General features: G+C 37.7%; 1 protein-coding gene across 3 annotated transcripts; it reads left to right on the top strand.

Annotated features, from left to right (window-relative positions):
* Nucleotides 1–41,843: 41,843 nt before the first annotated feature.
* On the top strand, nucleotides 41,844–139,968 carry AHI1 (Abelson helper integration site 1). 3 transcript variants are annotated; one of them, XM_075087697.1, is made up of 25 exons: nucleotides 41,844–41,950; nucleotides 46,680–46,751; nucleotides 47,582–47,703; nucleotides 54,369–54,979; nucleotides 55,526–55,689; nucleotides 56,759–56,969; nucleotides 57,678–57,870; nucleotides 59,424–59,516; nucleotides 61,009–61,194; nucleotides 63,263–63,415; nucleotides 65,620–65,752; nucleotides 66,682–66,805; nucleotides 69,114–69,343; nucleotides 70,772–70,875; nucleotides 71,488–71,606; nucleotides 74,455–74,585; nucleotides 75,872–76,012; nucleotides 78,026–78,228; nucleotides 94,245–94,362; nucleotides 114,581–114,639; nucleotides 119,189–119,254; nucleotides 121,582–121,744; nucleotides 123,183–123,280; nucleotides 134,699–134,778; nucleotides 138,776–139,968. In XM_075087697.1, the coding sequence occupies exons 2-25, from the start codon at nucleotides 46,742–46,744 to the stop codon at nucleotides 139,002–139,004; spliced, it is 3,741 nt and encodes a 1,246-aa protein (XP_074943798.1). In that variant the 5' UTR covers nucleotides 41,844–41,950; nucleotides 46,680–46,741; the 3' UTR covers nucleotides 139,005–139,968. The 3 variants fall into 3 exon arrangements, with proteins under 3 accessions (XP_074943798.1, XP_074943797.1, XP_074943799.1); XM_075087696.1 differs by having other exon boundaries at nucleotides 123,180–123,280; XM_075087698.1 differs by having other exon boundaries at nucleotides 41,859–41,950; nucleotides 47,568–47,703; nucleotides 123,180–123,280.
* The last annotated feature ends 4,211 nt before the right edge of the window (nucleotides 139,969–144,179 follow it).

The following is a 144,179-nucleotide window of genomic DNA, read 5'->3' as shown; positions in this document are numbered from 1 at the left end:
GCACAGATCTCAGGATTTTCCTAAGTCCTTGCAGTATTCCATCCTAAATGGAAAGAACAGAGGTGGAACAGAAAGACTGAAGAAAAAAAGCAAAGCAGCAAGTCAAAAAGGCTTTGTGGGCCAGATGCAACAGAAAACTTATGTCCCTAGCGTGTACCTAAGATTTAGAAGGTGATTATGTATTTAAATCTGATTCTCAAACCCAGACACACTCTACTCTTCATGCTTTCCATTAGTCTTCTCTGTTCTTCTGAGGATGATGAGAGTTTTCCAAATCTCAATGAAGTGGACAACTCAATGCCTGGATTGATTCCAGGATCCAGAAAACATATATTTCTGCTAAAATATGTGAGGTGACCAGTCTGATAGGTATTCCCAAACCATTCATAAAACACACCTGGAACACTGGAGTCCCTACAAATGTGGTAGCAAAGCTGCTTTCTATTCAAACAGGGGACCTGGAGAACATGATTTCTGTATTATACTGTATAAGCTAGAACACTCATCATATTGCCTTCTCTCCAGGACCACCCCAACTACCACCTGAGACCACTTTAGTATTTTACTATATAATTCTTCCCTGTGAAACGTAAGAGTGATGCTTAGAACAGGCATTAGAGACCATGAGGTTTTGCTCCTAGAGAAATGCATTACATAGTAAATTACAAAACATTCCGGATTCCTCATAGATTTTCTTTCTGACTCAGTGATTTTTTAATTTTTCTGTCAATAAATGCCATGAAAAATTTTCTCCTTTACTATTCTTTAGTCTCTGATTAAGATTTTATTACAGGTGGTGAAAGCTGTCAGTATAAAAGCCTTTATGCAGAGAAAACCACCGACCAAAACTTTGTACTTCCTGTATAAGTGCTTGAAGAAGTAACCTATACTGCAAAAGATGGGCACCACCAGCTGTGCCTCTGGCCATGTCTTACAAGAATGAGCCCTGCCCAGGTGTTTTTTAAAGTAAGAACTTAGAGCTGTGCTCCAAGTTTTGCATCTGTGCAGAACAAAGAGATCCTTTTTAAAGCCCAGAGCAGATCATCTGTGGGCTCCAGAAAGGGGAAACATTCAAGATGTGTATTTACCCTCCACAGTTCCTTTTCCGGCATTCCCACCACTTTGTTAGTCTTAGGCAGCTGCCTGTTGATTTTAGGCAGTTGCATTCTCAAAGTACTGCAAGTTTTGAATCTCATTTCATTGCACTCCATTCCCAGAAACACTGCAGAAAGAACCATGATGCTAATTCAGTGTTCTGAGGAATGGACAGAAAAAAAGATCAGGTAACAGACAGGTCTAACCTGGGCCAGTGCAGATTCTATATTCAAGAGTGGGACCACCTCCAGATAGTGAAGGACCTTCAACTTCTCACTAGTCATTTCCTGTAAACTTACTTACTGCATTGAATTAGCTTCTTCAAGCCAAAGAAGTTTTACCATTGAGGCAAGCAAGAGTAGCTTTGCTCGGTTTGTCAAACTTTTGCTATCTGATGACTGAACTGTGATTAGGAAGTGTCTGCTTCACCCAAATTTGAAAAGGTTCCAAGTACCAACTGTAAGTAGAAAAAAAATCTTCCAATCTTGTAAAACTAGTAAAAAAACCTAGAAATTTGAGGACATGTATGTATCACTTACGTTTTCTTTAGGAATACATTTCGAGGGGAGTTTCCAAAATTTCTCAAATTATTGGCAGTGGTAAGAGTTTGCTTCTGTTACTGATTTATTCACAGGAAATAGCTTTAAAATATAGCAGCACGCCACAGATAGGATAATTAGGTACTGTGTTTTGGGGACGCACAGTAGGCTTTCCTCTAATACATCAAAAGAGGAATACTTTAAACAAAACATTTCAGAAGCCTTCTATATCTCTTAACATCCGGAATAATAAACTGTCTTTCTACCTTTGCATAACCTGCACTCCCCAGTATCTGCAGGAAATCCACAAGAGAAACCTCACTTACGCACATATTCACCACAGCAAAATCATGTGGTCAGCAAGGTGAAAATAACAGCTGAAGCCTGATGCAGCTGGGATATATCTGAAATATAAAAAGACAAAGCCACCTACTCCTCGGCATTATTTTTTACATATATAGTTATATTTTATTGTATTATATTATAAATATGAATAAAACCTACACACAAAACCATACAATTGAAATATACAAATATTTAAAAATACAAAAAATTTACAAATATTTTAATGTGAATTTTTAGAATTGTTAAAATATAAAAATGTGTATGGATATGTACTGGAAGGACACAAATGCACACTTAAGTCATTCTATGTTATTATAATCCTCTATGTCAATAGAAATCTTCTGTGTTGGTTCTAACTTGTTCAACTTGGAACCACCAAGTTGATGTTTGACTTTTGGGGTTTAAAATCTACATATATATCAATTTATATCCACAACTGCACATTTTAGAAAAGGACTCACTAAACAGCTTTCAGGAAAATAAACGAGATCATATTTTAGTTTAATGCATATCTCATTAAAAGATATTTTAGACAAATAGTTTTAGTCTTACAAAGAAGTGCTAATTACGGTTAATTTGTTGAGTGCCACTGCACAATACCTATGTCTTTACATTGCAAAATACTTATGTCAGAGCTTTATAGCAGAGAGCTTTACAAAAAGCATGTAGTTAACTTCAAAAAATGGCACATTAGTCATTAATTCTGAACAAAAATATATGACAAGACGAGGGAGGAGTGAACTGCTGCTGTCCAAACACAAGCCAAATATGAACACCTTCTGGGGTTTGAAAAGGTTACACTAAATTTGCTTGTTTGTTTTGTTTCAGTTTTATGCACTGTGGCACTTCCTAGGTTCAGGCAGAAGCACAAATATCATACAGTGCTAAGAGAAAAGCTCTTCCTCTGCTACTGTATTTCTGGTCTGATGAGAAACAGGAAATACCAGCAGTCTCATGAGAGTGCCTGCTCTCTGAAGATCTCCAGCTCAGATGGGGATCATTACACAAACCATTCTGAGCCTGAAAACCTTTTGAAATCAGCCTATTTCTAAGAGGGACACAAAAAATCCTAGCAGAATTCAGTAGCTTCATCACTTGAAGACACACATAAATATGAAGTGAAACAATGCTGTTTATCTGAAATGGCTACACCAAGAATTAGCTATGGATAAACATTAAATGGAAGCCTTTCCAACTCTATATACATGTAGGGAGTATACAACTCCCTACACATAAAACATGCTTTAACAAACACATAAACATTTTCAAACAGGGGCTCATGCCCACTTTGCGATAGCTTAAAGGGACTGGACTTTTACAGGCTGCATCACCTTTTCTGATAAGCATAATCCTTCAAGTTTTATCATTAAGTGTACAAAACCTCAGCCACTCTGAACTGTAGTTTTAAAATCTTTGATTAAAAGTTTTAAAACTCAAAAACTCAAAAGGTATTAAATTTTGATTAACAACAAAAGAACACATAAGCAGAGTGGCTATGCAGGTGCCAAAAGTAATGCTGACAACAGCCAACAGCAGATGCTTAGCGAAAGCGTGTAAGACAGACAAACAGAGTCATCCTTTCTCTAGGAGGGATTTTGGCAATCTGGTGAGGGACCTTCTGAGACAGAAGGCATAATTGGGCCATTATGTTTACTGGTAATATGAATCCATCCTATGTATATTTTTAAACTTCATTTTGAAAACAATCATATTTTTGGCTTCAAGATCTTGGGGCGATGAATCCAACAACTTAACTACACATCGTGTGAAAAAGTGCTTCCTTTGGTTTGCTTTTAGAGTTCCTGTATTACAAAGTGCATCTATTAATCTATTAACTATTAATCTATTAATCTATTAACTCCCTTTGTTCCATACTCGTGACCAGTATTTTTGTACATCACATCCTAATATATACTTTCTCAAATGAGGTAAGCAAAACTGCACTTAATGTTCAAGACATGAGCATATCCTGGACTGACTTAGTTTGTTTATTTTGCTCTCTGTTCCTTTCCTCATTCTTTTCATGTTTTTGGCTGGTAATATGTGAGCTGACGTTTAGAGAGGCCTGCCCAAGGAGTCCAAGATGTCTTTCCTTAAAAGTAACAGCTCATTTGAAGTCCATTGCTTTGCAGACCCTGTACATTATCGATACTAAAACTAAAACTAAAGCATCACCTTTTTACCCACTTACTAAGGATTACAAAGTCCTTTGGCAACTAGCCCTAGTTTTGGCCATCCTGAACGATTTTTGATTATTGGAAAATGTCTTTACATCCTTGTTCCATCAGTTCTTTTCAGTCTCTTTATGAATAGCTGAACAACACATTTCTCAGCACATACCCTCATGAGACTCCAATGGAAACCTCCCACCACCATGAAAATTTGGTCATCTTTTAACTCATATTTTATCCTTGAAATGATATTTTTATTTTTCTCCTGAAGAAGTTTGGCCTCTTCACAAAATATTGTAAAGGACTTCATGAAAAGTTTTTGGAAATCCAAGTAAGCTTGACTCACTAGACCACCCTCATCCACATGCTATTTACTCTTTCTAAGAACTGCAATATACCAGTGAGCGTGGCTTCCCTCTACAAAAGCCATGTTAACTTTTCATCTATGTATTTGGCTATTAGTTTGATTAATTATTATAATTTATAAAGATTTGGCTGGTAATCGAGTCAGACTTATCGTCTGTAGGTTGCCAGAACACCTATGGACTTCTAAAGTTTGATTTCACATTTACCTCCTTCACCTCCCCAGATACAGTGACTGCTACAAAAGGCCTGTTACACACATTTCTTAGTTCAGTATTTTCATAGCTAAGCTCTTTTAAAACTTCAGGGCGGCTCTGGTAATCTGATTATTCTTATTTGTCATTCTACAAAACATTTTAATTTCTTTTAAAATACAGTGATGCATTGGCCTAAAATAATGAAGGCATATATCCTGCAGGTTTCCTATGTTATCCTACAGATACCTGTACTATTCTACAGAACTGCATCTTCCCGTGGCTTCTTGACAGCATCCATGCTAGGGACTGGATTTAGTATGGGTAGCTTAGTAAAACTGTCTTCTAAGACTGTAAAATGTGAACATGAAATCTCTCAGAAAAGCAGCTAGGCCAGGTCTTAAGAGAACTATGTATCTTTAAGAAAAACACTAAGCTGAGCTTGAATCACTGACTCAAGAAGCTAGCACAGGCTATGGAGAACGGCAGTGAAGTGGCAAGTAGCTTCTAAAGGCAAAAGTTTCTATCCTGCCCAGATCCCACTGAAAGTGAAAGAACCACTAAGGATAGACAGCACCACCAGATTAATACAGTTTTAAAGGCAGCTCCTTAAAATTCTTAAAAGCTTTGCCATTGTGGCTAATGTTCAAACAATTTGATACAATATTTTTCAGTCATAAGGAGGTTTTGGAGGAGGAACATAGAACATAGGAACAGAGCAGAGAAGGTGGTCAGACAAGGAGCTTTGATTACTATCCTATTTGCACTAGTGCTCAGTACATCTGCTACAGATTCAGAGTTAAAGATTATAGCAAAGTGCAAAAGTTATATCTCTTCTTAATTTTCTAAATCTCATCTAGTTTGTTTTTTTTTATAGTCTCATTTTATACTGTCTTGAATCCTTATTATTTCTGGACCCTTCTGCTTTGTGGGAATCCATTCCACATATTAAATTTCAATTCTGTGATTATTTTTAATCTATTTTAAATGTACTTCTTTAAAATGCCATTAGCAGATCCTGGGGTATGTATCATAAGAGAAGATATACAAATGTATACCTATCTTACTTACCACTTCTACCTAAAATGTCTTAAATCTAATGAGTTTGCGTGCTAAATTTCAATCAATCATATATTTCATGCCACTTTAATTCCACTCCACTCATATTTTTTTAGCTCTGGTCAGAACCAGATGTCAATACAGCAGAAATGTTGTTCTACAGCAACTTGTATTCCCCAGAAATACTAATGAGTATAGATAGTATAGATTACAACAAAGCCTCTAAACAGTTCTACCTCAAGGTTTTAGGGTCCACAGTTTCAGATATTTTAGACCAGATTTAGAAAAGTGTGGGATCTGGATGATGATTTTCAAATTAGATTTCTGAAACATTATCCTGTTTCCATGTAGCACCTTTCCCTTCACTCTACTCTCCCACCTGTCCATTTCCTTCAACTCTCTTGTTGCCCTGGTTTCAGCTGGGGTAGAGTTAATTTTCTTCATAGTAGCTAGTATGGGACTATATTTTGCATTTGTGCCAAAAACAGTGTTGATAATGTGGAGATGTTTTAGTTGTTGCAAAGCAGTGCTTACACTAGTCAAGGACTTTTTCAGTTCCCCATGCTCTGCCAGGTGCACAAGAAGCTGGGAGGGGGCACAGCCGGGACAGCTGACCCCAGCTGACCAAAGGGATATCCCACACCATACAACATCATGCTCAGCATATAAAGCTGGGGGAAGAAGAAGGAATGGGGTGATGTTTGGAGTGATTGTGTTTGTCTTCCCAAGTAACCATTACACATGACGGAGCCCTGCTTTCCTGGAGATGGCTGAACACCTGCCTGCCCATGGGAAGCAGTGAATGAATTCCTTGTTTTGCTTTGCTTGCAAGCACAGCTTTTGCTTTACCTATTAAACTGTCTCTATCTCAACCAACAAGTTTTCTTACTTTTGCTTTTCTGATTCTCTCCCCCAACCCAGCGGGGTGGAGTGAGCGAGCGGCTGCGTGGTGCTTAGTTGCTGACTGGGGCCAAACCACGACACTTGTCCATGTTCACATTTGACATAGTTTTCACTCTACAATTGTGTATTCAGATTTTTATAATATATTTTTCTTCTGTCGCTTTATAAATGTCCTAGACAAAAATACAGCTGTAAAGACCTTTTTCTAACACTGTTACAGACTGCCATTTTAACAGCATCATCTGTCTCCTTAATAATGTCCCTGGTGCAAGACCGCAGCAGAGCACATCGCAGCCTGTAACAAATCCTGTCAGGCAGTCCTGATAAGGTCTTTTCAGCTAGAGCCTATTCAGACTGTATTTAGACACAGTCACACTAGGCCTGCATATTGTCAATCTTCCCCTGGCCCCTGTAGACTGTGGACCTGCAGGCAGGCTTCCCCTGCCTGCTCTAGAATATTTCCTGTCTGTAATTATTCTGTATCTCCCCCAGGCCAGTTTTCCTAGGCCTTCCAGATAAGGGCTGACTGACTGTATACCCATCCTCCCTTCACCCTCTGAGGACTCTGGTGCTACCATTCATCCTTAAAGAACTTGTGAGATTAAGGCATTATCTGCATGCATCTCCTTGTTGTAGATGACTTTTAAATAAATTCTGGGCATTCTTTCAGGTGAGGTCATAGGACTCTCAGGAGACAAAAAACCCAGTTGAAACCCATCCCGAATTCTGCCAAGGGCTTCTCCTCGAAGTCATGGGATCTGCACGCTTTCCTCTTTTTTGTCTGGCTCTACAATGAGTCCCTATCATAATAAAAATAATATATCTGTTTTTCTAGCTCTCCTAAGCTTCCTGTCCAAGAGCTTCACTGGATAAGTCAATACAAGGTGTGACAGGCTTCTGCAAGTATTGCCTTAAGCATGACATGCCTTGCAGCCCGCCCTCCTTCTATTTACACCACTGCTTGCAGATGGTCTATTGGTTGTGACAGTAATACAGAGAGGTATCTAACAGCCTATTGTACCTCCACTGAATTTAGAATTCCATTTGAAGGTCTGCTGTCCTTAATGACCAAACATACTCTCTTGAGGGCAACTGTTGGAAGACAGTGTAGGTAGAACCTTTTAGCCTCCCCTCTAACCATCTGCTGGAGCTTGCCAGCAGTGCAGTTTTTAAGACTCAGCATTAGACTGTCATTTCTTTGTCTTCCTTTCTTGGGGATTTCCACATTCAAACCACCATCCCCAGCAGAGCTGTTGGAGAAAACTGACTTCATGAAGGATGTGGCTATCCCGTTGTAAGTCAGGACAACTCAAGGTTTTTCATCACTGTAGGCAAAATTGAACATATAGAAGGCAGAGCAACTGGTGGCTCCAGACCCCACCCCATCACCACTCTGTTAGTCCACTACCAACACAAGGAGTGGAGATAGGGACCATGCAGAATGGGGCTGAGCATGCACACTGCAGGGCTACCAGCACCCATTAATGTGGATTTTGCTTGAGCTGGTCAGTGAGAATCTTGCCTATGTGAACTGCTCTGCTGCTGTCATTACCAGATAAAAATAACACAGTTTCAGAGTTGAACAGCAACCAGAGCCCAAGAAGATGAGAATTCCTCTCGGTCTTTTATTGAAGGACATGATTTAGCCACTCCTCTTGTTTTATCTCTGCAGACAGCAACTTTAGTTTGACCATGCTTACACTCAGCCAGAGTTTCAATGTCCCCCCACCTGCAGCTGAGGGATCAAAGCCCAACGATGCTGCACTGTCTACATCTGACACAGGAGATTGGCAGCATCTGGCAGACTCCACACACATGGAAATGTTCCCTTACACAGAGATTCATGAATGGTAGTTCCCCAAATTGCAACAGCATTTCTTACAACAGATAAAATGTAAAATCCAGAGCTAAAAGCAACAAGACAGAGAGGATAATGTTATTTATTATTGTATACAGTACATATATGGTAATATACTGTGTATTATTAATACTGCAATGCACTGAGCAGAAGGCAGAATATGTGCTTAGGCAGAAAAAAAGGTAGGTTTTGAAACTTAAATACATAATCTTTAAATCCAAATTTAAATACCAGAAACCTTTTCCTAAAACTGCAGCCCTAGAATTTAGGTTTTTGTGTTTAAGTTGATAACAAAACAATAAAAGTTGGATGGCAAACAAAAAATGTCAGTCTCACTCTACAGACCCTCAGCACTCTATGTTTGCCTCTAAAATACCTATTCATCATCTTCCATATTACATTGAAATCAAGGGATGATAATGACAGAAGACTAGAAAAATGCAGGCAATATTATCTTTAATTTATTTGGTGTATAAAATATTATCAGAAAAAAAGACATATGAACTGCAGTTTCCTTATCTTTCATATATCAACCCACTTTCTGTCAGAAGGTTAGATTTTGTGGAAAGTGCATTAAAAGCAATTTTGCAAAAGGTCATAACTGCAACAACAGCTAGCATTTCCTAACTAACCATGGTGACTCCAGTAAATTATAATATCCAGTAGATGACACCTCTCTATTAATAGCTACAAAAAATGTCCTCTCTTCATAACATGTGTATGCCACATATGGAAGTAATTTCCTGTTACTGTACTATCTGGACTATGAAAAAGAAGACATTCATTTTCAGGAGGCCTGACTGACAAGTTTTCTTGTATTTTCCAGCAGTCCTGGACACATGATATGAAAGCTCTGAGAAACAGAGCTTCTACATCCTATTTAATATCCCTTTAATAGGAACAGATTTGTAGCATGATGAGACATATTAGCATGGTCATATATGCATTTCCCTCTCAGGATACAAACATTATTTTCCACTGCAACTACATATGTAACAGCCAACATTTTTATTCTTCAAAAGAACTTTTAATGAATACTAGTCAGTTAATATATATACAGTTTTTAAGTTTTTTACATACAGTTATTCTAGTTTGCAAAAAAAGATTAACTCTGGGCCCACTGCTGAATGAGATGGTTGCCCTGGTGACACAGGATGCAAAGAAGGCAGAGTTATTGAATGCCTCCTTTGCTTCAGCTTTCACTGCTAAGGCTGGTCCTCAGGCATCCCAGCCCTCAGAGGTGAGAGAGAAAATCTGGAGAAAGGAGGACTTCCGCTTGGCTGAGGGGTTAGAAATCATTTAGGCAACGTGTATCTTCACAAATCTATGGACTCTGACGGGATGCACCCACAAGTGCTGAGGGAGCTGGCGGGTGCTCTCGCTAAGCCACTCACCACCATCTCTGAAAGGTGCCCGAGGACTGGACGAAAGCAAATGTCACTCCAGTCTTCAAAAAGGGCAACAAAGAGGACCTGGGCAACTATAGGCCAGTCATCCTCACCCCCATCCCTGGAAAGGTGATGGAACAGTTCATTCTGGAGGTCATCTCCAGGCACGTAGAGAAAAAGAAGGTTATCAGAAGTAGTCAACATGGATTCACCAAGGGAAGATCATGCTTGACCAACCTGATAGCCTTCAGTGATAGTGTGACTGGCTGGGTCAATGAACGGAGAGCAGTGAATGCTGTTTACCTTGAATTCAGCAAAGATTTTGACACTGTCTCCCATAACATCCTCACAGCTAAGCTTAGGAAGTGTGGGTTTAGATGAGCAGACAGTGAGGTGGATTGAGAACAGCAGAGCTCAGAGGGTCATGATCAATGGGGGAGAGTCTGGTTGGAGGCCTGTAACTAGCGGTGTTCCCCAGGGGTTTGTGCTGGGTCCAGTCCTGTTCAACATATTCATCAGTGACCTGGACAAAGGGACAGAGTGTACCCTCAGCAAGTTTGCTGGTGATGCAAAACTGGGAGGAGTGGCTGATACACCAGAAGGGTGTGCTGCCATTCAGCGAAACATGGACAGGCTGGAGAGCTGGGCTGAGGGGAACCTCATGAAATTCAACAAGAGCAAGGGTAAAGCCCTGCACCTGGGGAGGAAAAGCCTCATATACCAGTACAGGCTGAGGCTTGGCCTGCTGGAAAGCAGCTCTGCTGAGAAGGATCTGGGAGTGCCGGTGGACAGCAAGGTGACCATGAGCCAACACTGTGCCCTTGTGGCCAAGAAGGCCAACGGTATCCTGGGCTGCATTAAAAGGAGTGTGGCCGGCAGGTCGAGGGACGTTATCCTCCCCCTCTACTCTGCCCTAGTGAGGCCACACCTGGAGTACTGCATCCACTTCTGGGCTCCCCAGTTCAAGAAAGACAGGGAACTACTGCAGAGAGTCCAGCAGAGAGCTAGGAAGATGATCAGAGGACTGGAGCATCTCTCTCATGAGGAAAGGCTGAGAGACCTGGGTTTTGTTTAGCCTGGAGGAGCAAAGACTGAGGTAGGATCTTATCAATGCTTATAAATACCTAAATGGTGGGTGTCAAGAGGATGGGGCCAGGCTCTCTGCAGTGGTGCCCAACAGCAGTACAAGGGGCAATGGGCACAAGTTGGAACATAGAAAATTCCACCTGAATATGAGGAAAAACTTCTTTCCTGTGAGGGTGACAGAGCAGCGGCACAGGCTGCCCAGAGAGGTTCCATGGAGACACTCAAAACCCGCCTGGACGCAGTCCTGTGCCCCCTGCTCTAGGTGTGCCTGCTCAAGCAGGGGGGTTGTATGAGATGATCTCCAGAGGTCCCTTCAACCCCCACCATTCTGTGATTCTGTAATTCTGTCAATTAAACTGATGTCATTTAAAGCAGAGTGTCAGCCAGAAATAGACTGGGGAGTCTTGATATATCTTATGCTGCTGTAACTTTAAATACTGTCAGCCTTTAGGATCAGGTTGTGTCTGCTGTTTCGCTTGTGCCATACTCTTTAAAAGAAACCAAAGCCTGGAGATTAATAAAATAAAGTAAGTTCGGAGTTTTCTGCTTTCAGACATAAATAGGCAAAAGAAAAACCACAGGATGGAACTTAGTACAAGTCATAAGCTGGTTGGAAACAGTGTTATAATCACATTTAATAATGATTTATTTATACAGAATGAGGTACTTGAATGACTATAAAAACACACAGCAGAATAAACAGTAACTATTCTGAGAAAAGAGAGGAGGTGGATAGTTTTGACCAAGTCTCCACTGCACTCCTGTTGGCCTGGATGTATCTGTCAAGTGAGTGGTTTGCAATGCTACAGATGCACCAGGCAACAGTCTGACTACAGATGCAGTTACATGGAGAAACCTGGACCTGGGCTGGAAGATCTTACTTGCCTGGAAGGAGGAGGAAAGCAGGACAGGGCAACAGGTGGAACAAAGCAGTTATGCTACTCTAAGCTGCATTCACACTTGGTTCTGCTAACATAATATGTCGCTGCAGTAAATACACTAGCAAAGTATGCCCAGTATAAATCTGGATGAGATGATGCTTGTGCTTAGAAGGAGTGTGAACTAAATAATAACAATAAAGTACTACATATACCTATAAAAGAAGGATACAGTTTGGAAATAAGGAAACTGAGAAAGAGATTTCTAGCTGTAAAGAAAGTGATTATATGCATTTCATCACCTAAGAGTAAAGAGTTGAAGAAAAAATTACGGGACTTCAATACAACACTACGGTCTCTTCTGTGAATATTCTTATGGATTATTAAATGGCATATAAGTAGGAAAAGAGGTCATCAAGGTACTTTTAAAAATCAAGGAACACACTAAGTCTAGGACACAGTCTGTCTATGAAACTAATTACAAGCAGGCTGTATCACATCCTCTGTCATAAACTTGCACGTTACAGAGCTAAATTTAGGTTAAATGTGAAGTTGGAGGCAAATGCAAAAGCATTTCAGTTGCTGAGCAATGTTTCCCTTTATTAACAAAAAAAAAAAAAAAAAGAAAAAATAACAGAAAATAAGATAAAAGGAGGAGAGGAGAGGAGAAGAGAGGAGAGGAGAGAAGAATAAAAAAAGAAACATCTCTGGAGTTTCACTCCTAGCTTAGTTTCTGGTTTGTGTCAACTTGTTTATATCAGCTGCTGATTTGCGTCACTGGCTTGGCTTTGTGGTTGTATCTGGGGCCTGATGGACACCCTGGTGCATTAAGAAATTCACCACAACAGTACAGCATGTTAAGATCAGATAGCACAACCTAACGTTGTTTTCTTAAGCACGCACACCACACACAACCCTACTAAAAAATTACTGGAGGCAGCTAAGAGACACTGACTATCAGTTTGATGCAAACCAGGTTTAAATTCAGAAAATGAGGAAAATGTCCATGTAGCACCAAAAAACTGCATGCCAAGTATTTTTAAGGGTACCAAAAAGTTGTACATGTATTTTTAAAAGGGTTTGTATTTCTAGGAATCAAGATACCTTACATTTCTTCATTTCCTCTAAGGTTTTTTAGTACAAGCATCTTGAACCACTGCATATTCACTGTGTTATGCAGGGAAATTACCTTTTAAGCTTTGTACCTGTGATTAGACGACACATGTTCACACATACAGAACTGCCTAATGAAAATACCTATCCAACTGAGCACTTCAGAAATGAGTAAAAGGTAGTGCATGATGCCTTCTTGTTATACCAGATGTATTTAGCTGAAAATGCTGAGCAGGGACTACCGCAATTCTGAGGGCAGACTACAGTAAAGCTAATAACCTTTTAATTCAGCTGATGTTCTGCTTCACATTTTTTTGTCCAAGCTTCCACAACCAAGACTTAAAATTCTTCCTAGTTTCTTCCTAGTTTTTTGATAGTTCATAGAAGGTCTAATGAAAAAACAAAGAGAATACATGTCTATAATGTTAAAAGATATGTTCATAAGAGAAAATAAAATTATTTCAAAACCATGTTTGTTTTACACAAACTTCCTTTAAGAAACACTGAAAGTAGTTCCAAGAGCCTCAAAATACTCCATGAAGATATTCCTGAAATAAAACAAGGAACTTCTGTTTAAAACTTACAAATTCGATCAAATCTGTGTTAAGATATTAAAATGCCTTTCAAGATAAACATTACAGTTGAAATGTTTTTATCAATCTCTTTTACTTCTCCTTTTCTTTCTGAGAATTTCAAAATATTTGGCTGTTGCCCAATTTGAAACGAAGTCAGATTTTGAAATCTCAAATTCTTGAGTAAAGCAGACTGATTATCCCCTAGGTTGTTCTGCTAATATGCCATTTTTTAGGTGGAGGAGCTGAAGTTCTGCAGATTAAACAATGTGTCCAGGAAGGCCCACCAAAGCAAAAAACCTTACAAAGAACAATAATCCAATTTGTAAGCAGTGACTCCAGGAATATTCCAGGAAAAAGCACATCCCAGTCTGTATAGTCTACAACTAGTTTTTGGAAGTATATGGTTCATTCCAGCAGAACGTGGTAACAACTTAGCTGCATCTTTTTCTTGTCTTGGTCCTCACAAGGAGAAACAGAAATGGTGCTGTTGCTTGCACAGAAAATGGAAGGGATGGCCACGAGAGCTGCTATAGCAGCTTTATACTTACCAAAAGATTCTACAATGCAGCAGTAACTCTTTTAGCAGTGAGTACAATTTCATGGGTGTGTGAGGGGGGTGTGTGTGTGGGTGTGTGTGCAGTATTGCCACTGTGAAGTAAAGAAGCTGACCTCAGTATCTGCCAAACATGCAATGCTCATTCTCATCTTAAGGACCTTCCTTCTTTTCCCCCCTCTCCTATGTGCTATTATTAACACAAAGCATCATATAGCATCCCAATTGCGTGATTGGAAGGTATTAACCTACAGCCATCATACTTGATGGATACCAAGAGCTTCAAGAGGAGCTGGAACATGTGGTGTCAAAGAGAAACGTATCACTTGGCAGCCTGGTTTGCTGAGTTTGACCTGCATTTTGAAGTAAACAGCAGATTCTGTGCACTGTTGTTATGATTCACTTTTTCAGAAGTATAATAAAAAGCAAATATTAGACACAATTTTCATTGTGTTTCTTTTTAGGTTTGGGTTTGATTTTTTTTAAATTAGAAATTCCTGTTAAACCACAGTTGAGAGAAGCAAAGGAGTTTTGATTTAATTCACCACCTTTTGTAAACATTTCCACATCTCTGTCTATATCAGGACTCCTCAGCTGTGGAACTGGGAGCTTCTGAAAACATCGTGAAGTGTTAACACAGCCAGTGGAGTCTGCCACACCAGCTGGAAGAGGCACAGTGAGGATCTGGTGAGTATGAGTGAGCCAGAAAGCTGAGCTGGAGTAGCTTTGTGGTTTCAGGGCTGTGGCATAGACCTTGGGCTTTAAGGTATTCTGGCCCTGCTGGCTCCAGCATAGGATCGAAGGACGCAGCTACAAAGGATGAGGAGCAGTTTACCCATGGGGCGGAGCGTGAAGACTGTACTCCTTGTATGCCCAACTCCATCACGGAGAGGATGGGAAGAACATCACAGAAGGGATGAGCAGTGGTCTCTGGTGGTAATGTCACTGGATCTGTGCACCAGAGAGCACCATCACCTCGTCCACATGGGAGCTACTTCCTCTGGGAACTCTTCTGCTCTCCACCACCAAAATAAGTCAGGAGTTTCACCTTCCCCATATTCTCATGTCTCTTTTGCTCCTCATTCAGCCATCTCAGAGAGCTTCCCTGGCTCCCAAATTAGGTCCTTTCAGGCCTCCTTAAAAATAGCAGAAGGGCCCTGAAGCATGCCATTATGACAGTCAGAGAAACTTGGAAAGGAGAGTCTGCGAAAATATTTACTATGTCAACTCCCTTCTCCTGTCTTCATAGGAACTGAACTAAGTGACCAAGGGGGAAATTTGAAACCAAAGCTTCTAACTGAACCCACAATTAAATAGAAAATCAACATGCCCTGAAATGACAACTGAAAAGCACAAGTCTTCACTGTCTTTATAGCTTTACAACAATTTTTTCCAATTTGTTTAAGTATGTACTAATTGGATAAGAAGCACAGGAAGATGACTCTCTGGTGCTTTGCTGACAGCTTAAACTACTTCTATTTAGTTCAGAGGTTTGACTAACTGCTTATTGTCAATTCTGACTGTTAATCTCTTACTTTGATGTAACGAAGTTGGAAAATAAGAAGTTAAGTCAGTCCTTTAGACCAACAATCCTCTCTAGCTAAGATCATAAGAACATGCAATTTTAGCTGTAATGCCTACATTTTATTTCTTCAGTCATTTCAGTATTGGGAGATGATTATTTTATTGTAGAAGGAGGTGTATATGATCTTAAAAAATAAAATAGACAAGTAACCCCTTTTGAAATAAACAGCTGTGAACTGGAAAGTGTACATAATGTTGTCTGAGTCTTTTCACTTAGTTTTTCACACTCCTACCTAATTTTATGTAACTAACATGATAAGAATGATACCAGGGGTGAGGCAGAATTTGTACAGTTAGATAATGTGATAGACATGGTATCGCACTGCAACTATTCCTTTTAAAAATGCTGTGCTCAGTTACAGAATTATATACCAATAAATAGACACATTTGTTCCCAAGGTTTTTTTTTTTCCCCTCAATGCTATTCATAAGGTGTGCAGACAACCTGACCTTCCCAGCATGCTGCACCAGTTGGTCTGAAAGGAAGAGAGCCATCCCATGCCCGCTGTGCTTCTCAGCCACAGAACTAGAAATCTTCCAAATAATCCCAGGGAGAGGGGTAGAAGGCTGGTTATGAATGTACATAGAGACAAAGTATCTTAAAAAAAAACACCTGGAGATGGCTGTCTTCCTCTCATGAGTACTTGTTTGCAAGTATTTTCACATTGTGTGACTCTATGAAAGACACCTAAAAAAAATATCACTGAGCTCAAGAATGATCCCGGACTTGGAAGCTGATAGAATGTTTTCTGAAGACAAACCTCAGGGACAGAGATACTTTGCAGAGAGGTCAGTGATGGTCACTTCAAGTCTAACAGAAAAGGCCTTGATGGTTACAGGCATACTAAAATATAATTAACTTTTTAATGTTGATATACCTATTCCATCTATATGCCACTACTGTGAAGAGGGGAGGTACTTTTTAAACATCCTGGCCTGTCAACGTAAAAAGTTGAAAGTTTGCCTATCAACAAAGTTATAAAGGGAAAGCTTGGTCATTATAGGCTGTAGCTTAGAAAATAATTACATATTAATCTTCTGACTCAACTGAAATTGAAGATGACCTCAGGAAGAAACTCAGAATGGGTCTGAGCTGTGCCTTTGTCCTGAAAAATATATCAATAGAGATCTGCATGAAGGACAGCATTTCTTACTGAGGCCTTGGGAAGCTGTCTTCAGCAATAGATGAAAGAAGGATTAAGTAACTTCCCTTACAGCAAGGTCTCTCTCCTCATACTGAAGCTTCATGGTATCACATTAGGCCTGTCCAAAGGTTGAAGCCAAGAGACACTTCCAAACATCACTTCAAATAACAGGACATGTTCTGCAGTGTTCGATTAAGTTTGAAGCGCTGAGGAGGGCAGCCTTTGCCAACAGCAAAATAATGTCTTGGTGAAATTTGTGCAGCTGCATCCTGATAAACAGTGCCAGCTGATAAAGCGCTTTATGCCAGATATGGCAAAAAGAGCCAAGTCTTTCAATATGCGTAACTATACCAACACCAACAGGAAGAATCAAGAATATCAGACTGATGCCAACATGTGCATTGCTAATCCTGACTTCTTTGGTGATGTTTCTGTAACGTAAATCATGTTCACGCAAGAGTACTTCCGGTTCAGGAAGTATGGTCTCTGTGGAGCTTTGCTCTACCACAACAGAGATAGTTACAGCTATATATATAGGAGAAAGTCATTCTTGGCCCAAGAACTACTTGGCACCAGTGAAAGCTGCTCTGATGATACCTGAAAGCCCACTTCAGTGGTTGCAGGTACATGGATTGTCCATTAGAGGGAATATTAAGTATTGTTCAGAAGAGACTCCTGAGGCTAAATGTTAGGAGAATCAGATAACTTCAAAAGAAACTAACACAACTTCCACCCAAAACAATGAATGGTTCAGATTTAAATGATCAGATTAAAAAAGTTTAGAAGAGTAAAAAATATGAAGTATTTGCCCCTTCACTCTGAAGAGTGGAAAGTGGGGAAGAGCTTCATGGGCACACCTTATCAAACAAAAAGTTCTCCCATGGCAAGTTTGGCCATACGTACAGGGATAGCGTGAATGTAGATGAGAGAGGGAGAATATTAAGGGAAATACGGTTTTGCTAAACAGTCCGATAAAGACCTGGCTTTAAGCTGTTGCAAATCAGAGATAACACAGTTTTGTGAGAAATATGTAAACAGGTCAGTATGACACTCACTGTATGAATGGATAACTCATTTTAAGACAGAGTGAAAAGCTGTAATGTAGTTATTGCTCAACTTAGTTGTTTAACTGGTGCCAGTATCACAGAATGAAAACACAGTTTAATAAATTACAATATCCAACTGCTGGCTTGGAGACCACTTCAGGTCAAAGATTTGGTCTGCTTTCTCCCTACAGTTTAACAAAACACAGGTTTGAGGCGCAGAAGAGCAGAATTCTTTTCCTCAGTCTGCCAAGTGACCTTTAATAAATCAGTGTGTCACAATTTCCCAACAAATTAAATAAAGCACAATACTTGTGATTCTTAGCAAAATACTTTCAAAGCGACTGATCACAGTTCCAGAAACTGTTCAGGTGCCATTACTTGTATATGTTTATTTGAATGCACCACTTGGCATGTTAATATTATTAACCCCATTATTTCTGTGTAAACACATACACGCTTTTACCCAAATTCTTAATTTAATTTAAGTTACCACAGTTGTCCTTCTGGTAATGTTTTGAAACTCCTGCATGATGCAGAGTAGGGCTACTCTCCCCATCACTATATTTCAAGCAATCTATATTCCTCAATTTAATCTGCATTTAAAATAGTTTCCCTCACACAGAGAGAAGGGGTCCAAGACAGAAATACTGGCACATCTAGAACAGGCCATTTAAGATGCTATTCCTTCCACCCCTCCCTCTCACATCTCCACTGGAGGACTAGCAGACTTAGTAAATTGGAACAGGCATGCACTTTTCAACAACTGCTGTGCACAATCCATCCACTCAGAGCATATTCCCCCTCCCTGCTGTTAAAGCCAAGGCTCCAGACTGAAGCTGAATAGCTAATACCTTCATGTCTTGTTCTGTTAACTCTGCAAGAAGATGTTTGGGGAAAGCTAAGGCACAACATGTAAATACTCTGGTGTTCATCAGTGAATTGACTGGATCATTTTCTAAATTCATTGGATCATAGGATATTCATATTATGACAGGATAACTCAGGCTGGAATGGACCTCAGGAAATTTCTACTCCAATCTCCTGCTCAAAGCAGGATCAGCTGTGAAATCAGACAAGGTTTCTCAATATCTTTCCTAAAATGGAGGGGCTTGAAACTGGACACAGCCTTCTAGATGTCATCTCACAAGTAGGGATCTCATGAGGACTGAGCAAAGGAGGGTAGTTCCTTCTCTTGTTAGTATAGCTCAGGAAGCTGTTGGTTTTCTCTACTGCCAGGGCATGCTGCTGGCTCATGTTCAGCTTGCTGTCTGACAAGACTCCCATGCCATTTTTTGCAGAGCCCTTTCACCATCTCTGTCTAGCAGCTCCTACTGTTTAAAGAGGGTCTTATGCTCATCCAAGCCAAATTTCTGTCAACGACATCAGCTGTGCAACCAGACATTGACCTGCAGAATCTGTCTGCACCTCCCCAAGCCTTTCCTCTGCGCTGGCAGGAGTCAATACCACCTAGGCCTCCATCCCTTTGACCCTCATTCCCAAAGCCGTCCAGTGACTCCTGATATGCTCAGGGCTCCTGCCCCCAACATATTAAAGCTGCCAATGTAATTAAGCAGCAAGAGAAATAGTACAAGGGCCGGACAAGTCTTGGCAGTTTCTTTGCAACATGCTGGATCCAAGCCCCCAGCAAGCAACAGGCCTCCCTAGACAGCAAGTCAGATCATCAAATTTGGCCTTATGTACCCCCAGAGGTGAGTCCCCCACTACTATCACTCATGACTTCTTCTCGGTGCTAATGCATGGCTCATCAGGTAGCTCTGTTGCTTCCCCAGGGATGTCTTTCCCTCTCTTGCTTGCTACCAGCACACTGAAACAGTTCTGCAATTGCACATCCTCCTCTTGCCAGGAGTCACAAGCTTCCTGCTTTTCCCAGCCTGGGACTCTCCATTTGTCCCACAACTGACTATGGATGGTCTCTGGCTGCCCTCCTTCTGTGCAGTTACAGGTTCAGGCTTTTGCCTCTTGCAGGATCTCTATGAAGATGCTGCCAACATCTTTTTTGTGTTCCCTGATGCTGTGCAGTTTGTCCTCTTGCTCCCACAGCTCCTTGTATTGGCAAAATATCGCCTCATCTAGTGCACACCTTCTGCAGGCAAGGATGCTCTTTGCTCCTGCACCAGCCTCTGAGAGACCCACAGGGTACTCTGCAGCCTCAGATCTGGAGAGCTTATCTGTCACCAGATCTGTGACTTGAGTAGAGGCCTCTGCTGTGCCAGTGGTAGTTGCTCCATTTGGTGCTGGGAACTGTGCCCTGTGGTGCAACACTACTGTTGATTAGTCCCACATGGCTTTCAGCAGATTTCTGGCCCCCTTCCATGTGCCTTTCTGAGAAAACTGCTGCTTCTGAAAGCTGTGCCCTGGGACCTATGCTCTGGGACTGCTAACACTAGCTGAATGGGTACTTGACGCTCCCTATCAGGATCAGCCTTCCCCAGCAGTAGAAGCTGGATCTGAGAATGCCAGGAAAGAACCTCCCAGAAGATCTAGAACCACAGCCCAGAGCTGCTCAGCAAGAGGCAAGCACTGGCAGAGAACAGGAGCCTGAGAAACACCCCAGCTCCTTGGCACGTGCCCAGTCCCATGAATTGCCAGTCTGAGTGCCGAGTCCCTCTTCAAGCTCCTAGTCACTGCATTCCCTAAGGGACACTGCTGCTCCAGTATTAGGCTGGCTCCACTGCAGGGTTTCTTCTCATGAGCCTAGAAGCCCACCTGAACACCTCCCGACACCAATTCAGTGTGCTTGAGAACAAAATCCCACTGCCTGTGCTGCCCTCACAGCAGCTAGAAGCCCGGCACAGGCAACGGCTGCTGCAGGACAAGACTCTCCCCTCACCCCCACCGGTTGTGTCCCTTGCAAGACCACAAACCTGCCAGAGAGCACTGGTCACTCGTGGAGGCCATCACCGCTCACCCATGTCACCTCCACAGCAACTGGAAACCCACCACAGGCATCTTCTGCACCTCGCCAAGATCTCTCCCTGCAACAATCTCTTCTCATGAGACCATGAGGCTGCCCAAATGCCCGCCGAGCAGGGCTCACTTAGCTTATGACTGTGGCTGCCGCCGCTGCCTCCTGCCACCAGCATTGCCCACGTAACATCTGAAAGTCAATGGGACTCCTGGAGAAGCCATCACTTGATTTTTAAGACAGATTCACATTTTCTACTTTCTAACAGAAGTTGGTTTTAAAGACACTACATGGTTTTGTTAGCATCTCAGGCATTTCGTTCTTAAATTCCTCAGACCCCTTGGGTGGAGAGTATAAGGGACTAGATATTGCTTATATTTAATAATTATTTTATTCCAGTACTTAATTTTGCGTGCTTCATTCACTGAAAAAATGCTTTATCTTACTTAAAAGTGTACAGAAAGTCCCTTAATATGTCTTTTTTTTCCCTTCTCTGGACTTAAAAAAATCTGAGCCACCCACACAAGAAACTATGTTATAAAAGCAGATAAGTTACACGTATAAGGTCACGCCGTGTCCTTCAATATGCACATACTGCTCCCACTGAAATGAAAAGGTTGCGTACACACTGAAGGGTAGGCTTTAGGTTAAAAGACTGATATCCTGTTTAGACTAAGACAGATATCGTCAGAAGTGACAAGGTAAAAATGTGACCAAATATTTTTCTTGTATCTTTTTACAGTGTCCACGTAATTCTCTGGGCAGGAGGGTCAAAACAAAATAAAACTCAACATTTCAAAGCTCTACATAGGAAAAGAAAAGAAAAGAAAAGAAAAGAAAAGAAAAGAAAAGAAAAGAAAAGAAAAGAAAAGAAAAGAAAAGAAAAGAAAAGAAAAGAAAAGAAAAGAAAAGAAAAGAAAAGAAAAGAAAAGAAAAGAAAAGAAAAGAAAAGAAAAGCCAATGTTCGTAAGATGTAACAAACTGCTATGAGATGCAGAAAATACTGCTAAGAAAAATACTTCTAATCCAGAATGTCAAATAGACTCTCCCAGACGACAATGAGGAAAAAAGACTTTAAATACAAGAAGAATGTGCTTTAAAATAAAGTAGAATAATAAACTGAAACTTAATAATACAGCAAATAAACACTAAGATTAAAAAGACGGCCTGTGAAAGTTTATGAAAAGACTTTGAAGGAGGAACAGTATTTGACAGGGGCACGTGCTGTCCGCATTGCTATGGACAGAATTTGTACATATCTATCAGACACAATGTGGTTCATTGTATATAGCAGAATTCGTAAATAATGAGGAAAGCTCCACAAAAATGAAGAGCAGTGATTTACCATTGCTGTTCCTTCAGCCCTCTGACTTCACTGGTAGGCATTCCCTTATCCAGTTTACAGGGGACTGAAGATCTGTGTGAGGAGACTGAACTCATGTTCTTTGCATACCACCAGGAGGCAGGTCCCGAGTCATGAATTTCCCATGACAGGTAAAACTATTGCCAGCACGTCCTTTCAGGTTTCAGAATTAATGGAAAGATTTGAAATCCTTCAAGTAGTGTAAAAAGCAGTTTCATAAAACGGGGCGGGGGGTGTGTGTGTCTCCCAGACAATAGAAACCATGAGTATCTGCTACCTACTGCCTGCTACTAAAGGATTAAAAACTTGATTTCAAACATCCAACAGTTCTGAACACACCATTCTGACATACAGCGTCCAAAACAAAGTACGTGGGATTTTCCATGCGGTTTTAGTTCTTCACAAATGGATACATTCTTGACATTTTGTCCTGATGTGGGATGAAAAATATTTCCAAATCTTGAAAATTTTCACGGAACTGAAATTAGGTTTGCCAGCTTGCACTAGTTAGCACAATAGCCACTTCAAAGGAAAATGCAACTATTTGATGTAAGTATGGACGAGAACACATATTTTAGAACACAAAGGGCTAAAGTAAACTTAAGCTGTTGTTTTTAACAACAAACAAATATTTATGTAGTTGCAGGGAGTGAGTCCGAGAGGCCTGGACACTGTGTGCATGTACTGAGCTCAGAAGCACATTGGGATATGCAGTGCTTGGAACCGCTCCCGCTTGCAGGTTCATTGCACCGGGGAAAGAAGGAAGGAAGGAAGGAACGAGCACTGCGAAGGTCTCTAATGTCTTACATCTCCAAAGACACTATCATGCAAAGCTAAAACCTTTACCCCGCAGCTTACAAAAGGTTTCTGGAAACTGAGCAAGTGGGTTAAAAAAATGTTTTTCTCCGGAAGCTGAGCTACTTGTTGAGTTAGGGAGATTCTTGGGGCAATGCTGCACACAACTGCTGGAAATGTTTCTACTTAACAGTGTCAGCTCTTTTGGGCACTGTTACCCTGTCAGCACCACAGCAGTTATACACTTTGCCTTCTGCAGTGCACCTTGATCAAGCTAGCTCACATGCTAAGCCACAGCTTTGGCTCAGAAGAATGAGACAATGCCTTTGTCAGGACCCTGGGTGCCCTAACAGGACTTAGTGGCCTCAATCAGCCTCACCTGGGTACCCCGCCCTTACTCTCTGCCCATCAGCTCAGGAGCCCCATTTAAGCTCAGGCTGTGCCAGGTGATTTGGGCTGTCTCTGGCTAACTCCCTTCCTTCTTCCTTCCCTGAAGTTGTCTGAGAGTAAGTGGTTTTAACTGCACAGTCCTGCTATATTTTGTGTATTTGCTGTTGTGGTTGCTTATTAAGTCAACCTGCAAGAAGTCACTGTAAAACTAGAAAATGGCACTGTTGTAATGCATGACCCTTCATCAGCCTTTTAGGATGATTTTGTCAACACACAAGTTATGTGTGTAACAGTACATTTGTGCTGATAAAGGTCAGTAGATTAACAGGCATAAATTGAGTAATGGAGCACCATGAGATTTCAGTGCAATCCACCAAGTTTTCCTATTTTGTGATCTGTAAAGCTTCTTATTAAGTCAGCATATTAGCATTAGTATTGTAAGAGGTCATTTGATACTGCTACTATGTCTCATTATTAAAGACACATTACAAAATATTAATGACCAGATTTTTCATTCACTTGGTGAAACTGCTTCTGCATATAGCACTACTTAGGAGATGACAATAACTTATTAAAAACAAAACAAACAAAATAGTTGCTATTTTAGAAATTATTTGATCTACCTGGAATCCTGAGAATGTAGTAGAACAGCTTATCTGCAGGGGACAAAGTATGAGGCAAAATACTTTATGCTGTCCATTTCCCCCCCCCAAAATCATTGGAAATAAGGGGTACTATTACTTAAAAATCCTAATTCAAGTATCAGTGTACCTGTTTCAGCTCCTAAATTACAAGTGTATAATCATTATGGATAGGAAGTCATGACTAATCTCACGGTTCTGAAGGTCTACTCGCAAGTATCAGTCGGCACAAAAGATGACCTTCAATTTTTCTTCTGCCTCAGTTATTTTTGCCATTAGCAACTTAGAGTAAGTTGTATAACTTCAAGCTATAAAACCTAGTTCTGTGTGTACATAGCTAAAATTTAGCTTGTCAATATGAGAATGAAATTTTGCAGAAAAGCATCTTAATAACTTATGACAACAAAACGGGGTAAGTATCAACAGCATGCATCCTTTGCTGTGTCTCTTTACTTTAAATGGGCAGTACTACAGTTCAGTTAACAAAAACATACTCCAGGTAACCTATGGTGGCATGAAATAATTTTGCTTTATTGGCAGTATTTGAAATGAGAGTTCTACTGTATTTTGGAAATGCTAAGAGTTAGTCTAACTTTGCTCAACAAAATCAGTATACAGTTCCTTGAGAACAACAAATCCCAAACACTACATGAAATTTCCTCTAAAAGTCAGATTTAGGACATAGCTGAAGACATTCTTCCCAGTGAAGCTCAGGACTGAAAAGCTAGGCTTGCTGCTAGATCCTGGAAGGCTGGCCAGGAGGCTGGAGCTGGCAAGGAGGCTTTGGCTCACAATTCATCTGGCAAGGCATGTGTGTTGTTGGCCTGCAGTTAAGTCCAGGGTTCAGATCTGATTTTGTCAGGTTTTGAATTAAGGACAGTAGGGGTTGAAGACCTATGTCCATCCTGGAAATTACAAGGACTCTGCTGCTGACGCAAGCAGCAGCAAGGGAAGATTCACAGCAGATTATGGCAGTCACTGGGCTGTATTTAGCTAAAATGCGTGTTATGTTTAGGATTTAAGACAGCAGAGCTGTAAGAGCTCGCTCTGCTGCTGCTGCACTGTGTGAGGTTAAGAGAAGTAGTGTCAGAGCTAACAGTGGAAAGGGTGAGCGGGGCCAACTCAGCATTGCATCAGAGTCCCTTGGCAACGATTATAACTTGTTTCAATTAGGTTTAAGGTTATGGTTTGGTAGAGTACGGGCTGGAAGTTAGTTTTAATGATGGATCCTTTACAGTCTAGGCTAAGATCTGATGCTGGGAAAATTTTCTTTTTTTGCAAAACCTGAGAGTAGGTCTTTGTCTTTCAGTCAGTAGGGCTACCAAGTTGTCCAAATATGAAGACCATGGGAGTAAATTTATCACTAGTGCATCTTAGGAGGCAGAGAACCTGTTTATGAAGTTTTTGTAAAATCAAACAATAGATGAACTTGCACCTGCTTAATTTACTATTCAAGATGTATAGTGGAACTCAAAGATGTAAGCAGCTGAACAGTTTTATGATAGGCAATTACACAGCAATAATAATAGTATTGTCAACTAGTAAGTACTATGCCTACAAGTGTCTCAGGCAACGAAGTCTACTGAAATACTTAAAACCAGATGATTTCTTGATATTTAAAGAAGTACATACTTTCATTACATCAGCACGGTAATAAAGTCCTTTGCGTTTCAATTTGTTGCAAATTGGTAGCTCAGAAATTATTTCTACTATTAAAGAAAAAAAAAAGGAAATTTATGAAATTTTTTTTGCCATTTGAGTAACAAAGGCCTCAAAGGTGGAATACGATTTCCTCTTTAATGATCCACCACATATTTAATTTGAATATCCAGCTAAATGGCAAAAGTATTAATAGTGAATTTACTAAAGTGTACCAAAAGTCAGTGTGTTTCACAATGTAAAGTGAGAATTCCTGCATGGGATTAAAACTTTTTGAATAAAGCTATACAAAGTACCCCAGAGGGATTGCAAATTTAAAATATTATTTGTACTACAGTCAGTTAGTTTAGTGTGAAATAACTAAGTCTACAAAAAGTTAAAAAACATCAGCAGTTTCTCGTAAGTCATGACCTTGCATGTAACCTCTTAAAAAAAGTGCAAGGTGACAAAACTGATATGATAAATTTAATGATTAGCTGCAGCAGACAAGACAGGACTGGACTGATTCATCACTGCTCATTAGTCTTTAGTATCAGTTAAGACACAGTCCCACCTCATATTCAAAGTGTGCAGAAACAAACTCATTATGGTTATTTTTAAGCTAAAAATATTTGATCTGTGTGCTAAATATGCAACGCTTTCCCCAAGTTGCTAGGTCTCCTTGGCTTGCCCCAGAAAGAAAAAGAGGAAAAAACCAACCAACCAACCAAAAACCAGCCTCAAAACAACCAAAAAACCCCCAAACACAAACCCAACCCAAACCCCAGAAAAAATACACAGAACATCAGCCAGCTTTCATCACCTTGTAAAATCTCTGCTAGCTTCTCCCTACAGTATTTTCCATTTTCTCTTTTTCTGTACGGTATAGTGTAAAAGCCCATTATAAGACACTTTAAAAGTAAGAACAAATTTTCACTTTAACTTTTATTCATCTCTTCTATTTAATGCAGTTGGAAAGCAGTAAGTGGAATTTAATATAGTAAGCATGAGAAGACAGGAAACCATTTAACTCAGGAACTTACCTAACTGACCAACACACTTTTGTTCAGAAAATAATAATGTAGCACTCAGAAGAAGGGTTGCCATTAAAACAAAAGGTGGATGCATACGAAGAAATGTCTTAAATTTGTAAAAAAGGTGGTAAACCTTTTTGTTTGACTGCTACACACATGGAAGTTGGAAATTTTTTTTTTTAAACAAAAATCCATTGTATTTTTATTATTGATCATACAGACCTCTAGGTATACAAGAAAAGCAATGATGTTTTCTTAAGTTAGACTATTGCCTACTCCTTTTGAAAAGGAGCATTACTTTTAAGATTTTGAGCTTCCTTTCAGAGTATAACATTCAGATAGAATCTGTTTTCTTTAAAATAAAGAGTGGTGGGGTTTTTTTTGTCTGTTCCCCCGGCCTCCCCCCCCCCCCCCCCGATGCATCATGCATTTCAGTACTGGATAGATCTGTACAAAGTTGTCATAAAGTCAAAATAAATCTTTTGGCCTCATTCCCTTGGCAAAAGGAATGTGTAGAAGATCCAAAATGAGAACAAAGCTCTACAAACAGTAAATTTAAATTTAAGCATATCTTAATCAGTTTCTGTTCAAAACTGTAGCAGTTCTGAACAGAAACCACATAAGAAATAATTGGCTTTGCATCCTCCTCACCCAAGAGGAAACTTGGTATCTTTATGGTTTAATATTTTTGTGAACATGTAGCTTAGTTTACGTCCCTGTGGTTGTGTTACGCGTCAAATCTGAAAGGCAAGGCTTCTGCAAAACAACGGAAAGGGACCGAGTTAAAAGCCTCTGTGCGATCCTCATGTGTGGAGGGACAGTGAACTACCAGCAAAATGTTCTTTCTCTACTCTGAAGGATATCCTAAGGAGATGTTATAAGGGTTCAGGTGAAAACTTCCTTCACCTCCCCAGCACCAGGTGCATGCTGAAACTAGGACCAACTGAAAATTGTTCTTCCTCCTGTTAGGTTCATTCTTAGATTTCTCCATTCCTCAGCAAGGTCCTGAGGTTCTCATAAACCATTTTCACACAGCAACAGCACCCACTCAGCTCATTTCTAGACCTTTCCTAGCCTCAGAGGAATGAATGAATACCCTGACTTCTCCTTTCAGCAAGCAGCCACTCCTTCCCTGTTTGACAAAGAAAGTTTGTGTTCTCCAGTCCCTATAATGCCTTCCTTCCCAAGAAGTGAGCATATTCTTTCTATCAAATAAGCCATCTCAAGCTCTTTTGTACATGTTATCCAGATACATAAATGGTCCTTAACCTGATCAGTTCACCATAATCATTCTTTTCACTGAGAACATTTTTGAAAGCTTACAGACAGCAGAAGTGGTCTGATATTACAAGAGAAAAAAATCTTTTTTTTTTTTTTTTTTAATAAAGAACACTTATCGTGTTCTGATTTTTGGGATGTGTCTTTTGATTAGTTTTTTTCCCCTCAGTTCCCTTGTCCCTGAAGAATGTATGCCAGTAATAGTTCATTAACTTGCCAGCTTTGTGCAGAGTATGAACAGGACAGTCTAAGAGAATCCCTGAATATCAGATCCTCTCCCCCTAGGGATAGACTTTTACTCATACTCATTAAGAGGCTTCTTTCCCCAAATCTGGCACCCAAGCAGCCAGCCAGCGATCAAGCCATTTCAGTGCACTTGAGATGTTTCCACCCGATGCTTCAGGACTTCCCAACCTCGTTAACGGCACGACACTCCAAGAGGAGCCACGACATGCTAATGCTCCCACCCATGGGAGAATGGAACATCTACTATTTGCCACCATGAAATCAGGCTTAGGATCAGAAAAGATGTAGGAGAAAAGTAAAAACAGGTTTATTTCAATACCTTACAGAATACTTTATCAAGAATACACTAGTACATTTGGAGAAAAATACAAAGAGAAATTACAAGAATACAGAGTGTCCTTTGGATGCTCTGTTCGGACTGACTCTGCTCTGCCTAGATGGCAAAACTAAGACTTCGAACTAGCAGAAAATTGTTGCAGTGGTGAAAATTGCGACCCAGTTCTTGGAAGAGCTGCACCCCCAGGTACAGCCTTCCTGAGTAAGAACTACTGTTTGGAGTAGGAGTAAGGAAACCCCTGAATGTAAATATACTCTTGCATATTCTCTGTAACCTTTAATCATGGTAGTTATTTTAATAGAGATAACAAATTTCAACTTCTCAGCTACAAAAATGCAGTTTGCCTCAAAAGCAGCCTGTTGCTGGATAGCTCTAGAGAGATTTAATACTTCATTCATCAAGAAAGAAACACATTATTATACTGGCTTTTCTGTGTAAATTGAGTGTGACAGGTAATTTTTCAGGACTTGTGCACACAATCTCATTTCACTACACAATTTTTCTGTAATATATACATTTGAAGACTAGTTAGTATAATTAAGAATGTACTTTTCTATCAGCTCTTTGTAACAACTACACATGATCATGAATGAGAAAATGATAGAGGTAACGGTGTGCTTGTATTATGTGCATCTGAATCGCAGCTAGTCTTATTTCAAACATGACACTATAGCAAAGAAGAAAATTCCAGCTTCTGCTACAAGAGTTCACAGTTCCGTATAGGTCAAACCCCTGAGCCCCAAACCAAACTTGCCCCCAAGTTTGCTCTGCTCTTCTGTCTCACCTCTGCTTCCTTGAAACTATCAACTTAGAGCACTTCCAACTGCTACACCAAGGGGAAAAAGAAAGCTGGAAAAAATCATTCTACCAGGCACTTGTTAAGAAGAAAAGCAGAACTGCCTCAAGCAGCTGGCCTTTCTACTTCTCCCTTTCTGGCTTTAAGACCAGTCCAGACTCCAGGAGTGGTAAGGAGAAAGGATGGCCTGTCTCCCGAAGAAGCACTGCCTCCACAGAGCTAAGGATGCTCTTTCAAGCAGCTCAGGAAGACAGTGGAACAGGCACCACAGCTTTAGCTGAAACCCACCGATTCATGAAGACATTGCTACAGTTGGCAGTGCAGATAACAGCAGGTTAAGCTATCATCCCCTCTCTCCCCTTGGACCAGCGTGAGGTTTGTACAATGAGGCACAAAGCCTATGAAACACCTGACTAAATGTAAGAATATTACCAATAAAAGCAGTCTGACACAAGGGAACAACATATTAATGCCTCCGTCATCCAAGTTACCTTATATCACAGCTGAGTAAAATAGGGGGAAAAAAAGCATAAGAAAAACAGAAACTCTTTAAAGTCTTTTAGTTGAAGAGATTAATATGTAAAGATACAACCAAAGCAAAGTTTAAAATAACATGGTGTTTTTCAGTGAAGAAACCCCCCTTTATTTCTAATATATTTTTTTACATCTGTGTTGCTAAAAAAAAAAAGCAGTGCATTTATTAAAAAAGAAGTCCATTTTTTTAATCAGAGAGAGACTTAAGTCTGAAGCAAGCGAATGGTGCCAGTTCCAACTGCTTGAGAGATAAGTTCCACAGCACATGTGGATCACCAGAACAACGGTACACACTAGGGGACAATTTAGTCCTCCTCTATGTCTGAGAAACATGGTGATATTTTGAGTATGCACTGATCACTTTCATTAAACTGCGAAGGGGACTGTGAAATTGAAGTGTCTTACCTTTAGCCTTTTAGGGGTAACAGCTAATTCACTAAAGATACCAAACTCAACACATTTTTCTATTTTTACATAAGTGATCTGACAAATTTTCTTTTTCAGGATGCATCTAAAAGAAATGAGGCCAACTCTTACTCCACAAACAGGGCTTTGTGTAATCACAGTGCAGTTGTTACAAGACGGAGAAGTACGTCTTTGGAGTTCTTTTCCCAGCAATTCTTTTCAGACTGTCTATCAAATATTAACAATGAGAACAGTATTCAGCTACCTTGAAAATATTGCAGCATTCAGACTTTTTTTTTGTCTAAGAGGAATACATGTTTTCTGAGTTTAATATTACAATTAAATTAAGTCTACAACTGTGATTCAGCTATATGTAAAAACTGGTGCTTTTTAAGAAGTGAACATATAGAAGACAACTTTTATAAAACAAACAAGAAAGTCTCTCCATTGACTTGAACCAGCAGAAATTGATCTAAATTATTATTTGCCTCTAACAGGGATGTTGTGTTGAAGTGTATGAAAAGAATTTCCATATCAGCAACCTACAATTATAATTCACAGATATGTGGCTTCACATTAGAGGTTGTGGTGAAGTGTTTGTTTTTATTCTGTGAAATATGGACTTCTCCTACCAAACACAGTGTTGCACATTAATAAAAACTTGGAATAAAATAATCAAAAGGGTCATTCTTGTTGGTGCCAAAAAAATGAAATAAAACAGAAAAAATCTGAACAATTTTTCTTTGATAGACTACTCTTAAATTTCATATTTAAGAGCTGAAAGGACCATTAAATCATGTGATCATCCTATGGAGTTAAGAGGCCATTAGATTTTATCCAGGTATCTGTACATAAGTCTTAAAGACTTCGAGAATGGAAACGTTTTACTAGAAGATTAAGCTATATGTCCCAAGCAAAGACAAGTGTTTGGCTCTCCGCAGTGACAGATGCTGGCTAAGCCAAGATAAACGGTATCAGCAGGAAAACCATACCAGTAACTGCTGAAAGAAGCAAAAGTTTGCAGAAGTTATTGCCCACCCAAGACAGAGAAAAAACTCCTTCTCAGTTCCAAGGGTAAGGATTAGTATGAGCCTGGTAAATACCTCAGCCTTTTAAGTACATCAGCACAGGCACTTACATCACCTCAGCTTTCTTTCTAATAAATGGAATTAGCTCTACCTCGTAACTCTTCTATGGTTCTGTTCTAGTGATCCTTCTTTGGACAAACTCTAGAAACTTCCAAAGCTGGCCAAGAGTAAATACAAAAGAGTAGGGGAAGAATTAAAAGTATTAATTAAAAGAATTAAAAGTATTGGATGGAAACTACATAACAATCAGCTTAGCAGCAGTTCCTATTAAAAAAAAAATCATGGAATGAATAATCAAACCACTACAGGACTGAAGTAACATCATATTTGTGTTGAAAATAAATTGTGTCAGATCACAGAGTGTCTTTCTGTGAGAGGGTAGCAAGCTTTGTACATAAGGAAGAGACAACAGATGTCATACATCCACCTTTTATAAAGTTTCTGACAGTCTCGCATAACACTTGCATAAACAAGTTACAGCTACCTAGTCTAGAGGAAACAAGCACATAGATGGTGTAAACGGGTGGAAAACCTATTTAGAAGTAGCTATCATTAACTCACTATCATTACAGAAGGCTGTATCAACGTGACATCTGTAGGTGTCTGCCCTGGGTCTGATACTATTTGATGCATTAGTTATTGAACTGGGTGCTATGATAAAGAGGAAGCTTTTTAAACTGGCAGTTACACCAGTGTGTGAGGAACTGTATGTGTTTCGCACAAGAGGGCTATAATTCAACGTGATCTTGACAAACAGGAAAGAAATCTGAAAAAGACCACAATTCAGTAAAGACGTACACACAGCAGTAAGCATGCATACAGGCTGGGGAATGTTTAGCTGGCATCTCTGCTGAAAAGGACCTGAAACTACAGGGTTCACAACGTGTATGTGAGTCAACAGTATCAGTGGCCTTGGAAAAAGCATACATGACTATCATCCAAGAGATTGGTGAGGCAGTCATGTTACCTTTTTCAACACTGCTAAGCCCTTACCTGCAATACCGTGTTTGATTCAGGCACCTTTTAAAAGAGATTTGGACAAATTCCAGAATCTAACAAAGAGCAACAGGCATGGCTGAAGGTCTCTAAAACACCATCTATGAGGAAAGACTGAAGGCACTGAGATTGGTCAGGCTGGAGAGAAGACTGATGGGAAAAAATTGTTAACTCTTCAAATTCTGAAGAGCGTTTCCCTTGACTGATGCAAAGAGGAAGGCAATAATCTACCCCCTTGGCAGGAAACAGGAGTAACAGGCCTAAATGGCAGAATAAGGGGCATTATTAGTGATAGAGATGTGATTGTCCCGCTCTACTTGGTGCTTATCAGGCCACACCTGCAGTACTTACACAGTTCTGGTTGCCACAATTCAATGAAAGATGTGGACAGCCTGGAGAGGGTCCAAAGAAGGGCTACAAAGATGATCAAAGGGCAGGAGAACCTGCCCCATGAGGAAAGACTGAATGAGTTAGGTTTTTTTCTCCCTGGAGAAAAGAAGGTTCAGGGGGTCCTCATCTGGAAGATTTTTAAGAACAGTCTGCAATTATATGGGTATAGTTTACCTTGCCTTAAAAAGGACAAATGGACTGCAAGTCACTTCAGAGTCCTCTATTCTATGATTCTAAGGCAAGTATGTCAAATAGACTTTTCCTTCCACAGGTCACTGGATTAGTACCAGTTGCTGTAACTTCTAAAATTATTAAGCAGAATTAATTCAATGAGCTAGCCTGGGATAAGCAGGCTCTATCAGGTCATAGAAAAATTTAAGTTCAGGCAGTGCAAACAAAAGGTTAGAGGTATGAAACATCAAAATTACACAGTAATGCAAAGTACACTAAAAAGCATAGTGAGAAATGAAAGTAATTTAATATCCATTCACTAGTAACTGGACTTATATATGGTATACAGGAGTGAGGATTCAAGTGTTCTCCAGCTTTATGCAATAACACAGAGAAGAAGTGGGCTACATTGTGGAAATGGAAAAACAACCATTTAGACAAGAGAAGGTGATTCAATAAGAAGTATAAGAAAGCTTCAGAGAGTTGGAGTAATACAAAGTCTTTCATCCTGCAAGGATCTGCAGGCCTGAGTCAGAGAAATCATTACGAGACATGTAAAAGTAGAATAATTCAACCAAGAGGTATATTGCTGAAATGGAGAATGATGGACAATTACTGTATCTGACAGGTAGAACCTGAATACATATATGATCTTAGGAAAAGAATGCTAACAATATAATGACCATAGGCAAGAAACAGTTTGCAAAATCATAAAAACACCTAGCAAGAAATCTTGCCCATCAAAATACCAAAGAGATGAGAACAGTAAAAGTATCTAGCAAGCATTTCAGGAGTAAATGAATTAACACTGATATTGTTATTTTCCAATACACTGGTATTATGCAAAGTAGGTTTTCCATTTGACTGATTCACGTACACGTGTCTGATATCTTTGCCCCTGATGTGGTTAGGTTGCAATGTCCTTGTTTTACAAGGCTTTTTTTGCAGTGACAGGAAACCAGTGGCAAAGCACATGGGTATTAAGCTCTATGTCCTGAAGCAAAAGACTTAGCTCTATTCTCTTGCAGCAAGAAGAAAGAGTAACTGCCTTTAGAACTCCTAGCTTAACAGAAAGAGGATACAGAAAGACCATAAGAAGCAGCTGTATCAGGCAAGAAAATGGTACAAACACTGAAAAAGGAAACAATACCATGTTAAGTACAAATACTGACTGCGTTCCAAGAGTAGACAGAGAAAGCCTGAGAGAAAACCAGAGTGTAGAAGGAAAAGAGGGAGGATCAAGGACAATTCCTAGATTCTGGTCTCAGAAACAAAAGTTAAGAATGGATTTAATAATTGTATGCTGAAATCAGAAACTGGGAGAAGAAAAACTGTTTGCCAATAACTTCTTTCTAAGTAAAGTCATGCCTGTACTCAGGAGGTAACAGAATCAAGACAGGCATGTAAGTAGGTGCTAGAAAATGCAGAAATGATAAAACATACATAGAAACAATGGCTAAAATAGATACTCATTACGCACTGCAACAGGTAAAGATATATAAAAAAGAAATGGCAAGAGGTGATTCTTGAAGATCTCTAGAGATGAGGAGAGAAGGCTGTAGAGCTTAGCCAACATTGAACAGGTAGAAAAGTATCTTCAGTCAATTCCTGGTTTCTTGCTCAAGAGAAGAGGCAGAAATGGGAGAACAGAGACTTAGATCTTGTCTACTTTGAGCATCTGAATTGCAGGATTCTTTTTAAGCTACAAGCATCTTTACAAGTAATTTGTGTTCTTGCTTTGCACATTACTTAAGGAGGAGCGTTTTATGAAAAATGTGTTCTGTTCATTCTGCTCTAAATCATCAAACCATTTGCATGTTTAATCAGTAATTTTCTTCACTAAATTTCATTTTGAGTACATTTTACTCAGAAATGAATCTGAAATGTCAACTTACCCTGACTTCTAAAGCTTCTTTATAAACCTCCTGTGTAACTTTGACAGAATGGTGCATTTAAGTAAGACAAATTAAAGCTGAAGTTTTTATTTTTGCTGGACAGATACCAAATCTGACTATACTACAGTACCAGCATATCACCCTAACAAAGGCGGAATTACCCAGTAAGTCAGTGCCCATCACTGTAGAAGGAAACTGCACGTTACGTTGAATGCAGAACTTCAGTACAAAACGATGAGGCTTCTCCTATTATCTGGTCCCAGACTGCTTCACAACAAAGTGAAACCTAGTCAAAACTTACCCCCTCTTTCCTGGAGTTTGAATAAATTTTAAAAGTCACTGCAAGATATCTCACTTTTGAGTGCATTTTAGACACACTCAAGCTCAAGCTACTCTCTATAAAGAACAGCTCCTTCATATGCATTGGCCAATTGCAACAGTCAACTGGATCACCTAGAGTCCACCTGGAAAGGCAGATTCTTGTATTTCAGTGCAAGTCCAAAATTCCATTATCCCTTTGCTAACAACAAAAGTATGAAAAATGTTACTGGCTTTGATATAAAAATATAAAGTTCAGAAAACAGTGATGTTATTGATAAATATGGCTTGCAAAATTGCCACAAAGGCAAACAAATTCACGTTGTTTCCTTTACCTCTCAGATACCTACAGTGAAACCCTAGCAAGGCTCCACAACAGACTGATTAGAAACAAATAACAATGAGGTGCACAGCAGTGTATTTGCAATGGAACTGCTAAAGTATTTCCCAAGTTAAAAAAAGGCAATTCTTTTGCTGACAAGAAGAGTGATTCTCACTCAAGAAACGACTGGAAGCATGGAAAGGGATGAATCTTAATAAAATACCGAAGGAGAAAATATCCCAGTGAGATAAACAGTAATGATTAAAAAGGTAAGCTTGAAGGCTTTGAAATAGAGTTATGAGAACCTACCAAAGGAGTATGAACTAAAATCTCCAAACTGACCAGCTAAAAAAATAAAACCCTTTGGAAGAAAGGATATCAGATGAAACAAATCAACAATTACATTTTAAAGAATAAATTTATTTTCTTAAAAAAAAAAAAAAAGATTGTGGCAAGTAGTCCACAAATAAAAGACTATTAATCATAGGACACAATAAGGAAATTCAGGAGAGCCAAGCTCTCATCATTGTTCTTTGTTACAGCATACTGTATAGCTAATAAACAGCACAAAAGGAAAACAATGTAATTAAAATGTATGCGAAGATACACTAACCATACAAGGGGAACAATAGTATTTTGGAAAGTTAAAAAGCAACAACGCTACACTTAGTTTCAGGCAAATTCGAACTCCAATATCCAATGTTTCCAGAATGCTTCAGAAAAATCAGACTTAATGACATGTGCTGTAACACTGCCATCCTGTGGCAACGTACCTGCAGCATTCTGTGAACATCACAGTCTTGACGATAACCTGCTTTCAGAAAGACCAGAATGCATTCTTGCTCTGAAAACACGAAAACATCAGTAGGGATTTAGCTATACCTCAGGAGATGTTGCTGAAAAAACACTAACCCTACTGAAACCGTAATCAAAATTTTGCTTCAGAGGGTTCATGATCTCACTGTCTGGAAAGACAGTTTGAACATATTGCTTCTGAAACATAGTTTTCTGGCAGTTAAACAAAATTAGTTTATCTTCTCCTCACGTTATAAAAATATAAGACATTATTATAAATAAATAGTATGTTGAACATATTGATACATAATCTGAGATATGAGGGAGTGTTGATGTGAGCCTCCTATTAACATCAGCCCATGTAAAATGAAAAATAAAGATACTCATTAAAAATTTAGGAATCTTGTATTTCCTATTAATACTAGACCCTAGGTTTGTTCTACTTCATAGTTCTAGCCTTCCTCCAAGTCTCTGCATTAACATGACAACTAAGGCTTGAGTTTCTTAAAACATTTCAAAGTCTTACACAAGAAACACCTTCAAATAGAAAAAAGTAGATTCCTTTAGACGCTTTGCTGAATTTTAATATAAGAATTTTTTGCTCTTGGCCTACAAGTAAAAACTGTAGTAAACTGTGAAATAAGTCTTCTGCATTACGGAATTTTAGCTTTGGGAGAACTGTGACCCACAACAAGGCGATAAGCAGAAGAAAAAAATTCCACGGCAATAACTGTTTCTCTACTCAGAAAAACACTTCCATTTAAGACAGTAACTATGGCTCAACAAAGTCAATGAGGTTAAAGGACATTCTTAAACGCATGGAAAAGTTCTGTTCTGAGAAAGGACTGAGTACATTTCATGCTTATGTATCCCCCTGAACTAAAGGCGCTAACTTTAGGAATAGGGGGTGAGTCAAGGATTGAACTAACATTGAAATCTTTTAATCTCAAAGAGTTGAAGCTGTCTGAGAAAAGGCCACAGAGATGTTTGCCACCAAATAAGCATGTAGACATTTATACTGCCAGTATCTGCATACTTAGGGAACAACAGCTTTGCAAAAGAGTTAGACCTTATGACTTGCTTTCAAAGCACTATAAATTTGGCATGCAAGATACAATAATATCAGGATGCAGATCATCTTGCACAGTTGGTCTCTAAGTTTATTAAAGAAGTTGGTGACTGACTTTAAAGCCATTTTTGTGACATTTCTTTTTCTTATCAGTATCATTAAAATTCTTTTATGAGTTGCCCCACAAATTACTCAACCTTCAACTTAAGTCAAACAATCAGATCGTTTGCTCAGAATACCCAGTAACAGAAACTGAATTCTATATTTGACTATCAAGAGAAAATGACCCACTGATCCGTTAAACAATTAAGTTCTGCCAAAATATCACTGCATCTTTAGAGCCGAGTTGTCCAACCCCAAATGCTGCTTCTGTTTTGTACACTCAAGTGACACCTAGAGGTTGTCCCCTGCACGTGATAGATTTTACCCTTTTGGCTCTGACAAGAACCTTGATTCATTCTTCTTCATTCTGGAGTTCTTGCAAGCTTTTCAGAATGCATTGGATATCAGCAAACTTTCGACCTGTACACAACGACATGTCATCATTGTGCTTGTCCCTTTCTACTTCCCACACATCGCAAATGGAAGATAAGTAATGGGAAGCCTTCTGTATACAAGCCCCTGCAACTGAAAAATCAGGCGAACACAGTGAGCACAAGCTTTTCAATCCATTGAAAAACTCCACACATCCATATCACTGTTCTATCTTTTTCAAAAGCCTTGTCTTCCTCCTCCCAGCGGAACAGGAATTGCACACTTGTGTATGCTTTTTGGCAGGATGTGTTGTGTTTGGAATACACTTTCTTTTCTTTGGTCTGTTCCACGGGCCATCAAAGTACAGACAAAACTCATCCTATTACTTTTGGGGCTGTCAAAGTTCCCAGGATGCTGCTCCTGACTTCCATTCCCTTTGCAATAATGAGTGAAGTCTGAATCTTAAAAAAAAAATTTTACTGCCAGGAAATGGAACAAAGGATATTCATGACACTGATGTTGGAATAGATATTGCAACATTTTTAGCTGTAATGAAAATGTGATTGGTGACCTTAAAAACTGCATATCAGCAGATTGTGTTATGCACTATGCAAAGTTTGTGGAAAGAACTATAAGACATAGGACCTCATAAGAAGAAACATGGGGAAAAAAACTTCTTTAGATCAGCATGTCAAATTTTGGCTTACAATAGCTTTGTATCTGGACTATTCTTAACTTCAGAATAGTGATTTTTAACTATCCTGAGCTGAAGGTACCAAATTTAACACAGAATTCTAGTCTTGGTTTTATCACAGAATCTATTATTTATGGCTAAGAGCTGCAGTGTTTCCTTCTGCCTATTCCCCCAAAAAAGTCCAACTAAACAAGTCAGCTGAAGAGGTGATATGGAATTCTCCTCCGACATGGAAAATGGGCCTGACCAGCACTTGCTTATAGAACTCAGACTGCAAAAATACCATGGGTCTTTCATAGGTGTTAATGGCCACAGAACTCTTTAAGTCATCCTCATGAAACAAGTATTCCTGCAAATTTTACACAAGTTTGTACTAGGAATAGGAAAACTTGTGGATGACTATAGCCGGGTTTATTTAGAAGGCCTTGTAGCCCACTACTGCTGCTGACAGGTCAGATCTTAGACACTATCAAATCTGCTTTCTATGTCAATGATTCAAAATGACTGGTTTTGAATTAACCATAACTAAGCCTCCCTGCTGCCATATGCCACCCACTCCACCAGGCTCAGCCTTCATCCAAGCCCTGGGGGACTTGCATTATCTTACCTTTTAACAGATTTGAAGAGTAAGATCTTTGTTTAGCCTTGCTGTCAGAAAAGCTATCTGAGAATAGCCCCAATGCTTACCCTTCTAAGAATTACAACCCTACATACTCTGGGGTTTTACATGGTGGGCACCAAACCCCCCACCTTAGTCCCATGAGCCACAGAAGATTCTCATTTAACCCCAATCCTAATCCTCACAGGAAGCATAATTTCAAGACTGACAGCACACTTCAGAATCTACCATAGAAGATTAATCACTTTTCATTTCAACCTGCCTCACTTTCCACAAGCCTGCTTGATTGCCATATCCAGCAACATATTCTAAAGCTCCGGCTGTCCCAACTATTAGAATAATTTTAATCATAACCTAAAAGCTTCACTACAGTGAAGGGAACTCCATCTCCCATTTAATTAACTATGGGTTTGCCCCAGAAAGCCTTCTTCCTAAATTACTGGCATACAGGGTCCAGCAATACCATTAGATTTAGTCCCTTGCATCTCAACCATACACTAACTGCAACATCAATGAAAACAAGCAACTCACAGCTGCCAAAAATCCTGCCTCAAATTCCCCTTGATTCAGCTGTTATCTGCCCTAGTCTCTGAGGATACAGGACTACCTCTTCAGTCCTTACTCTTGAAGAGCCTAAGTCTAATTCTAGGCTCTTCCCTCATCTGTAAGCAAGTGATTCTATTGTATGGTAGATTTACTACCATATACCCTCAAACCCTGTCACTACAGCCCCCACCATGGGGTGGGGGGGGGGCAGTATAATAATTCTAATTTTTTTCTTCCTAATATGACAATGATTGTTAGAGGACTAAACATGCTGATCCACAAAAATGTCCCCTAGAGATGAACATATCAAAGAGCCAGGATGAAGACTCCACTGGTATCACACTGCAGCTTTTCTGCTGCACACTAAACAACTCACGGAGATAACATAAGGCTAGTCAAACAGAGATAACATATCACAATAACCATAAACCATTCTCTCAGGGAACTATTCTGTCATTTTCTCTACATTGAAAGTCAGGCCTAGAATTTGGATTAGAGTACAAAAAAGTCTATGGCATTTTTTTTTCCTGAATCCTGCTAGGCTACAGACATAGTGTGTGCTACAATCAGGAATGGTGTTCCTGTTAACAATTCAATCAAAATCCATTATAGTTGTCCCACCTATACTGAAAATCTGGATAAACCTTCAATCCTTTGCTGCAACTTGCAGGGACCAATGAATCCTGTTCAATGTTAAGGCCAACTTTGAAGTGAGATCAGGTCATCCGAGGTCATTATTTAATTCAGTTTTGGGTACTACTGAGGATGGAGATATGCAAGAATGGGGATATACTAAGGATAAAAAGCAGCAAAAGAAACGCTGAAGATCTGTCTTTATTCACTTAACTGTGTTATGCCAAGGCAATCCAGGACACCTGCCTTATAAAAAAACCAAATATCCCTACCTATCAGTTGAGTGAGCGTAAGCATTTTGGAAAGCAGAGGACAGGTAAGTACCAGAAAGAGATAATAACATCTGTTGCTAATAATACTTGAGAAACAAGGAAACTAGGTTTCAGCAAGTATATTTTTGTGGAAGCCAGTGTAACTCTTAACAGAATTTGAGGGACACTACACTTGGCAACTGTGAACGTCATCATGGTACCACAAGCATTAGCTCACCTCTAGGTTGCACAAATAGCATACGGTCAACTTAAGGCAAATTTTATCCACCTTCACTTCTGAAAAGATATGGCCACATTCATCCAAAGCCTGCATTAATTTCTTCAGCCTTCTAGTGTTTGAAGTAACTTTGACATCTACAATTTTTAATTTTTCACAGAGAAGCAATGAACAAATAGTTTTTCCATTACAGTAATCGTTATTATTGCTAGAGGAAAAACCACCACTGCTTAAATTAACTACTAAATCAGACAGGAAATAAAAGTTTCCAAGTATCTGCATAGCTTTAGGGCATCCATTTATGCTGTGATTTGCAAATAGCTCACGTCTATTCCAAACATTTGATAGGTGACCTGCTGACTCCGAGGCCATTACTTTGTTAAGACTTAACTATCCTTGCTATTGACAGCTATCCTGTGCTTTTGACAGCTTTCACAGAATCACAGAATGGTAGGGGTTGGAAGGCACCTCTGGAGATCATCTTGTCCAACCCCGCTACTTGGGCAGGCACACCTAGAGCAGGGGGCACAGGACTGCGTCCAGGCAGGTTTTGAATGCCTCCAGGGAAGGAGACTCCACAGCCTCTTTGGGCAGCCTGTGCCACTGCTCTGTCATCCTCTGTCAGCTTTTAAAACGGATGATAAACCATCCCTGAAAGGCTCTCCTATTTCTAAAGTTTTTCAGTTTCTCCTCTAACCGCCAAACCCAGCCCAACTCCCACCGCCTCAGGGAGCCCCAACGGAAAACAGCCGCCTGACGCCCTTCCGCGCACACACGCCCTGAGGGGAGCGCGAGCCGCGCATGCGCGCCAGCACGGCCCATACCCGCCGCTCCAGCCCGCCCGCCCGCTTGATCCCCGTCAGGCTGACCCCACTGCGCAGGCGCAGCGCGGCCGCTGAGACTTCCCGGCGGGAAATCACACGACGGTGCGCTGCCTAAAGCGTCCCGGCGTGACGCGCGAGCTCTGCGGCTTCTTCGTTCCCGCCCTGCTCTCCCGCGCGCATGCGCTAATGCCCGCTGTTTCCTTGGCAGCAGTGATTGTTTTCGGCAAAACCACCGGGGCGGCGCTGCGGAGGGGGAGCGTGGGCCGGGGCGGGGGGAGGGAGACTACCGCCACCGGCGGCCGCGGGGGGAGGCAGGGCGGCCGCTGCTACGGAAGCGGACGGGGCCGACGTGAGTGATGCCCTGGCGGTGCGGTGGGAAGCGGGGCGGCATCAGGCAGGGCCCGGGCGGCGGGTGGGGAGGCCCCGCGCGGCCGGGGTCTCGCCGGGCGCTGCCGCCGCTCGTCCCAGCGCGCGGCTCCAGAGGCGGGCAGGCTGCGCCCCGGCCCGCCTCCCCGCCGCTCTTCCCTCCCCCGGCTCCCCTTCCCGCCTGCCGGCACTCCCCTCTCCCGCCAGCGGCCCCTCCCTCTGCCCGGGGCTGGGGGCTCGGCCGGGGGCTCGGCAGCCGTTAGGGAGCGCGCCGCGGGGCGGCCGTTGGCGCGCGCGGCAGGGGCGACGGCGCGCGCGGGCGGTGTGAGGCGGCCGGGGACCGGCCTGTGGCGGGGCCGGGGGCGGCTGGCGGCCAGTCCTGCCTTCCTCCCTGCCCTGCCCTGCCCTGCCGTGCCCGGGCGGCGCGGGGAAGAGCGGGAGCTGGGCCCCGCAGCTAGCGCCGCCGCTGAGGCCCCGGGGAATCCCGGGGGCTGGCGGCAGGGCCAGGCTGCACGGGCGGCCTAGAGGGGCCGGCGTGCCTGTCGTCTTCTGGTGCCGGTGCAGCGTGGTGGAACGCAGCAAAGCTGCGCCAAGGCTTAAATCCTTGAGTATTTATTTTTTCCTCTCGCCTTACAAGCTCTGTAGTTTACTCAGGTGAGGTTGCATGGTCAGTTCATCCCCACGTGAAAATGCAGTACTGCTCCATACGTGACGTGTTAAGGTCTAAGACTGATGCACATCTTTCACATCAGGAATGTGGATCTAGACATTAAACGCCATTAATCCCATCGGTTAATTCAGTTATGGTGCATGCTAGGAACATTCCTTTTTACTGTTGTTGTTTGCCATTATTCCTCTGCACAAAGCAAAATGCCACTTCGGAAACTAAAATACTTAGGGTGATGAGAAGCCATTTTCAATAATTCCGATCTAAGGCAGAGACTTAAAATGTAGTAAATTATAAAAGTCAGCTCTATTATCTTACACAGAACTGAAGTCCATAGTTTTGCCACCAGGGCAGACAAAGACTGTTTTCAACCTCCTCCTGACCAACGGAAGGTGCCAAATCTTGTGGGGGAAAAAACAGCATTTACTCTGAAGCTAAAGCTTTCTGATATGTTATGATTAGAAAACTCAGATGGGTTGCACAAGTTTTTTAGACATCCTTTTAAATTAGTGTGAACACAAAATTTTTACAGGCACATCCAAACTGGTAGAAAGCTACTGCACTTCTAGTAGTGTTTCTTTGATATACAGGTGCGTAAGTATTTACGTGGTAGTAACAAAGCTGTCTGTCATTTTTCTGCACCTAAATACTGAATAAAACAAGATTGGTTTTTGATGTCACATTTATCATAAGATGAACAGATTCAACTCAGTGTTATTTTGCTGCATAATTCTGAGTTACAGCTTTTTCAGGTCTTGAAGTAGTGATACCTATAGATAGCTGAATTAGAAACCTCCTAGTTAGCCCCAAGATTTCCCACTATGATGACTGATCTCATCTAAAAGATGAGAAGTTAACAAGGGCTGGTGTTTTCCAGACTGGTTCCCAGCCAGACTTGTTTTCAGCCACTGAAGATCACATTCACTTTTTGCAATAAAAGAAAAATGAGGGGTTTAGTTCGTGAAAATCCTGAAGTGTGCAATTGTATTTTGTCAACTCAGTTTTCTAAATGGTCCTAATTAGGTAGGAAATTTGTCACTTCCCACTGTGTAGTACAGATTCTGTATGTTCCACTCTGTTATAGTGTAGGTTTGATTTTGGGGAGGGGGTGTGTGTGTGTGTTAAATAACTTTTTTTAGTGATAATAAAAGTGTAAATAGTGGGCTTTGTGGCATGTTTTGCATAGAGAATTCCTATATTATGGATGCAGAATACAGCAACTCAGTGGGTATTGTAAAATATTGTGAACAGAGCAACAATTTAATGTAGAATCACATCTATAAATACAGATGTAATGTTAGAGGAGAGCAAATGATATGTTCTTCAGGAAGTTTGGTAGTAATTCTTGGAAGCTTGGGCTTCGTGATTTTGTTTTCCTGGTTATTCCTGATGGCTGGAATATGCTGCTGTTCCAAGTATTTTTGTCATTCCTGGATTGCTTTATATTAACTAACATGGAAAAGATCAAATCTGATCAGGCAAAAATGCATCTTAAAGATGAATCTTAATAATAATTTAGTTTATTCATGTTGGGGCTCTGTGGTTGCTGAATTTTGATGCCAAATTAAATCTCTCCTATTTTAAGGTGAGATTATACTAAGTAAAGAGCCTTGTTCTTACCCTTGTTGATTAATGATCTATATTTATACAAATCTAGTAGTTGCTTTAATGCACCATGTCAAAGGTCATGTAACTCTAAATTGGAAATATGTATAAAATAATAGCACTAGCATTAGAGGACTTTATCTCTTAATTTTATTGCCACAAGAGGATAGTTTTTTACTGAATAGATAGAGGTAAGTAGAAAATTATGCCCTCACTGGTGAATTTGTTAAATCTATACATTATACAGAGAGTGCTGATAGACATGAGGTGAGTCTAGCCTTTGGAAAGGTGTTTATTCCATTATGAGAAAAAGTATCTGCAAAATTAATTTACCGATAGTCTTTCTGTGGTTTTATTTATTTAACCTTTGACCATAAAATTATTTCCATACTTGGAACAGGTGTGCACTTTGCTGTTGTGTTCTATATTGTCTTTCATATTTTTTTTGTTTTAAATTTAAGAGCCCTTCAGCATTTCATTTGTTGTTTGTAATGAGTTTTTCTGAGGAGTGGTTGAAATCACTGAACTAATCATAAGAGGGTTTTCCACTTTCCTGCAATCCCTGGTGAATGATTGCAGTGCTAGAATCCGCTGTATTTTATAGTTTTCCATTCTTTCAAATTATAAGTATTTTCTAGCCAACTGTGAATCGACTACTTGAAAAGCAGTACTTAATAACTGGAGTACTTATTTTAAAATGGCCTTCTGGTATAACTAAGTATAAATTGCAAAAGCAGATTTGTTTTTCAATAATATCTTGTGTTTTAATTTCTTGTAAGAAGTGTTATTTTTAACTCTTACTGTTTTATTTGTGACAGTAAAGTTTACTTTACAAGCTGAAACGTGTTTTAGTTAGTGAAAATATTGATACCTTGTCAGTGACATGATGAAGCATCTTACAGAACAAAACATTTTTTTCTTCCTATGAAGTCCCTTCTGGTCATCCTTGCTCATTTCAAACACCCTTAGATTATTGGATTCTTAGTATAAATGCTTTGCTTGATATATGAAACAAACTAATGACACCTGGCAACTGACCAAATAGTGCTTCTATAATCCCAAACCAACCCTAACACTTTGCCTTTTTTGTTTTGGTTTTTTTTGTGTTGTTTTTTTTGTTTTCTTACTTGAGTTTCATTTGGCTAGCCAGCAGACCAAACTACTGTAAGTAACAAATGTGAAATGACCTGAAAGTATGTAGCCTGTGGGGACAGGGAAGAAGCAAGTAACACTGTGAAAGATGAGAGGGATCTGAGGGTACGGTAGTGCAGGTGCCTGGGGATGTAAGCGTAGCCTCAGCTTTTTTCCTGTAGTGGTAAGGTATGTGTGCCCAGCAGTGATTTCTAGTGTTGAGGCCAAGTGGTATATTTGGCTCACCTCAATACTATTAAACTCAGCCCCAGATCAGAGTGGCCGCATGCAATCTGCCTATTAGTAATAATCCATTTTAACTCCTAAACTCTACCCAGGAATTGCTCGGGTGGGTGTTGGGTGGTTTGGACCAAAATGGAGCTGAGGGTAATGCAACAGTATAGTCTGGCACTATTTAATGCTACGTCTTAATTTATGTGGATAGATGTAGCGTGGGTGTTCAGTGAATGTGAGCGAGTGGTGTCTAACAGAAGGTGTTACCTAGTGAGAACTTGGAGCTGTTGCCCAGTGGGCTACCATGGAGATAGGTACGATACTTGCATGGAAGGCTAAAGGGAACATAACACATTAGTAGAAAGCTAGGTTTCATTAGTTCTACTGTTTACAAAACAGCTTTTTGTATTAAAGTTTTTTGTAAAACATTCTGAATTTTCTTGATGAAAAGATAAAGCCATGTAATATTTTTATTTGCCTTCAAGCTTTGTTTGGGTTGTTCGCTTTTCTCCACAACCAGGAAGGCCTAACATTTTTTCCTTTAGAGAAATGATTTCATGTAATTGCTTGTCTGCTTTATGTAAAATAAAAATGCTTTGTGTAAACATAAATATTTAGAGATTTGTAATTAAGTTAGATTTGCTGACAGATATTAATCTTTGCATTGAAAGCTATCAGCTGGCTACAGTGTGACTTCCTTGGTAAAGCTGTCAGGATAGGAACCTGATTAGAAAGGCTTCAGTATAAATGGCTTCATGAGTCATTATTATTTAAATAAACTACATTCTTTTAGAAGACTGGAGGACTACAGTACTGAAGTATTTGGCTATTGCCCAGAAATATATAGCTAATTAAACTGCAGTAGTGTTACTTGTTATTTGAGAGTAAATAAAAGCCATCAGATAGATGCTGAGATTTGGTGGCAGAGAACTTCTAATAATTTAGACAAATAGTCTAGAAATAAATATTTCCCTGAAAGACCTGTACTCATCCTTGAAATTAATTAGCATGCATTCAATTGTTAGCTTAAAGTCTATGGACCAGTTGTGTTAAAGTTGTTCATTACTTTAAATAGAATGGTGAATTCTAAGGAAGAAGCAGCTGGTGTGTTGAGCCTCTTCTGACTGAGGACTGAAAATGCCAGCAGGTAAGAATACTTTGTGTTTGATTTCTGATACTATTCTATAGTCAGAACTAGATGTGAATGGTTGAGTCCACGTGTGTAGCTGATTTCGAGAATGTTGTGTGGGTTTTTTTTTTTTCTTTTTTTAATTTGGGGCTATTGTAAAAATTGTAATTACAATGGTAAATATGCTGTAGCTGAGGATTCAGCCATCTTTTTCAGAGGTGAACCAGATTGCATTTTCAATTCTTTAGCCTCAAATTAAGTATCGCCTCAGGGGTGCTAGAACACCTACTGCTTCAAGAGTTGAAATGTTGCTGATAGCAGTATCATAATTGACAGAAAGGCAGGGACTCTCACCTCCAGCTGATGCTGGATCCATGCATGCTCCTGCCTCTTACAGATCTCTCTCAGGTGGTGCTCCTCTGGGTTCCAGACTCAGTAAGAACCTAGAGCTGCTGCTTCTCCTGGAGACACATATCACCTCTGTTATCAGTGTACTACTGTTCATGAACGGCAAGGGCAATAATCTGTCCTCTGCTTTGCTTTGGCTAGCCCAGGTTTTGTCCTGATCCTGATGTATGTGCTCTTCAAAATGTGCCCTTTTCAGGAAACAGACTTCAGCAACAAGTAATAGGCTGGTGTGTTTGTATGGTGTTGCTGAGTTATCCTTGTGTGGTTTATGTTGTCAGTAGAAATTCTTAACAGTAAGCAAATTTTTTTTGGCAAACTTTCCCTGCTAAAATAATTCTAATCCTTTGCAACTTTAAAGCATGATTATGTGCTTGCATGTGTATCATCAAGCAATAGCGATTACTGAACTAGAGAATCATGCTCTAGATTTCTTTTTGCAGTTGAAAGTGAGGCAAAGGCAAAAACCAAAGTCCGCTTTGAGGAAATCTTCAGACATCATGCTGGCCTAACGGACACGAAAAAATCAAAGAAAAATAAGTTTCATTCTGAAGAGAATATTGTGGTGAGTTTGAACACATGCAAGCTTTGTTTGGTTGCCTTCCTTAATGGAAAAAGATCAGGAAAATGTATTGTAGAAAGGGGATTGTAAGCATTTTGAAAAAAATCAAGTATAAATTATATTTCTGCATGTATCCTTTGGTCTTGATGTGTTTTTTTCACCACAAATCAAAATGTGTTTGTTGTTTGTGTACCAGCAATGCATCCTTGTAATTTGGAGGTATGCCAAAATTATATGGAATATAATAATGGTAAAAAGAAAGCGTTACGTGCAGGCATGCACACATTTAAAGTCTGCCAGTACTTTTTTCCATTCATGTTTTTCAGAAAAGTTTTAAGATTTTCAAATTCAGTATGGACTTTAGTGGGAGTTTGAGTGATGGGCTAGTGGAACTGTGCCTGTAAAAGTATTTAATTTTGAGGGTACTACATCTGTGTAATACAGGTACATCGGTGTAATACATCAGTGAATTGAGAACTGATGAGAATTTATAACAATATTAGGGATAATAATTAATTTTATTTCCTAAAAATTACTGGTACAAGAATAAGAATTTACAAACAATATTAAACAACATTTGAAACTTTTTTTTTTTCCAATTTGACCACAGTAATTAGTATATATCTGCATGTGCTGAGCTTTGTGTCTGAGTGGTCCCATGTTTACATGTCTATCTAGGCACTACACACGTATAAAGGTTTGTTTTAATGATTCTGGCCTTAGCTTGTCACTTGCATATTAGGAATGATTCCATCACCCTGACCTTACGGTTAGGTGATGTTTGTGGCGTATCTCTCAGAGCCTCAGAGATTCCTCTGAGTTAGGTTCATATTGTAGCTTTTTTCCTGAACAGAAGAATAAATGGTTAATATGTGTCCTATATATACTGATTATTGACTTACAATATGTGGAATTTCAAAAGTAAGCAATTTGCTTAAAAGACAAATGTTCTGGTTTGTTTGGGGTTTTTTGGGGGGTTGTTTTTATTTTCCTCCTGTTAGGTTTTATATTTTCAGTCTTTTTTATAGTTGCATCCATACCAGATGCTGGAAGGAAATGTTAATTCCTTAATACTCATTTAAGACAAAAGAGTGGTATTTTATATGATATCAGAATGTTACATTGTATTTATTACATCTATTTGGGATAGTTACATTAAACAGCGTTGTTATGCTGAAACATAGTTTTGTGTTTAGATAGACAATTTAAAGTTGATATTTGTGTAGGGTTTTTTTGCATTCCTTGAAGTTTATGTAATTAAGTCAATAGTCTATACAAAGAATCATCGTGGTGTCCAAAATACAGCACAGAAGAATTAGAGGGTGTTTTTTCCCCTTTTTTGCTGGCACATTTGTAAATACAAGACTAAATTCTTCCCTGGTTAAGTTTACTTTTTTTATGAAATGTGTCTCAGTCTCTGTATGTACTTTGTAAGTATGATAGAAGTATTTTTTAGCACATAATTGCATGTTCATGTGCAACTATATATTACTGAAAAATGCTTTGTTTGCTTTGGTTTTAAAATTGGTTTCCATTCCAGAGGTCTCTGATGTAAAACACTAGTGTTTTGGAGTTACCTAGAAACACTTCAAATGACGGTGAACTGAATCAAAAGTTAGTGGTGTATACATACAAATTAAGAAGCATTTTTAGGATCAGTGTGGAAGCCTAACTTCATGGTTTTGTCGAAGCCATAGATTTTTACCAATGAAAGCACTAAAACTAAGAACTTGAGGAGAATGAATATTGAAACCTAATACTGTCTATTTTGAATATTTCCTTAAAGTGTGGTGAATTTGCAAGAGCTCAGGTTGATACTTTCCTTGCTGGTTGCATGTGAGGAGAAATGTCTGTAAAAGCTGCAGTAAATAACCAAATTTTTTTTTTTTTAAGAAATAAATGTGTGTGGGAGGGGAAGAGGAGGTAGATGGAGGATGTTGTCTGGCTTTGTTCCAGTTTTCTTCACTTTATATAATGTAATTGTGAAAAGTTTCACATGTCTTGAAATAACATGAAATTTATCAGTGATGGTTGTGTGTCACGCGCTTGCCATAAATGGTCTCCCAGGTTTGATCAGAAACAGGTCATGGTTGAGATCATATTTCCACTGGAAATGTTGCAGTCTGCTTCTTTTTTGTCTTTACTGAATCTAGCCTTTCTTAGATTAGTAAAACCTTTTCCATCAGTCTACTGTTTCCTTGAAGCTTGAGTTTTGGTGCTGCAGGATGTTGCTGTGATTTTAAATGACAGAAGTGAGGGTAATGAGATTGCCTGCCCACTTGCCTGCTCCACTCTGAGTGCCCAGTGGTGCAGTGGGTATGAGGCTTGAAGGCATGGCTGGAAATCCAAGCAACTGGGACTTGGTCAGAAAGTGAATTTCCTAGTATCCCTTCCAGGGCTAATAGTCACCATTTTTTTTTTTTGTTTACTAATTGTGTCTCCTATTACAAGTTGTCGGAATAAGGCAAGCCTCAGACCAGGAATGCCCAGACTGTTTTCCCCAGATAGATTAATCTGTATAAAGTCAGCGTGAAAATGATTGAGTTTATTTGGTTCAATCTAAATTTCATGGTAGAAAAGAGGATGCTTAACTCTGAAAATGTCAGTGAAATTCCTACCAGGTGAAAAGCAAGGTCCCTTTATGGAGGCAAGAATTTCTTCCCTAGATGGTAGTCTGACCAGTTTACAATATTGGGGTGGGCATGCTTTGATAACTAAGGTTTTGTATTCAAGGCAGGACTGCAACAGATTTACCCATTTGAAGCTTTTTACTTCCTACCTCTCTGAGTCTGCTCCTTCCCTTTCTTCATAAGGCCCTGGATGATGGGTTGGAGTCTGGAGTTTCATGAGGGCACAGGTAATAGGAGTTTATCTCCAGGCTTGAAAATCCTTGTATTCTTTTGGGTAAGATGGATGTTGTACAGGTTTCTTCTGACTAAGTCAGTACTTTAGCCTTCTGTCTTAGATGTAAAAGACAATCTGCGGAGCTTTGAGGTTGTAGAATTTTCCCAGGGTCTGTTTCATAGCCCATTTTTTTCCGTAAGCTGACAGGCACTGAAAAATTGTTGAGATTTCTACTGGGTTCTAGCCCTTTGCTTCTTATATTTAAAATAGGAGAACTGCTAATAGTTGACTATATACTTGACCTACACATTTTCTCAATGTTTGCTATTAAAATTTGGTGAAACTTCTCCAGTCCCATCCTGTCTGTAAATTAAAGGTCTTCTAGCTTTAAGCATCAACATTTTGAAGTCTCACATGAGCAATGGCAGTAAAATTGGTTCCCCAGTGCATTAAAACATCCCAGCCAACTAAGCCAGCATCACAAGTACATTCATTACCAATTCACTTGTCAGCAACCAGTACATATCAGCCCCTCAGTGGGCTGGCTGATTTTTCATGGTCTGCCTGTATTACAGGAAGTTCGGATACCTCTGTAAATCTGGTTATCCGAGTTTCCAGATACCTTGACCAAAACCCACTTAATGTGTTTCCAGGTTCCATTCATGCATACTTGAAAAGCTGTTTTAAAAAGGAATAAGATTCTTAGGTGTTGTCCCTGCTGTCAGCTCTGGATCACAAGTGGCAAGTGGCGTTGGACCTGGGATTGGCTCATTGTGGTATGAGTCTTGTGTGCTAGCCCACCTGCGTGCATCTTGGCCCATCTCTCCTCCTATCAGGCCAGTAATGCAAGTAGGTCTGTTCTCAGGGAAGAGTGCTTCCTCTGCCCTGGTGTCGCAATGTGGCCATGGAGCTGTTTTGAAAAAAAACCAACTCATTTTATCACTGCTTTTAGCTGAGGAGGTCAGGTTCAGGTCAGTAACCCTCTGGAGTTAATCCAGAGACAGGCCGATCCTCTGAGCTGCTTTTCCAGCCTAACTGCTTTTTCTAACTCAGTTCGAGTGCGTTTATGTATATATGATTGCTCTTAGTTGATCTTTGTCCTCCTTTTCAGACAGAGAATCTATACCAGTATCCCTGCCTCTGCCTGAGACCTAACCTCATGGGTTTTATGAACCTCTTGGCTTTTACTTTATAATTTTGTGACTCCCTCCCATCTTTTGTCTGTTTAATTACATCATGTAATTACAACATATGAAAAAAAAAGTGGCCTGAATTAAGATCATACAGGCTATGTACCTGAGGAATTTGTGTTTGAACTGTTGAAGCAGCTTTGTGCTGCCTGCAGTGTCTGTTAATGTTCCTGGAATTTCCTGTAGTTTGAGGTTGTGGTTTATTTCGTTATGAGGATATTCTGTATTTTTTTTCCCTAGGAGTAAATTTGCTATAATTAAGTGACTGTGTGCTGCTACTATTCATGACACATGTTTTGTGGACGTATGTTTTTGTTTGTGAGCATAATAAGTAACAAGTTCTAGTAAATATTTCGAGCAAACTTTTGCAACAGCTAAGTTTCTTTGAGGAAAAGATTCTGGGATGTCAGAGTTATTTTAGAAACTCCTGGTCAGGTCAGAGATGAGGGCTTTTTGCTTAGTATTTCTCAGAGAATTCTACTTCTTGGGCTTAATGGATTAATGTTCTATCAAACGCAAAAATAAACATTACCTTAGCTGTTGGTCATGGTCCGGGTCTTAATTACCCATGTGTTTTAACCTTCATTCCTTATACTCTGGAGTTAAAGCTATTCATAGAAATGCAGATAAGGAAGCGGACAATCTAAGAGAAAGCCTTATTTTGGTTTTCTAGTTTAATCAAAGCTTGTCGCTTTAAGGTTGTTTTGTTTTCTGGTTTGGTGTTTTTTTTTTATTTCCCTTACTCTATTCTGTGTTTCAAGTTATTTATATGAAATCTTCCACATCCTCTTAAATGATTGACTTATGAATAAAGAGGATGTTACTGGTCTATCTAAGCAAGTAAAAGATGAAGATACAAAGACAGGTTTTTTCACAATTTGATACAGAGATAATTTAAACTATTTTTAGGCATGGGATGCTAAAAATAAAGATACCTTCTGCAAAGATATATGAATGGCTTTTGATTTTTCTGATGTATTAGATAAGTATACTTGCATGAAATTCTAGACACTTTTTTAACTCGTACTTTGTTAGGGCAGTGTTGTTTAATATGTAGCATTAGTAAGTCTAGTGCATTTGTTATTACGCATGTACTTCAAACTTTCCTTTTGCCTCCCTTCTTCTTCAATACTTATATACTTTCCTTGTTTTCCATGTTCTCTCTTGAAATGTCAGATATGAATAAAACAAGATAGTGATGAAGGTTTGCAGGCTTACATATTTGAGCATACAATATGGAGGGAGATGACTTGCACATTGAGTGTTGAATTCTTTGTAGTCGTGGAAGAGTATTCTCACAGGCGGGATTTTTAGGGTAGAGTCCATCCTCAAAAGCATAATTGCCATTGCAATTTCATTCTCTGTTTTTTCTTCTTAGAAGCTTGTACATTTTGGTGATCGCTTATTACACATATTGTCCCTTTTTAAAAATGTTTGAGACAAACATGGTTCTGTAACTGGGAGAAGTATCCTAGCTAGAAGGGGAAGATGTCTCTGTTTATTGAGGGAGGAAGATGGTCTTAGCAAAGACAAGATTATATACAGATACTTATATTTTCTCAAACTTTTTTTTTGTTTTAAAGTTTTAGAGTTTTTGTGTTTTAAAGTCCTTTGCAGTGTTTCATGTGGAGACTCCAACAGGTTTCATGTAAGACAACAGAGTAAATGAACCTCAGTGACTTTATAGAAGTTCCACCAAGGAACACAGATCTGTGTGACAAGCTCCTTGCAGAATTAGGCCTTAAGTTACTTGCTGTGTTGTTTGGAGCATAGAATCACAGAATAGTTTGGGTTGGAAGGGAACTTCAAAGGTCATCTAGTCCAACCTCCCTGCAGTGAGCAGGGACATCTTCAACTAGATCCAGGTTGCTTAGAGCCCCCTCCAGCCTGACCTTGAATGTTTCCAGGAATGGGGCATTATAGCTTTCACTAACGAGGAACAGAAACCTGAAGGAGGGAGGAAAGTTTACAATGTGTCTTCTAAATAAACACCAGGAATTTGCAGGAGTGCACAAACAAGTGCATTAGCTGAAATTTATCTTATCTGTTTTTACTAGACTGGTTTTTAGATCAACTCTTTGTCCTTCTACTAAGAATAATGTGGGATATTTTTTTTTCAACTTTATACCTTTTAAAAAAGTCTTAATGGAAATCTGTTTTTCAGTTTTTAGCACTTTTTAATATAATTTCATTGTCAAACTTTGGCAAGCAACTTTTGGTAAAAGAGACTACAAACAACTGAGCCTGAAGCCTGTCTCTGTCTTGCATTTTAAATGGATGAAAATACTTGATTTTGTGCTGCATGTAATCTTCAAGTCTTCTACAGTCTAAAGCATTGGCATCTGTTTATGGAGTAGACTAGTTGATTTCTTTTTTTACTGGGTATACAGAAAAGCAATTTAAAAACATAGTGAAACAAAATTGAGGATGAAGTGCCCAAACACAAAATGTTTTTTTTTTAGTGTGAAATTTCTGTTGCCTTTCAATCTGTCACTTGTTAAAAGATCTGGATATTTTGCTGTTTAAAATTATTTCATTTTACTTTGTGTAATGTTGCTAAAGAAATAACATGAAGTACTATGTTTATCCTTAGAATGTGATTTTTAGTATGTTTTATGTTCTTTTGATTTATAGCTTGACACCTTTAGAAGTAATATTGATCTAGCTAAGGAAAGTGTGAATGATGAAGCAATTATAAACAACACATATAACCCTGAAGAAGAGAGTCCCCGATTTACAAAAAATAAACTGAGAGAGAAAGCCTCAATTGCAGAGAAAATAAACAATGATATTGTTAGTGGAGAGGAGAACAAGCAACCAAAGTCTAACAAGAAGAAAAAGAAATCACTGTTACAAGAACAACTTAATGAGGAAGAAAATTTATGTGAAGGTAAATTGGAGAGTTTTGAGAAAAAGATTAATGATTTTCCAAAGAAGAAAACAAAAAGTAAATCACAAACAGATGTACCTCATCAAGAAGGTAGTAGAAAGATTAAAAATTCCTTGACTGAAGTGAGAAATGTAACTGAATTAGAAGAGGAAGAAGAGCTAATTCGAGCCTATCAGCTGCATGTGGCTGAGGATGAGGCAAATGCAATTAAAAAGAAAATAAGAATGAAACTTAAAGAACAGATGTCTGAATTTACCTCCAGCGTTCAAAGCCATGAAGTTGTATTGAACAATGAAGTGGGCAAAAAGAAGAAAAAGAAGAAAGAAATAGCAGTTTTAAGTGAAGCTGAAACAAGGTACCATGATAAGTTGTATACCGTGTGTCTGTGAATCTTAAGTGAAATGTTTCATTTTGTTTTAAGATAGACAGAAGCTTTCTGATAAACTCTATATGTTTTCTAAGTGATGAACTGGGTGAATCTGTTTTCGAAAAGTATTTGGTAATATTTTCATAATGCTGTCAAGATTAAACAGAATCTGTGACTTTTTAAAAAAATACCCTCTATTACTAATTGATGTTTATTTTCTGTGGAGCTCGGTCTTACCTAACTTAAGATAATTTTGTACATGATTTTTAGTGATGAGTGATGGCCCTGATCCAGCAGAAGAGTATTAACTTAGCTCTGTTCACATGAATGGTTCTGCAATTATCTGGAAATTAGGGGGAAATGAAAAAGGCAAGACACTAATGTTGGGGGTGTGCGTGTTGCATTTTAAAGATGCACCGATGATGAGTTGCAGAACTGAAGAGGAAATTTCAAGTGGATTAATAACGGTAATGAGCAATTGTATCCATATATGCGGTAGAATGCCGTTGCTGACAGTAATCCATTACATTGCAGTGCAATGTCCCTTTCTGAGCTACAGCATCATCCAGCAGAAGATGGCGATGGCAATGAAAATCAGTCATTGGAAAGACTATTTACATCAGAAGGACAGAAACTGGAGGAAAGCGTGGAAAAACAGAAACCTAAAGCAAAGAAGGTTAAAAAGAAAACCAGAAAAGGTCTGCCAACAAAATGTCAGAATGATGTGCTGCTTTGCTGCTTTATCCAAGTCGTCTTTTCTTTTTTTTTTTTTTGTGCTGCTACAGAAATATTTGTCCATGGTAGTAACACAGAAATGATTGAGCTGTTGAAGTTACTTAAGTTTGTTTAGTTACTTTATTGTATTTTTGTCCTTTCAGCTCTGAGACTATGTTAAGAACTTAATTTGATGTATCAGTCTCAAGTCCTGAGAATTCATTTACTGTAAATAGTTTTTAAATTGATAAATAGTTAAGAAGTGGGGGGTTTTCAAGCATAATATAATAATACATATATCACCTTTACAGTGTATTACTTAGGTGCATATTCTAATTGTCTTTTTATTATTTTATCATTTTTATTTACTTTAAGCCATAAATGATGTATTGCCACTGTTTTAACCTGATGCTCAATTCAAACATAAGAAATACTTTTTCACGCAACACACAGTCCAATTGGAGAATTCATTTCCTCAAACATTGTGGAGGCCAAAATAAGAAATAAGTTTAAAACTGGATATTACAGAAATTGATGAGGAGTCGGTCTTTTGATATTTATTAAATATGGTGGTCTCACTGTAACTTGTAAATGAGAAAGTTCTGAAACTAGTGTTTGGTAAATTCAGGGAAAACGCATGCGGATAAAGCATCAGTTTTTGCTTATCTTGTTTTTTGCATATTCCTTAAAAAAACCCAACAACAACAACAAACAAAAAAAAAATCCCCTACCATAGGCTGTAGTCCAGAGCAGGAAATAGAACTGTATGGATTTTAAGTCATTGTGGCGTAGAAGAATCTGTGTCAATCAAGAGGAAGACCTCTGACTTTATTTTAAAATGTTTGTTAATATGAATAGCTTATATAGTCATATGTATGTTCATACATGTTTAAAGTGCTGCAAATTTGATAATTTTGTTTTAACCTATTACATAAAGAAGATGTTAAATATTAATTTACGACTGATTGCTAAGACAATACAGAGAATTTTCACTCCTTTAAACAGTCATTAGTGGAACATAGTAACTTCTAATTTGCTTTGTTCCTTTGTTAGAAGGAAACACAGAAGTTGCTGCAGAAAATGATGAAGAAATGAATTCAGATACTTCAATGCAGTCTAAATTTGGTTTTGATGATGATCTTGTGTTGGGAGTTTATATCCATCGATCTGATCGACTTAAAACTGATCTCCTGGTTTCTCATCCCATGGTTAAAATCCATGTTGTTGATCAGAGGAGTGGCTTATATGTCAAGAAGGATCATAGGTAACTTTTATTAAACTGTTTCTATTATCAGTGATTATTAGAAATACATAGATTCTTCCCTAGAAAATTAAATATGAAAATAATGCTGAACTTTAAGCTTTGCAAGGTCATTCATTAGTTTCTATATCTATGATAATGCATATATATACCTACAGTAAATTAGAGTGGTATTTTTCTTTTCTTTTTGGCACTTTAAATGCTCTGCACTGCTGTATTGCTTTTGAGGTCCCCATATTTACAGCACAGTTCATTCTGTATTCTTTCCAGAGAGAATTAGATTAGATTAGATTAGAATAAGTAAGCAAAGCTATTGTAGCGTAAGTGCCTGCCTTTTCTTTTATAAAAAAAGAGCTTTTAAAATCCTGAAATGAAGTTTAGTTCTTCATATTTCTAGTAGCTGTCATGCATAATTTTCCTGAAAACCAAATTTTAACAGTGTTTAAGCAGTAGACTTTGCCATGATTATTATGTATAAATTTGGTAATAGTAACTTGATTGTTAGGATTTTGAACTTCAGCCTGAGGCAATTCTGTATACATTGCAAATTGTCCTAAGTTTTGGGTCGGTTTAGAATTTTTTTTTTCTAAAATCAAACAAATGGTATCTTGTATGTTTCTTTGCTTTCAGTAACTGAAAATATTGTTTTGTTTGAGTTGGGATTTTTTAAGGCACTATAACAATTGTAACTGTTTGGAAATTTTCAAACAGCAAGAGGAAAGTTTCTTCTTATTATGAACAAGAACAAATAGAGCATGTTCTTCCTATTATGACACAACCATATGACTTCAGACAGTCTAAATCAGCAATTCCAGAATGGGAAGAGCAAGTCATATTTAATGAGCGTTTTAGTTACTTTATTCAAAATACTGAAGAAAGCCCCCGGGTAATCCTGTTTTTTGAGGTAAGCTTAAATATTTTGTGTCAAATTTATGCACATTACAATTTTCTGTTTCTTTCTTCAGCAGTATATATTTGACTCTTTCAGTTGTTTTATTTCAGTTATATGGGGTGTTAAGGTACAAAATTAAGTGGAGATATCAAAAAGCGGTTTTGGTGATTGCTAATATTAATAAACATTTGTTAATAGCAAAACCCCCACTGTTTTGATAATAATAATGAGGACAAAGCTTTCTTATTAAATCAATTGTCAAACTTCTGGGAAAGGCTGGTAAGATTGCTGGTAAGATTGTTCCAGCTCAGGAGGGAAGGCACCACGTATAAAGAATATAACTTTTTCCTTTTTCACATTCTTAAAATCTGAAAAGAAGCTTAAGTACCAGAAACTCAAAGATGGGAGTTTGCTTGTAGCAACACCTCTTTTCCCTTGAACCGATGAGCAATCTATTGCATTGTTCACCAGTAATATTTTAGACGTCTACTACTTCCATTCTTCACAAAGCAATTATAAATTTGGGAGAAACTGTAAGGTATGTATTCAACATGATTTTGAGCTTAAGTATTTCAATATTTGTAAGGAGATATTCTGTAGCATTAACCTGAAAATGGGAACCTAATACAATCAGTATTTTTTCATTCCTTGTTTTTTATATTTCAAATCGATTGTATATACAATATCATCATATTCTTCTTTATGTTCTGTGATACTCATAAACAAACACATTTATAGAATTAAGAGTACTTAGTTGCTTAGTACAAAAGTAATTACAGTTGTACGTAAAGAGTCTTCATGGATACCATGTTAATGTTGGGACCAAAAGTATGACTACATTGACAACATGCTGTTTGTCTTCAGCATGGTTTATGAAATATCAGTTTGAAGAAAGCATGATTCGTAGTTTTTCTGAATACCAGAAAAACCTCCAGGAGTGGCTAGATATGAGAAGATTCTGGTTGCTGACCACAAAAATGAAGAATCTCATGAACATCATTGGAAATATTCAAAGTCAGGTTGGACAGGGCTTTGAGCAACCTGATCTAGTAAGAGATGTTCCTGCCCATGGCAGAGGTGTTAGACTAAAGGGTCTTTGAAAGTCCCTTCCTGATCATTCTGTGACTGATTCTATGACATAAGTGATAAAGCTAGGAAAGGAAAACTAACTTTTTGATTGCGGTTTTCCAGCTAGATTAACATACAGCTCATTTCGGCTGTCAGATCTGTGATCTGTTTGATTTGTGACCTATATAGGATTTAGGAAAATTATACATGAACATTTTTCTCTTTTTATTGAGAGAGAAGGGAAGCAAGAATAGTTTTTTAAGACCAGACATGTTCTTTTTTAAAGCAGTTCCTAAGTAGTCATCAGGTAAATGCATAAGAACCTGTTATTTCTAATTGCATACTTGTGTGGAAGAAGTACTGTTTTTGTAATTGCTTAAAATTGAAAGCTGCTTAATTTGGTGAATCGCATTTAGCATATTTTCAGCAGTATTTTTTAATTACCATGAAGTATATATTAATTAGAAATATGTTTATATTCCTATCAATACTTTCAGATCCTTGATTTTCTAAGTATGGGTGAAGTGAGAGCCAACTCTGTACAAACTCAGGAATGTGGTTTCCGAAAAATTTGTTGGGCATTTCTAAAGGTACTGTAAATATTTAAATGAAGAAACAACATTTATAAATCTTTTTATTCTGTTATCTAAAGCACAGTAATCATACTAAGTGTGAAAACGTTTTTTAATATTTCCAGGTAACAGAGATGGAAAAAACAAATCCTTGCTTGCTTGGCTGTTCTGTCCTTTCCCTCTACCTTTGCCCCATAAAATTCACAGTAACAAGCTTGTCAGTAAAGAATATGTATTTTTCAAGAAAGTATAGAATGTGTAAGAATTATTTTTGTTCATAAAGTACAGAAGGAGGTTTTCTTTGAGGGTTTTCTGTGTGTTCATGAGATTGTCTCTGCAAAGGAAATGACAAATCCACTAATTTCTGTACCTCAGCTGTTCTGTATTCTAGTGGCATTTTCAGTTGGCCAGTCTTTGAAAAGACTCCCTAGCCTAATTATAAAATGCCTGTAATTTTTAGTTGCAGAGTTTGAAATGATGCAGCAATGAGATACAGGTAGTTTAGCCCTCACATCATGTACCTTTCTACCCTGTTAGGAGAGACTTGAATGTGCCAGTTAGGCCTTTGAGAGCTGACAAGCTTTAATTTGCTTGAGGATTGTTCATTTACACCTACGCCTGTGGATGGTAGATCTGATCTTGACAGCCATTGAGCGGTCCACAACATGAGGAATACAGGAGAAGATAATGGACTGCAAGTTTAGGGAAAGGGAGAGAGACCTCCATATCATTCCACAGAGTCTCTTCTCACCACTGCCCAAGGTGAATCTACTGGAATCCAGAGGTCTTGTATCCCGTGCCTGGGTGTATAGCTGGTGGGGACTGTGTGTCCAAGCATCCAGTATAGCCTACTTCTGAACAAAGGGAAGGCCGAATTTCCAACTCACAAATACAAATAAAACTGTGGCCTGTTCTTCATTCCTGCTGCATCTCCCTGCATTATCCTTTCACCTGTATCAGTCTAAGTAGAAATGTTGTGATAAACAGTGGTCACTGTTAATGGCATTAGGTACACTTGTTCTTTAGTTCAGTAGAGAGAAACCTGTTTCCTCTGAAGTTGGAAAGGTTACTGCTTTGCTGTATCTTCTGCTCTGAGTCAAAGCCTTGTCAGTGCCCTTTGCTGCAGCATTCAAAGGGGGCAGGTTTGGAAGAGGCTCTTTGTAGATTGGCAGTCCTTTCAGATTTGGGTGATTCCAGCAAGTAGTAATTGGAAAAAAAGGAAAAAAAAGTGGTACTGCAGAGGTTTTCCCACATGCAGGATATCACTGTTGTGCATATGAAACATGATTCAAAACTAGGCTGCCATCTAAGCTTTAATCTTAGTAATTTGATCATGGGGGTGTTTAATATATGCTTACTTCATTACCACTTTTAGGGATAGTATATTTCCGCCGTGGGAAGTGGATTTTGGAGTTTTTCCTGTAGTTGTTTGAGATACTAGAAATAATCAATGACTCTTACTTTTATGTTAATGTAACACATTTTTCCCTCTTTTTAATCGCCCTTCCAGCTTGTAGGTGCAAATGGAGTTCGAAACATTGATGGAAAACTCCGCCTGCAATTATATTACCCACCTCCAAGGACCAAGTCACATTCGAATGTTGTTGAGATTTATGACTGGTGGGCAAAATGTCCTAGAAATCGTTACCCATCAACTTTATATGTAACCATAAGAGGCATAAAACTGCCAGATCATGTAAGTAAAATATTTAATTGGATGTAGAAATATACAGACTTTTCTGTATGAACTAGTAACTAGCTAGAGCACGTGTGGTGTTCGTATGCATGCATATAAAAGCTCTACGTACATACATTATATAAAACAGCTACTATATAAGTAACCATAACAAGAACTTCGCATCCTAAGATACATGTTCCAAACTCAGTCCTTCATAGCAGTCTTTGAAAAATAGGCATACCTTCCCATCTGCAACTTTGCATATTTTGCCATTGACAGAAAACTTTCAGAGTACTTTCTTGAAGATTGATGTTCCTTCTCATTAGGAGAAATGCAATTCTAAGTCACTGGACTCATGCAGGTGTGTAAATTCTGTAAGTGAGGGAAGATGTAAGTCACTTAACTCTGATTCCCTGCACCCTCAAGCTATAATGAGTAATTATTTTTTTTTCAAATGAAAATTCCTTTAAAGACAGTCTTACATTGGTATGTGCTGAGATGTGCGTTCAAGGGAAAGACAGCATTTGTTGTTCTACAATGCAAGTACAATGTTGTTCTATTACATAATTTTCCATATGTATTTACAGTTGTCATAAGTCTTTCTACTGCTCACTGTTCATACAATCAAGGGTGATCTGTAGAAGCCTGGTGAGATGCGGTCCAAAACCGAGCTAGTCTGTGGGATTAGTTCATATGTTGTTGGGACATTTTTCTAATCTGGAATGACATATACAGATCTCTTGCTCAGTCAGCTGCTGAGGCTGTTAGGAATTCTGTGTGCTTTGCTTGAGCAGCTGTGCTTCATCTTTCTGGAAATGTGCTGAGCCCATCTTGTCCATGGTCTGAATGTTCTCCTGGTATATTTAGGTGCTATCGCTGGTCTACAGCTGTCCCTACTTCACAGTCCTCTGTGAAGCTCAAGTGATGTAATGAATTTGCATGGACTTTCTGCACTGTGCTTGGCTTAGATTCCTTGGCTACTGGTACTATTTCATTCTTGTTCTGATAAATGCCAGATTTGCCAAGGCTGGGATTGAGCTCCAGATACGAGCTGTGGCTTGATACAGTTTTCTATGTGTAGATTTCTGCTTCCATTTAAGATCTGTTACAGATCCTGCCTAGTTTCCTTCTTCTCCAGAAGGGCCCAGATCTCCCATACTTCCTGCATGGGCTGGTAGATATGAAAATAGATATGTCAGATAAAACAGAGCATCTTGCATGGAAGTAGACATCTATGTGTGGACAACTGATTTAAGCTCCTGAATTAGTTTCTACTTTCATAGTTGGTGTCCAGCCTCCCTTTTTAGTCACAAGAACCTGAAGTGGATACCTAGCAAATGTCAGCCTGGAAGAAAACAGTAATTTTGCCTGGTATTCAGATGTGTTTCTGAAGAGACTTGTCTTAGTGAAACGGATCAGAACTGCAGCAGCTGCTGCTTAATGGCCTCTGTGCCCCTCAGTGATGGGGCTGTGATGCTGCTTAACAGCATGAAGGCTTCCTGTGTGTTCAAGCTTGGTGTAACTTGTAGGTAAGGTTTAGTAAGTGCACTTGTAGAAGTTTGGAAAGTATATGTGCTTTACCTACAACAAAAATCACAAATGTGATCAGTCCTCTTTTTTTCTTTGCAACACTTGAACATAGTTTGTTCAATACACGATGCTGGTAGTATCTTTTGGTATCATGAATGGATTTTGTTGCAAAACATCTGAAGGTGGTAGATTAGCATCGCTAGAACTATTTACATGCTGAAGTGCCTTTTTTTTGTTATACAACACCTTCACAACGTAGTAGAGTTACAAATTTTCACTGAACTGAATAGTTAATAAAAATAGCAAAGTATCAGTTATTTGAAAAATCTTTGACACCATCTGACTGACACAACTTTGGAAGCTCAGCTTGCTTTCCGACTTGCTGGTTACTGTAATTAGATTTTTGCTACGCAGTTTTCATGTACTAAGCTTTTTCCAATCTCTATTTTTCAGATGTAGAAATGCAATGCATTTGAAAAAATTTGAATCTTTTCAGATATTAGACTGTTCGTTTTAAAAATGTTTTTTCCTCATACTTAGTTTTGTTTGCCATAAGGTTGCTCCTTCTTTCCGCTCTATGATAGCTGTTCAGCAGGAACAAAGCAGTGCAACACTGTGTGAGCTCCAGAGAGAGGGATCTAAAAAATCATGTGAACCCTTTCCAGAGGAGAAAAAGGAGCCGTTTAAATGGACAAGATTGCCTGGACAGGTGAAGTGTTTTTATTTGCTTTTTAAAGAAAAATAATTTAAAGATTTACTATCTTTTTATTATTTTATTTTTATTATAGATATTTTATGAAGCAAGTCATTCATTAAAGCAAATTTAAAAAATTACTAAAAATATAAAAAATAAGGAACTCTCAGAAATAGTAGAGGATGCTTAGCTTCTTACCAAATATGGTTGATTTAACCATTTTTTCCCAGAACAGTTAGGTATTTTTATGTCCAGAATTCTCTAGGAATTTGAAAGAGTAGGGCTATTCAGGTAGTGGAAGTAAGACAGGAAACTAGTTCTCAAATTTCAGCTTGACTGAAAATATTGTCTTTGGTTTTTTGGTTTTTTGTTTTTATTCCCTCAGTTAAAGATATTTTTGCAGTATAACAGAATTATGAAGGAACTTTCATTGAAAAACCTTAAGAATGTTCTTGCTGACTTCATCTTAACTCCTAGATCACTGAAGCTAATGGAAATTAGCAATCGTAAAAAGGGAATATTTTTGCAACTATATAGAATGTCAATGAAACAATTTCACATTTTTCTGTAGAGTGGTGTTAGTGTGAGTTCATGGTTCTATAAAGATTTGAATAATAAAAGGTTCGTTGACAAGGAACGTTGGTTTTGATTCCACACTGTAGTCCTTATACAGATCATTTCAAGAGGAACACTTAAATATGGATGGACTTAATTTTATTTCCCAGTAAAGTATGCTAATAATAATAATAAAATAGTAAAGAATAGACAATTCTGTTCTTAAAATGGAAATTTTCTTAGAAAAAATGACAGGATACCTAAAAGGTGTGTTTATGCTAATGTTCATTACTTTTCAGAAAGTTTCCATTCTGAAAATAAGTGTGTAATCAAAGCCAACAGAAATATGATCCTAAGAATATTTGCCTGCCATGATACAGATAAAATTTGGCAGCTTATTTATTCTTAGAGTAGGCCATGTCCGTATCAAAGAACTTTAGGAGCGATGATGTATTTTGTGATGTGCTGTCTTGTGAAAAAGTTTCAGTACAGTTAGTATGATGTGGCATGTCTGTTTGCCTAAGAATATTAAAGTAGATGTGCTTGTTTAAAAATAAATAATCACTCAAGAGTATTATTTCCTTTTTATACATTTCAATTATTGTTTTACCGTTAAGGCTAGGTTTTATCTTTTTAAAGAACCACGATGTATTTTTATCTGTTTCCATAAATATAGACGGATGATGTTATTTTTGCAAAATGTTTTATAGCATTATGAATTATTCAATAAGTGAATGAAATATGAATTTTTGTATGTGAATCACAGTTACACGTTCTGTAAATAAAAGAAGTTTGTTCTGAACTGTATTGATTCAATACTGTAATGTTTTATTTTAGAGGTTAAAAAGCATAAGAAGGCTTAATTGGATATATAGTTTCTAACAAGATGTGTTTACCTTTGTTCTGAAGTGAACAGTATATATTCAATTATTTCATAAGTAGATCTGTTTGTACACTTTTAAATGCATATGAATCTGTTAATACTAATTTTTGCATTCATAAAGGTAAATCAGGCTTATGTTAAATAATCACATAACTACTCTGGATATTTTAGTTACCCTTAAACTTTGAATTTAGTTCCGGAGAAAAAGCCCTTGGGTGAAAAAGAGTAAATATTTGGGGAGGGAGGAAGGGGGGCTATAATACCTGTGCAATTTTTTAATGTTTACTCTCCAGTGACGTTTAAAAAAAATCAGGGATTAAAATATGGATGAGGAATGCTAAAGGTGATTTGGTAGACCAAAGGTTTGAGTGCCTGTAGTTAGTCTTCTGAGTTCACGCTGCAGTCATTAAGTTATGAAAAGTTTGGCTTAAACTCCTTAAACAAGCTTGACTTATAGTGTAACTCTACAGCTTATATTATTAAGTCATCATTAAGCACATCTTAATCTTAAGGAAATTATTTCAGTTGTAAATGTTCTTAGGTTTTTAAAACTTGCTAGTTGTCTGTAATAATGGGGTAGAAATGAATATAGAAACTAGATGTGGCCTAAGTTATGCAGCAGAACTGTCTTTGTTCATAAGGCTGAATTGTTCTTTTAAATTCCCTTAAGACGTTAGTAGCTTTTTAAAACTTGTGCATGCCAGGAACTAAGAATGTGTTTTAAGCATTGGGTAGTTAATATTAATAACTGCGTAATCCCAATTCTTACATGAAAAGCTAGGTTTGCCGCATACCGAACAAGCATCTGTTTTCACTGCGAGGTGGAGATATGGGCTGTTTCTGTATTCGTTTCTCTCATGATGGAAAAACACTGGCGGCAGCATGTGCAGGAAGGAATGGCTATCCCATTGTTTGTAAGTTTAAAATACGTTTTGGGTCTTTTTCTTAAAACTCATGTAGTTTGAAAATAAAGGGCAAAAGATCCATTTTAAATATTTTTAGAGGTTCTGTTTTATAATTGAGTTATGTAAATTGTTCTGTGCATTAAAGAGCACTGATGAAAATGCTCTACCTGTGTTAACACGGCTGGAATTGGCTTTTCATACATGGTAATGTATGTACAGTTTAACAGTATGAAGTCACACTATTTCTGTGCAGAGGTCTACCTGAAATACTAAATCAGTCTGCGTAAGGAACGTATTTTCTGATAACAAGGTTTTAAGTGAAATAGCTTTTCCAGCCCCCACCACATGCTTTTTGTGTAAGTTTTTCTGCTAACCTATTATGGAAGTTGGATACATGGAATACTGTCATCTCCAGGCAGACCGCTGGAGGCTGCTGTCTTCCACAGTCCAGTTCAGCTGGAACTCAAACTTGGGGCTGCTTCTTCACAGTAGCCTCAACTGCATAATTCTAAAGCCCTGCATAAGAAAGTTGAGATCTAGAGAGAAGATTATTTTAAGTATACACTGTTCAAATGCAAGGAACAGTAAGTCTAGATTCCTTTATTACACAGCCCCATAAAAAGATCTCTATGTTAATCTATTTCAAAGATTGTTCAGGTAGCTGTCAAAATTTTTTAAAAAAATTATAATCCTAATTTGGTTCTAATAATTTAAAGCAAGTAGGCTGTTTCATGAGCCACTAGATGGAAGTATATGGTTGCTGTCATTGTATATCTAGCAGCTAATTGATCTTCTCTGAAAATGAGAAGAAAATTAGTTGACTTATGGTAGCAGAAACTCAGCCCAGATTAGACTAAACTTTGCACATAATGCACAGCTGCATATAATTGATTATAAATAAGTACAGAATTTTTATTTTTCTATTTAAACTTCACTAGTGTATGAAATTCCTTCTGGACGGTTCCTGAGAGAATTTTATGGTCATCTTAACATAGTGTATGATCTTTGTTGGTCAAAAGACAATCAATACCTTCTTACTTCATCCTCTGATGGCACTGTCAGGTCAGTATGATGATGTTCTGGCAGATAGCACCAGAAGCACGAAAGAAAGTGGTCCAGTTTCATTTCTTACTAAACACTGTGCTATAACTTTTTAATGAAAGATTTGATTGCAGTGTGCCTTACCCTATAAATTATAAAAATTACGATGGAGTTAAACACTATGCTGTATTTACTATATTAGTTTCTAATGTATATGTATTTGAGACTAAAGCTTTTCCAGAAACTGTAGCGTCTAAATCTACAGGGCAGAAAAAATTAGCAAAAGACTTCATATTTCCAGCAGTCACTGAGGCATTTGGAATATTCTGTCCTTGGTGAAATTGCCGTATTATGAATGCAGTATTAAGTTTGCAAATTTGAACATAAGGCAGGAAACTGAAAATTTAAGATTCAAGTTATGTGTATAAATTGGCCACACTGTGTGTTTATATATATATGTAATGTTTTTGACACATAGTTAAATAATTCAACTTAAATTGCTTTAAATGTAATTTTGTTAGTATTTCTAAAACTGAATGTGTAACATTTTACTCTACAATTTAAAAGTGTACTTCAATGCACTGTTAATGTTAAAATACTAATCTGTTCAAGGTTTAAAAGCAAAACCCTCAAAACTGTAGAAAAACATGAAAGTATGGCTGTGACACTGCATAATTTTATTACGAGCTACTTCATAGATTTTCATAGGGCCTTTTTTTTTAGCTCTTCAGATCCTTATCTCTTGTTTCTGTTATGCAACTCAGTAATGCTACAGGCAGTTGCATAATTAAAATGCCAGAAGAATTGTTAAATGATATATGTGTGAAACTGTTTTGCTCTTTTTTGCTGTTTGTATGTAGGAATAAGAAGAATATTTTGAGAGCTTAGGCCATGTTTTTATTTTTATTTGGAAGCAGATTAAATAATAGATTTTTATGTTGAAGTCAGTATAAATTTCAGTCATGTTACCTATAAGAAGGCCCAGCTGTTCCTCAATTCTTGAATTTGTGGCAGCAAGCTGAAACTGTAGTGGTCTGTCTCCTTTTCTGTGTACTATGCATAGTCACTGTACGAGTTGTTAGTTCCTGTATTTATTGTCCGTTGCCTTAAGCTCCTTAAAAAGTCTCAGTTTAGGCAAAGAGTTTCTTCTTCCCTTTCATATTGAGAGCATTTTGCCATGGTAGAATTGAAGTATGGGGACCAAAAGGCACCCTATTGCTTTGAAGTCATTATCAGTTTATTACCTGGATCATCTCTCAGATTGAGTTCTAAGGCCACTTGAAGGGAAATTTGGGAACTTAAGTGAATCCTTCTTTATGTAGTGTTCTGTATGTTACCCTTGAGCCTTCCCAGTCTTTAGGCCCACATTATTTGTGAGCAATAAATTAACTTTTATGTTGTTAGAGCAAAACCATTCTAAAAGATAGGTAGACTCTTTGTGACCTTTGCACATTAATAAGTTGCAAGTTAATCGCTGTACTCTAAAGGGGTTGCAATTTTGTAATGAACTTACCTCAGAGTAAGTTCAGAATTCTTCAGTAGCCACCAGAAGTAGTCACCCCACCTGGAAGGGTGGCACTTGAACAACTAAATTCCATATTGTAATGGAGCGCTCTCTATAATGCGCTGCCCACCTGTATTTCATGATCCAGGTACCCTTCCATTCTTTATGGACTCATCTTTGGGGAAGGCTCACTAATAAAATGTATAGCATCAAACAAAAAACAGTTCCTAAGAAAAATCTGATCTGACGGCTATGGGTGGTGAAGGATAGGAAGTAGATGAATAGTAAGAACTGAATTTATGTGAAGAAAACATCCTTGAGATTGTAATCACTGTGTGGTAGGTAATTGTTCTTTTAAAACTTTCTGGGGTTTTATTTATAGTCAGTGGTCTTAAATGTTTCTTTATGGGTTTTTTTTGTTCTACTTAAAAAAAAAAAAAGTGTGATACCCCTAGAAGGTCTTAATTTGCTTATAACTCCTGAAAGAAAGAAACCAAACAATTTCATGGAATTCTTGATATTTTAAAATGAGCAAAATGTCCATTCAATTAGTAAGTAGTCGTGAATTTACTTTGAAGACAGAGTACTATGTAAAGTAGTAAAGGTATCTTAAATAAATATCTTAAAAAAAAAAAAAAGGTACCTTAAAGTAAAGGTACCATATTAAAGTATTAAATATAGGTGGAAGAAATTGGTAGGATAAACAGGTGATGTTAAGTGTTTGCAAGCATTTGCCTATAGAACCACTAGGACAAAGTATGCCATCAGTTATAACTGTATGTGATTGCTTTATACAGTAGATATCCTAACATCCTTTCCTTTTAGAATGTGGAAAATAGAAATGCAGGCAGCATCTGCAGTGAGAGTTTTCCCTCATCCTTCATTTGTTTACACCGCAAAGTACCACCCAACTGCTGACTTGTTGGTCGTGACAGGATGTTATGACTCGGTGATTAGAATCTGGAATGCAAATGTGACAGAAATCCATGGGCAACTGCTACAGGAGCTTAATGGTCACAGAAGCTTCATCAACACACTTTGTTTTGATGCAGAAGGTATGTACTTAGTCTTACGTTTTCAAATAGTCATCTTTTCAGTTGAAGGCCAACTTAAGTGTTACTAGTTTGCTTTATTTCATAGAGGCAATGTGAAATGCTGGAATAAAATAGAGTAGTTTTAGCGGTGATTGCAATTAATATGTTAGCATGATGGCTTATTTGGACAAACACAAAGGGACGCATAGTCCCTGATACAAATTGAGAGTAATCAGAAACAGTAAGTGTAGCAAGGACAGGCAAATAAATTTGTAGTGATGAGGCAATGATGACTAGGCAGGTTTTGGTCATGGTGTCCCTATAACTAGCTATTGTTAGTAAGCTAATGTTTTGTATGTATTGCAGCAAAAATTTGCAGAATATAAAGCATGAGCTTTATATGAGCTATTGCTCATAGGAGACAAGTGGATCAGGATGCAGGTGAAAAGCCTAGCCGTTAGTGTAGAGAGGTAAGCTGGAGAAACGGCAGGTTTAGTTAAAGAATTAGGTGGAAGAATTATGTACTAACTTAAAAGGAGAAGTAGTAAATCTGAAACCAGCTTCTAGAGAACTCTCAAAACAGAACTTCAGAACAGGGGATTGCATGATCGTAGCAGTAGCAAAGACAGCTCCACCATATTGTCATTCAAATTTATCAACTCAGTACAAAGATAAAGAAAATGAGGGTAGCAGTAGTTAGATTCCGAGAATTTTAATGCTGGACTGAAGAATTGGGAAGGTGATGAACTTTTCAACATTGACAGAGAATGTGGAAAACTGAGAGAAAAGGACAGAGATTTGACTACTGTGAATAATGCTTTCATCTGTGAATCTACCAGTTAACGAGTGAGAGACATGTACTAACATGCACTAGTGGAGGGTGGGAAGAATTGAAGGTGGGTGAATGAATAAGATACTTGGAAGTGTTTGACTTTTTCTGGTATTAGTAACACCATTGGTAATTTGGTGGTTCATTTTTGGAGGTATTGAGTGGTGTAGGTACTATGAGGAGAAAAGAGTTGCATTTTGATAAAGAATAAGTATTTGTGCTTAATTTAAGACAACTGTTGGAAAACAATATTTGTTCTTGTTTAAAATGATCTCAGTAGTGTATAGGTAAGCATTAGGCTATCGTGAAGCTCATTGAGCTATAAATGCTCTTTTTTTGCTGGTTCTAGAATATGAGTAAAAATGAAACTTAAAAGAATATTCAGCACCTCAGTATCCAACTTACGTGCTAAATCCAAATTTATGATATCAAATTAAGTCATGCAGTATGAGCAAAATGTATTTGCCATAAGTGTATCATAGCAAAAGAGAGGAAAGAATTGGTGTTCTCCTGTTCAAAAAAAAAAAAAAATAGAAAAAAGTTGTTTGTTGTTCATACATCATTTTCTGTATTTGTTCTTTTGTGTGTTGATGTTCTACTTATAAGATGTTATTTCACAGGGCTCCACATGTTCTCAGGAGATAGTTCAGGACTGATAATAGTTTGGGATGCATCTGTCAAAAGTAGTTCTCAAAACCTGTTTCAACACTGGAGGATTAATAAGGTATACAGGTTTCTTAAACTTGCATGGTAATTTTTATTTGAACTGTTCCAAATCTAGTAATATGACTTGAATTCAAATTTTTTTATACATTAACTTTTGTTTAACTGAAAAGGTGTATTTTCTTTAAACAACAGTACAAAAGCTGATAGAACATGCTGTGATTCACTGACTTAAAATTTTCAAATTGTTTTGCAAGTTCAATTTTTTTGTATAAAAACATGAAAATGCTTGAGGTTTAATAACATTGTATTAACAGATAAATGCTAATGCATTACGTTCATTTTCTAGAGACAACAATAAAATAGACCACAGGCTTTACAAATCACCTTTGTTCATACCTTAGAGGCCTAATGTTCAGTCAGCATTTCTATCATCAACTGTCTTTCAGAAGTTCAGAGTCACACTGGAATCTGCCTTGTGGTTGTGAAAAGCTGACTGCCTAGGATGAAATGCCTTAATATAGGAACAAACTTTTTCCTTAACCAAATAGAATGCACTGGGCAGAAAGAGAGTAATGCAAGAGAAAAATGAATAATAATGTGTAAAAACTTGAATTTTAAAACATAAAGTTGGTTTGGGGTTTTTTTAACTTTCTTTTCCTTCTTTCTGTAGGAAATAAAAGAAAATGATATTAAAGGAACACCAATAAATCATTTGGAGGTGCATCCAAATGGAAGGCGTTTATTAATCCACACCAAAGACAGTACTCTGAGAATCATGGATCTCAGAATGTAGGTACATTTTTGGTGACAAGTGTGTATTTCGTTTTTGTTTTAATATTTGCTTGGGGAAATAAACTGCCATAAAACTATTAAATGTGTAGTTTTGGAGAAGAAAGATGTCCTCAGAATCAAGGATAGCAATATTAGGGTTAGGAAATGGTTTCAAAACACCGCATTATTACAGACTTTTTGTGTGATATTGGGTAAGTCTTTTTAGAATAGAATATCCAAAAATTACTAGATTACTTGGGAGCTTAAGGTGGCATGAAGGAAAAGATATTAGTCTCCTAAAGGTTGAATTCACTTTTAAAAATGCAATCTGGGCATGCAGATAACTTTGAAATGATAATATTTCTTTGCTTTAGCTTCTCATTGTTAAGACTCCGAGAAGAGTAATTTGATGATAAAATGGAATGAAGATTGTCATCATAAATACTGAAATATGCAGTGATGTATATATTATGGTATATTAGGCAGGTGGTGAGATATTTTTTACCTAGTTTTTGATGATTTTCTCATTTTAAGTTGTGAACATGATTCTTTAATAATAAGCTGCAATAAAAAACAAGGGGGATCACAGAATCACTTGAGTTGTTGATGTTGGAGATTGGCCAGTCCAACCCCAATAATCAAAACATGAGGGCATGTTACTCAGTTGGGTTTTGACTCTCCAATCTTCAAGATATTCTACAACTTCTGTGAGCGCACGTTCTAGTATTCACCCTCAAAGTAAAAGAAGTGTTTTTTTCTTAATTTTAAACAAAATTTCCTATATTTCAGTTTTTGTCCATTCCCACTTGTCATTTCACTGGGTGAAACGGAGAGGAATCTTAGTCCTATCAATTAGAGACGTTGATAAGATGCACCTAAACGTTCTTTTCTGGAAAGTCACGTTGAAGATATGAACACTTTTTATAAATGATCATCCTTAATTTTATGGGTTGCCTTCCTTGCATCACCATGCAGAAAATCAGATGTCCCTGGTGTTCTACATGAAACAGGCTAAACTATCCACTCAATCGGAGCATGAAATGGTGGATTAACAGAGGGAACCCATCGTTTTTGAAGCAGATAGTGTTCTTCTAACACTACCATGCATTAAAAGTGCAGAGTTTTAATTTGAGAGAGAAAAATGGACATGCATATTAATCTTTAAGAAGGGGTTAATATGGTGTGCAATTTCACAATTATTAAGCCAGTTTATCCATAGGTCACGCCATCTCCTCCTATCTCCCACACTTCTGGCCATGTATTCCTAGCATTTCTTTTTATCAGCTCTAGGGATCTTTTGATGCAGGGTAAGTCAGGTCAGTGAACTGATCCGACTAAAAATCAGCCTACAAATACAAATGATTAATTTTCATTTTTTTCACTATCTGATCTAACTCATCTGATAGCTGCCCAAACACTAGAGAAGTGAGGGAGAGCCTGGGAAAATAAGGGTGGAGAGGACAGCAGCAGGACTGCTGCTTTGACTGCAGCCCATAGTTACATTGGCTTAAGTCTATCAATAAACCACAGGGTTAGATACCCAGCAGTGATAATTTTACATGTCAGCATTAACTGTTCATTCCCTGCATGAGAAAAGAGGGGGTGGAGGTCACAGATCAACACAATTCACTTAGATTGACATCTAGTTGTTCTTAACTTTCCTCTGTCAACTTGCTTTTGTGATATGTTTGGATAATGCTGTTGTCCTGTCACTCAGGTATGTGATCAGGGATTTGCTTTTGGTTCAGACCTCTCCTTAGGGTTTCATATGCAGGTTAGCTTTACATCTTGCAGAGCTCTTCTGCATGACAACTCAGAGATACTATCTTTCTTATTCATGTAGCTAAAACTTTTATTTGGGCTAATATGGTCTTGCGCTGTGATCATTAAAGCATCCTTTTCTCTTGCTTGCCAAATAGAATTATATCTAAGGTATATTAATTTAGAATATTATGAAAAATAATTTTCTTGTCATATTAACTGCATTGCACTTCTCCTAATATACCTCCATCATGTCTGCTGTAACACGTTTTAAAAATTACTGTCTGCTGTCTTTGAGGGCCATTGTGGTCTATTGCCGTTCTTCTTGCCTTGAATTCTCCACCATAGTGTTACTGTTGTCTTAGTCTCCATTTTGAACTTTCATATCTCTTTCCAAGCTGTACCTCATTTTTGAGATAGCGTCTTAAAACCTGGTTTATGCTTCTCTAAATCCTTTTGCAGTTTCTCTCTTCCTTGATGCCTACAAACTGTTTGATGGTAGTTCATTAGAAGGTCATTATTACTATGCTGGCCGGTAGTGTTTCACTGAAAAAAAAGATTAGGATACCTAAGTAGCACAATAATATTAAAAATATTAATGTTAATAGGAAGTCAATATTGATGTCTGGAATTTGTTGATTCTACTGCTGGTTTTCCAACAAAGGAGACATCAGTCTGAAGAGCTAAATAGAGCTGCTGGATAAACTTAAGCACTACTGGGATGTAATCAAGCTCAGGAAGCATAACGAAAACTTTTCTGGCAGAGCTTGGAGTAATAGTGCCAATTTCCCCATTCTTTGCAAAGCCCAGGAACAAGAAAATGCAAATTACTACATCTGTATTCATTCTCTAGATCTGAGTATTTCCATTTTCTACTAAAAGACAAGGATGTACACTTTCATCTATAATTTCAGGTGCATTATGAAAGCCAGGGAAAAGAAAGGTTAAACACTGCACTCTGGAAAAGGTGTGTGCTTGCATATCTATTTGGGATGCAAGGTATACTGATTTTATTGAGGAATAGAGAGGGGGACTGATACTTTCAGAATAGACAATCTAATTTTTTCTGTATCTGCTACATTTGCAAACTCTTCTTTGTCTTTAGCTTGGCTACAAAGAAATACATAGGTGCCACAAATTACAGAGAAAAGATTCACAGCACCTTAACACCATGTGGCACATTCCTGTTTTCTGGAAGTGAAGATGGAAAGGCTTATGTTTGGAATCCAGAAACAGGTAACTAATTATTTTATGGTCGTAAGCCAGGTTGTCAAAACTGAGGGGGAAAGGGTTTTGTAAGCTTTATTGAAACACTTTTGATATGGAATAAAACTTCATTAAGATGTTCTTAAATCCTGAAGCCTTAGCTCCACCTTTTAAATAGCTATTATTAATCTCTGAGATTTAATTCTCTAGAGGAAATTAATAGGCAAAGCTAGCGTTTGTAATATCCAGCAGGAAAGGGCACCTTAAGCTCAGCTTTTTGTGTACCGCAGTCCTTCACGTGTGGAGTTAAAGCGGAATGCACAAAAATGTTTTAAGTTAAATTAGTAGTTTTGTTGCATTAGGCTTTTGTTGAGAGCAACTTCATCTGCCTCCCAGTAGTGATTGGAGACTCTGAATATATTTAGCCTTTGGAATATAAGGTTACTGTGTGAATTATTTCCCAAATGGAATAGTTTCAAAATAGCTACCAAAATCTCTCTGGAAAAGTGTTAAGCAAATGTAAGACAGAGAATTTGTCATCTTTGGTATACAGTGAGGTAAAAGGGACAAAAATAACAGTAGAAGATAGCAGGATACACTTCTTGGTTTTGATGACATGATGTTCTGTCTCCAATTATGATCTAAATATTTTTGAAAGGAAAAAGTAAATATTTTAAAACTTGCAGCTAACCAACAGTTCTGTTTTGAATTTCCTTCCACCTTTGCAACTATATTAGCTTACATCTATGCCACTACATGATTTGTCTGAAAACTTTAAAGCAGAATAAAAGTAAGAGGAGGGATAAATTTTGTCAGTAATATGTTTTCACTAGGCATTGACTCTTGCTTACACACTGTACTTGCATTCATAATGCCATCAGCTGAAGACCCAATTTTATTTATTTTTTAAATAATTTTGTTCTCAACTTTCATTCCTATTCTCAGTATTATGTAATTGAAATCCACAACTAAGATAGCTATCTCTGGCTAAACGCAAGCACAAACAAATACTGTGGAACACCACCTTTCCAGAACTCACTTATCAGAACAAGAGAAGTCAGCTAACCTGATGCATCCTGTGGGATTTCCTGCAGCTGTTGCAACAGCACTAACTTTTCTGACTTAGTCAATAATTTAAAAGCATGCAGTATTTCGTCTCTTGTGCCAAATACTACTTTTCAATAAGGAAATGGATTGAAGAATATTTATTTACAATGGCAATCACTGTAATGTAGTAATGCAAGCTTTAACCAACTGTTATTTTGTTGTATCGAATATGTTTCCGTAGTGTTAATAAACTTTTTTCACTTCTGTAGGAGATCAGGTGGCCATATATTCTGAACTCCCCTTCACATCTCCACTTCGTGATGTTGCCTTTCATCCACATGAACACATGGTGTCATTTTGTGCCTTTGGTCAAAACCACCCAATACTTGTATACGTCTATGATTATAAAGGTACAATACAAATTTTCTTTATACACACCTGTAAATAATTTATTTTCAGAAGTCATTTGCTAGTATTTGTCCTTCTTTTGAAGGGAAAAGGGTCATTCAATGATAATACGTATCTTTACCCTGGGAGACATGAAAACCCAACTGAATGTGACCCTGCCTTCATCACCAGAGGTCCCTTGCAACCCCAAGTTTAAATGTGTTATTGCATGTCATCCTGTGTGATACTTACAGCACTTTATCATATATAGGCAACATCATGTAAATATTTAAAAGCCCCTTTTCAGTATCAAGGTGGATTATGGATCAAGAAAATACTACTATTCTGAAAATTAATGACTAGCTTAACAGAAATCTCACTGTTTTGTGCTGGCTATGTTACAAAGTAATGTTAAGGGGCTGTATAGGAATTAATTAATGACAGTGTATAGATTGTTTTAATAAACGGTGTTTTGGCTGTGGTGTGATTATGAGACATGTTTATTCCCCATGTTATATTAAAGACAAAGTGATTAAATGCTAGCTTTGAATTTTTGATATACAAAATAAAATTTGGACTGTCCTTTGCAGGCTTTTCTGATGTTGTGTTTGTGGTTAGCTTTAGCAGTGTCATTGTTTCAATTAAGGGCATAGTTTCAGATGTCATGTTGCATCTAGACAGTAGGTAATGTTGATATGAATTCTGCAATAAATTTTTGCATATCTGTAACAGATTTTTGTTTAAATTATGTTTGCAGTGAACGCAAATTTATAAAGCTAATCCTGTCTTTATTTGCTTTTTAAACAACATGTACTAACAAGATTACTCATATCAAATCTCACAGTTTAGGTTATTTGTCTGTTGAACTGGTTGACTTTTACAGGAAAATAAAGTGGAATGACTTCACAATCAATATTCAGTGCTAAACTTCAACCCAGTAAGATAACCTGCATTCTAGAGAGCAATGGAAAATTTTTCGGGTGAAGGATTTCTTTAAAATGTTTTGACTGTTCAGCAAACAGTGAACCTTTAAAAGGCTAATAGGGTAGATTTATATATATAAATATGTGTGTGTGTGTGTGTGTGTGTGTATATATAAATATGTAGAGATCACACAGATATCACACTGGTAGTTATTTGTATCATCTCACTGCTTAACTAAGTCACTGCTGACCGTAAGATTTTGCATAGTTGTGGTCTTTTCTACGTTGTCTGTTACTAACTTTGTTCCTTTTTTGGTTAAAAGCACACACTTGGCTTTCAGGAGATAGTCTTACTGCCTTAGTGTTGAAAGAGTTAATCATACAGTAATACTAATTTTAGTCACTGACACAGTTTTTAAGACTCCAACAGTGTGCATTTTACATACACCAACAGTTTTATGAATATCCTGAACAAAACTCTCATGAATAATTCTTTTAACCTTTGTTGGCTTGAGGCCACAGTACAAAACATCGCAAAAGTCAAACAATTTGTTTAAATGACAGTGAGCACAACTTTCATGAAAAATATTGTATTCTAGAGTAGACTACCTCCTAAGAATGCCTCCTGTGCCTGTATATATGTCTAGCAACTTCTGAAATTTAACTCAAGTATAATAAGCTCACTTGAACTAGGCTGTAAATAAATGTGAAATTTACCTAGTAAAATAGCTGACTTGAATTCAGTGCAAGCTATATAACTTTCTTGCCTTTGAAAACATTCCTTTCTCTTCCCCCCCACCCCATAATATTTCTGCATGGAGATCACTATTGTTTATAAGCAATACAAAAATATTGGTTCTGTGTGAATGGTTACTGAACACAGATGACAAGGGAGACATTGTGATCAGGAAGAGTTGGGAGAAGTGGGGTAGCATGGGGAAAATTTCATGTCATTTTCAGGTTTTCCCTGTAATTCTATTAGTACAGATTCTGGTGGTGTTTCACTGAAGACATGGCTGGCAAAATGACAGTGATGTTGTCTTTTTTTTTTTTTTTTTTCCTTATGGCAGTGTAAGGTTTTACCTGATATATTAATATTGGTTATTTCTACAGTTGCACAACGGGAAGCTGAGCTCGTAAAAGATGTCAGTTCGTCACTTACCACAGCTGCGCCAAGAGGGCCACAGTTCTTTAGCAGTTCTTCTGAAATTCCTGTACAAAAAAGTTCAGTGATGTCTCCAGCAGATCAGTTTGTCAGTGTTGCAAGAGCATCAATGAGAACGCAGAAGGTGAAACAAAAACTTGATTCTGTTATGGTAAGTCAAATTTAATTAATTTCCAGAAGTATATCGTCTTCTCAGCTAAAGTTCATATTCTGGGACTGGTATATCTAACAAAACATATATATGTAGTCTTGGGGTCTGTTCTTCAGAAATGGATCATCTCTTGCTGATATTAATACACCTGTAAGTAGCTGTGTACAAGAGATTAATTGCATAAACCTAAGTTATTTTCATTTTAAAAGTACTGATTACAAGGGGTGTTTTCTGTTGATGCCCATTGCCATTCATGTGATTTACTCCATAGGTCATTATGGCTAAGCTTTAGAAAATTCTTTTTTTTTTCTTATTTTTTCTATTCACCTTTAGAACTGTGTGTGATATAAATGGCAGGGGTTTTGTAGTGGGGGTGCTGCCCAGCAGACCTGTGTGGGAGGAGATCATGGACTGCCCTGTGCTGAGCACAGCTGTTTCCAGCCAGCTCCACAAAGGGACAATACAGACCCACTGCACAATTGAAATTGGAATCAAACAGAAGAGCATATGGTACCTCTGTGAAACATATTTAATAAAGGGTGTTAGCTACTAGGGACAGGAGGCACCAGAGTGGAGGAGGAAACACAAAGAAAAATATGTCAGGAGGCACAAGTGGAGATACAGGAGGAGGGATATGAGGAGCCACAGGAGGAGGCACAAAGGTGATGCAGGAGATGCAAAACAGTGCACAGATGGAGATACAGCGGGAGATAATGGAGTAGGTATGAAGGGAAATCCAGATGTGTGAGGACACACAAAAGAAAACACAGGAGGAGGTACACCTCTGAAGAGACTGCAACCTATGGAGGAATCCATGCTGGACAGGTGCACTCTCCGAGCGGATTTCAGCTGGTGGAGGATCCGCACTAAAGCAGTTGAAATGAATAAGAAACAAGGAGAGGCAAAAAGAGCAAGCCACTATGCACTAACTCCACTCTACTGCACCACCCATCACCTTACCAAAGGGATTGAGTGTAACATGATGGCAAAAGCAAGGAGACTGGGGACTAAGAAGGAGGAGAGGGAGGTGTCTGAAGCAAAGATAAGACAAAAAAGAGGGAGGAAAAGTGTTTTCTTTGGGTGTGTGTTTGACTGTTCGTCTTGTTTCTCAATACCTGAATCAGTAATTGAAGCTTTTGTAACTGGCAATAAATTTAATTAAGTTAAATTCCCCAACCTAAGACAATTCTGCATGCAAAAAGAATGCAGAATATTCCTGAATAGTGCTGTGTAGTTTGCATACATTACTGTTTGCAATGACATGAAATTTATTTAGGTTTGCACTTATTTTTTGTCTTAGTACTTTTGAGTGCATATAGATTTTTTTTTTTATGTAGTTTTAGGCTTTTTCTGCATTAGTAAGTAGTGAAGCACAAAAGAAGCAGATGAATAGGTGAAAGCAGTTGTTACTGAGGATGCTGTAGCTACTCTCACCATGCTTTAGGGGTTTTGTTTTGGATTAGATCTAGACTGGTTCCCTGGCCTGGACCATCCCCATTAGGCCTGTGCTTTGAAACTTGTCTGGAAGAAAGCTATACCACACTGTAGCTCACATGGATAATGGTAGCATGTTGCTGCTACGATTACATGTGGCTTCACACAAGGAAGCAAGTCTTGTTTCTGTTTTCTGCTTATTTTGTTCCTGCTCATCTGCAGGTGAGCCCTGGTTCCTTCAAGTTATTTATCAGTCAGAGAGAGGCACAATATGGAGAGAATGGAGCATGTGATCTTGCGTCTGGGAAGACATTCCAGAAGTAATTATTTTTACTCTTCTGGATATCTTGTTATCTGAGGAAGAAGACAGGGATAATGAATTTCTGGGAGTCTTTATCATTGCAACTGTTTAGTCCCCGATTAGCAAGGGATTCTGGGCTGTGGGAGGCAGATCTGTTTTAGCAGAACCACATACTGCTTCCATGGAACCATGTAGCTAGGTGAAATAGATATGCTTACAACTGTGTTTGATGTGATAACTTTCAGCTACTGGAGTTTCGTAACCCTGGAATCTCATTAGTCAATGACTAGTTTGGGGTGAGTAAGCCCACTGTGAGCAGTCATGATCAAGGCTTTGGACAGCATCCTCCAAACCCATGGACCATATATATGGGAGAGGTCAGAGAGGGTCACCTGAGACTTCTCACCGTGTGGGTTTCCAAACAGTTCAGGATGGCAGTTGAAAGAGTCCGCATCCAGTCTGGTGTCTGTCACCGAGCACTGATGATGGTAAAAACTGAGAGCACTTTCTTGCAGGGCTTTATGAACAACTGAGGTATTGGGAGGAGATTTCTTTCCATTGAAAGGGCTCTTGATACTCATCTCTTCAGCAATCCACCATGAGGCTCAGGGGCCTGTGATACCTCCTTTTCAAGCAGGGATATGATAATTTCTTTCATGTGAGTGCAGTATTGCCTGCCTGCATTATCAGAGATTCTGGACAGCCCTAGATTATTTATATCAACAGTAAAACTTGAAATGTCTACTATTTGTAATTGGGAAATACATTTTCAGATGTGTATGCATTTAGGTGTGCACAACTCCCTTTTTCATGTGAAAAATGATGTATGTGTAAGCGTAGGCTTTGCTGGAAGGCTTGTTAGAATGTGTACTCACATAAATGCTTTGCTAAAGTGTTTGTCAAAGTAGGGCTCATAAAAGTTGCCACTCAGCCACATATGTGAGAATGTGCTAATATGTCTGGGTACAGACAAACGAAACAGATAAAGGAGTCTTTATTAAGGCACATGTAGGGTGGCTGCCCTGTGATAGGGATGGAATATGAAAATCCAAATGAGAACGCAGGTGTTATCTTGTATGTATTTGTCTGACAGGAAAAATAAAAGGGAACTGGAAACTACGTAGGCTTTTTACTGGTCTTTTGGTCACATTTACATGCCAGTGCCTTGTCACAGACATGTAGGGATTACTATGTTGGGACAGGCATGTTGGCAGCATACCTTGTAGACATTAAACCTGGCCTGAGGTCACTCCTGGGGTCATGTTTTATGGTCATGGATATAAAATTAACTTGTAAGTGTAAAGTTTGGAGGTCTAGAACTTAAATATATGATTTGAAAATGTAATGTGAATACCTTTAAAATTTGGTTTGAGCTAGATAAAAATAGAGAATATTCTGATCCTATATGAGATTGGGGTTTTTTGTGTTGTGACCAGTGCCTCCTTTCCAGGTTCCTTTAGAACCATTTTTTTTTTTCTTTTTTGTTCTTTGCTACACAAACAGGAACTTTAATGACTGATAGAGGAAGATTTCTTTTTTTTCTCCTCCTCTGCAACATTACCATTCTTGTTAGCCCAGAAAATGCGTAATTAGAACCAAGAGTTGAATACTGGGCTAAAGCTTTAGTAATTCACAAAAACTAGGACATTTTCTTACAAAAGGTAAATATGAATTTCTTTATGAAACCAGAATGCAGAATTAGCTTCTTTACCACATAGAGAAGTTACCATATAGTGAATCTTGGCAGCAATTATTATTTATTTCTGCCTCAAGGAACTAATGCTAATGTATGTTTCTATTCACAGAAGTTTTTGACCCATCTCTAGTCATTGAAAGGACTCATAAGTGCTTTTCATTCATTGTTACTATTTATGTATTTAAAATTTCACTTCCATCTAGCAATCAAAATACCTGCTTATAGTTCTGCATAACAAGGGAGTGATATATGTTATGAAGATATGGGGAGAAGGGCTTCTTTTAAAAGTATAATATCCTAGCTCTGAAATTGTGATTTTTCAGATGTCAAAACTTTCATGCTATAATCTGAAGGAGAAAAAAAACCTTTGTAGTGCTGAAGGACAGCATATCTATATACTCTGTATTACTAGTCCTGGAATCAGTTTTATGTTGGCTACCTCATCTCTAAATATGTGAATACTTCTAAATTAATTAAAAGTATATTTGGCTTTTCCAGTCTTTACTTTCTGCTGTATTTCTGAAGAATGTTATTAAAAGGCTATCAAAGTGGTAACCAAAATTCTGATACTCAGTGGGTTTTAAGTGCAATATTAAACAAGTAGACTGGAAATGTATTCTTCCCTATATACAGAACTACTTCAACCATTTGTCTTTTTGATTTTTTTTCTTTTTTTTGTCCTTTGAGTATATTTATTACTATGCCAGAATACATTAAGGGAGTAGGTACTATAAGAGAATCCAGAGGCTTATATCTTGGATTGCATCAAATGTACTGAACTTTCATCATTAAGCTATATGACTATAAAGTATGGTCTTATGATGCTTTGATATAGCCTCCATCAAATACTATACTGTGTAGTCCTTCCAGATGGTCTCTTTTTAGAATTTAGTTGAGATGCAAAATATATGTTGTTGTGTGAAAACAAAACAGAATTTAAAGCCACTGCTTTTCAGGAAAAAAAAAGCAACCTTTGTAGTGAACACATAAACATGGTACTGATACTATCTAAGCCATCAAGTGGAAGAGGCCGGAAACTTGTCCCTTTGTCAGCAAGGAAGACCTAGAGGCAGAGCTGGATGGCAAAGTGGTGTGTGTTTTTTATGCTACTATTGTCAGTCTTGTAAGAATCTGTCCTCCAGGTCATCTTGGTTTTGGTAGGTTCTGAAATACCATGCTTGGCTTCTGAGTTTTAGTGCAGATTGGGAGGAGAAAGAGACCTTTAGTAACTTACTACAGGTTCTACCTGAAGGTGGAAAACCAGAGGTCATAATATATTAAGTACTGAGGACTCTTGTTAATACGTTGTTAATTCTGTGGATGTTTTTGGCCAAGTACAAGATGATGCTGCAATGTCTCTGCAGGCTGAAATAGCTTTTTCACTTGATCATGAAAATTTTTATCTATAAACTGATGGAGGAGGTACTGATATTCTGTAATCTTATCTATCATGTATAAGAAATCTGCAGTATTTTTAAAGCCTGTTTTTCACTGAGTCAGTTCACAGAATTGTCGTATGTTTCTCTTAAATTTTTCCCAAAGAAAACTTGCAAATGAATAGGAAGCCAATTATTTTTTTTTACTGTGTATGCCACACCTTGGGGGGGAGCAGTTAATATTATTTCTCATTAAAAACAAAACTGTAGCTGAATGTTTTTTAGGAAACCATAAGTAAGATCCATTCCAAAATTCATATGAGGAGGTTGCTTGTGTGTTTTTTACTTAGGAAATTCAGGATGAGCCTGTATATTCAACACTAATTAGTTCTGGACACCCCTTCTGAAAAAGACTACAGTAAAATGAGAAGTTCAAACAAGAGTAATGCAAATGCCAAAAGACCTTGCATGTAATGAGATTAAATTGACTAGAGCTCCTCAGCTTTGCAGGCTGTGCAGGTAGAGATGGGTGAGAAGAAAGCTGTGACAGAAATATAGGAAATCATAAACACTATTGGGGAAAAAAATTGTTTCTCACATCTGAAGTGGGGATGCGCACTGAAGTTACATACACAGAATGGTGTGAAGGCCAGAAGTGTACATGGGGTCACAGAGATTTTGGGCAAATTTGTGAAGGAGAGATTCAGCAAAAGCTATTGGCCCAATGAACCAGTATTACTGCCAGGTGATGCTTAAAAAGTTCAGAAACTGTTGAGTGATGAAAATGGAAGGGCCCATAGGAGAAAGATTGTTCTAAACTTATGCACCTTATCTGCTACAGTTTACTGTTGAAAAATGTGAGGATGGATCTCTGATCTAACCCAGCATAATTATGTTATGGAGTATATATACAGTATATATAAAAGTTATACTGACAAGTGTGGGGCATTAGCATCTTATTAATGATTGCATTGTGTGGTAATTCTCCACAATAGTTATTAATATTCCTTTCATTACATCAGATTAGTGAATAATTTTGAAAATCCATTAAAGTTAAGTTGAATTTTAAAAAGTATATTAAGGTTACTTCTCTTCCAGTTTTGCTCATATAGCAATTTCAAGTCAGATCCATATGGCCCACTGCATGATAGGTTTGGGTTTTAGTTTATTAATTATCTTATTAGTGGAGAACATGGTCCTGTAACATAGGCAGTCATTTTTCTGATGACCTGTGCAATACATTCCACTGGAGTGGGGCTTTAAACTTAAAGAGGTGCTTTTGAATAGTGCTGTATACTTTTCCCTATTCATCTTCCAGTATTCCTCTTCAGAATGCTAGGAAATGCTTTTCTTACTCTAGGAAATTCTGTTGCAATACTACTTTAAACATAGCTACTCCCAGGGGCAGACTTAAAGGATGTGTTTTATAAGTCATAGTGGAACAACTTTTGGATCTGAACTCCTATAACCCTGTGCATTTCATTTACTGGATACAACATTTTCTTATGAACCTTTTTTATATTTGCCAGTTGAATCATTGTGATTGAATGAAGTGACTTGATATGAAATTACTGAAGTATTACTAGAAGCTTTAGATAGATAGGTAAAATACTTAATAGCATGTGAAAGTTTTGCCAGAATTTTACTTTGCATGTCTTTAGAAAATAGTTTGCTCTAAAATAAGGTTTTGCAAATGGTAATTAGTTTTCCTTGTCAATTCATTCAATTTGCCACTTTTAATTATGTTGCCTGTGTTAGAAACAGTTGAACAAATAGCATTTGTTTTCTGTGGTTTGGTTTTTTTTCTTCTGTGAAAATCTTACGAAGCAGATCAGATTCTTAAAATATGTAATGTTTTCCTATGTTAGAATATTCTTTGCTTAGTATGAAATTTTTTCTAGGCATTCCTCATTTCTAGCAAACACGAGATGAATTTTAAACCAACACTGTCAAAATGGATGTAGAAGAAAGGAAACTATTGTCTGTATTTTGTAGATGAAGGAACTTTTGGCACAGATGTGACATGAGGAGTTTCACAAACTCTATTGTCATGCTGGTCTGTATGGATTTACCGCAATTAGGTAAAATATGTTGCCTTTACATATTAAATAAATGTCATTGACTGGGTAGTTACCTTAGGAATAGGTAAAGCATTATAAATATGCCTTCCAGTTTGGAAGAAATGCAGCTTGAGCCTCCTCCAGAGTAAGATGTGATACCAAACTCTGATATGTTCTGCTAGAGTGGTAGCTAACATGGAGCATAAAGATTCTGAAATGGCTCTTTATGGTAAGACTGTACTTTCGAATATCTGGTCATGGGAATATTTATTGAATTCTCTGAATATGCAGTTTAGTTATATTAAAGAAATTTTCATCTCTCCAAGCTTCTATTTAGCGTTAGGCAGTAGATGTAAGGCATTTCTATTTCAAACTATCTCTACTATTTCTTCATACTTTTAATTATAAAAGTTAATGAGGAATTGTGTGCATCTTTTCTTGGATACACAGATTCCTATTATCGTAGGGAGTTGTTACAAATTTTACTGTGAATTCGGAATTTAAACGTGCATACTCTCAAGCTTTTATTCAAGTGAAGTAAGTGACCTGTATGAATTCAGTTAAAGGATGAGGGCAATAACACTTACACAGCAATGGCCTTTCACCTGTGCTGTAAGCACAGGATGTCTGTCTTTAATTATTGCATAATATTTGCTGACATTAATTTGAATAGAGGTCTAAAGTAGCAATAATAGGCTGCAGTCAGCAGTGACAAAAGATTGTGTTGCACTACTGACCCTTTCCAGCATTGTATTTCTCTCAGTGGCTTAAGTTTTATATAAAAGGTATGTCAGACATGAGAAATAAATTACATTCATTTTTTAGCATAAAACTATGTCCATCATAATATTAGAGGGTAAAATAAGATGATTTTAGAAGAGCAAACCTCGGTGTGCTCAGGGCTCAGTTGGGAGGGATTCGATGGGAAGCTTCCATGGAATACAAAGGAGCTAGTGAAAGCTGGGAATTCTTCAAGAACTCTCTATTGGAAGCACAAAGCCTATTTATCCCCTACAAAGGAAAGGGAAGTAATCGGAGCAAGAGGCCCCCATGGCTCAACCATGACCTCCTGGGTCCATTCAAATCCAAAAGGGAAGCACACCAGAAATGGAGTGGAGGATTATCCACCGAGAACTACAAGGGCATAGCCAGAGAGTGCAGAGACGCAGTCAGAAAAGCAAAAGCCCAATTTGAATTGAAACTGGCTATAGACATAAAAAATAACAAGAAAGGGTTCTTCAGACATGTCAACCATAAGGAGAAAAAGAAGGAAAACATAGGCCCACTGTTAAACAGAAAAGGAGAATCAATCACCAATGGTGCAGAAAAGGCAGAGGTCCTTAACACCTTCTGCACCTCGGTCTTTACCAGCACTGTAGGGTCCCAGGCTTTGGGAACAAAATTGCCAATTGAACCAAACACCGACCCACCATTGGTGAAGGAAGAGTTAGTATATGGATTACTACAGGAGCTTGACCCCCACAAATCAATGGGCCCTGATGCCATCCACCTGAGGGTGTTGAGAGAGCTGGCTGACATCATCGCAAGGCCGCTCTCCATAATATTTGAGAAGGCATGGAGAACGGGGGATGTCCCAGAGGACTGGAGGAAGGCAAATGTTACCCCTATCTACAAGAACGGCTTGAGGGAGAATCCGGGTAACTATAGGCCCATCAGCCTTACTTCAATCCCTGGGAAAGTTATGGAACGCATCCTGGGGGCCATCACAAGTAAATTGAAGCACGTGATTGGGAAAAGCCAACATGCCTTCACTAAGGGCAGATCGTGCTTGACAAACCTGGTGGCCTTCTATGACAAAGTGACACCTGGTTGACATGGGGCGCGTGGTGGACATTGTTTACCTGGACTTCTCCAAGGTCTTTGATATGGTCCCCCACAGTCTTCTCCTGGAGAAATTGATGTGTTATGGCCTAGACAAGTGGTCTGTGCGGTGGGTGGGGAACTGGCTGACAGGCCACACCCAAAGGGTGGTGGTAAATAGCTCTTTCTTAAACTGGCAACCTGTCACAAGTGGAGTCCCCCAGGGATCGATATTGGGCCCAATGTTATTCAACATCTTTATAAGTGATCTGGATAATGGCATCAAGTGTAGCCTGATGAAGTTTGCAGATGACACCAAATTGAGCGGGGAAGTAGACACTCCAGAAGGGAGAGCTGCTCTGCAGGAAGATCTGGATAGGCTGGAGGAGTGGGCCAGCAAGAACCTCATGAAGTTCAACAAGGAGAAGTGTAAGATCATGCACCTGGGAAAACATCATCCGGGAGTGCAGCACAGACTGGGATCCACCTGGCCGGAGGGCAGCTCTGTGGAAAGGGACCTGGGGGTCCTGGTAGACAGGAAGCTCAACATGAGCAAACAGTGTGCTGCTGCAGCCAAGAAGGCCAACAGGATGCTGGGTTGCATCAAAAAGGGCACCACCAGCAGAGAGAAAGAAGTCATTATCCCACTCTACTCAGCGCTTGTCAGGCCACACCTGGAGTGCTGTGCACAGTTCTGGTCCCCTCTATACAAAAAGGATGTAGCCAGGCTGGAAGGGGTCCAGAGAAGGGCGACCAAGATGATCAAAGGACTGGGAAGCCTGCCCTATGAGGATAGGCTGAGAGAACTGGGTTTGCTCAGCCTTGAGAAAAGGAGGCTCAGAGGGGATCTTATCACCATGTACCAGTACTTTAGGGGTAGTTACAAAGAAGATGGAGACTCCCTTTTTACAAGGAGTCACGTGGAGAGGACAAAGGGGAATGGACACAAATTGCTCTTGGGGAGATTCCGGTTGGACACCAGAGGGAAGTTTTTCACAGTGAGGACAGTCAACCATTGGAATAACCTCCCCAGGGAAGTGGTTGACTTGGCCACATTGGACACTTTCAAGAGTCATCTGGACAGGGTGCTGGGTGATCTTGTTTAGACTCTGCTCTTCCCAGAAAGGTTGGACTAGATGATCACTGAGGTCCCTTCCAACCTGTGATTCTGTGATGTGAAGATGGTATTATGCATTTTTAATGTATGCGGATTTTACTGATCGATCCTTTATTTCCAGTTTCACCATCTTCATTTTCTCACCATAAACGTTTGTACAGTGTTAAAGAAAAGTTACTCACTGTTTTCTCCCTGCTGAACAAAGTAAACAGGGACATCTGAGTAATACTATGTTTATTCAAATCATATTTTAGAGCAGAGAAAGCTAGATTCACTCATCCTGGTAAAAGACAGCAAATTATATCTCCTTGTGCCAGCTGGCTGATTGTTGCTAAGGTGTGGAGAAAGCAGCTTTTATTAAGAACTTTTTATGGAAGAAAATACCATCAATGTGCACTGAGTCAATTAATTTAATAACATTGTTGACAATTTCTTTTGTTAATGATCATTGGGGCTGTGATAGAGTTTTTTGCAACATGGGTGCAGAAAGGAACATTGATTGTGGCTCAAATACTGAGATACTGTAAATTGAGAGTTAAAGAGGATATAAGATTATTTAAAAATTCTTAGAGGTTTAAAGTTTCACAGATTTATTTTTTGTTAGCTGAGGAAAGCAATTTGTTTTTCATTCAAACAAAAGATATAGAAAATAACGTTATATCTTTTGCATCCAAAAGTGCTGCTTATTCTGGGGAAATCTGGTCAGTTGGGGTTTTTTTTTTACCTTTCTCTCTATGGATACATTACATTTAATGATAATGAAATTATAACGAAACTTTCACAGAAATATCTCTTTTCTACCATTTCTGTGGGGGAAACAAAACTAAATTTTAAAAACCTACCAGAAAAGGATTTTATGTATGATGGGAAAAGCCTAGAGTCTAACCAAATATTTGGGAAGGGATGGGGGAGGGGGGAGGTTTCAAATGTCTTGAGTGGTTACATGATTACCTGAAACTGTATATGGTATTTAGAATTATGTCCTAATGTCTTCTGCCAGCAGGTACAGAGGAGTAGGTTTCCATATGTATTTGATAAGCTGTGAGTCAGAAGAATTTCTGGTGTCTATTTTCCTTAGTAGGAAGAGAAAGAAAATTGTAGGACAAGTATCTTTGGGTTTGTTTTGTATGCGACACAGGTTACATCCATTTTTCATTTACACACAAAAAGAAAAAGACGTTTTTAAAATGTAACTACTACAGTCAGGTTGTTTGTATTTGCCTCCCCCCCACCCCGTCATGTGTTCTTTGATGGCAAGAATCATAACCAGCCTCTAGAAGAGGTCACAGTTTGCATAGTCATCCACTTGGCTCTTACTAAGCAAGACAAATCTACTTTTTACTGTTATTGGCAATGGCGTTGGCCAATTCCGCAAAAAAGTGTATACTGAGGTATGTTCTTAAGCTGAAATGCCAATTTTATCCAGTCCAGGAAAAGTCATACTCTCAGTGCTTGATGGCTGAGTGAATTTACACAACCTGTGTATAACTAAGCCTGTATTTAACTGTTTTGTGTCTTGTGAAAAGAATTCGGTTTTCCTTGTGACTAAAAGAAAGAACCTTAGTATTCCAAATATTTATAGTAATCTTAATTTCTTCTTAACAATGTTTTTTTTAAAAAACATTTTGTGGTAAGCCTGTAATTGAAATCCCAGAACTCTGGCAGAACTAAGGAATTAAATATATATAATTACTGTGTGATGAGACATTTCATTTGTAGGCAATGGTTATATCTAAACTGTAGGATCAAGCACCTTATAGCTTCAATTTTCATATGTATGCCCTGGTCACTTCTGGGCTTCTGTGGGGAAAAACGATGGAGCAGCCAAATTACAAGGGAACTGTACTGGCCTCTAGATGAGTTCCTGATCTGGATAATCAGAGTAAGAGGTCTGTAGGGAGGGTTAGGGGAACACTAGCTAGCATCAGACAAACAATGTTTGTATGTTTTGGTTTTGCCTATGTGTAACGGGATGATACCTTATTTTAGCTGTCTTCACTTTTCCTGTTTAGAAGTTTTTTAAGAGCAGAATAGATTAGTCTCTTAAGTGTTTGCAGTGCACCTATCGCATGTCCAAAGAAGGGCAATGAAGTTTGTGAAGGGTCTAGAGAAAAAGTCTTATGAGGAGCGGCTGAGGGAGCTGGGGTTGTTTAGCCTGGAGAAGAGGAGGCTGAGAGGAGACCTAATCACTCTCCACAACTACCTGAAAGGATGTTGTAGCGAGGTGGGGGTCAGTGTCTTCTCCCTAGTAACAAGCGACAGGACGAGAGTAGATGGTCTCAAGCTGCGCCAGGGGAAGTTTAGGTTGGATATTAGGAAAAACTTCTTCACCGAAAGGGTTGTCAAACATTGGAACAGGCTGCCCAGGGAGGTGGTGGAGTCTCCATCCCTGGAGGTATTTAAAAGAAGGGTAGACGTGGTGCTTGAGGATGTGGTTTAGTGGTGGAGTTGGCAGTGGTAGGTTAGCGGTTGGACTCGATGATCTTAAGGGTATTTTCCAACCTTAACGATTCTATGATTCTATCGCAATCGAATTCCGGCCTTCACTGGAGTCCTCCTTAGACTACTACTGTAGAAATGATTGCATTTTCACGTAGGTGTAAACTTGATTGAAACTGACATTGCAAATTTAAAAGCTGTAGTACTGTACTTGTACTTTAAGCATTATTGCTCATGTATTTTCTTCTAGCATTGAGAAAAACGGCAGAATTTGTGTTTTGTTTTTATTTAAAATTCAACTGTCAACTTTTAAATTCTTCAGAATCATGGTTTAATAATGTTTTTTAACTGTCTTTAAAAACAGTGTCCTATAGGCCTAAAGTTTCAAAAGGGAAGCCTAAAACTAAAAGAATAGGAGGGTAGTATAGAGCTAGGCAACTTGATTTGACTTGCAAGTATATATGCAAATATAGATCATATTGGCTGCAAAGGTCATAAAATTGCATTCTCAGAAAAAGAGAAATTGTTATTGTCAGCTTGTCAAGTGTTGCATTATTCTGGTCTTTGTCTCATGCAATTTACTTTTAATGTGAAAACTAGTTCCACTGAGAATGTGTATTTGCATAATTTGCATAGAGCTGCCCTAACACAAAAAAAGAAAATGCAAATCAGGTTTGTTTAAACTTGGCAAAAATTACGTAGGTATCTTTTTTTCGCTACAAAAACTACATGAGTGTTATAACTCTTAGTTTTACTCAATTCAGGGTAGTAGTAAACTGTGCCTTTGATAAAGCTGTGGTTTTTGCATGAAGCAAGCAGAGCATGTTGTGAAAAATAAGTAGATTGATGGTTGGCTATCTTAGCCAACTTTGCTCGTTGTTGTAAAGGTATTTAGCAATGCCTTCCCACAGCATGTGTTTCAAAAAAATGATTGCTTCACTCTGTTCTGTAGGTAGTCTAAGTCTGTCTGTTGTAGGAGAATTAATTATTCTTCATAGGACAGTGTACTTCAACTGGAAACAGTTCTGCTGAATTGTCAGTCCTCACTTATTAGCTGTGTGGTTCCTTCTTCTCGTATAATATTGTGGGTCTTTTTCCTCTTTGGGCCTTTTAGAGATTTAAATAATACTTAAGAGATAGTAACAGAAAGGTCATAAAAGCTCGGATTTTGTGTTTGCTTTGGGCAGTCTTTTATAGCTCACCAGTGCTGAGCTTCACTGCCATTAAGGGGAGGAATGAATCACTCTTATAAGACTGCTTAAATTTAAAACTTTCTTTTGAATATTTCTTTTATAGAAATGTCTTGTCTTGTTTTTAAGGACTTGGAGAGGAAGGAAGAGTTGTAGGATAGAACTTATTTTTCATTTAAAAAAGGCCAGTTTTCTTAAATCTTCAGGACTGTATGCTCAGTCTTCTAATGCACATGTCGACTGCATGTGATTTTGAAGTATGCTATTTGGTATGTATAAGTAGAGAGAGTATTTGGGTAATACAGCAGGAAAATAAAGAGAAGGGAATTAAATACTGTACAGGAATAATTTACATACAGAGTTCCATATATTTTCTATAATTCATTGAAGCACAACAATCCAGGCAAGTTTATCCTGATTTTTTTTTTCCCCTCCAGGATGCACCAGGAAAGTGTCTGTTAAGTATTAGTTTTTAATAGTTTGCTCTGCCGTGTTTCGTTTGGTTTCCAAAAGCTGCTATATTCAATCTGTCTTTATTCCCACGTAGTGTCTGAAACCCGCTTTTTGATAGCAAATTTGAAAGAGAATTCCAAAACGGTTTCATGAGACTACTTGACTGGAAAACATATGTTTGTATCACTGATGGTGTAGTGCGCACTCAGCAAGAAAATCATGCAGAGAGATCTTGTTTGGTTTACTGCAGAAAGCAGTAGAGCTAACAGTGGATAAAAGAAGATGAAACACTGGGAAGCTGAGCTGGACACATTTGCAGAACAGATTATTTTTCTGTTTTCAAGTAAACACATAAGCTGATGGCTTTCCACCATATTTGTCTGTAGCAGAGAAAACATTAGAAACTTAGTCATTTGCAAATATAAATGTAAGAAAAGCAGATTGATTTTATTGTTGTTCAGAGTAACAGGCCCCTCCATTCCACTTACACTTCATAACTACTATTTACTAACATCCTGTTAAATTTGAACATTGCAGTAAAATCTAACTGGTTTAATGCCTTTTTTTAAAAAAATCATGTTCAATGGTTGATCTGATTTTCTGTCTTGCTTTTTCTTTCTGGTCAGTTTTGGAGTATAGCCTTTACAATTGTGTGCAGTTGCTGAGAGAGTACTTGACTAGTAAATGACATTTTTTATTATAAACTTCTTTCAGGAGAATTAAATCCATATTGCTACACAAAACCCAGATACGTTAGAATGAGGGTCTAGTCTAGTAATACGGAGGAGATGATAGCAGATATCTTCTGTGGCCCAGTCAAGTTACTCAACACACTTTTTTTAGTGCTATGTTACCTGCATTCCAGGACACCTGCCAATCCCAAATATTTGGTATTATTGAAACCTGTTGAATTATTTTATATGTATTAAATGACAAAAATAGCAGTAATATAAATTATATCACTTCTGGAAATAAGCCACTGATTCACTTTAAGTGTCTTGTGTCTCCTTTCTTTAAACAGAATTTAGAAGCCAATAGATTGAAAATTTACAAAATGTCATTGTCCTATTTTGGCCCACAACTAAAGTTTAAGAGTCTGATCTGGAGTTTATTGATGCCAAAGGAAGTTTTCCACATATTGTGGGCTTTTAGTTGGATTAAGTGACCATATGCGTTTATCCTAGATTATTGTGGAATAGGCTTGACTTTTGAAAGAGTCAAGAATTATGTTGGTTTATGTAAATAACTCAAAAATTTAGCATATAAATCTATTTTGTTTGAAGAAAGTTACAAATATTTTGTTTAAGGCCTGTTCCCCCACACCTGTATTATCAAGGCAGCCAGTGAAAATACGTTTAACAAACAATAAAATTCTCGATTGGATCACATAAAAACCTAAGATTGTCATAACATGTTTTTTACACAGGCTCTGGGAAATAATATGTCAAGAATAAAGTTTGGGAAAGGTTTTGGCTTTTTGATAGCTGCATGTATATCAAGAAACTCCATAGCAAACCCAATCTTAACTATATTATCTTTGTTGCTATGGAAATTAGGACTGCAGATATTTTTTGTGTAGTTTACATAAAGGAAGTATCTGGTGTTTTGGTCTAAGTATGCTTTATTGATTTGCAGAAATCAGTTTTGTGTTAGGACTGGTTTGAGATTTTTTTCTCTCGTTCTAATATTGAGTAATCTCTTAGTAGATGTAGTGCAGTTTGAGTACTCAAAAATGAGAAGTTATTTTACATTTATCAGTTTATAACCATGTATAAATGTAATTTTATTTTTATAAACCAAGATGCAACGAGATGCCAGTTCAAACAGTTTTGTTCCATTGTTTGCACTGCTTGAGAGCTTGTGTCCATATGTAACCATGCAATTCAATTTATAGCTGTATCAATAATTTATCCAAGTCTGTGTCTCCAAACATTCTAAAAAAAACCCAAACAAAGAAACAAAAAAACCTCATCCATTGAAATTGTTATTTATCGTCAACTTGAGTCTTAATTTTTTTCCTGGAATTTAATACTTATTTACACTAAGCAAACATTTCTGGTTTAGCTGTTGCATCAGTAAGTAACCCAGGAAATTACACTTCACTTTCTGATTTGTCTTTCCTATTACAGGCAAGCTCAAATCTCTTGCTTCCTGCACCGTCGTTGCTGTCACCACACTCCAAGCTAAGACTGCCAGGCACTCTGAGCTCTCCACTGAATCCCCAGTATTCTTTCACTGCTGAAAGTGGTAAGCTTCTTATTTATTTCTTCATTCTCTGCAGGTAATGGGTAAAAACTTCCATGAGGATATTTCTTCTGCTTTTATAAATTTTGCTGAGCAGCTCTTTCAGGGACTGTCCTTGTTGTTGTATGTGATGTTGTTTATAAAGTGCAGTGAGATACAGTCCAATAGTGACATACGTTCCCTTGTAATGCTTTTTTTCTTTAAGCAGTACACTTATTTATTAGTGCTCTAAGTTCCTAGAACAGTATGAGATTATCATCTTTTCTTAATTTAATATTTTGATATTTTAATACTAAAGTATCTTAAACACAAGCACTGAAAAACAATAAAATCATATTTTTAAAAGCATATGTAATAATGTAAGAAAACAGTAATAAGAAAAGCAGTTTTTACTTAAGAAGTATAGTGCTCAGTAGTCTATTTGCAGTTATGTTTAATCTATTTTTAGGGTTTGTTTCTAAAAACATTTTGTATTCAAAGATTTTGAGGAAAAAGGTAAGCACTGAAATTATGCATTTTTGTGATACTTTGCTAATAGTATCTGTTGCATTGCTAATCATAATATTTAAGAATAAAATTGATAATTTCATGCCTTTTTGTCTTTTTGGGGCACCTATAAAATAAGACAGAAAATTGGAATCCTACTTTCAAAGTGGTTTTGGTTGTATCCTTGAGGAGACTGAAAAGAAGTCCAGGTAGAATGTGGAATATATCTTTAAGTAAAAACAGGCAGTAGAGATTTAAAATGTAGATAGTAAAGATAGGAATAGTCTCTATAATTATACAGAATCATCTCCTAAAGACAATTTTCTTCACAAATCAAGTTAAGATTGCTTTTTCTGAGCGGCGGGGGAAAGAGTCCTTAACATGGTCTAAAAGATTGACGACTAGTCTCAGAATCGCTTAGTCACTAATTCACAATACAAATGGCCATACACCCATTAACTTCTGTATTTCCTTTTTCCTATCATAACAAAAGAGCTTAGAGCCATAATAATATTCATGTATCGCACAGCAATGCTTATTGTTTCCAGAGTGTGTAAATCTTACAGAAACAGTAGAATACATGTTCTACATATTGTGAATATTCACAATAAGTGGACTAACCCTCTAAGGAACAATAACACTTTAAGTTGTTTCAAATGGTTATGCCTAATATTGCTCAAACCAGTGCATTTTATTGTCTTGAATTTTACTTTATGCAGAAGCACAAATAAATGTGTTGATGGAGACTTCTATGAAAAAAACATAGATCTACGTTATAGCTCTTCATTTGTGCTCCCAATGTAGTTGTTTCCCAAACTGACTAACACTTCAAGATGATCCTCAGGTACAGGACATTATTTATGCAAGGGAAGTGTAGTAAAAAAAAGATACATTTTAATGGTCTTTCAACAGTCAATGAAAGCAATGAGAAAATGAAGATTTTTAGGGGAAAAAAGACCATAAAAATGCTGGTGGACCACAACTGAAATAGATTATCCTGTAAGAAAATATTTTAAAGTCCTAAATTACTTCTCTGTCATTTTGGAGGCCTCCAAGTTCTGCTGAGATAGAGTTGTTTTCAGTGAAACATGAGAAAGATTTGCTCATCTATTTCATCTTTCACCATTGGTTATGAAGTGTGAAGATAGGTGCTCATGTTCATAGATCTTAACTGCCAGCTTAATTTTACTTCTGAATAATAGAAAACCTGTACTTAAAAAGACCTATTCGTTTATGGATTGTGCTGGAAGCACAAAACCTTTTTTTTTGTGTTGATTTAATATACACAGTATATATGCTTTTCTGTACTTATGTTATTGGGATGTTGCATCGGTAACAAATGTCTGTAATACGGAGATCCTTCATTTCTGTCCAGCATACGGTTATGTACTCTTGAGGGAGTTGGCAGTTACTTAGTCGTCTTATTCTCATACTTCCCTGTCACCTTTTGCTGTGTATTTAGTGCTTCTTAAAGCAAAATGCAGAATTCCCTACTAGCAACAGGTATAAAGCTCTGTTAGCAATCTTTTTAACGATGTAACTCGTGTATGTTGTAGTTGATGTTTTGTGATATGGACAGTGTAGTAGCCTGGATACATGCAGCACTTTCTTCCTTTTACAAGACAATTTCATTATGTAGGCCTTGTGTTAGGTAGAAGAAGTGGAAGAACGGGGTATCCGCCTTTGGGATAGTAACAGTATCGCCTATGGGCAGTAGCAGTAATACTACTACACTAGTACACTACAGAAACACTACAGTGCTTCCTGACCTTTAAATCTTTTTGTATCCAGATATACTTGCTGAAATAGCTGTAAGTGGGTTTGTAATACTTCAAATAAAAGTATTCACTACTATGCCTTTTAAACATGGCTGTTCATTTTAACATATGGGTTCTATATACTCTCAAACATATAGTAAGTTTTGGTTTTTCTTCAAGTGCATACTTTCACATGTATATAGACTTTCATGAAGCCCCAGTCCATGTTCTGCTCTTGACCTTTCTCACTTCCCTCGAGATCAGTTATCTCGTGGTCACTGAGGCAGGACCGCCTTTGTCTCAAACCAGTTCTGCTGTATTCATTATTAGCATGCTCTGCTCAGGGATCCAGCCCTCTTAGTCAGCCTGTCCATCTGACTAAGCATCTTGATATGCATCAAAAAATTGTCCCCATTGCATTCCAGAAGTCTGAACTGCTTGTAGCCTGTGGTTTTGACTCTCTAGTATACATGGAGGTGGTTAAAAACCACCATGAGAGTCAGGGCCTGTGATTGTGAGACTTCTTGCTCTGTGTAAAGGCTTTATGCTCTTCCTCTTCTTGATCAGGCAGTCTGTAGCAGGTGCCCCCAGATGTCTGTATTTTTGGCCTCTCTTCCAATTCTGACCCATACGCTCTTGACAAACCTGTCACCTGCTCCAAATCTTTGTGCTTTGAGCCTCTCCTCCCTTCCCTATAACACTCTCCATTCTTGTCTTCTCTATTAGTCCTTCCTGAAGAGCCTGTGTCCACAGGCTCTCGCAACACTCTAGTCAAACAGTAAGAAACATAAATTCATAAATATTTTATGTGAAGGTTAAATTAATGAGATACTGAAAATATGGTTCAATGCCATTCATCATTCTAATATAACCCCTACCCTCAGCAACACTATTTTGTGAAATCAAACTGGAGTTACTTGGAAATCACTGGGGTTCATGCATCCTTTAATATTTTAGAGTGTGATAGCAAAGATGCCTGTTCTTACTTCAGTCTTCCCTCTGTTCTATAATGTTTGAGGCTTGTGTTAAGCACCCCTTTGTGATTATTAATTTTTAAAACAGGCGAACTGTGAAGTGACTTCACGTAGAGTGAAACAATCTGCTAGTGACTGGTTTTCTGTGTGCTCAGCTGCTCTAAATGCTAACTGTAAACTAATACATTTCCATATCAGATCCTTCCCCGCCTCGTTAAAGAGTTTGTTCAGTTATGGAGTTTTTCTATCCCTGATCTTAAGTTAGGATATCTAAGCATCACATATAAAACTTACTTTGTTCTAAATTAAATAATTAGTTGTGTAATCATCAAATAAGAGAGCTTCAGCACATTTCTCAAGCACAAAATGTTCTTTATGTGAGACGGGTAAAGACAAGATCATGGTGCCATCAGGGTGGGAAGGCATCTCTTGGTGACCATGTACCCCAACTCTCCTGCTCAAAGCAGGTTTACCTAGATCAGGGTGCTCAGGACCATGCCCAGTTGGGTTTTGAATATCTGTTAGTTGGAGGCTCCACACTTCTGAACAACCTGTTACAATGTTTGACCATTCTCACAGTAAAGGTTTTCTTTTTGTTCTTAGGTTTAAATGGTATTTCGTGTATTTCAGTCTGCATTGGCACATGGATTGTTTCTTCCCGAATACAGGACTTTGCATTTCCCTTTGTTGAACTTCCTGAGGTTCTTGTTGGCCCATTTCTGCCAGCCTGTCAAGGTCCCTCTGAATGGCAGCACACCCCTCTGGTTTACCAGCCACTCCTCCCGGTTTTTTATCATCTGCAAACTTGCTGAAGGTGCACTCTGTCCCATCGTTCAGGTCATTAATGGAGATGTTAAACAGTGTGGGCCCCAGTATTGACCCTTGGCATGTACCACCAGTGACTGGTCTCCAGTTAGATTTCACGTGAGTGATTACAAACTTCTGATCCCTGCAGCTCAGCCAGTTCTCAGTCTGCTTGCACAGACCATACTTCATCAGTTCGTCTATGAGAACGTTATGGGAGACAGTGCTGAAACTCTTGCTGAGTTCAAGGTTAACAACATCTACTGCTTTCCCATCAATCCTATAGAGTGCTGCGCAAGAGATACCGTTAAAGTTTTGTCAAGAGTATGGTTAGAATTACTAGAAAAAAGAAATGAATTTTGACAACTGAAGTAGGTACCACAAAGAAGATACGACATGGATGAACTTGTTTCTTATGTATAAAGGACTTCATTAGAGAGATTTCTTAAAATTTAACAACATTAGTTTAAATTTAAGAAAACATGTTGTGTGCCTTTCTCTCACAAAGATTGGGTTAAATTTGAGAGAAGGCATGGAACTCATTCTGCCATGGAGGGTTTTTTTGTGTCTGCCTCAGTAAAGTTACAGCTGTGCCAATAGCTATTTCAATCACTTGAAAAGTTTGCTAAATGTGTGTCTTTCTCCAAAGCCATCCCCTTTGAGTTTTACTTTCGTAATTTGGATTCATGAAGTCTTATAGCTGGTCTTATTTTCCACTCTACTCAAATTTCTCCATGTTGTGTGTGTATATTACTTGACCATTATTCAGTACACTTTAGGGGATCTGTCGCTAAAAGCATGTAAAGTTTAAGCTTGATGAATTTTTTTTTTTTAAATAAGAAAATTTGTCTAAGACCTGTCTTTGGTCAGAATTGGCATTTTACCTTCCTTGTGCTGTATAGCTCTGCTTATGCTCATGCTTCAGTGCTAATTTTATCATACTCATCCTGTGGTGCTACTCTGCAGCACTGCACTGTAGCATTTTGTCTTAGCCATTCCAATCTTTTCCTTGTCATGTTCTCATCTTTGTACCTTCTTCCAGGATAACCCATTTCCTAGTTGTTATTTTTTAAACAAATAAAGAAGTAGCAAAAGCTCCAGCTTTCAATTACCCATTCTCTGAGAGACATTAAAATCCCCTCTGGTTTTGTTTGCCTTCCCTCCTTAAGACTGTGAGCGTCTTTGGACAGTGAAATCACCTTCCTGTACTCTCAGACACTGTTTTGCAGATCCATGGCATGCCATGAAAGAAATGGCATGCATTTTTAGGCTTTATTCAACAGTGACTCTTCAGAAACTCCCACTGAGTTCAGGGCATATTTTCTAAAGTAAGTTTTAGGTTTCAAGTAATTGTAATTAGCAATGACCCTGATTGCTAACTATGTGGGAGATTGAAACTAGACTATAAATACTACACAGATCTTTTAACTAAAATTTTGACTTCAATAAAACCAGTTAATTAAACTTGCACTTAAAAATTAATTACGTATGTGCTAGAAACGTGATGGTTCTTGTATCTTTAAAAAAATCTCAAAAACAAAAAACACAACGCTTTGGCAGGGTTGAGAACAATTAGATTTTCTCTCCATTAACACAACTGACAGTCAAAGGCATTCTCCACCTATATAAAGTGAAAGCTTCAAAGCACTCTTTCTTGCTCTCTGAAGATATTAACAAAACTGACTTTGCATTTAAGTCCTCCATTACATTTGGTAGACTACTTAAAACTTTTTTCAGTCTCAAGCAAACAGTGAAATAGGTTTCTATGTCAAAGATATAAACATTATTTATGCATCAGCTAAATGCTCTTAAAATACTGTTTGGATTCTTGTTCTTTTAGAAGCAGAAAAAGGAGGTACATCAAGTAGCAAAATTCACGTATTTGTGGTGATAGTGCAGGAACACTGTCAAAAGTTACATCTTTGTGTGTATGTTGGTATCACTGATTACTTTTTTCTTTTTACAAAATTCCATACTTTCTCCCTGACTCTAACATCTGTCTACATTATTGTATACAGTATTACCACAGTCCTGGAGAACTTTAATGTTTTTACTTGTTTGTTTTGGAGGTATTTATCTTCCTTCTGAAATAAATTTTTTGCTGTTCAAGGAAGAATGTGTATAGAAAGCTAGCTCAGTGGGGCCATATTCTTTTCATCTCTTATTAAGAAAATGTTACGGGCGGGGAAAAAGAGTCATGCAAACTATCATTGAAAATATATCAAATGAACAATTGAAGTAAGTTTTACTATTAGAATAGCTTAGTTTTCTAATTTGAGAATCAACATAATAAAATATCCTGAAGAGACTGAAGACACATTAAAAAAGATGACAGAGTATGTATTTGAAGGTTGCATGCAAATACAGTATTTGTAGTATATCTCTGTCTATGTTTGGATCCAAACTGGTAGCATTTTCAAAGAGGACTGAAAAAACTGACTGACATACAGACGATGACTTAAGTGAAAGCATGGGATACAGCCAGCAGAATTGCTGGCTTTCCCAAACTACTGTCCTGAGGTTAGATAATACTGGCCTTGGGGGACCATTTTTGTTCAGCGGGAGTGCCAGTAGGAGCACCAGTCGGAAAACTCTGTTACTGGGATCCAATTCATGCAGGCAAATTGAGTGGCACACAGATCACTGAATACATACCTTTTTTTATCCTAACATATAAATACTGTATTTTATAAAATTTTAAAGTAGGAGTGAAATTTCTTCCTATTCGTTTTTTAATAGAAATAGCTTGACTGTGTGTAAAAGACTTCTTGTGGAGAATATAAACAGAAGAAAAGTACTCTCAATTTTGTCTTGAAAGAATCTGGGTATATTCGTTCCCTGTTAAACTGTAATGTGTGTTGCCTCATTAGCTCACCCAACAGATTCATTTAGATTTGCTGTGATGGGGAAAGCAATTAAGCCTTCAGGGCTGCACAGATCAGAGCTATGGAAATGGTGTAGCAATTTGCCATAACGTCTAAGTCATTTTGAGATGTTTCTTTTTAGCCCCACATCTTCTTAAAATTGGGGCAGGAGCATATTGTGGTGAAGAGTACCAAATGCATACCTAAAATTGGTTCAGTACCACACTATTAGCTGAAAATGGTTTGAGTGTAATACAAGCTTGCATTCCTAAATGCAGAAATAAATTACTTTTTGTTATTATAACAAGCGTTTAATTGCAACTTTGCAGAATTCTCACATTTTGCTGTAATTTATAGAACTCAGTTGCTCCTAACTCTTTGATTGGATCAAGCATGTATGTTTTCCTTCTTTTGGAAACGGACCCCACCACCCCTCAGTTTGGATAACAATAACATTTGAAAACTGTTACGAGAAAGTGCAGAAAACTAGCGCTTTGTAAGTGAATAAACTTGGCTTATTTTAGTCCCTAGTTTTTTGAGTGTATTTTCTGTTTTTTTTATTTTCTCCTATTAGCCAAAGAAAATACCTTTACGTTCATGACAAGGCTTTATTTTAACTATAAAGCATTGCATAGTCACAGAGAAACTATGATAACTGATTAAGTTTTAGATCCCATTACCAGATTTTCTGTTTGTTTTTCAAAAGAGCGTAAGAGAACTGAGTAGAGACAAAGTATGAGCTAAACACCACAGACCAGATCTTCAGCAAGTATGAACTGACTTAACTACACTGAAGTTAGGTAAAAATATTTTATCAAGAGCAGAACATTAGGTCTAAAATGATTTTTACATATTTGTGTGTGCTAATTTGAATGGGAACTCCCCTGGGGAAAATGATCATTCATTTTAAGATATTCATATCTCTCACTTTTACTTAGGGGAAAAGTATAAGAGAGAAGGGATAAAGAGAATAAAACTTTAGTAGTATTATTATTTACTTATAGCAGAAAGGAAGAACTTAAAAATTCAATTTAAAAATATTTTCCTTAAAGTTAATTTTCTTTTAAAACAACAGAAACATCCATCACAAGATACTTTTTTAAATGCCTCTCTGGTTCTTTCATAAGTGATTTTGCTATACCATTTACATTTTGAAGAAACTGTGTCTCAGTGCAAATAGATTGCGAAGGCTTGGTTGCAACCTGCAGCCAACCTCTGCCTGTACTTCCCTGATCTTATTCATTCCACTCAGTCACTAGAGCCATCTCTGGGATGTTCCACCTTGCAGCTGACTTTGTCAGTATATAAAAATTAAGAGTACCAGGAACACAGCTGTGCCCTCACTGTGGCTTACAGATGGCTCAGGCGATTCTGCAAGGGAAAGAGCTTCCTAAGAGCTGTGTTAGCCCTACTGTGCCACCAACATCAGAGTTTTGGCTCAAGGCACAAATACAGGACCTTGTTTTAAGGTAGAAAAGCTGAGTGTTGTTTACATTTATAAAATTGATAGTAAAAATTATTTTTTAATTTGAAAACAAAAGGTGTATAAATAGATTCATCTAACCACAAAAATGTTCCAACAGAATAGTAAAGACATAGAGACAAAACCATTAACATTAATGACAATCTAGTTCTTCAATTTTGAAAGGTTGGTTATCCAGTTTCCTCTATCTGATTGATAAAATGTTATAAATGTCAGAAGGGTTTGTATTTTCTAGTTAAACTTGCTAGAATTGTTTATACTGAGATCAAAGATACACATGTTCCTTTATTATATGTTTTTTTTAATGTTTCTTCTAGGCAAGTTAATTAAAATATTTCACTAAAAATTACACTAAATACGAGCACAATAACAGGAATCTTTGAAGATTCCCAAAACTTTATCAAAAGAACACCATTTATATTTACTTGAAATTGGTGTATGTTAGGGTAATTACATCTGTGCCCTCAGGGTAAAGGAAGTACTCTCAGCCAAATTATACAAGGGTGTGGATTAAATGAAGCATTACTCTCTGTTTGGCAGCAGTGGATATGGATTGCAAAATCAGGGTGTGACGTAGTACTGTGGAAAGAGTCTGCCAAAAGTGATTTGGCCTGAGTGTGCCCTTACTTTCCCAATTATGTGGATCCTAAAACAACCAAGTCTAATTAATTCCAAAGTACAGAGGTCCTGTTAACTGTTTTCAGTCTGAGCTTGTCTGTAATTTTTGAGCTATTGAGCCTCAAGACAGCTCGTGTTGACAAAAGTGCATGCTTAAATGCAATTCCATCTGGTTTCAGAGTTGGAAACAACTGTTCTGCCCAAGGGCTGTGCAGTAAAGTACCAATTCTTGACCTGCAGAAACTTCAGGTCAGCAAGGATGCTGTCTGTACAGCAATAAGCATGAGTGAATAAGATGAGGACATTTATCCCTCGTTGTATTGCTCCAATCCTTCTGTTCCTGTCATTTCCGTAAGAGCTGGGAGGACTGTGCAAAAGACCCAGTAACAGCCACAGTGCACAGGAGGGAGGCATTTCCCTCTCCCGAGAGACTGTTCATTTTACAAATGTAAACACTCAGCAAAATACAAGGTCCTGTATTTGTGTGTTGAGCCAAAACTCTGACCTTGCAGAATGCAACTGATCAGAGTGTCACTGATGTTGGCAGCAGAGTAGTGCCACAGAGCTCTGAGGAAGTTCTTTCACCTGCAGAATCACCTGAGCTTACCTGTAAGCCCTGGTGAGGACACAGCTGTGTTCTGGTACTCTTTATTGCACAGGTTCCTTCCTCATCTTTTCCCCTCACGATTAGGGCACAGTTTCTTCAGTTTTTACTTCCTCGTCCAGAGAATAATGATCCAAATGACACACAGGCAAATTCAAAACTCTTGGAAGTTTTTCCTGCTCACTTGACCGCAAGCTTTGCTCTGGCGTGCCAGGCAGTCCTTCTGCAGAGGACTCTTACTGAGACTGTATAACAGATAGTATTTGAAACTCTGTATCTCATCTGAAGATTGATTCCAGCATATCGTGTTCCCATATGCTTCTAGGTATCACATCCCCTTTTCCTATCCTGTCAATATCTTCTGTTTTGAATAGAGGGCCACTGTCTCTACTTCATCTGTCTGTGCTAGCTTCTGGTGCCTTATTGATTTTTTATTTTATTTTATTTTTATTTTCTTCCCAGGTTAGCTGAAAGGTGTTGCAGTGACCTGTGTTGATACAGGTCTTTCTGGAATCCATTCAGGGCCCGAGTGGTCAAAGGAAACAGACTGCTGCAACTAATATGCCAAAGAATAAAATACAGAAAATTGGAGGTTACTTAATAATATATGTTGAGCATCTTTTGGTGTGATAAATTGCCTAGTAGCAGAAAATGTTTTGAGAATTCTTTCTCCAAACTTCTGGTTGTCACTACCCACAAGTAGAGCATAAGAAGCAATTCCCTGAGCTTGTTTTTTTCCTAGCAAGGACTGTAACTGCTAAGATTCACTTTGTAAGATATCATATTTTCTGCTATTTTCAGGTGAAGATCATAAATAGGCTCTATTTTCCTACTCCTTGCATCTTTGAATTTTCCTTTATGGATAACCACCTTTAAGCAGAGTTCACCTCCCTAATAAAAAAGGATGGTCTTGTCCTTGAAGTGGTTTTGGTGGGAGTTTTTTTGGTGGGTTTTTTTTTTTTTTAGCTATCTTAATTCAGAGGAGGTATCAGTGAGGTCTGTCACCTCTTCTACTTGTTCAGGAGAACCTGTTGTAACAGAGCTGTTGATAACTTCTGTACGGTGCACGCTGCTAATTGAAGAACTTCTCTTGTGAGCCAACTAAAACAGAGTTTGTATTTGTCTCCTTTAAGGACTCCGAGTCACACTCTTGGAATTTTTCATTTTACAAATATAATCAGAACATGTTTTGAACTACATATTGATTAATTAGTGGTAACTTTTCACCTTTTGTGTCCAGCAGTTCAGTCTAATATATTCACCCAATTATATTTGCTTCAGATTTGACTGCTTCTGTATAAAAAACCAAACCAACAGGAAAAGAAAGATAATTGTGCTACTGTTATTTGGAAAAACTGGGGTGCAGTGCCCACTTAATACACATCTATAATGTACCACATCATGGGTACCTTGATTACAGTACTTCATTGGAAAGTTGTTTTCCTTGTGCTGAAACACTTCCATTTTTTTGTCTACTCATACACGTAAAGGATCTTCAGCAGTTGAAATTGTGGTTTAAATTAAGAATCCTCCTGCAAATCAGCTTTTTTTTTTTTTTTTTTTTACCAAAACAAATAATTTTCAGAGTGAGTTCCAGGAATCCCACAAAGAATGCAAGGTGTGTCCAAGGTTGCCTGTACCACCAGTTCTTGAGTTAATAATTTGGCACATGCCAATGTGCAACAACCATGTAGGAAGATTTAACAACTGTGTGCTTTTATGTGAACAAGGCTGTTAAGGCACATGCTTTGAGAGTTCCATACTTATAGAGTGTTACTAGACAGTTTTCAGTGTTTGTATGGTTGTTTGCTCCTTTTGAAGAAAAAAATGTTTGTATAGCAGTTAGCAATTTAGTCAGTTTTAAAAAAACCTAGATATCTTTCACAATGTATAGAAATGGGTTACTTTCATAACAAGCTATGGAGAAGAATTTCCTGTCCTTGAATATTGTGGTAAGTTTTGGGCCCCTCACTACAAGAAGGGCATTGAGTTGCTGGAGCGTGTCCAAAAAGGAGTGATGAAGCTGGTGAAGGGTCTGGAGAGCAGGTCTTGTGAGGAGAGGTTGAGGGAACTGGGTTTATTTAGGCTGAAGAAGAGGAGGCAGCTTTTTAGACCGTATTAAAATTCTTATATAATGGTTTTCTGATTTAGTATCTGCCAGTGGTCCTGCATTTTTCATGATTAATAGTGTATGAATTGTTGGACAATGTCATGGTCATATTTTCTCAAAATTAATATTCAGTACTGGTTGAAAGTGCTAATTTAACGGAGAAAGTAGGGTAGGCACAAACTAGTGGCTATTCTGGTTGTGATAAAGACCTGAGATATCGAGCTGACTTATTTTTTCCAGCATATTGCATATGATGTTGCTGATACTATTTTTCCTTGAATGCAAATGTTAGAAAAATGCTACATATGTTCTTCAAGCAGTTAGAATTTTTTTTCTGTTTTCCTTTTTCCCCCCTTTTTTTCTATTTCAGTGGAGTTAATTTGACATTGTAAGGCTACTGGGTAATATAGAAACTCAGTAGTTCATGCAGTAACTGGCTATTTTTTCTTAGCTAAGACAACTTTGCATTGCAAACATGGTAATTGCTGATTTTGAAAAGTATTTGTGGTTTTCTAAGCATATTTTCTTACTTACAGCTTTCCATTTGTAGAACAACAGGCTAATTTGGTTCAGGTCACTGTGGGTAACTAGCCATTGCTGAATTTCAGTTGTGGGAGGAACGATGCGAATTACTTCAGTTTCCTTCCTTGAATAATTTTCATTCTTTGTCTTTTATCCCTAGTCAAGTCTGTTTTTTAAAAACATGAGTAGACCTCCTGAGGTCAGTAGATACTTGACTCTGAGAATTACAGATAGAGTTAAATTCTATTTAACTGTATTACAGAGAAATTAACTGTATTAATAAATAGAATTTAACTGTACTACGTATCTTTAGGGAACCGATAAGCATAAATCCTGCTTAAGAGCTCCCTTTTTTCAGAGTCAGGGAGGGTAAGTTAATGCAGAAGCAAAAATACTACCAAACCCAGAAGTAAAAGGGACTGCAGTTTCTGTATTTCATGAAGTATTTTTTGATAGGGTAATACCACAAGCTTTATTAAATATAATACGAAATAAATTTCTTTTCAAATTTAATTTAGTTTGTTTTAAATAGTCCTGGTGAGCTTAGCAAAAACTAATAATGACTTTCTCAGGGTATCTACAGCACTGGAAGAAAAATAACTCTTATTAATACAAAGTATGCGTCATAGTCTGCATTTTCCTTAGATGTCTCTATCTGCTATCTAGAACTTGTAAATAATATTGCCAATCTGATTTCAGAATGCTGATGATATCTGTGCAGGTTTATTGATGTTTGCTGTAGAGTGACTTTTTGTTCTCTTCATTGTGGAAAGAAACAACTGGATACTATAACCCCTGCTCATTTTCAGTTATATCTAATGCCATTATGATGTAACGTTAGAGGTTGTCATAAATTAGCACGTTCCCGATTAGCATGAATTCAATAAATGTTCTTTACTTCAAAAGAATGCTTGTGACACGTGCTACTACTTGCGTTGTTTATATATGGTACTGTAGAAACTTAATATTTGCAAGAAAAATGTAAGATGATGATTTGATAAGATTACTCAGAAATAATTAGCTGGGTGTGTAGGCTGCTAAATGTATTTGATTTTAATCTCTAATTAAAAAGTTGGATTTTTTAATTGTTTTTTGTGATGCAATAGTTTTTACTTCATTATACCTTTTGTAAATAGGGGCCAAAATCTGCCTGTTCACTGTGCCTAAATGTATTGGTATGAAACAGTGTTCTCAAAGCCAGGGATAGGCTATCCCCATAGTTCATTTTGAAGGACTGTTCAGAGATTCAGAACAAATATACATTTGTGCCATTGTACACCTTGAACCACAAATGAAAATGGTGGGTAACCCTGAATGAATATCTCTATGCATACTTTTGGCTGACGGTAGATATAATTATGTGGGATCTGGCACTGCCAGAAGCATAGTGGTTTTTTTTGTGTTAGTGCTGTCTGATTCTGAGGACTCTCATATGACTGGAACTAGTTGATGTTACAGCGAAGGTATCTCTGTGTGATCTACAGGTGTGAATTCAAGCCTTGCTCCATTCCACTGCTCCAGTGTTCACTTAGCTCTGCTGCAAGGGTGTGCTTGGTCATTTGGGCTGGAGAATCCGAGACCACCAGATGCAATAGCTAGAAATAACTGTACCAGTCCTTGGATAAGAAAGTTACTGTGTTTAAGCAACTAGACCAGCTGTCTTTCTCAGTTTAGGAAAACTGTGACTGACTCATGGTTTGAGAAGCCAGAGTTCCTCTAATACCTGATTTGGGGCACCTACTGGAAAACCACGTGCTGGGTGTGAAAGAAGCTGCAGCAATATGTGTGGAACTGCATGGTAGTGAATTGTGTGATCCATAGAGTTACTTTTCTAGATAACTGCTTTTAATACCAGCATTTAGTAAGCAATTGGTTAAAAAAGTAAATGTTGCATACTTTTATTGAAAGCTTATCCTTCTGTGCAGACTTTTCTGTGTAGTATAGTATTTTGTATGGCAACCACAGCATGATCTATTGACAGAAGTTCCCCAATTTATTTTATTTTTGTTGTTGTTGTTGTATTTAATGGGGATGGGGAAGGGAAACAAAAGAAGTTATGCTGTTCCACCTATCAGCACAGCTCTGTTTTGGCTTAATGGGGCGTGTGTGTGTGTGATCTGTTTTCTTTTGTCGTTGCCACCTACATCAATCTTTCCACTAACTGGAGGAGTGACATCTGGCAGCAGTAGAGCTAAGGCTTCTCTCTCTCTCTCTCTCTCTCTCTCTCTCTCATTTTTTTTTTAAGTGTATGTAGCATGAAAACAGCTCTCAATCCAACTGGTAAAATAAATTAACAGAAGTTTCTCTATATAACTTACAGAAAGTAAGACAGTAAACAGAGGGATTTTGTGTGTCCTATAGATTTTGTGTTTTGGTATTAAGTGGATAGATTTAGGTTAACAAATTGGAACCCTACTTAGAAAATGAAAACAACACTGAGGAGATAGTTCAGCCTTTTCCAGATGCTCTAATAGAAGAAAAAATTGGGGAAAAGACAAGGAGAGGGCTAGTAACAGCATGGGCTCACCTGACATTGAGTAGACTTCTGTCAGTGCGGACTGCATTGCAAGAATCTTACGGGTGTTTGTAGAAGTCCTTTGCATTCAGTAGTGATGCCATCACAGCACTTTATATCTACACACTTAAACATAGCATGTGAGAACTATCTATTTTGAGACTACACATTTTTAAGTAGCTTGCAAGACACAGGCTCTCAAGAGAATTAACCATTTCCTTTGGCATTGTATTAGTTACAGAGAGAACACTATTTTAGAAAGAATGCTAAAAATACTCTGTTCCTTGTCTCACTCTGAACTGCTTTTGAATGTAGTTTTCTTGCTCTGCCTTCAGCCAAATGTGTTCCAAAGTAGTTTTAAAAGCTATGATACGGATTAAACTTAATCGAAACAGTTTTCAATACACTCTGGTCCTATCCATTCTCCTGTTCAATTTGGAATATGTTCAAAGTCATAGGTGCTAGCCTAAGTTATGTAGAGCAGAATTTGAAGTGAGTTTTCACCGGTAGCATTAGATATTAGTAAAACATCTGTTTTACTGGTAAAACAAAAAGGCACGCATGTGTTAAGTGAGTGCATCCATTCCTTTAATTTTATTTGAACTGCATCTGAAAATGTTTGAGGTGGGTTTTGAAAGTATTTGTGATCCTAAATGAAAACAGGTTCTTATCCAATATATAAACAATCTTTTTTAATTAATTCTGTTTGATCTGTTAAAGCATAATTGTTGTGAGCATAAAGGCTTTGAGGGAAGATTAATATATATTTAGATCATTACAAAATGATCTAAAATCTTTCTCTTATATTATAACTAGCTTGCAAATAAAATTACGGAAAGAACTGAATAATACTGCTCTGAAAGCTTTTATTTTAAAAAACAAAAAACACAAAACTTTCCTTTGAAGCCTAAAGGAGAGATTATACCTCGTACTAAAAGATCTTTTGGTCACAAAGGTCATAACTTTTTGCATAGGTGACTGTGCTGAAAACATAATTCTGTTTACTGGGAACAACTTTAAAGCCACAGAAGATGAGTAGGAAAAGGACTGAGCTGAAATACGCATATTAATCTCCTATCTGAGTTGACTTTTTTCCAATGTTTGTTTATTTGGGTGTTTTTTAAGTATGCCATGTTGCAAGAGGCCACAATATAAATTATAAGACTGTCTGCAGCAAGAAATACCATTTCCTAGAGGCATAGTTCATTTTCGTGTGTTTCAGGATTTGTTTGTGGGTTTTCAAAACATTAATAATTAGTATAAACTTGAAGTCGAACTCAATTAAAAATAGAACAATGTGGAAGTGGAATAGGTAAGGTTTTTATTCTCTCTGTATATTCTAGAGGGGTTTATCACAGAAATGTCTGAAAATTAAGTTTTTTTCAATTTTCTTATTTATTTGTTGGTGTTCTGTGATCTTCTGAGGATTTTCCAGGATCAACTTTTGCATGATTTAATTAACTGTACATTCCATGAGGTTGGAGTCCTTGGAGATTTATGATGCACAAATACCTTTATTAATCAACAGAATTAATTTATCAAGAACATTTCACGAAGGGAGAAAAAGCCTTCTTTTGAAAATGTAATTAAAACATAAATTCTTTAATGAATGTTGTATCAGACTCTGTTAAAAAAGGAATTTTTCACGTAGACGTTTAATATTAGGTGATTGCAGACACTCCAGTAGAATAATAACAGTGGAATTATGTGATTCCCTAGAAGGACTTTTTTCCCGTGTTCTGGCTTTTTTGCTATTAATTTAAAACAAATATAATAGCAAAGATGCTGTTATTTATTAGGAAATGTTCTTAATTATTACAAGTGCTATTTTGGGGCATTGTTGCTGTTATCATATACATTTCTGTATAAGTCTAATCTGTTCGGAAGTGAACTCATCTACTTCCTGTGTATTTCAGCCCAACTATTTAAAATTTGATCAGTTCATATTAATATGCTTATTTAGAGCAGAGGGTAGTTTTGCAGTGAAAGCGTTCAGTGGAACTGGGAACTTGGTAGTGCAGGCATGTTTTGGACAGGACAACTACTTGGTTTCTGTTGCCTTCTCTTCAGTTGCAGTTATACTGGCAGAGAATATAATGCCAGAAGTGACTCAGGGGAACTAAGCATAGACTTTCAGTTCACTGTTCGAATTGTACAGGAAACTAATACAGTTTCAGACTCCCTCTCAAGGCAGGCACCTACATTATTTCTCAAAAGATACCAGTTCTTTGGCAGGCATTTACCTAAATCAGCACATGCTTGGACTGACAAAGAATTCATAGCAAGAGGATTATGTGGACCATAAAGAAGAGCTGTCCTGCTGTTATATTGTCTCAATGTGAAAATTCTGATCATTTGAGAAAATCCAATAGCAGCTATCATTTTTAGAAATCTGACATCGCATTTAGACATTAGCTGTAGGTTCTTCTAGAAGCTATTTAGTCTTCTCATGTAAAATTCCATGTAAAGAGAACACTGAAGGATCAATGCAGAGTAATAGGAAATACAGTAATTCAAATGTTAATACTTTCATAGGGAAAATTAGCTTCTCAAGACATACAGGGTTTTGAAGGTGAAGACACCAAATGCTGTTAAGAAGGAAGATTGTTGGAGAGTTCAAGTAAACCCTCTGAATCAATAACAGTGCTCCTCCATTACTGATCCTGAAGCATCATTAAGATAAGATAGGCTAGGTAAACAGGGTGTTGGGTTGGTTTGCGTTTTTGTTGGGTTTTTTTTGGTGTTTTTTGGGTTTTTTTTCCTTCAGGTTTTACCTTACAAGGGATTTAACCACCTTTATATAAGCTCAGGCTGTGAGAGTCCCAACAGGTACATGACACCAGCAGTGTCCTGGAAACTTCATTTTTGCATGAAGTGGAAATGTCCTTCTGCAATCCTGACCTCAATTTCAATTCCTCACTGTAGTAGCTGAAAAGTTTGCACAGCCTGGATCAGAGATAACCAAAGCAAGCACTGCTGAGGCTGTTAGTCACACCTGCTCAGTGTCATTTACATGCTTCATCAAGCATGGAACCACGTCAAGCCAATAGCTGTGTAAAATTGCTTTAAAAATCTACTGCATCGTTTGAGAAAGAAGGGATGGATATTCCCTTGGTTGCTGAATGGACCTTGTTTTGTGAATGAGGAATATTTGAAGAGGTTTCTTTTCTAGCATGACTGTTCTGAATGTAGGAGCTACTAAAGGAATGCTTGATAACTGAAAACAAGTAATGGATGACACTAAAGACTGGTTTGGGGTAACCAACAGGCATGATCAGTATGAACAAATAGCATTGGCTCTGTGGCGTGTACAGTATTTGGACCCAAGTGTACTGTGGTCTGTTTAGTGTTACACCTCAAGCAAAATAATACAAATTTCCTGCTTGTTTCAAAGGAAGGCTTTAGTCACAGAAAAAGCTAAATCAAAACCAGTGCCAGCTGCTAGAATTCAGTACTGCGCTCCCTGTATCTTTGAGTTACACATCTGTCTTTCCTATGCTTGCAGCAGAACAGGTCTGCATTGCCCTTTATTCAGGCTTAATTGGGGATATCGGTCTAACCATAAAGTTGGCACCTGACAAGCAGCTAAATATAGAGACTGCACAGGAATACCCACATACATAACCATACAGTCCAGAAGTACTTGGAGGTAGTACATCTTTTCCTTAGGAGAACAAGAAAGTCAATGATATTACTGATAAAAATACAATTTGTTTGATTTTAATTAAAGTTTGAAGATTTTTTTCCAAACAAGCAATTGTTTTCATTATGTATTTTATACAGCTTTTATCTTAGAATGGGTTTGTGTGAACTGGCACACTCTGCAATGCTCAAATTTAAAATCCTGTAGCAGAATAGTTAGCTGTCTAAAGAAAAAAAATTATCATGCAATTTATTGATCTCGAGTTTGTTGGTTTTGTTTTGGTTTTTTATTTTAATTCAAAGGGTTGATATGACATCTGTATGCAATAGTATATCCATGTGTAGTGTCATATCTGTAGCAGCTCATTTTGTAACTGTATGACTATGTAGATAACAATATTAATAGGAATAATATCCCCAGTGACTTTTGGTGCTGATGCTGAACAAATGTTATAGCAAATAGCTTATTTTCAAAAAAAAGGTAATCTTCAGGTCTACCTGTGAAGGTAGGTCTTTCAGTATGGGTTAAATTCAGAAGACAGTTTCTATTCTCGTCTCTTTCCTCTTCTGAAAAGGGATGGAAAAAAGTAATAAAAATCTAAGTAAGCCTTTCAAAATGAAACATTTCAGAATTTATGCAAGCTTTTTTAAATTATTAAGATCACAGAATTTCTAAATCATACACAAAATTGAAAAATCATTTATTGCACTTATTTAGGATTTCTCACAAGTACAAAATTACTCACATACAGATCTGTAGGAGCATGGTTTAACTATAATTGAGCTTGCAGGTTTTTTTATATTTACAAATATCTAAATATCTTAATGATTACATATTTATGAGTAAATCTCCTCTGAAAGTCTAAACCACTAAGCTTTAGAAAGTATACTGTAGGTGGAGTTGTGCAAGCTTCCTTGTGGAGCTGTGCCAGTACATGGGAATCTGAATCTGAAAAGTCCTCTTTATTCAGATACTGGACTCCTCAAGAGAGGCTTTCAGAGTGGCAAATGAAAATGAGTTTTCAGAACTTATGCGTCTTTGAAAACAAAACTTGTTTCAAATCTAGTGTCTTGCAGAGAAAATCCAGTGAGCTTAACTCTGCGTTGTCTGGTATCTCCGTACTTGAGAAACCGTTCTCCAATGAAGCAGTGGCATTTTTCACTGTTATGTTCAACAACTTTCAGATTTTTGTATCTTTTCTTTTTAAGATGTTTTCTTAAGTATAAAGCTGAGGAGACCAATAACAAAAAGATAAATCCATAGATGATGAAAGGATTTTCCGGAGCTTAGTAGTTGACATAATAGTTTGAAAAGAAAAGAATTTACAAGTACTTGTTCAAATGCACTGTGTAGAGATTGAATAAAATAAACAGCAAGATGTGTTGTGATAGGAACTCAGATGATCAAAGGGAGCTACTGAATAGGCATAGTTATTCTTTCAGATAAAATAAGGAAGTAATTCCTTTGAGAGTTTTTGTGATCATTTCTGTTGGATAACTTTGTATGCATTACTCAGAAATTCAATGAAGAGAAAAGCAATACAGCCTAGATAATAGTGTCAGCTTTGAGTATGAGGTGGCATGTGGACATAGCCTGAGCTGTTTCTCCAAATCATTTGAATGGAAATATTGGATTAGTTAACCTTGTGTCAGGTTTGTTAGTTAAATAAACCCTCCAACTGTTCCTGACTGAAGGATGCATAGTTGTGACTAAAAGATGCTACTGCTTTTCATTAGAATTTTGTCAAACATATCCTGCTAACATAATGATTTTAAAATAAAATGGTTTATTCGATGGAAAAGGATAACAAGGAGAAAATTCACAGCCTTTTCTTTTCACAGGGTGTTTCAGCCCAGTAGGAAATCCTCTTAGCCGAACACTATTGGGTACACTACAGACGGTAAGGAATTCTATCTTTGCATTTTTTTTTTAATTGATGTTTAACTATAAAATGTCATTATTCACAAGTTCTCATTGTAGAGAGTTTTTTTTTTTAATCCTGTCTTTATTCACAAAAGATGTATCTTCAAGAAAATATAGTATGGATTGTTCAATCAGTATTTTAATGTTCTCCATCACAGCAAGCTCAATAAATTTTTACAGGATCAACTGTTTTGGAAAATAATAAATAGCAGCTAATTTAAAATATTTTTTTCTGAGAGGGTTAAATTAAGGTTTTGAATATCTCTGTTACTTTTTCTGTTACAAATGCAGTTATATATATATATTATCAGTGCAGGTAAACTGAGTAATTTATATCACGAAAGTAGCATATTTACAAACAATGAAATAATTGAAGAGGTTTTGAATAATTTCAGGAGCTGGAATATTTCACATGCTTCTGAATTGATCTTTTTTCCCCTTTTTTCTTTTCTTTTTTTTTTTTTAATCCCTGTAGGCTTTACTGCAGCAGCTGTGTTTGCATTTCTGTTTTCTGTTTGTACATTGCAGGTTTCAATAAAGTGCAGCCTGGCACAGTTTTGTTTTTTTTTCCTCTAGGCAGATTGTAGATTCCCATGCTCATTAAATATTGAAGGGCTGTAATCAAATAAGGATTGTAGTCATCTGAAGCCTAAGGAAGTAACTTTATAGTGTCTACAGACAGATTAATTAAGACCGAAGAAGACTACATTATTCTTAGCAATTAATAGTTTTAGAATAATTTTAATTTAGCTGTTAATACTATCCATGTACTTCTGTATACTTCTGTATCCTGTAGACTAAATTTGTACAGTTAGGTGTCCCAAGCTAGGAGTGTGTTGACAACTAATTGGACCAGAGAACAAGAACAGAAATACAACAGTGTTAACAATATTCAATTATTTTATGCTATGTCCCAGCTTATTTAACGTTTCATTTTAAACTTCAATTACTGGCATAAAGAGATTGCATTACATTCTTAGGAAAGGAGAGGATTAAGTAAATTTCTAACCCTCAGGTTCATGAGGAAGAATTAAAACAATGGAGCAACTGTAAAAGCTGAGACTGATTCTGTAAATTTTTTGTGTGTTTTAAATATTATCTCACTTTTAAGCCAGTCATGGGGTTTTTGAGCACTGTAAGTTCTTTTTTTATTTTGTCTCCTTTACCAAAAATAAAAAAAAACCCAAACAAAAAAAACCAATAAACCAAAACCATCACCACCAACAACAAAAAAACCCAACAGGTAACAGTCTGAGAATTAGGCTATTACACACTGAGGCATAGATATACTGAACAGACAAGAGAAGCTTTAACACTCATTCCCTTTGTCTTTACTGGACTGTTTGCACAAGTAACACTCCCAGTTTCTCTTCCATTCTGGCAGATAACAGGTGTAGGGGAGGTGGAGTGAAGTAGTGGCACTGTGCAGCATCCAAGAAATAGATGTTTGTCCTTCTTCATGTCACTGAGTCTTTCACTCTAACAGGAAAGGGAGGGAAGGGTGGCTTGGGCCTTGCACACACATTGGAGTTCACCCTGGTATGTGCAGTGTCTGCCTAAGATTAGTCTTAGAAACGCTTTTTTTCCAAGTGTCGATATTAAGAGTTAATGACTAATTAGAGGTGAGACTTGATCTGTATGTTTATTCTGTTACAATGAAGAATGTGTTGACGTAGAAGGAAGAAGCAAATGAAACCATTGGTAGACTTCACATTTCTCCATATTTTTTTTCTTTAAACTTGATATTGTGGTATTTGAAATATATTTGTTCAGGAGAAATTAAATGCAGAAATTTTTACAGAAAAGGCAGTAATAACATATCACTTGTGCTTACTCAGTGCTGCTTCTCCTGCGGGAATGAATGATATCTAATGTGCAAATCCTGTTGGCCGCTATACATCTGCATGAATAAAATCAAAACCTCTGTTGCCAAAATCGCTGAACCTGCCCAGTTAAAAAGAAGTTAAAAATAAACATTTTAATTAGTGCTATTATCCGGAATCGGTGACACCTGATACAGCAACTTAATTGATTAGTTTATTCTTACCTGAAGTGCTCTCTTTTGTGTTAGTGTCTTAAAACACTTTTTGTTTCTTTTTGTGTTACAAATGTCAAGGCTAGCTAAGTGGGTTGGTCGTGGATAACCAGCGTGATATTCCGTGGTCTAGAACTCTGCATCAACTTCTGGATCTATGTATCTTCTTCTGAGGATGTTCCTTATGCTGAAAGCTCCTAACAGCTTTGACTAACCAAAATCAGTGTGACACAGCAGGCTTTTTCAGCAAGCATTTTGTTCCTGTTTCTCACAGATGGTCTGCCTCCCAAAAAGACCAACTCCTCAGAATGTAACTATGGTCTCACGTCTGTTCCAGTGCAAAGAAAGGGATTAACTAGTTTCCATCTTGCAGTAAAAAAGGAGGTGTTAATATTGTGTTAAGAACGATGTATTCATACACTTGAGTATGTCTGTCACCTTTTTGGAATCCTGAAAATGTGGCCTAATCTTGTGACACAACATAAAAAATTATGTTTCTAAACTGAAAGGCCGGTAATTTGTGCTGGCTGTTACTTGCCGTGTAACTGGTAGCTGGTGCTAGTTGAGAAATGGCACAGCACGCCAGAGGCAGCTCTGCTGCCTTACAGTAGCTACGTTTGTGGTAGGCAGCTGTGGCAATTCCCCTCTCCTGCTGGAGGTAGGATGTGTGCAGCCTATGACATACTGAGAGTATCTCTTTAAGAGGAAACTCATTGGATTGTTGTTGCCTTAAAAGTTTAACACAGTGTCTGAGAACATTCAACATAGTCTCAGGATGACTCATGGATTTTAGCTTGTTATTTCCAAACAGCTCGCTCTCTTCAAGCTCTTCTTACATTGAGTGTTTGAGAGCGCATAAATACTTTATTAAAAAGAGAGAGAGACAGATTGAGACACAATAATGGGGCAATATGAGTACCTGAACTAGATACTTAAATAATACTGCTAATAATTCTGATGAATCATTTTTGAGCAACAGGAGGCACTCCCATCCCACAGGCTAAGCACATTGCCTGCACAGTTCTCTTAACCCTGAGAATGGAAAATGAGAATTAGCTGAAACCTGTAAGGCAGTGCTAACTACCAGCAGACCACTGAACAAGCCGTGTACTCTGAACTGCATCTCCACCAGCCTTTGTTAAAAATTTGTTTAGCAAATCAAGCAGTTAGATTCCCCTCCCCGCCCCCCCCCCCCCCCCCCCCGTGTTCTGAATGTACATAATTATTCAGAACTCTTTAGGTGGCAGGATTAGATGTTCCGGTAGATGGTAAGAACGGAGTGCAACTGTTCACATTTATACTGTGTTCATCTCTATGTACTCTGTGTGTGTCTAACTACTGTGGCAGTACTGAAACAACCTGGAGACTGGATGGAATCTCCGTGTTCAGGATAGTCAGTGATTTCTTTCCCATATGGGACAAGCCTAGCTATGTTAGGGAAAACACTGAGGGCAAGAATCTCTATTTTAGAGAATGCCATTTAATCTTCTGAGGATTGCAGTAATGATGTCCCTTGGATCACTCTAATAAAAAATAAATTTAAAAACAAAAACCCAACAACCAGAAACTAAAATGAGCAACATGTTTTAAATATATGTTCTAAAAAAGCAGGAGAAGGGAAGGTTCATGCAAAAGACAGTTAAAGGAGGGGCTGTAAAATACAAAAAAGGTGAAGTATTTTGGATAGACATTCTCAGATTTAAATGTTTTTTGCAATGTGGTACAATCTGTTATGGGTGGAAATGTTTGCTTCACAAAGCTTCCACCTGATTCTTCTATTTTAATTGCTGTGTAATATTTCTATTCTGCATTGTAGTTTGTATCCTTTGACACACGCAAAATCTAGGGGAAACTGGTTTCCCTTCTGTGCAAACAGGCTATTGAAAAAAATGAAGTAACACCAGCAAAGGACTTCCATCTCTTCCTTTGTTCTAATATGTTGTTCCTCTGCTAACTTTCATAATTTTTTCTGCTTTAAATCTTCTTTCAGCTGGAGAATTCTATTATTTGACAGAAATAAGATTTTGTAGGTACAGGCACATCCTAATTTTTGCATTATATACCTGCTATTCCTTTGACTTCACTGGAAGTCTGAAGAATAAGTGGTAAAGATAGAACAACTAGAGTTTAATGGAAAGTATTGGTTATTAAGAGCAGCCTGAAATTCTCCATTATATGAAAGTTGCATACCGGATCAGAGATAAAGTTCACTGCAACAACTTCTTAAAAATCTACTGTGGTGTTTGCAATGTAAACAAGCTTAGATGGCATAAACATTTATCCTCTGTTTTCCACCATGTTGTCTTTAGTGTAGTGTACGTACTTGAAAAACTTATTATCTTTTTCTAAATATCTACATAGGCAATATTACTCAGTGTTGCTTAACATCACTTCTGCTTTTGCGTTTTTAAAAAGTGTTTTATTACGGATAATTCTTACTGGTTTATCAAAATACTTCATATTAAAGTTTTAAAATAATTTCTTCTTCTAGAATGATGACTGCCTGACTGCACTAGGGGCGAGAGGAGGGGGCAATTGTCCACTCAGGCAAGAGACAGTAAGTGTTCTGTATTTTGCAGTATCTTGTATACCTGTTACACTGTATCTGTGCTTTTGAGGGCACGTTCTTTTTTTTTAGCATGATCCCAAGGAATTTTTTCTTGCTACCCTATATTTGGTAATTCTTAGAAATGTGTTAACCACCATAACCACATTACTGCTGTTTTTATATCACTCTTAAAAAATAATTTTGTAAAATTTTGATGAATGTGGATTTTTTTTTTTGCTTGAACTTGGACCCAGACAGAATTTAACACGTCTGAATGTTACACTAGAAGAAATTCCATTGCTTTGGGCATAACTGTGAGTGGTTTACATTCTTCTTTGGTCCTGAGGTGCACTTCCTGTATCTCCTTATGCTCATCTTCTCATCATATGTCTCCAGAGAATATAATGGCAATTTCCACATTTGTCTTAAATTGTCAGGCTTGCTCAACCAGTTGTATTACAGGCCACATTGGTATTTTAATTTATTTGTTTCTGGGAGCCAAACAGTGGGACTTGCTTGATTGGTTTGAACTGTTTGTTGGCAGTGTTTCCACGTTACTGAATTTTTGTGATTTTTTCCAAAAACCAAAACATTTACACTGGAACTGTCTTACAAAAGTCACTGCAATAGGAAGTATTTGTTGCTCTGCCTTTCATTGTTTTTCATGCTGACAAGAAATTAGTGTTACATTCCTTTATTTATTTTTTTTTTTTTACCCTTAAGTGACCTTATGATTTTCATAGTGCTATCACTAAGGAAGCCGTTGCCACTTAACTGAAGTGGGCACTGTTAGAGCACCCCTTACTGGACATGATCGTGCACGCTTCAACTTCTGCACTGTTTATGGTCCTCTTCAGTGTGTTTTAGTTTGGTTCTACGCTAAAGTTCATATTTCTATATTGTCAACATCACCTGTAATTAACATATTAGCTTTCCTAATGCAGGGAGGAGAGTTGTTATAAAGGTTAATATTTCATTTTTTAGCTTCATTTTAACTTCAGTACGTTCAGGATTACTGAATGCACATTTAGATAAATTTCCTGTCTACTGAGAACTATGCTGATACTAATTCTTTGATGCTGACCAGCTCATAAATCACTACATAGAATTTGCAATGGTAGAATCATGTCTATCTTTTCCCATTCATAACTGATCTAATCTGTTTAGTTGATGGCATGGACATATAAAAATACAAGTGACCTTGGCTATATTTTTAAACACATAACTCATAAGTTATTTTACTCAAAATAGAAATACAAATATAAAAAAGCACTGTGCAGTTCAGCAGTCTTAGGTTTTAAATGCATGCATGAGTAATAAAAAAAGGAAGTGTTTTCTCCAAATCCCTATATTCATAGTAACTTTGCTGTCTCCTTCAATCTCCTATACCCTCCTATCCCTCCTCATGATCTCTGTTTCTGACCTCTTTACTTACAATTTTGTAGAGGGACCTGAGGTGAAGATTATACATAGGGAAGCAGTGTTCTTTGTTTAGAACAGATCATAATTTTGTTCTTCACTTACAATGAAGGAAGTGAGCAATTCCCTTATTCTTTCAGTTCACTTGTTTTCAGTCTTTTCTGCTCTGAATTCGTGACGACAGATTTTTGTTCATAGGGCATAGGAAATAAGAAATTATACTTGATATTTTTATATTCAGGGTAGAAAGCAGGCTTCTGGTGATACATTCTGTGTAGGATGCATGGTGCTTGCCACTGTTAGCACTTCTTTCCAGAGAAGTATAGATGCACTGTATTTCACTGGCAAATGGATTTATTATGTGAAATGGAATATAAATGAATTTTTGGCAGATATTTATAAAATTGTACATGCAAATCCTTATTTCTAAACAAAAAAGAAAAAGTGCAGTGATCAAAGCAAAACTTTGCACTGACATTTTTGTTCTAAATTTTTCCTTCGGTAAAACTGTCATACTGTTGAAGTATTTATTCGAACACACATGCTTCCATAAGCACACACAGAATGGGATCTGAAGGTGGTATAACAATTCTGAGAAAGTAAATGTATGAAGTGGGGTTTTTTTCCCTTTTGCTTCACAAGTAAATTGCTTATAAAACTAACAGCTGCTGTTTTGAAGCTAATCTTAGTGAATTGAATGTTCTTAACCATTTCTACAATCCCACAGTCCTTTATCTTGCCTCTCCTGCTGCTTTCCCACCACCCCTGATCCCATTAGCAAAACTTGAGACAGCCTCAGCTTTTACCAAAGTGCAGCTTTGGTTTCAGCTGCTTTTCTGCAAGAGGAAGTGAATGTTGCGCTTTTTTCTCTGTGGCATGGTTGTGATAAAGCTGTGGTGCTCTTATCTCTCTTTTAGGTAGTGGCTCTTTATGACTACACAGCGCATCGATCAGATGAGCTAACCATCCATCGCAGTGACATTATCCAAGTGTTATACAAAGATAATGATAACTGGTGGTTTGGCAGCCTAGCAAATGGACAGCAAGGCTATTTTCCAGCTAATTATGTGGCTGGTGAAAGTAAGTTTACTGCTGTCTTCCTGGTATACTGGTGTGGGTCTGATGGTCCAAGATTTTACCATGCTGTACTGCTTATTGTTCTGAAGATCTGAATTTATGTAGTATTCAGATGGCATAATGATGACTTATTGTAATGGAGAAATTGTATAAAGTTAGCTAACAGCTCAGCAATTTGACATAACTGACTTAGGAAGGTAGTGGCACTTAGTTAAACTTATATAGTACTGGCTTAATTATCAGTCAACTGGAATGATTCCTCATCTCTTCTTACATATAGCCACCTGGTTTGTGCCCCACCTTGACAATGTTTTAGGACATATCAAAGTACTTCAGAGACATCTTAGGCTTTTTGTAGGCAATCTCTGTGAGATCTAACCAGCTACTTTTGTAAAAACTCTTGAATTTTCCCCTACTCTAATGGAGAATGCTCAGTTCCCAAATAAGTGGATTTCAGTATAAAGTTTTAAAAGAACAATAATGGTTGCATCTCATATCTGAGCATTGAACTTGCTACCAGGTCCTTGTCATTAAAACAGTTTTGATTAAACTAATACAGACAAACCTAAATGAATCTGAACAAATAATATAGGAAGCATCGTACTCAGTCAGCTGATGTAAAGATGCTCAGTGTCCTGACAGTTATTAGTATTCAGCTTGTGGATGTAGTGTGTGGTTGCATGCTACAAGAAATTCATTTGCCCTCCTAAACTATCAAACTATCAGTTATACTGGTGTTTAGAAATCTTTTAACCCAACATTTCTCAAGATGTTTTCCCCCATTTTCTAGTTCCTCCCTCTGTCTTTCAAGTGAAGTCTAGTATTAATGCCTCTATCCTAAAAAAAACTTGGACGTAACACTGTGCTAACTTGGTGATGGTAGTTAAAGTTAGCTTAACTACTGCCCTTCCTCTTTGTCCTCCCCTTGCACATCCTGTGAATTTTCCTCTTCCTTTCTTCCTTGCAAAATAAGGCAGAGAGCAGCCTGTAGGAAGAGTCTTCAGTGATGGCCTGTTGCTTTTAAAAAAAGAGGCAGTTGTCCAACTGTGCAAGAAAACACTGGTAGATAATTTATTTCAGTTAGTGACCATCTTATTACTGAATCAAAAGAAATGCATATGATACATTTATTAAGTATCAGCCGCATTGCTTTGTTCTTAGTCATGTAAATGTTTGATTGGTTTTTTTATATAATTACCTATATAAATTACCTGTATAAAAATTACATTTAAATCTAAGTTTACTAATATAAATAAAAGTTAATGGGCAAATTTTTATAAATTCTCATACAATGTTTGGCTTCAAACATTTTTCACCTCTTTCAGTTCACATCCCTTTTTTTGGCTAGATTATAATGTCACGGTTGTTCACATAAAGTAGATGCTTTCATAATTCTTTCATGGCTCTCATAATGGTGAATTATGGATCCTGTTTTCAGAAGAATATGAAGAACAACCTTCAGGATTAGTTCCAGATTCTGCTCCTCTCCTACCTGAAGGACCAAGAGAAGCAGAGGAAGGTTCTCCAACACTACATAAGGTAATAATTTGAGAAGCAAGGATTCTGAAAATGGTGGTGGAGTATGTCTTCTGTGTGACAGGTGGACTGTATTAACTTTTGATCCTTTTTGGAAAACTTTATTTTGTGTAGACCTTATTTCAGGCAAGCAGGTAGATTTTCAGCAGATGTCTAACGTTTGTCTCCTGTGGAACCAGCTGTTTCATTGCGTGTCAATTAAATATTCTGCCTACTCTGGCACCACTGTAATGAGTGGCAAATCTCCCATTGACTCCAAGGTTGACAGAAGTATCTCTCACAGCTACCTGATGTAAATAACAGTTGAAGAAACAACATGGATTTGTCAAAACACGACATACTTTTGAGCACTTGACTGTCATTCTTGGCATGTGCAGGATCCACAGATTCTTCAAATTTTCTGCCATGAAATTTCCTTGTCTATCAGGTTGTGTAAGAGAAAGCTGTGATGTTTTTCTCTCTAGAATTTTTCAGTCCATGTAATAATATCCTAATTAAATATGTACAAAGTGATTATAAAGCATTATTACCAGACCAGGAGATACGCTGCATCTAAACGTGTTTACTTGTCAATGGATGTTTCCGTTTAAAAGCTGCTGACGGTTTTCTAATGTGAATGACTGCACCCGTTCTGTACATTGCTCAGGAGGGTAGACTACAGAGACTTCATAGTTTGGAGGAGCAAAGGAAAGAAAGGCTTTTGTTTTGACTATATCTGATATCTCCACTATGTTGTTGTTTATATATCGCATACTATATTGTATGCAGACACATACCTGTTTCTGTGATTTTAGTTAGCAGTCAGAATACAGTACAAACAGAAGAACAAAGAAACAAGAGCCAGTTTTTAGTCAAGGAAAAAAAATCCAGGGGGTTGATTTTTATTTTATTTTCTTCAGATTTCTAGAGATACTGCTATGGGCAAAGCAGGCCAAATGACTCTCGGTTCTCTGGACAGAGACTAGAAACTTTGCATAGCTTATGTTCCCCTTCTATGAAGTCAGACTGATGATTGTCTTAAAACATGGGATACTTTGTAAGCAAAAAAAAAAAGAAAAAAAAGTAATAGAAATTAATTCAATAACTTAGAATTTAAGATTTTTTTTAATTCCAAAAAGTTTGCATCCTCCTTAAGTGTGCTTTCCACAGCTATCCATTTAGTCAGATGGTACTAACATAACTACTTTAAAAGTTACTTTTGTTCAGATCTATTGCAAACAATTTAACTTTTCCATGTACTGTTCTAAAACTGAATCTAATATTTTGCATCTGATTTGCAAGACTCAAAATGTATGCTGTGTTGCTTAGGACTTTTTTCTTTTTTCAGATGATTTATCTAATCTTTGCTGCATAATATATATTGCAGTGTTCAAGGTTAAAACACTCAAAGCTACTTCTATTAACCTTTTTGTATGGCTTTTAATAGTTTTTATAGTTTTCAGTAGGTGAATAGAGATAGGTAACATTCAATAAATTATTGAGTACATATTACTCACTTGGCAGTGTTGTCAAAAGCAGCTGTCTTGTTGAAGCCAACTGCTATAAATTGAATTACTAAGTGTTTTGTTTCTAACTATACTTTAAAAACAGAAATAATCACTACACCGAGCAGCAATAATGAATCCAAAGTATCTTTTACCTCTTTGTAGCTGAGAAATTCATAGCCGAACCATTGTCTTAAGACAAGGGCGCATTACTTCCAGATACTTGTGTGAAGGCTGACTGGAACAAATATAGGAAAAATTACAACATTACTGGAGAGCATGAATCACAGAATCACAGGTTGGAAGGGACCTCAGTGATCATCTAGTCCAACCTTTCTAGGAAGAGCAGAGTCTAAACAAGATCACCCAGCACCCTGTCCAGACGACTCTTGAAAGTGTCCAATGTGGCCAAGTCAACCACTTCCCTGGGGAGGTTATTCCAATGGTTGACTGTCCTCACTGTGAAAAACTTCCCTCTGGTGTCCAATCGGAATCTCCCCAAGAGCAATTTGTGTCCATTCCCCCTTAAATGAAGATTTCTTTCATCTGTTCTCTACATTGCTGGAGGCAAAGAAGGTGTCCCAGAGGGAATATGTTGCTATACTCACCCAGTTTCGCTCATACGCAGATTAGGAAAGGGAGAAGTGCTGAGATACTTACTGTCATTAAAGACTTGACAATTTTTATCCACATCTTTTTTTTCTGTTTTAATCTAGTAAGAACCTAGTTGATTTGCTGGGTAAAATTTTTATGTTCACTAAATAACGTTACTAACATTTACAACCAGTATTTATTATTCAGCTTTGTGAGAAGTAACTTTTGTTTAGTTTTGATTACTTATATTTTCCCAATTGTCTATGGTTGACATATTTTTCTAACAAGAGTTTTTGTATTACTAGTGGCACATTTTCAATAACACTCAGTTTTAGTACTATTTCATGTAAATATTTTACTTCAATTCTACTGGTACTTTGAATTAAATTGATTGTATATTTAAAAATTAGTTGGAATTCTGTAGTAGTCTGTGTAGTACATATAGATATTCAAACATGTGATGAATAAAGTGTACAGTAACAGTCCGAAACTAAGCAAATATGTTGCTTTTTATCTTGCACTGCATCCAAGGGCACTACAAAATCGTAAAGAGTCAGAGAAAAGTAATGAAATTTTTGCAAGTCCTGTAAAAATGGTATAAGAGGATGTACTTACAAGATTAAACTATCAAAGAAGGAGCAGCGAAGAGAGTGTACAAAATAGTACATGATATAGAGAGGTGAATTGGTTGCACTCTTCTTTCTTATTTTTTCCCTTCTGCTGTTAAATGAGATCAGGGAACATTAAGCTGGAATGGAACACACCTAATATTGGTAGAAGGAAATTTATGTTTATGCCACACTTGGTTAACCTAGTGAACCTAACTACTATAAGACACTATTAAACTTATGCGCTCAGGGATTACGTTTTTTTTAATAACACATTTTAGGCTGAGGGTAATGGCTGAGATTCCAAAAGCATCTAAATGACTGGGAAATGCAAATCTGGCTAATTTTTTAAATTTATTTTCAAGTTACATAAGCACTGTATAAATCACCAAGAAGGTAGTGAGTTGAATCAGACAGAGTCAAATCTCTTTGTAAGACTTGAGATGCACTGAAGTGTAATGGTTTTACAAAAGCTGCAGAGTGCTCGTAGAAGAAACAAATTATCATTCAGCTGATTGTCATAATGAAGGAGAGTTCTACAGCACTTTGGCTTTAGGCAATACCAGATACTTCTGAGACAAAACTGCTAGGAAGACCACTGAGGGGGCTGATCGGTTATGGCAGTTCCTGTGTTGCAGCAGTGACACAGCAACTTTTCTTCCTATTCCTTTCTTTTTTTTTTTCATTAGAGCTGATGAAAGCAAATGCCAATTTCTTTTACATAGGAAATATGAAAAATCATTATTTTGTAATACCCTATGATTTTTTATTTGACAGACAATTAAGCATGTGGGAGTTTTTAAAATCAAAAAATATTTATTGAATAATTAATTATCACCTAAGTTGTTACCACAAGCAGGAAAATATAACTGAATTTTTTGGTTGTGTTTTGGGTTTTGGCCACAAACATGTTTTCCCAAATACTTAGTTATATACAGGTCTGCTGTACCTATTGTTATTTCTGTTTGGGTTTTTTTTTTTTTAGGGAATACTTAAATATTGAGCTCTGTTAAGACTGCAGAAGTACAGTTACTATGAAAATGATAGCAGTTACTTAATAGATTTTGCTACCATACGAGACTAAATAGGGCACTTAAAATGTGGAATAATACTATGGTTTTAATTACTGAGAGTACCAGATAGTCTAATTAAAAACAGGTTTCCAACTGCAGATATTATAAATGCATATGTAGCTAATCTTCAGAATTTTATGATGAATGAATAAAATGGAATCATTAACTTAGGAAGAGGGTGTAGTACTCAAGATCCAATATTAATCTTTGCAAATAATAGAAGAAAGTTGTAGTTCAAAGAACCTGCTTTCAAAATGCTTTCTACCATCAGCTTTGCATTCATAGCATAATAATTTTATGCAAACCTTGTTTTCCTGCCTTATGAGTTACTTAACTCCTGAGCCACAAAATTAGGTCATAATCATCTTTAATTACAACATACATGTAAACTGCCAATAGAAATTTCATGGAGTGAAGTTCTCACTGCACTGATGAAGAATCCCAAGAGATAGAGACAGACTTGTCATCTGGCTGCTCCAGTAAATGTGCTGTTTTCAGGTTCCTTAAGCTGAAGGCAGAAATGACAGGAATTCAGATAGGGTTCTATTAGAAACCAGAATTTGGGTTTTGCAAAACTTTGGCAAATCAGAGGCACTTCAAAGTCAATAGAGTGTCTTTTGGTTTTGGGGAGGGGCTTTGGCCAGAAATGTTCTGCTGTCTATAAAATCTTGTGAATAATTTTTATAATTTAAGGTGGCCTACCATTCACTATATAAAGTGCATCTGGTTGGATTCTGAATGTTAATGACTCGATTCTACGTTATGTGAGAATAGTGGGAAGTAATAATAGACAAAAACAAAACAGTAATTTAATATGTCCATTAAATGTGTAAGAAAATATTATTTGAAAAAATATTAAGGTGTAAAATAATGATCATAAGCGTGAAAAGAAAAGGGTTACCTTCAAGAACTATATTATTATTGCACAGTTTGGATTATTTACCCAGACATCATCAAAACTTGATTCCATGTATATTTAAGCAAAGTTTGGGATTATCACAGTTCACATAAATAATTCATGTTCTCACTCTTTTTACGCTGCAGTAGGTGGTTGTCAGACTTTCTGAACATTTAGCCTAGTGGGTCTGAAACTAACCTGCCGAGCAATTGATGCTTTTCCTCTGGGCTTGAGCTGTTTCGGTGTGGGTGTGTTTGTGGGCTCAAAATTTATTAGATTTAAAAATTTCAAAGCACAGAAAACTTGCTCAAAAATATTTCCAAAAATACTAGCTAGAAATTTTTCTATCAGTTTCATCAAAAACTTTCATTTTACAATTTGTGCTGTTTCTGTTTTTTCTGTTAATGGTGCCTTTCTCCAGGTTACTGGGCAACGCGTCAGGGATTGATTATCTTATAAGAAGAGGAGGGACCAAAGACGTGGTAGTGTTAATGAGGGAAACATTAAAGAATTAATACAGTGGAACTCTTGCAATGAATAGAGCTAAAGGCTTTCAACATTTCATGAAGTGTGTTCTTTTTAAAGGTTCAGAGAGGTTGCAGACCCACAAAAATGTGATACCCAATTGAATTAGATTGTGTATTACAGTGAAGTTTAAAATTCTGGCCTTCATTCATGCCTAATATGATTACAGATATCTCTTTCTAAAGGCATTGACATCTGGGCTTAAAGAAACTATGCTTTTCTAGCATCAGTCAGCAAAGCTGCTGTGTGGTCTTCCACATAAACTGTTGAATAGGTGTTATAGGATAGAGACATCTTTGCAAATACTACTTTTTAAATAGTAATTACTTTGTTCTTGAAGAAATCCTTCTTCTGAAGGAAATGTTACTATGTTACCATCCACGAGGAATAGACCATTTTCCCTTAAACATTACCCGATATTAACATATTTCACCTTTTCAGTTTTGTAGCTTCCTATTTTTAGATATTCTGTTTTCCCTTTAAAATGCAGTTTGTACTGTTCAAGCTGAATTAACCCCTTAAGCATGTGTGGTGCTACTTTATTTGTAAGCTGGTAGCTCTTTCTTTTTCAACTCCAAGACCACCTCTGTGGTTCCTAATGTGTTCTGTCTCAAAAAATGTTTGCACCTGGGTCTAGTATTATTTGAGTCATTGAAAGAAAAGGTATCTGGTCTATAAGCAAATGAATATCTATTGGGGGGAAAAAGAAAAGATGAAGTGACATCCATAGTCATTTGCTGTAAGTGACTGGTCTGTTTAAAGATGGGAAGAATCAGGCTGAGCCCCTTAACTGGTCAAGCAGAACTAAAAATACTGTTGAGGGATATTTATATTATTAAGGTAGTTCTCAGGAGCAAACTAACTTCTCTGTCCCCATTGTTTCTCCTCGGGCCCTCATAGCCTCTTTCCGAAGAGGAATGAACTATTTTTATGTAAATTCTAATGCAAAGCTGTAACCACAGATAAATTCCCAGAGGGCAAGGCTTCAAGACTGAAAACAGCTGTTCTAAACCATAGTGCTTCAGTTTGAAGTATCTTCTCTCCACTGTTCCTCCTCTTTCTTTTGCTGTCCCTCAAATAGTTGTTTAGTTGATTTCATTTCTGAAATATGCTATTTGTCAGTGTTGAGCCATGACTACGGTTTTCACCCACCAGCTTTCCTGCTGGTCTCTCCAAGCCCTGAACAGGTCCAGGGTTTTGCAGTTTCAATGACTAAACAAGGCAAAGTCTTCTCTGCCTGTGGCTCTAGCATTCATGGATGGAGAAGCTAGTGAGTGTTGGCTTAGTCCTAAAGACTACAGTGGTTTAGCTGCGTTTTATGAGAAAGATGGAAATTCGTACCAATGTCTCTGTTGTATACAGAGCCATGGTTCTGCTAGATACTCACAGCTAAGTTAATACTGGTAGATGTAAGGGTTACTATATGGAGAATCTGATTTAGATAGGGTTGTTATTTAAAAACACTAGAGAGGGGGAAAAAAGCAATTATAAGTCAATTGCATTTTAAATAGGAAGGACGTGGCAAAAGAAGAGTATGTAAATCCACTAGCAAAGCTCCCTGCCAGTTGTTCATTTAATGGTGAAATTTGTGGAGGAGTGCAGGACAGCAGGAAAGAAATGATGAGTGCGGTATGGTATCACAGCATTTCTCCCAAACTTGACTTGTTAGCACAGTTTTGACAGGAGGCATCAACATGGTTCTGGGGACTTAAGTACATTGCTATAAATCTTTTATCCATGGACTGTGTAATAGAAAACAAAATACGAACTCAGTATTGAGTTTAATGTCCTAAAGACTAGTCTGAAAAAAAACAGAGACATGTTCGTTCTTGCTGTCTGTGATCCACTGAATCTTTAATTAGATCAAGTTCTGTAGAAACAGCTTCTATGAGATAGTTCTCCTGTGCAGAATAGGCTATAGAGCAAGCGCCTTTACTTTCATGGCTTGAATCAACTAAATAGATTGCCTGCACCACTCCATTCTGTCCATCTACCTCTTAGTCTATCGGAGTACCTCTGCAGACCATCATCAGTCTTAGAGGCAACGCTGCACAGCCTAGAGGAAAGCACTGCCAAAGTTGAAGGCTTGGGATGAGACATCCTCCCTGGTATTTCTTTTAGAAGCCCTCTGCTTTAGGTTTTGCTATGAAGTGTGTTGTCATATGTATGATTGTTTCCACAAGTTGCACAGGGATGGTTTAGTGCTTGACTTAATGCTGTGGATTCTACAGCAGGGGTCAGGAACTGAAATGCTTTTGTGTATTTATCCTTTGTTTTGCCTTCGTTGCTTCTTATGTGGCAACACTGAGACAACATTATCAAAAAACTGAGGCCAAATGAGCTGCAAAGCAAGCAAGCAAGTCTTCTGAAAAAGGAAAGTATATATTTTGTTACAATTTTTATTTTTATGGTGGTAAACAAAGCAAAAGAAGTTTCAGAAAATCGAAGCGTCTACAGCTGATATGAACTGATGTTCTCTCCTTCTGGTGGGCTATATCTTTCAAAGGATGGAGAATTTGAATATGGCAACAAAATTGAACACCATTAGTGGCACTATACAAAGCTCATTTTTTGTGCTGTGTTCAGTATTTGTTCTTGTGAACAGAAAAGTTCAAGCATAAGAATTATGTGACACATCAATCTTTTTCTTTAAAACAGACAGAGCCCTAATAATGCGGTATTGATATTTTAGCTCTGCAGTCTAGAGGAATTTAATAGCTAACGCTGTATCTGTTACTACGCTAGGTTTGCTGAATCTTAATAGACACAGTGACAATAGTGCAGAGCTGTTTGGAGTTTCCTGTGAGATCTGCCTGTGCAAAACAAGAGGTCAAGAGGTTTAGAAACAGGAAAGAAGAGATCAACAGCCTCTTCAGCCCCTCCATACTCTAGAATTCTGTGGCTTGCTCCTTACACTAGCATGTCCGTGATGCATTCTCAGTTTCTAAGTGTTACCACTACCTCCTTGGCCATATACCTCCTGCCTGTTTTCCCAGCCTCCACTCAGTCATTCACTGTGCTCCTCCTGCTGCTTCATCCCCTTGTTGCACTGGCTCCTGCACTGCCTTCATTCATCTGCCGCTGACGGCCACTTGTGCCTTCAGTACTGCTACTGCTTGCTCACATCACTGGGGTGGGAAAAGTAGTTCAAGGAGTGGGCTGAGGGACAACACAGAGGTATGTGGAAGAGAAGGTGGTGGCAGAGAGATCTGCTTCAAAAAGGTCTAATATCTATTTCCTGCCTCATTACGTACTTGAAAGTTTGTAGGTAAGAAAGGTATCATACTTGAACTGTACTCTGGAGAATTGGGAGTCTGTCCCTACAGACCCTAGGAATTCTCCTTAGTTGCCACGTCAGATGAACACAGCTATTCCAAGATAGTCTCTAATTGTGTGCTTTACTTCCTTGGTACCCATACTGAAACACTGTGCTCGAATAGATGAAAGCCTGTGTGATGAGCAGGTTTTTTTTAAAACAGATCATAAGAACATCATTTAAGCAGTTTAATTTAGTGGATATTTGAATCTTCTAACTGTAAAACAAGATCATTTTCTGTCTTTTGGTATCTGTAAGTATAAAAAAACTTAGTCGGTTTTTTATAAGAGAAGTCAGTCTTCTGTAGTGGCACTGAAAGGAATTCTGCCAAACTGTGCTTTGGAAGGGTCCATATTTGGTTATAGTATTAGTACAATATTGAGATTCTGTTATATTTACTCAAAAAGGAGGGTAAAACAGCCTAGTTCAACATCATTTCCATAGGATCATCAGAAAAAGTTTTTGTTTTGACTGCAAGCTAAGTGAATTCATGATGGTATATGGGAAGGAACTGCAAGGTTATAAATGCTGAAGGAAGTATTAATTACTTAGAGTCATTCCCTTTACAGCACTCCCTTGTATTTTCATATCAGTGACATTCTATTTCCTTCTTCTGTGTTTACTTTACCATTGACTTAGTCTCAAGTTTATTACGGTATTAACAAGGATTTTGTGTGTGAAGTAGATTTTTCTTTCTAGCTCCACCAACAGTACATTATTATATTGTAACAGGCTGACTTTTCTCTGAACTAATCCAGCAATCTGTGTTATTTCAGCAGACTAATTTAGTGACTAATGTTTGAACATGGTTGTTGTGGGCAGTGTGCTTGTATGAATTCAATAAATCAATGGGAGCTTGACCCTGTTTCTTCTAAGTCAGCAGAAAAATAATATTAAACTAATAAAATAATAATAGGGAGCAGGACCAAGGCAAAAAAGTTCAAATTTCATTCAACTACTAACATTAACTAGATTTTTTTTATTAATTCTGTTTAGAGTTTAAGACAATTATTAAACTGTTCAAGGCCTAAGTCTGAGGTTTGGGAGATATGGGTTCTGCTTCCAATATGGTCTGCATTTGTATGTGCCAAGACAATTTTCATCTCTCTCTCACTTTACCCCAAATTAAAATTGGACAACAGTACTTGGCAGGGGAATGTTAAGTTTTATTTATTAGGGCTTTGAAATCTCTTATGGATACGTTTAGTGTCTGAAAACAAAGTATTTTCATTCCGCTTTAAAATACTGAAACTAATGATTAAGTGATAAAAAGAACTGCTGTGAAGCAACCTTCTATTTTCTCTCTGTTTAAGTTAAATATGGAGGAACCATGGTACGCCTTCCCTGTGAGGTCACACAAAATAAAATGAACAATTGGCAAACTAGAAGGTCAAGAACTGTAACTTTTTTCTTCTTCTTCTCTGTTGCTTCCAGAAAGCTCTTGTTGACTTTGTGGTTACTTTTTTTTGGTGCTGTACTGTTCTTAGGCACTCCAGAGCTCCTGAATGGTACTTTCTTCCTAATACTGTTCATTTTTTTAACTGGGGTTCTAGAGACAGTAATGTCGGTAACTGTCTGTTTCTGGGAGCAATTCAGGCTGATAGCAGAACATTAAGCATCTTATTTACAAGCAGATAAGTAGCTCTCTGCTTGGCAGAACTGCATGGGTTGATCTTTTTGACACTAGGGATATTTGAGAAACTCAGAAACAGTGCAGTAGGTCTTGCTTTAGGCTGACTATGAATCCAAAATTCAACTAACAGTCTTAAAAAATCGTAAATGTGGGCCAAGTTTTGAGGGTTGAGTTAGTTTCAAGCCCATTTTTCTCCTTTACTCCCTGAAAATAATCTTATTTTTTGGAAAGTACCAGATCTAATCTCTCCCTCCCTTTTCTGGCCTAGGGCTCCAGTATCCTGAAAGAGACCTTTTTTCCTAGCTTTCCAAGGTCTTCATAGGAACCAGTCCCCACTCTCACAATGCCTGCCTGGATAAAATGTCTTTTTTTCTTTCATCCGTGCCATACCAAACGGATGCTTACAGAACATAGCTGTCCTGTCAAACTGAACTGCTTTCCAGAGCTTTTTTCCCTCAGTTGTGGTTCTCTGGAGGCCAGAATTTCCTGGGTGGATGTATAGTGTATGCCTGCTTCCCAAAGAGCAAAATTTGAGTGAGACATAAGACCTGTCAGTTGTGTTGGCTTCTGCTCTCCATGAAACTGAATCTGCATGGGTAGTTACCAGGTATTTGTGAACAGCCTGGAAGAAGGTAGAGGAAAATAATCTGTCCCTGAAGACAGTAAACTCAGGGAGGGCACTCGTATTTCATTACAGGGATTCTTGCAGTATGAGACTTGTTAGAGTTACAAGATGTTTGTTTATATAGGGAGCGAGTTGCACAGAGACCCATTAATTACATTGGAAATCAGAGAACTTACTTAAACTCTTCCAGGTTGGTTTGGTTCGTTGGCTTTAGTCCTGAATTATAAAGTAACATGGAGTGATTTGAACTGCTTTTGACTGAAACTTGCAGGGTTAAAAAATAGATGGGTTTCTCTTGTTAAAACTATGCAATAAGATGGCTTTTTAGCATTCCGTCTTTATTCGTGTAGTAGCAGAAATAACAGTTCTTTACAGACCATGTGTATTTTAAGCTTACTTCAAGCAGATTCATAACCTCTTGTTTCTACAGATACCTGAAAGCTATCTTTTGTTTGCAAGTAGGTTTTTTTTTTTATAAAGCAGGGTACTGTTTCCTTGTTTGTAACCACATAGGAGTTAACATTTTATGGCTGATAGACATTCTTTTTCAAATGAGGTATATTCTCTCCTTATTCAGGAAGCTGGTGGGTTTTCTATGTACATGTGTTGGCCCCATTGTCTGTCTGTCTTTTTACCTTCCTGCTTTTTTTTTTTTTCTTTTACAGGTGTCACAAGTAATCAGTAAGTCAGGGGACCTAAAATTTAGCTCCGAGTGTGACACAGATAGAGGATCACCTGCAACACAGTAAGCAAGAAATACTTAAAACAATTTGCAGTGTTACTTCTACAACTGCTTCTAGGAAGATGCGAGAAATATTGCAAGGGTTATTTTGTTTCAGCAAGCAAAGCAAGAAGTTAGCTTTAGGATTATCGTTCAAAAAGTGCTTCACACCTGAAACGAGAAGGAAATAACAGTCTGTATATACGTACACACACACACGTGTGTGTACACGCAGTCTCTCCCATGAAAAGAGCAAGGGCTTATAATGTACATGAGAATCAAAACTCAGGGATATGGGATTGCCCTGTGGCATCCCTTAGCAATGTATTAGGCTTTGTTGCTACAAACTGCAAACTATTTTTGCACCTTCTAAAAATTGCAAAAGGTTGTCACATACTGAAAAGATGCAAGCTTTCACTGTGACACTTGCATTTTTTTTAAATTGTATGTATTCGTTGTGTGAAAGCTGTAAGCAGATAAGATCTCAACATTTTGAACAAGAGCTTCCACAATATCTTTAGTTATTGCAACCATTTATACTTCAAAAAATACATCCGAAAATACTTCCTGTGTTTGTCATTACAGGTATCTGTCATCTAAGTTATTTCACTGATCATTTTCCAGACTGGTCCCCTCCCCATATGAATAATCTGTGCATACATGATGTAGATGCAGATACATATCTCATTTTAACTTACCTTTGAATCTTAATTTTCTATCTCCAGCCATATCTAGATCTGAAAATAAATTGCGGGTGGGAAGTTTAACTCTCACATACGATGAGGAATGGGCTGTATTTGACAGAATTCAGTGTTGAATTCTAGGCATAACTATTCTGATAGGATGTACATTAAGGAAGGAAATGCCTTAAAAGCACGGTTACTGTGACGGTTGACAGAGTCTGCTAGAAGCCCCTATCAAAAATTTGGTATGACTCAACTCCATTAGTAGAACTTCAGGAAACAATTGTTTTGAGTGACCTTTCCAGGGCATCCACTGAAGAATGTGGGACTACAGATTTAAAATGTGGAATCACAAATTATTTAATCAACTTCAAGAATTTTGAGTCGTATCAAATGCGAAATACCCACTTTAATGAAAACTCAGGCTGTCCTGAGAAGAGATCACACTGAAGTGTCATGCTGAAGAACCAGAGACCCAAAACTGCTTCACTTACACTTCAGAAAGGTGAGAGAAGACACCTACATGCCTGGGTCACTGGAATGTATTCCCTGCTCCTGAGCTATAGGGAGCAGGAGTATCATGGAGATGCCAGTCTGAAGTCATGCTTCATGTCATTGCTGTCCCACCTGGGCAAAGAGCAGTGTTGCAGAGCCTCATTCACAAGCTTTCCAGGGTACTGAGCCAGTTATACCCGATCATTAGCAAAAGGTGCCATGAGGTAGTGTTTGATGCTATACCTTGTCAGGAAGATGGGCATGTCAGTACCTCACAGTGCTGGATTTTCCTTCCATGTACAGGGCATTCTAGGCTTTATTACGTTTTTGCTGCATTTGTCCCCAGTGCTTGTGTTTTATCTGATGTGGAGAGGGTAGTTTTCACTACGTGTTTTAAGATCAGAATGCAAATCTGAGCAATGTCTATTCCTAATGTAAAGCTTGAATCTGAAAGTATGTACTTTGCAAGCTCTTCCATGAAATAGAACATAACAAAACATGATTCACTTGTCTTTGTAATTATAGCAGTGACTGCATGTACCAAGTTTTTTTCAGAAGAAACTACAAGTTTTTGCCTTATTTTGAGAGCTAGAAGAGAGAATGATCTTCTGGCATTTCTGATGCCAGTAGTTTAAAAGACTGTTCCATATTTCTGTTTATAGGCTATCTATATAGTACAGATTAGATAATAGAACATCTCAGAAACGTGGCTGCATATTTTTCATGAAAACTCTCACTACTTTGTACCTGAAACCATGACCTGCAGGGGCTGTTACAGAACTACAGTTTTCTTGATCACTGTAGTTGATGTTTCTTGAAATAACCTTAAAAAAATGACACACATGCAAGTGTTGTGGTCTTAACTGGAAAAGTTTTCTATTTTAGCATCTAAAAGCAGTATCAACATGTCTTGAGGTCCAAGTATTTAAATAGTTGCTCTACCTGAAACATTGTTATCTTCCTGTTTTCTGTGAAAATACACTTAATATCCATTTCACATGCTAGTATACAACAGGAATTATGCAGTAAATAAACTTTGTAAGAATCAAGTGAGAAGCGATTGCCAAGTACTTTCACTGTGGAGAAGTGAAACTGTTAGCACCTGCACAGCCCACTATACCTTTCTTTGAGCCTTGAAATGAATGATTGCTGGTTTTGCCTGTTAGAACAGTATTCATTATGGCCACAATACCTGCTGTAAAAGAAACTGAATGGCAAGCTCTTATGACATGTCTGTCTTTCAGAATTTCTGGATGGAAAATACGGTTTTGCAACTGGAAAACAAATTTTATCCAAGGTGGTAGTAGATTTTTAGCGTAGCCAAGCAGTTAACTATGTCCATATAACAGATGCTAAGTGAAGTCAGGTTTTTATCTAAGTATCTCAAAGATGTGATACATCACCACATCTGATGTTCAGATAATAAAAAGATGAAAACTACTTCTCAAATTTTGAGTAGCTGTATACTGAAAATGTGCATAGTACCCTCACCCTTTGAATATTAATTATTAGATGCTATTTGTCAGATACATTATCTCCTAAGATGTATTCCCATTTGTACGGTTTTGTTGAGCTACACTAGGTAGTGCTCTCTGCATAAATTTACAAGTGATTATGCATCAGACCCAGCAGAACACTCAGTTTGGTAGATTGGTACTTATATCACTGATTAATTATGATTTTGTTCCCTGGTTTCCTGCAACAGTACTTCTCAAATCATTCCAGGAATCCGAACACAGAGGGTCTTAAACTCCAGAATGTTTTCTTTCAGGATCTTCCAGTATTAGAGCTGCAGCAATTCATGTATTCAGGAATACACAATTTAGCTTAAAAAAATTCAAACTGTAGGCAGAGAGTCATCAGTCCATTAGCAAGGCTGACGTGTAAACATTTTCCTTTACGAAGTATGATTACATTAGGACAGTATCACCAACAGCAATGCTCTTGCAGTACCCGTTTTGGGGAAACTGCACACATCTCATTGCATTCTTTAGTCTTGATTCATCCACTCACTTATGTGTTTCAGCAGCAGTCAACATAACAGTTCTGGTCACGAACCAAGACCTCTTTGTGCTAGGCACAACACAGATTTTGAACAAAGACAGTACCTGCCCTTGAAAGCGTATGATTGAAGTATCACTACATATTTATAGTTAAGTTACAACTTCTGTCAAGAGCGGGAGTTCATGGTGTAACATCTGCATAATCCCTGGCATCACCTGCAAGACCAGCCTACTTCCCTTGTTAAAGGTGCTAATGGGGAAAGATACAGAAGCTTGACTGATGCTTTTGGCATTGTATGAAGTCTGATAAGCATGAATAGACATTAAAGTGATTTCTGATTCCATAAATCTGTCCTAGTTCAGGTAAACTAAAATGGAAAACTGATCTTATGCACTTTGCCTGCCTGTCTCATTCTTGTTGAATAAATAAACCAGGAATCTCTCTGTAATTGCAAGTATTTTGGTGTTTGAGCTTAGGAAAGAAAAAAAAAAATGTGCAATGGCTTTTATGAGAGGAGGAGACTGGTAATTTGTGTTCTCTAATTACGTCTGTTGACTACTGATCAGGACTACCTCCTTTTTAAGATCATGAGCAATTCTTTTCAAAGCAATGCTATGATATGTTGAAAAGTAGACTGGTGGAGTGGTCTCATATTTTGTCTTCATGTTTTTTCTGTCTTTGTTCTGCTGCAGAATGGTAGTTTTTATAGCTGTTTCAGCATTGTACTCAAGGGGGACAGGCAGACAATTGCTCTAACACATCAGTTGGGGATGGAAAAAGCTCTAAATATGGGCTAACTTTGTGTTTCTTTTACTCTCTTTATATCCATCTTCCTCTAGAGGTGCAAAGAAAAAGAAGAAAAGGATACAGAAGAACGAGATAGAAAATCAGCACAACTTAATGCCTCTCGATACTCCTGTATCATCAGTTACAGCTAACAGTGTTGAAAATGAACCTATAGCCCATGGGGTGGAATTGAAGAAGAAGAAAAAGGCAGTGAGAGGCTCAAACTTCAGCACAAATGGAAAGACAAATATTGCCTTTGAGCCTGAATGCTATGATGTGTAGTCATAATTTAATTCTAATTACTGGTATGATACTCGGTATACATGTTGAAAGCTGCAACTACAATCTTACTTCTAGGATTAAGAAGAAACAAAGAAGTTGAAATACTCAAAAAAGCAAAATGGCGCCAGTTGTGACTTAACAATGGTGTAAACCTGTTCTGGAAGACTTCTGCCCTGGGTTCCATGAAATCAACAGAACTTGAATGTTCAGCTCCTCACTGGACTGATAAAATCTGAAACAGGCTTTCATATTTCATGAGAACCCCACTGCCAAATACAATGTTAACCAATTTAATATCTGGTTACACCTCCACTTAGGCTGAACAGGCATTTCTGTAGACTGCAGATCGATCCATTGGGAGCAGAGAATCAAGTGAAAGTGTGATCTAGAGCAACACTGGCCCAACCACTACATAAATTATTAAATTAGCATTTTAAAATGTGCTCTAAGTAAGATGGAGGATTGTGCAGAATGGTTAAATTTCAAAGGAACGCTGACATTACAGTGTACCTGAAAACACAAGCTTTTTAAAATTTTTTTCCTGACATCAAATATTCTTGGACTTGCATTTTGCAGCTCTGAAGTGAATGCTGAGTAACTACCTATGCAACTACACTGTCTTCAGTGGGACTACTCATGCTTACCAATGTAAACAAGTAATGCAAATTCCAGGCAATTATATTTTTCAAATGAGGTTTTCTGCACATAATAAAAGTGCATTGCAGTTTTGTCAGAGATCCTGGCCGCTTTGGCAGCAGTCTTGCCAAATATACTTTCTTTTGTCTGAATGAAATATTTCATATCCAACTGTGCTGTTTGTTTTACTTGTAGACCTTGTTCACTTGTTAGTGTCATTAATCTATTTTTTTACTTGTGTATTATGTTGTGAACTTTTACTAATGACTTCACTAAATTATCTACAGTGCTAAATAATTTTTTATATTAAAGGAAACACTTTCTATCAGTTAGTGTTGGTATTTTTTCTGGCTGATGATGTCCAGTTTATTTTTACTCTGCTAGGAAATTCTTCCTCCTCCCCCTCTGAAGCAATAAATAACATAAAATTAGAAAGCCCTTATTTAGTAGACAGGGCACTTGATTCCATTAAAAAAAGAAGTGAGAATAACAATGTTGGGCACTGATGTGTGAAATGCACCCAGATGCGGAGGACTAGTTGCTATATATTGTAATATCTTCCCTGCACATGTTTTAAAGCCAGAAAAATCTGTAAACTTGTTTCTTTTGAGTAAAGCATGGCAACAAATACTCTTTTTGGCTATGCTGGTAGTCATTCTTCGCTAACAGTCCTAGCTTTGCTTTGCCTAGAGCATGTGTATAGAGTTCTCCCCTAAATGGGACTTGCGTATGTGTACTGGAAACTTATTAATGTCTCTTTCCCCAGTCAGAGGTGGTGTAAAATTATCTTAGTCCTGGGACAGCCTGATTCTAGCGAGGCTCCGAGCCTCTTACCTCTCTGCTTTTGCAACATATTCCAACTCATAATTCTGTGTGATGTGGGACTTAAGGATTTTATAAAAGAAAAAAAATCCCAATGTCTTATGTTTCTTAAAATGTCCTGGACCAGATTTAAAATAAGGGCAGAGCATGACATCAGGCTCCACGTCAGGGAGAGCTGAGCAGTAGCCAAGATCTGGGAGCTCATTGGAAAGCATTGTAAAATGTTAATTTGGCATTGTGGACACTGAAGACAGAAATAACACTTCAGATAAACACCACAGAGAGATGGTAGTTCTAATCAAAGGCACAGCACCTCCTTTCATGCCTGCAAACTAGGGCTCCAATTATGTTCACTGCTCTGAAGCTGAATAGAGCCGCTTTGCCACACTTTCCAAATTGAGAGGAGAGGCAGCAGTAGTGTCTTCCAAGGCACAGTTCCAAATAACAATTAAGCAGAAGGAATCAGATAAGAGCCAAACATGAAAATGCAGGGAGTTGAAAATAAACTTTTCATAATGTTTTCTTGTAATTGCAATAGCTTTTGTTTTGGTTTTGTAATTTTTTTTTCCTCCCTACCACAAGGTTGTTTAGAGACTTCTATTGCTTTATACCGCAGCACTGGTCCTAGAGTTTTCTGCATTCATGTAACAGAAAATGATCAAAAAGATCTGAAATTAAGAAAAAAGTCTAAGTAATCCTTCAGTATTAAAATTAGAACCTTCAGATAAACCTTTTAACAAATTATTGACATGGCATAATGACAGAGACAACTGTTGTTCAGAAATAGGGCCGATACATTCTTTTTATGAAAAAGTGCTTTTCTGTTCAGTGTTAGTAGATTCTTTATTCTTCAGACGTTGCTGTTGGGATTTTAAATTTACAAGAAAGGATAAAATTTTCAAACAGTTTGGATTAGGGTGATGGTATAAAAAAAAGTTTTTAAATTAAACTTTATATAATGCTTCTTGATTCTGTGTAAATGCAACCTATGTATTTTTTTTAAAACACTTTGAAAAGAACATTGTGTACATTTGCTGAAAATTATCCAAGTATTCAAAGAACTTAAATTTCAGTGGAAGAAAAGAATTCCAGAAGGATTGTGATTGCCTACTGAAGATTTTCCTCCTTTTTTTTTGTCAGTTGAAGAACTACATCAAGTATCCTAAAACACGATTGCCCTGCAAAATTGTTCCCTGAGGGATGAATTAAAACAGAAGAGTTATAAAAGTAATTTTGAAGAGTTTTTAGAGGGTGATACGAGTTCATTGCTGGAACAAAGCAGATAAAACCTTGTTTAAAAAAAAGGGTAAATATTAGATGTTTATAACTGCCTGGTGATAACAGCATAGTAGGTCTTCCATTGTTCTGGTGTTTTTAGGTTTTGTGTGTGATTACGACATGCAGTTCCCATTACGTTTTTATGATATGGCAGAGGCACTGAGAACAATGCATACATCGACAAAATAGGAAAGAATGGGTGGCACATTTTCCCTGTGTTTCCCAATAGCCATCGGATTGCATTTAGGCTTTTTCCTTAAAATAATTTGAGGAACAGACATCATAAAACACAGTAAGTGTATTTGTAGCATCACTTAATTCAGAAGGCAGTAGGGGATGGATCACAGTCGAACAAGGGCTAATGACAACACAGAGGAACATGACAACTGAAAGTCTCTGTTGACTAGTGAACTAAATCTGCCGGCTGGGCCCGATTGTCTGATGGAGAATTGAATGTCAGGATCATTTAGGGTTAACAATGGCCCGTTACAAGCAAAAGCAGACAGCTATGAAAAATAGCCGGCATGGTAGCCATTCTGCAGAGACCGTGGACACAAGCTTGATAATGAGGCACTTCATTCACTACATCCTTCTGCTCTAATTACGAAGGTGAATAGGAAATAGTTCATTTAAGGCGGGAACGGACTAAAGCAAAACCACTTGTTTGGTAAAAACAAAGAGCGGTGGGTTTTTTTCCGTGATCCATTTCTAGCACATATGAAATTAGTATGTGTGCAGTGTAACCTATTCTAGGGATGGGGAAACCAGGAGGGGATAGAAGTGTTTTCTGAATAGTGGAGGGAGGCTAGAAAGATTTCATGTGCAGGTTGGTACCATGGGGTCTTTCTCTTAGCATTCTGTCCAATGACTATCCAGAATGTTTTGGACAAATTAATTTATGGGTGTATACTTGCACTTGTAAGAACGCATTGTGTTAGTTGAAGGAGTTCTACTGCTTGGAGCATAAAATATGTGCATTAGGAACAAAACTGCTGCATGTAAGGAATAGAAACGAGGGGAGGTCTGAGAGAGGGAAATAAGCAACTTGAGAAGAAAACTAGTGCCTGGGCGAGACTTGCAAGAATGTGGCAATTAGAAATTGGAACTTAAGAAGAGGGAACAGAAGATAGTGAGAAGGCGTGTTAATAGCAGATCTTTGGTGGCTTCTATCATGTTTTTTAGGCTTCAGAAATTAAGATATTTAACCACTTCACTTTTTATTACATTTAAGTTTTGTGCCATTTACAAGAGTTTTTTTGGATGAACTCTTAGAACCCATGAGGAATATTCTCCTGTGCCTCCGGTAACTTGTAGCTCGGTACTGTCCTAACTCTGAGCTACAGCCCAGCAAGGTCCATATCATCTATGGCTTGCAGTGCTGTTGGGATCGGTGAAGCTTTGGTTCCCTAATTTCTGGCACGGGTCTTCAGAGTGCACCGTTATAGCTGTTGTCTGTTGCAGTACGCACCTCTGCCTTGATTCAGTCTGCTCCAGCCTCTTCATCCGGCACAAAACAGCTAGAAGCAGAGGTGAGAATTTCACACCAAGCATCGAGCTGCTGTTTTGAACATGAAATACCGTATGATCCTTTTCTTACACGTTGATGTGTTCTACTCGCAGTGGTTTTGGCAAGAGTTTTGTCCTTTGTTCAGGCTGCTGTATGCCGGTCGCTTGCTGCCTCCCCCTTCAGAAGGGTCTGTTTTCCAGCAGTGACGTGTATATGTAGAGTCCCGGTCCTGCAAGCTGCTCAGAGTAGATGGACCCCTATACTCAAAGCTCCAGCAAAGTCAGCAAGGATTAGGCTTTCAGCAGCAACATCATGGCTGCCGTTTATACATTAGTGTACGCTAACTTTAAAGACTGGAAAAATGTTTTCTAGCTTGCACTCGTAAATGAAAACGATAGCTCTGCGTTTCATCTAGAAGTCCAGCCACCTGTTTTTTTGTGAGGACTTTATCAGGCCAAATGAATTTGCACTACGTTTGGCCGTGGCAAGCAAGTTTACAAGTCCTGCCTAATGCTCAAACGCAAATACTTGGCAGAAACTGCAGATGCCCCTTTTAGCGGAAAAATGTTTCCACACCGGTAGAGCAATATCAGTAAAATCTATGCTCTGAGCAGACATCAAATTTTTGTTGCACTTATATCGCCTGCACAGGCAGGGAGTATAATAAACTAGTGTGCAGCAGCTGTAAATTTTCTGAGGATTTATCTAACCACAAATACATCGAAATGGGGAAATAGGGCTATATTAAACTGTGCAAGATGCTGCTGGAACTCAGCCATTTCTGCAACATCCTGTAATTAATTTATTATGACAGGTCTGGCAAACTGAAACACCCAATACACTTGCGACAGACTGTTATGATATAGCTGCTTGAAAACTCTGTAGTCACATAAAATGCAGGTATAGCTGGAACAGAAAAAAAAAAAAAAAAA

This window comes from Phalacrocorax aristotelis, chromosome 3 (genome assembly GCF_949628215.1).
Source record: "Phalacrocorax aristotelis chromosome 3, bGulAri2.1, whole genome shotgun sequence".
NCBI lineage: Eukaryota > Metazoa > Chordata > Aves > Suliformes > Phalacrocoracidae > Phalacrocorax > Phalacrocorax aristotelis.
The sequence above is the reverse complement of the archived record's forward strand: the minus strand, read 5'-3'. Positions and strand labels throughout refer to the sequence as shown.

Bases quoted from the DNA above. Each gene is read 5' to 3' on its own strand.
- AHI1 (XM_075087696.1), top strand. The intron at 57,871-59,423 runs GTAAGCTTAAAT...CAATACTTTCAG, and splicing joins GGGTAATCCTGTTTTTTGAG to ATCCTTGATTTTCTAAGTAT. The intron at 134,779-138,775 runs GTAAGCAAGAAA...ATCTTCCTCTAG, and splicing joins AGAGGATCACCTGCAACACA to AGGTGCAAAGAAAAAGAAGA.